This window comes from Mus caroli, unplaced genomic scaffold (genome assembly GCF_978045245.1).
Source record: "Mus caroli unplaced genomic scaffold, Mus_caroli_1 scaffold_12, whole genome shotgun sequence".
Classification (NCBI taxonomy): Eukaryota; Metazoa; Chordata; class Mammalia; order Rodentia; family Muridae; genus Mus; species Mus caroli.
Window position 1 is genome coordinate 85,384,385 of NW_028227267.1, and position 144,179 is coordinate 85,528,563.

The following is a 144,179-nucleotide window of genomic DNA, read 5'->3' on the forward strand; positions in this document are numbered from 1 at the left end:
GGCGATACAGAGAAACCCTGTCTCAAAAAAAAAAAAAAAATAAAAACAAAAACAAAAACCAAAAAAACAAAAAACAAATAAAAACAAAAAAACAAAAACAAAAACAAACAAACAAAAACAAAACAAACAAACAAAACACAGGTAAGTTATGGAAGAATCATGAACTGTAGTGAGCATAGCTTCATTTTCCTTTGGTGGATGATTATTATATAAGTGGCTTTGAGATGTCTTTACTATAAAATTTATTGTATAATTTGATTTATGACTTTGAATCTGGTAAAACTAGGAAAAATTATATTTTGCATGCTCTATAATGTTCACATTTTATTTTATTATCAGTAAATCATTTTATTATACTAACTTCTTATGACTTTCTTTCCATGGGCTTAGATTAACATAGAAATATAAAAAACACTTACCAGTTGGGCAGGAATGGAGAAGTATGTGTTAAAGTTTTCATAATATTTTTATTTTAATTTAAAATGGGAAACTGATATGTAATGTCAAAAGCATGGTGTTTTGAAATATAAAGATTACTGTCTTGTAGCCAATAAAGTTGTAGCTCAGACAAATATGTATTACATGATGGTACATTCATATGCTCAACATTTGTTTTAGCCTCAAGCCACTGTAAAATTTACAATCTTACATTTTTCAACATAATTATATTTAGAGATATAACTTTCAGGATATAATTATGCATACTGGAGATAATATTCAAACCTTGTAACCTTATATTTTAATTTATAGTTTATAGTTTATGCAAGGAGTTGATATCTCTGTGTTATTTAAGATCATTCCTAAATTTATCTGACAGTACATGTGTAAAGATTCAGAGAAATTTATGAGCATCAGAAGAATTTTAAGGTATTATAATTATATAACTAAAGACGTTGTACAATGGTGTTAACGTGCCACTCATTTTTTTTCAGACATAAACAAGGAATTTATTGTAAACTCAAGTCAGTAGCTATTTATATAAAATTATGTAACATAGTTATTTGATGTTAAATGTCAACTAATTCAGTAACAAGTGTTAGTCAGCAAATGCTGCATAAGACCATCTGTGTATTCTTAACAACTAACATATTGATGTATGTAAAACCTTGTCTTTTAAAAGTTTATATAATGAAACATTTATGCATATATATATAACACAATATATACAAATAAATTCTCAAAATACTTTCTGAAAAATTATATTAAATAATCTTTAATTTTATTAGAGAACTCATTTTCAACAAACTAGTCTGCACCATACTATATTGAATGTTTTCAACAAGAAACATTAATCAAATAATTTACTATGTTAGAATATTTTTACCAGGAAATATCTTACCACAAATCTCACCTAGCATAAAATTCATCATGCGATTTCATGCATTATTGAATGTATCCTAATAGTTAGAAAAACATATACAATATTTAAGATAAACAAATACAATTAGAAATTTTCTAAGATAATTTCCAGAGGGAAAACCACACAAACAGAAATTTACTTTGGAAAAGCTTTAATTCATCCTAAATTTTTTTCTTCAAAATTACATTTAAATGTGTGTGTGTGTGTGTGTGTGTGTGTGTGTGTGTGTGTGTGTATGTGTGTGTGTGTATGTGTCTGTGTGTTCATGCACACATATGCATGTGTATCTACCTGTGTCTATATCTTTGTATGTGTCTGCCGTATAGTAAGCATGAGATGATGGAGGTCAGCAGACAACTTTCTGCAGTCAATTTTTCTCTTTTATCATGTGTGTACTGGGAAACAAACTAAGGCAACCAGGCTGAGGAGCAGTTGTTTATCATTGTGTCATCCCTGGTCTTCTTATTAAATCTCTTCTCCTAGAACTGTACTAAATGGAACCAGGGCCTTGAGTATGGCTACTTGTATGTTCTAGGAAATGACTGAGCAACTTATATCTAATATAGATAATGTCCTTTATGGTGACTTAGGAAATCCTTGAGTATAATTTATTTAGCCACATAGTTCATCTGTGTAAAAGTCTTCCTTTCTTAGAAGAATAATCTACTTACCTACCTACTCTGCTTACTTTTCAAATAGCACCTTAATTATTAAACCTTAATTTAAGCTTCATAACTTCCTGTGACATCTTTTTCTTTCTGTTCCTGACTGTGAAAGTTATATACCTAGTTACTTCAGTCTGCCTCAACTTCCCTCAAAGGAAGCTCAATAAATCCTTTCTCTCTTGAGAGTTTTAGTTGTATTTTCTTTATTTTGATGTTTTATTATATATTTTATTTACCTTACAGGCCTACATCTGTAACCAGGAGGTAGGGCTGTTCTGCAGTCCTCTGTGCACTGATCTTGCCAGGAGAGAGCTGGTCTCCCAGGAGTGGTGACACAGGCTAACAGAGTCACAGGAGGAACAAGCTCCAGCCTGAGACAGCTAAAACATATAACACCAGAGATTACCAGATGGAGAAAGGCAAATGTAAGAATCTTACTAACAGAAACCAAGACACTTGGCATCATTAGAACCCAGTACTCCCAGCACGCCTTTGATCCCAGCACTTTGGAGGCAGAAGAAGGCAGATTTCTGAGTTTGAGGTCAGCCTCATCTACAGAGTGAGTTCCAGGACAGTCAGCATTAAAAGAGAAATTCTGTCTCTAAAAAACAAAGAAAGAAAGGAAGGAAGGAAGGAAGGAAGGAAGGAAGGAAGGAAGGAAGGAAGAAAGAAAGAAAGAAAGAAAGAAAGAAAGAAAGAAAGAAAGAAAGAAAGAAAGAAAGAAAGAAAGAAAGAAAGGGAAAGGAAAGGAAAATATAGGAGAACACAGCTAAACAGGTGGAGAAATTAAACAAAACCATCCAAAATCTAAAAATCGGAACTAAAACAATAAAGATAAGGCAAAGGGACACATCTATGGAGATAGAAATCCTAGGAAAGAAATCAGGAATTATAGATCACAAAATGGATGGAAGAGAGAATCTCAGGTGCAAAAGATTATATAGAAAACATGGACACAAAAATCAAAGAAAATGCAAAATGCAAAAAAAGATTCTAACTCAAAACATCCAGGAAATCCAAGGACACAATGAGAAGACCAAACCTAAGGATAATAGGTATAGAAAAGAATGAAGATTACCAAATGAAAGGGCCAGTAAATATCTTCAACAAAATTAAAGAAGAAAACTGCCCTAACTGAAAGAAAGAGATGCCCATGAACGTAAAGGAAGCCTACAGAATTCCAAGTCAACTGGACCAAAAAAGAAATTCCTTCCAACACAATAATCAAAGTACAAAGTGTACTAAATAAAGATAGAATATTAAAAGCAGTAAGGGAAAAAAGGTCAAGTAACATATAAAGGCAGACCTATTAGAATTATACCAGAGTTCTCACCAGAGACTATGAAAGCCAGAAGATCCTGGACAGATGTTATACAGACCCTAAGAGAACACTAATGCCAGCCCAGGCTACTATACCCAGAAAAACTCTCAATTACCATAGATAAAGAAACCAAAGTATTCCATGACAAAACCAAATTCACACAATATCTTCCCACGAATACAGCTCTTCAAAGGTTAATAAAGGGAAAACTCAAACACAAGGAAGGAAACTATACCCTAGAAAAGGCAAGAAAGTAATCCTTCAACAAACATAAAAGAAGATAGCCTCAAGAACAGAATCCCAACTCTTTAGAGTTTAATAAAAATGAAGCCAACATACCCAAACTTATGGAACACAATGAAAGGAGTCCTGAGAGGAAAACTCATACTTCTGAGTGCCTCCAAAAAGAAACTGGAGAGAACATACATGTGCAGCTTGACAGCACACCTAGAAGCTCTAGAACAAAAGGAAGTAAATTCATCTAAGAGTAGTAGATGGCAGGAAATAATCAAATTCAGGGCTGAAATCAGCCAAGTGGGAAAAAAAATAAAGAACTGTATAAAGAATCAACTAAAACAAGAGCTGGTTCTTTGAGAAAATAAACATGATAGATAAATCCTTATCCAGAATAACTAGAGTGCACAGGGACTGTATCCTAATTAACAAAATCAGAAATGAAAAGGGAGACATAACATCAGAATCTGCAAAAATCCAAAAAATCATCAGATTCTACTACAAAGCGTATAGTCAACAAAACTGGAAAAGCTGGATGAAATGGACAATTTTCTAGACAGATACCAGGGACCAAAGTTAAAACAGGATCAGATTAACAACCAAATCCGTCCTATATCCTCCAAAGAAATAGAAACAGTTATTAATAGTTTACCAACCAAAAAAGCCCAGGACCAGATGGGGTTGGTTCAGAGTTCTATCAGACCTTCAAAGATGATCTAATTCCAATTCTCCTTAAACTATTCCACAAAATAGAAACAGAAGGTACTCTACCCAATTCATTCTATAAAGCCACAATTTCTCTGATACCTAAACCACACAAAGACCCAACAAAGAGAACTTCAGACCAAATTCCCTTATGAATATCGTTGCAAAAATGCTCAGTGAAATTCTCACAAACTGGATCAAAGAACACAGCAAAATCATCATCCATCATGATCAAGTAAGCTTCATCCCAGGGATGCAGAAATGGTTCAATATATGGAAATCCATCATTGTAATCCACTGTATAAACAAACTCAAAGACAAAAACTATATGATCATCTCATAGATACTGAGAAATCATTTGACAAAATCCAACACCCATTCATGATAAAAATTTTGGAAAAATTAGGAATTCAAGGCCCAGACGTAAACATAATAAAAGCAATATACAGCAAACAAATAGCCAACATCAAAGTAAATGGAGAAAAACTTGAAGCAGTCAGTCCCACTAAAATAGGGGACTAGACAAGGCTGCCCATGATCTCCCTACCTATTCAATATAATACTTGAACTCCTAGCCAGAGCAATTAGCCAACAAAAGGAGAACAAAGGAATACAAATTGGAAAGGAAGAAGTCAAAATATCCCTATTTGCAGATGATATGATAGTATATATAAGTGACCCTAAAAATTCCACCAGAGAACTCCTAAACCTGATTAACAGCTTCGGTAAAGTATCTGGATATAAAATTAACTCAAGTCAATGGCCTTTCTCTACACAAAGGATAAACAGACAGAGAAAGAAATTAGGGAACGACACCCTTCAAAATAGTCACAAATAATAAAAAATACTTTGTTGGTATACCTTTATTATTATTAAGGATGTGAAAGATCTGCTTGATAAGAACTTCAAGTCTCTGAAGAAAGAAATTGAAGAAGATCTCAGAGGATGGAAAGATCTCCCATGCTCATGGATTGGCATGATTTATATAGTAAAAATGGCTATCCTGCTGAATTGAATCTACAGATTCAATGGAATCCCCATCAAAATTCCAACTCCATTCTTCACAGAGTTAGAAAAGGAAATTTTCAAATTCATCTGGAATAACAAAAAACCTAGGATAGCAAAAACTTTTCTCAACAATAAAAGAAAGTCTGGTGGAATCACCATGCCTGACATTAAGCTGTACTACATCGCAATTGTGATAAAAAGCCATGGTACTGGTAAAACAACAGACAGGTAGATCAATGGAATAGAATAGAAGACCCGGAAATGAACCTACAAAATCCTCACTGAAAAAGTTAGACAGCCAAGAGGCATCAAGAGACACCAGAAATAGTGCACTGAATCTTCTGGAATGAATGATTTTGACTCCCTTCCATTAGTATGTTATTACACAAAAAAATATCTGATATGTTGGCCAATAGAGCATGTCCAAGAGACAACAAATTCTAGTCTAGCACCTGAAAACAATGGTAAAAAGTGGCCTAATTTTGATGTAGAGAACACAGACTGAGTCCTGAAAATGATAAATCTTACATGATCATGACTGTAGTCAAAAGGTGCACTGCAAAGTATAGCATGCACTTTGGATATTTAGTTAACCACAAAACTTCCTAGTGACTTGGAAATCAGTATTCTTCCTGAGCTCAGCATAATATAAACCGCAAGAAGCAATTAAACAGATGTTAGTTTGTGTGGAATTCAAGTATTCTTTCATTCTTTCCAAGCATATAATTTTCTAGCGCACAGCATGCTTTTGAAAACACCTTAACCTGTAATCTTTGCACTCTGTCATCCTGAGATGGTTTCAAGAGGACAGCAATGTATGTTAGCTCATTGGGGTCTATTGTGAGGCAGACTTTCAAACATGTTTGAAGAGTCAGGGAGGAGGGAGTGTACACTGGTGCTCCAAAGCCTAATTATCCAATGAGGGGCTAATTGCCTGCTTCAGCCATCTTGGCTCTGTCACCTGGAATGAGACAATATCTTCTTTGGCAGACATTCTTCAGAAATTGTTAACTTTTTTTTTTAAATCAAAGGTCCAAATAGGTAAAATGTGTATATTCTTTAGAGAAGTCCCTAGCATATGAAAAGTACTAATACATGACACCAAGTTTTATTTATATAGGTACTTCATTAAAACTATTATCTGCTTTTTAAAATAAGTGGCTAAAGTCAGCATGTAATTGACTACAGTCTGTTTTCCTTTCATCCATGGGTACACAATAATTTTTTTCTGGTGATATGGCATGTCATACCATCTCTACTGCTTTAAATCTTTAAGGTACTTAGTTTTGTTTTGTTTTGTTTTCCTCCTGGTATCCTAACATGATTTTTAAGACACTTTTTTTTACTATTTTGAGATTTTTTTCAAAAAATAAGTTGTAGTTATATTCATTTCAGTGCCACCAATTTATTCTTCCTGACCCAACCCCTTGTTCTCTGCCCACCCAACAATGTGCCTCAGCTTCTTTGAGTCTTCAAAATAAATTGTTCTTGCATGTTAAGACTTCCAAAGAGAGTGGTTGACTAACCAAGGGGTAGGTCATTGGAGAAAACTACTCTGCCTCTTCCAGCATTTCAAAACTGTCAATGATTGTAGCCCTTTCTCGAAACAGAGATATTCTATATAATTTAAAACAGCCTTGAAAATATGTATACACTCAGCCTAGTGATAGCTATAGATTTACATAATATTGCTAGAATTACAGTTTTCACCTGGTGCTACATAGGAGAGTGAAAGAATGTTTTTGCTTGCACTGCCTGCTTCCAACTTAAGAATTTCTTGCCTCCATTTTCATGGAGCCATTGTCCCAATTTTGAAAGGCTGTTGTTTCTCTAGATGGCTTTATGGGCTTAGAGAAAATTTAGTCTGTATTTTTGTTTGTAACACACACAGTAATACATGAGATGCAAAGGTCATTTCGTCAGGAGTAATAGGACACACAATTTTGTTAGTTTGCTAAATCTGGTTTCCCATCACTGTATAAAATTTTTCTTGCTAACCCATATTTATTAGTGTTTATGCTGAATAACATTGGGATTAATCACAAAGTTAGCTTTTTCTTCCACAATATATTTGTTTCTGAACTAAGTTAAATAATACTTACATAGAACCACAATCTAATCATCAATAAAAAAATCGATTTTCTCCCACAACTCATGAAACAAAAGCATAAATTATGTGTGAACTCAAGTAGGTCCCATCTTGCAAATCTCTACTTAAATTTAGACACAATAAACATAAAACCAATCTGAACCATTCTTCTCACATAATACTTTAGCTCTCAGAATCTGATTTTATTGCAGAAAATCAAATACATTTTTGTTATTCCCCATTAACAGAAAGAATATTCATGTTACAATAGTAGCAAACAATATCTTTCTGTAAATGACTTGTTATAAAATCATGATGTACAAACATACAAGTCAGATAAGCACACATGTAAACGTGTGTCTCTGTGTGTGTGTTTGTGTTTTTGTTGTGCATTGGGTATATGGATGAAATGATTATCTTTGTATATACTCGTCTGACACTATAACACTGAGATACTAATCCAGCCCCAATATTATTTATTGTTAAACATCCTGGGAGAGGTAGATTCATATTTCACACGGTAGTCATATTTCATTCATTTAATGAGGCTACTGTTAGAATCAGATCATAATTACAATGTAAAGTGCACAGGGATGATAAAGGCTAGTAAACTTCAGATTCTAAATTATTTGGCATGTTCTTAATTCCTGGTATTAATAAATTCTGAATCTCTGCACTGATGAGATTGTAACTGGTCCTGATAACTTACAACTAGGAAACTAGAATATAATTTTAGTGACGTACAGTTATGTCTCTTACTTGCTTTTGAAATTCTATATTATATTTAAGCATAATATATGACTTTTATAAAAAACCTCCAAGTCCATTATAATTTGTGTATTTCACATACGGATTACAACATGTATGTATTACATATTTATTCATGAAAGAAAAGACTTGGTTTAATTTTGCTTTTGTCATCAATAAACCAAAATATTTTCTGTTATCACTGGATAAAAATATTCTATATCAACTCATATAATCCTTTCTATAAGTAGATATTTTACCTCACATCTCATGTTTGTTATTTATTTATTTTTCCAGAAAGTCCAAAACTTTTGTTTTGTAAAGTGTATATTACATACTTTATTTTTTGAGCAAAATTGAAAGTAAAAATAATAAACTTAAAATCCACAAGCAACATTTTAAAAATCTTGGAGTTTCTGAAATGAAAAAAAAAATACTAATTATATTGTAGGTGCTTAATAGTACACAATAATTCCATTTGATTTCTCTGAGAGAAGAAAGAACACTGTTACCACTTGGTGGTGCTGTTGGATAATATAAAATCCAGATCCTTCTTGGTAATCAAGGATTACTCTGAATTAAGTAAAATTAAAGAAAAGAAGCTTCATTCACCTCTGCCATTTTTTTAGTTTTTATTTCTCTTCTTGACATAAAAATGTAAATTAGGCAGAATAGTTACTAACGATAGCTGTAATCCTCAATAACTGGCAAAAGGAGCAAAGATCTTTAATAAAAATTTCAAAGCATTGATAGCAAACAGTCTATGAGTGAGAACGTTATTTTACTTATGAATCATGCCTGCTTCAGTGTGAAAGATTAATTCAATTACATTGTTTATTTTCAGCTTCTGTAAAGGACAGTTTTTGTGTTAATATTCATGTTTTTACCTGGTATAATCCCTAAATTGTGCTTCTATATTTTTTTATTTTGGTATTATATTAGCAAACACAAAATTTAGCAATAGATTATTGAATTAATAATGATACTAATAGTAAGTAAATAATAGAATGTTGAGTAACATTTTAATTATAGTCACTCACAATATTTTCAACTAGAAATTTAATTTTCTGTTTTGCATTCAGAACTGCATTGTGCCTCAGAAGCACATTCTTTTGGTACAGTTACTGATATTTATTTGAAATTAGTTTTCATTTAACTTCAAGTTTCATATTTTTGAAACTATATGCATTATACAACTTAATTAAATATTTGACCTTGTGTTTGTTTGCTCACATAAACACAGGAAATTATACATATGCCTCTTTTCACATTAAACTGGGGCAAGCTGATGAATTCCTTATGTTCAACATTGACCTTGACTGTGATGCTCCGTAGGGGGTGTGAGTTGGTGCAGTTATACAGAAGAAATTTCAATGGCAAAATGAAAGTTTTCAGTTTCACTCCACTTCAAAGAAAAGACCCCAACTGACATATATTCTTTGTCACATTGGTAGGCAGATACATTATTAACATCTTTGACATGGAAGAATTGGCAGCCTGAGGGCTTCGCATTCTGTTTCTGTACAGATAAAAGGATAAGCACTTAACTCTGTCCCTGACAACAACTGATTGAGAGACAAGACAAAGGATGACCCTGAAGCTTATTTGTCACTCTGTGTGTCTGTTCAACTTTAGGGTCATATACTACTTGGTTGGAGTTCACATTAATGCTTTTGAATTTTTTAAGTAGACTTGAGAACAATAAGGATAGTTAGTATAAAAAATTGACCTACTGCAAAATGAATTCACAATCAACTCTAATATCACTAAGTTCTAAAGAACCACGGATATAACTGAAACTCAATCATTCACTTTCCTAAGTGTAACATGTAATAAGTATATACATACATACATACATACATACATACATAAAAATACATATATATATGAGTGTGTGTGTGCATATGTGTGAATATGTGCATTTGTGTGTGTGTGTGTTTATGGTCAATACCAAAATCTTCATTTTCTTAGACAATAAAGATATAACAAGAGCATTTAGTGTAAAAAAATCAAATCTTTATAATGACAATTTTAATACCAATTATTATTTTTTTCTAACTATACAAATAGTTCTTACTAAAGTATTTTTATTTTGGTGATTTAAATGCTGCTCCTTTTGCTTTGACAAAAACCTGACAAAGCAAATAAAGAAAAAAGATTTATTCTGGTTCACGGTTTCACAATTTGAGGGCAACAGGAGCTTGGGTCGGTTACTTACATTTCATCCACAGTCTGGAAGACAGAAGGGACAAAGGGAGGCAGGGGAGGAAATGGGGAGGGAGAGGAAGATGGAGAGGGAGAGGGAACCATTTCATCCACACTCTGAAAGATAGAAGGGAGGATGGGAGAGAGGGAGGGATGGAGGGAGGGGAGAGGAGAGATGTTTACACTCAGTTTTTCACTTTCATTCAATCAATAATGCTAGCTCATGAGATGCTATCACTCAAATTCAGAGTGAAGATTTTGATTAACCAGTCAGAAAGTCCCATACCAGAAGTTAATGTTATACTTGTTTCTAAATCCTGTCAAAATGGCAGTATCAACCATTGCAAGGCTCTCTCTTCCTAACACGGTACCCCAAAATGGCAGGTCTAAATAATAACCTTCTATTCTTTATCTCCATGGTCTTGTTGTCATCTCACAGTGCAAAGTGCAAAACTTTTAAAGATTTTAGTAGTCCCTAAATTGTTCAAAGGCAGAACTGCTGAATCTCTATGGATACTGAAGAAAAAAAAATGAACTTGAGTTCCTTCATGCCATAAAATGCTACATTTTTTGATAATACGTTGGTAAAAGGTAAACCATCTCAGAGAAGAACAAGAAGAACCAAATGAAAAACTCAGAAAAAGGCATCAAGTGCTATAGCATCCTATCACACACTGTGGGAAAATGAAGAATCATGCAGACTCAGAAGAGATGGGCTTGCTTTTCCACTTAAGTTCAGCCACCTACTGCATTCCCAACCTCTCCCTTGGGCTGCCTCAAACTTATGATGTTTATTCAACTTTTCTTGGTGAATGTTCCACTGTATTGGTATTTCTAACATTCTGGCATCTTTATTGCCACTTATATTTCATCTTCATAACTTTATGCAATGGGGTTCAGGGTCTCCACACAGGGCATTTGATCATGAAACCTTTTGCCTGGTATCAGTGGCCATCTGCAAACTTGTCAGAATGTTCTGTGACCACCCTATTCTTATATTTTCATATCTGTAAAATCAGGACTATCTGGATAACAAGCCCAGGACTTGCCACTTGACTAAAAGGTATCAAAGTCTCCTTTGTACCACAGTTTCACTAGACTCCTGTGCCCTATAAATGACCCTCCAAAAACAATACCATAGGAAATTGTTTTCAGGGAATCTATTCAGTGTCTTCTTTCTACAACATTTGAATTTTCATGATGTGAAGCCTTCATTTTGTAAGTTCTTGCTGCTACATACATTTTCTACTGTGCAAAGCAGGCAATTTCATTCTAATGGAACTAATTTCATTAACAGTTAAAAATGCTTTTCTTGTACCCTCTGTGACTGTACCTATAAAATTGCAAATATGGTATTCCTTAAACATATTTCTGCATCTTTCTTTTTCTCTCTTCCATGAGCAATAATCAGTAGGCATGTCACATACTGAAATGGTACCCTGTCTTTCAGTTCCTTCTGAATGACTTTTTAATATATTATTGTTAGGTACATCACTCAAGTTTTCTGACTAAAGTACAAGTTCACTCAAGTCCTCTCTGTTCCTTCTTTCCAGGTGTTTTTAACTCATCCACATTACTCCAACTAATGAGTTCTTACAGTTTAGAAATGACAGAGTTTTTAATAACTACAACCCTACCCTTGCTACAAATTTTCTATATTAGTTACATTTATTATTACTGACAGAAGCAACTTGAGGAGGAAATACATTTTGTTTTTGTTTTGTTTTGAGGGTATGGCCCATCCCAGGGTGGAGATATAGCTCCTGACATGATATGATATATGACATATATATCATATCATGTCAGGAGTCAGTAAACGAAAAAAGATAGATATGCTCAGCTTCCTTTCCCCTTTGCATCTAATCCAAGTATTCATCATGTAAAATTGGGGCCACCATTGTTTTCTTTTCTTATTTTTTAATCATTAATTGATTGATTGATTGATTGATTGATTGATACTCTAGATTTTATTCCCTACCCAGTCCACCCTCAGAGTGTTCTACATCCCATACCTCCTCCCTGCCCCTTATCTCCATGAGGATGTCCCCATCCCCATTCCCCACCCCACCAGATATCTAAACTCCCTGGGGGCTCCAGTCTATTGTGGTTAGGTGTATCATCTCTGAATGAACCCAGACCTGGCAGTCCCCTTCTGTATGTGTGGTTGGTATCTATAATCAGCTAGTATATGCTGCCTGGTTGGTGGTCCAGTGTTTGAAAGATCTGGGGGTCCAGGTTAATTGAGACTGCTGGTCCTCCTACAGGGTCACCCTCCTCCTCAGCTTCTTCCATCTTTTCCCTAATTCAACCACAGGGGTCAGCAGTTTCTGTTGGGTGTAAATATCTGCATATGACTCTGTCATCTGCTTGTTGGGTCTTTTGAAGGGCAGTTATGATAGTTCTCTTTTTGTGAGCACACCATAGCCTCAGTAATAGTCTATAGCCTTAGAACCTCCCCTTGAACTGGATCCCACTTTGGGCCTATCACTGGACCTTTTTTTCCTCAGTCTCCTTTCCATTTCCATCCCTAGAGTTCTTTCAGACAGGATCATTTATGAGTCAGAGTTTTGACTGTGGGATGGCAACCCCATACCTCAGTTGATGCCCTGTCTTTCTACTGGAGGTAGGCTTCATAAGTTCCCTCTCTCTATTTTCAAGCATGCCATTTAAGGTCTCTCCCTTTGAGTCCTTAAAGTCTCTCACCTCCCAGGTCTTTGGTACATTCTGGAGGGTTCCCAACCTCTTACTTCCTGAGGTTGACAATTTCCATTCTTTCTGTTGGATCTTAGGTCTTCAGTCCTTTTCACTCACCCAATAGCAAGCAGATCAGGTTCCCCTTTACCCCATTCTGTGTCCACTTTCCCTCCAAGGTTCCTCCCTTGCTCCACTCTTGTGATTGGTTTCTTTTCTCTACCAAGTGGAACTGAGGTGTCCTTACCTTGTTGACCTTATTTAGTTCTGTGGACTGTATTTTGGGTATTCTGTACCTTTTTTTTTTCTAACATCCACTTAATAGTGATTACAATACATGCATGTCCTTTAGGGTCTGAGTTATCTCTCACTCAGAATGATATTTTCAGGTTACATCCATCTGCCTGAAAAATTCAGGATGGCAACATTCATAATAACTTAGTAATACTGCATTGTTTAAATGAATCCATCTTCTGTATTCATTCTTCTGGCATGGGACATCGAGGTTGTTTCTAGCTTCTGGCTATCACAAACAAGTCTGCTAAGAGCATAGTTATAAAGAACACATAGCCTCAGAGGACATTTTTCCTGAAGCTATGTAAATTGCCAACCGCAGGGGATACCTGCTTGTCCTCCTACATGAATGATAAAGAACTCGTGCCCACTGCCCTGAGCCTGTGGTGGGGCCAAGTCATGGACCCATCCACAGCTTTATATGAAATCCAGGCCACAGAGAGTGCAGAAAAAGCATTTGACAAAATTCAACACCCTTCATGTTAAAAGTATTGGTGAGATCAGGAATTCAAGGCCCATACCTAAACATAATAAAATCAATTTACTACAAGCCAACAGCCATTAGCAAATTTAATGGAGACATACTTGGGGCCACCATTATTTAAGTCACAAGTCACACCTATTTTGGCTGAATCAAGAAACTCTCACATTCTTGCCCTAGGTAGATTATCAATCTTGTCAAGTTTACAAAATTAACCATCACCCTATAATAAGCTTACATGCTATGATTATTTTATAATTAGTAGATATGTCTAAAATAACAATCCACATTTTACCAATTACTCTGAACATTGTTCTTCAAATCTCAATTACTTTAGGAATATTAACAAATAAAAATATTGAAAGTTATTATTCACTGGAGAGTGGTCATCATAGTTCCACCTAACATCTAGAAGCTGAATTATTACTGTAGTAGTAATAAGTAGCTCTTTTTACATTGCTTACACATCAATGTAAACCAATGTAGCCATGGTCCTTTAATTGTAAGTTTCTTTTTACTATGGTTTTTTAAGGTGCAATTTTTGTCACTTGTAAACAAAAGGATGTGGCTATTTTAACTGACATATGGAATTTCTGAGCTTCCTAAATCTGAGCTCTAGCTTTTTTTTTTTTTAAGAAATATATTGTGGATTTTGAGTAAAATATGTTCACTTGTATAGAATGCCTACTTTTCATTCATTGCAGTTTGTAGAATTAGAATTTTCAACTCAGAGGCCCATCACTGACATCCTTAAACAATTTCCAGAAAATTCACACAGTAGCTAAAAATCATTAGTCAATGACATGTAAAAGTATTACGGGATGCATGGGAGCTTTAGGAGTTTAATTCCATTGATAATCGGTGGCAAGAATGCTCCCATAAAGAAGCAAAGGCTGTGTAAGAGAGTAAGATTTATACTCTGCCACAGTGATGCAGTACAAGGCAGTCACTGAAGATCAGTGAAGCACTTAGATTCAGTACTTGCAAACTATCTCAGGAATCTAATTTTAATTATATCCCTATATAATTGGCATTATTGAGCCTAACTACTGTTTTTAATATCTTGGTTATTTGTACACTTTCTGTGTCCAATGTTCTTTAAAAGCACCTATACTAAATTCTTGGTCCCCAAATTGTCTTTAATGGAGAGTAGTGCATATTTGTGATGCAAAATGAAGTCAGGAGGTCTTCCAAGAAATATCATGCGAGGACATTTAGGTATGTATTTTGAGGGTGTTTTGTTTTTCATTATGTATACCTAATTCTAAGCTCATGCAACAAGCTACCACCCTTGAGTCATGGAAACTTGTCTATAATTTCCTATTGCATCTGCACAAGGAATCATGTGGATTCACATGGTAAAAGAGAGTGGTGAACAATGCACACTATCTTAAGAAAGAATGACTAAATCAATTCTATTAGCTGGCTTTTCATTATATGGCAGAATTATATACAGTAGGTTGTGTTTGCCTGATATGAAAATTCCTCAGAAAATTGGACATAGTACTACCAGAAGATCCTGCAATACCTCTCCTGGGCATATATCCAGAAGATGTTCTAACCAGTAAGAAGGACACATGCTCCACTATGTTCATAGAGCCTTATTTATAATAGCCAGAAGCTGAAAAGAACACAGATGCTCCTCAACAGAGGAATGGATACAGAAAATGTGGTACATTTACACAATGGAGTACTACTCAGCTATTCAAAAGAATGAATTTATGAAATTCCTAGGCAAATGGATGGACCTGGAGGGCATCATCCTGAGTGAGGTAACCCAATCACAAAAGAACTCACATGATATGTACTCACTGATAAGTGGATATTAGCCCAGAAACTTAGAATACCCAAGATATAAGATACAATTTGTTAAAACACATGAAACTTAAGAAGAACAAAGACCAAAGTGTGGACACTTTGCCCCTTCTTAGAATTGGGAACAAAACACCCATAGAAGGAGTTACAGAGACAAAGTTTGGAGCTGAGATGAAAGGACAGACCATCTAGAGAGTTCCATACCCAGGGATCCATCCCATAATCAGCCTCCAAACGTTGACACCATTGCATACACTAGCAAGATTTTGCTGAAAGGACCCTGATATAGCTGTCTCTTGTGAGACTATGCCAAGGCCTAGCAAACACAGAAGTGGATGCTCACAGTCAGCTATTGGATGGATCACAGGGCCCCCAATGGAGGAGCTAGATAAAGTGCCCAAAGAGCTGGGGGCATCTGCAACCCTATAGGTGGATCAACCATATGAAGTAACCAGTACCCTCCTCCCAACCCCCGAGCTCCTGTCTCTAGCTACATGTGAATCAGAAGATGGCCTAGTCGGCCATCAGTGGAAAGAGAGGCCCCTTGGTCTTGCAAACTTTATATGACTCAGTATGGGGGGGGGGGAGTGGGTGTGGGGGACTTTTGGGATAGCATTGGAAATGTAAATGAAATAAATACCTAATAAAAAAAAGGAAAAAAAAAAAAGAAAAGAAAACTTGTCGTAGTATTACCTGAGGATCTAGCTATACCAATCCTGGACATATACCCAGAATATGCTCCAATATTTAATGACACATGCTCTACTATGTTCATAGCAGCCTTATTTATAATAACCAGAATATGGAAAGAACCCAAATGTCTCTCAACAGAGGAATGAATACAAAAAATATGGTATGATTACACAATGGAGTACTATTCAGCTATTAAAAACAATTATTTTATGAAATTCTCAGGCAAATGGATGGAACTTGGGAATATCCTCCTGAATGATGTGACTCAGTTACAAAGGGACAAACACAGTATTTACTCACTGATAAGAGGATATTATCCCAAAAGTTCAGAATATCTAAGATCCACAGACCAGATGAAGCCTAAGATGAAGGAAGACCAAAATGTGGGTGCTTCAATGCTTTTTAGAAGAGTGAACAAATTCTCACAGGAGGAAATATGTAGACAAACTATGGGGCAGATACTGAAGAAAAGGCCTGAGACTGCCCCCCAGGGGGGGTGGAATCCATCCCATATACAGCCACCAAACTAGGACGTTATTGTGGATGAAGAGAAATGCTTACTGATAGAAACCAGATATGGCTGTCTCCTGAGCCATCCTCTGACAAAACAGAGGAGGGACCTCACAATCAACCATTGGAATGAGCTCAGTTGTCCCTGATAGAGGAGATGGAGTAGGAACTGAAGGAACTGAGGGGGGTTGCAGCCCCATGGAGGGAGCAACACTGTCAACATGCCAGAACCCATGGAGCTCCTGGGGACTGGGCCATCAACCAAATAAAACACATGGAGGGACCCATGGCTTTGGCAACATATGTGGCAGAGGATGACCTTGTAGGACATCAGTGGAAGGAGTGACCCTTGGGCCTAAGGGGGTTCTATGCCCCAGTGTATGGGATTGCCAGCACAGGAAGTGGGATAGAGCATAGAGACAGGGGAAAGGGGCATGGGATAGGGGGTTTCTGGAGGAGAGACTTAGAAAGGGGATAAAGGTGAAATTTAAATAAAGAAAATATTCAATAAAAGAAAAGATGTAGCTTTATCTTGTGCTCCACTTTGGCTAATGAAACAATAATATGTTCAATAACCAAGAAAATAACCCTATATTTCACATTTGTGTGCTACCTAGAGATGGTAACAATTGAAGTCCATTTTACTGGGCTTAGATGTCTAAGAAAACCATTTATTTACACAATAGTGTTAAAATCTGACATATATATGAGGTAGCTTAAAATCCCATTTTACTTATAATAAAAATATACTTAGTATAATAAAATTTAGGTTCATATGTAATCATGTAAAATAGTTAATAATTTGAATTGAAACATTTCACTTTTGTCGCTGCATTTCCTCCCTTGAGTATTTTGTTTCCTCTTCTAAGAAAGGCTGAAGCATCCACACTTTGGTCTTCCTTCTTTTTGAGCTTCATGTGGTTTGTGAATTTTATCTTGGGCATTCCAAGCATTTGGGCTAATATCCACTTATCAGTGAGTGTATACCATGTGTGTTCTTTTGTGATTGGGCTACCACTCATGGGGTGATATTTTCTAGTTCCATCCATTTGCCTAAGAATTTCATGAAGTCATTGTTTTAAATGTACCACATTTTCTGAATCCATTATTCTGTTGAAGTACATTTGGGTTCTTTCCAGCTTCTGGCTATTATAAATAAGGCTGCTATGAACATAGTGGAGCATGTGTCCTTATTACATGTTGGAGAACCTTCTGGGTTTATGCCCAGGAGTGATATCACTGGGTCCTTAGGTAATACTATGTACAATTTTCTGAGGAACAAACAGTGATTTCCAGAGTGGTTGTAACAGCTTGCAATCTCACCAGCAATGTGGAGCAGAGACTGAAGGAAAGACCATTCAGAGACTGCTCCACCTGATTATCCATCCCATATACAGTCACCAAACCAGGTCACTATTGTGGATGCCAAGAAGTACTTACTGAGAGGAGCCTGATATAATTGTGTCCTGAGAGGCTCTGCCAGAACTGTAAAATACAGAGATGGATGCTCACAACCAACCATTGTACTGAGCATTGTGTTCCCAATGGAGGAGTTAAAAAAAGGACTGAAGGAGCTGAAGAGGTCTGAAATCTCCTAGGAAAAACAAGATCTACCAACCAGAGCTCCCCCAGAGCTCCCAGGGACTAAACCACCAGTGGAAGAGTAGACATGGAGGAATCCATGGCTACATCTGTATATGTAGCAGAGGATGATCTTGTTGGGCTTCAGTGGGAGGAGAGGCCCTTAGTCCTGTAAAGGCTCAATGCCCCTGTGTAGGGAAATGCCAGGGCAGGGAGGCAGAAGTGGTAGGTGAATGGGGAAGCACCCTCATAGAAGCAGAGGGAAGGAAGATGGGATGGGGAGTTTTGGTGAGCGTGGAAACCAAGAAAGTAGATAATTTTTAAAATATAAATGAAGAAAATATCCAAGAAAAAAAAAAGGAAGAAGAAAAAGAAAATTTTATTTTTACTTAAAGAGAAATTATTTAGTTGAATATTATATTTAGTTCATCAAGGCAATGGATCTTTCCTATAAAATTCTCAAAGAATATAAAACAGGGCTTAAATAATCTTTTTAACACTCTTGTAAAGTGTCTTGCTTCTTTTTTTGTTTGTTTGGTTGGTTTTTTTTGTTTTTTTTTTTGTTTTGGTATTTCGAGACAGGGTTTCTCTTTATAGCTCTGGCTGTCCTGGAGCTCACTTTGTAGACCAGGCTGGCCTCGAACTCAGAAATCCGCCTGCCTCTGCCTCCCGAGTGCTGGGATTAAAGGCGTGCGCCACCACGCCCGGCTGTGTCTTGCTTCTTATTAATTTTTGTTTAAGTGAAAAAGAATGTGGGAATCACAATTGATTGCCATGCTTACTAGTTCATGAACAAACAAGCTATTACGCGAGACTGATACTAACAGGTCATACAACACAATAACTTTTGAACATAGTATTGCTATGGGACAATTCCATATCAACAGTTACTTAAAAATTATCAGTCTTTACTTTTGTACTATTGGTCAATTGACACTGAGATGCAGGACTTTAGAGTCCATGCATTTTCCTTTACAATAATATGAGTTATAGATGACATATTCAGGATTTTCTATAGAAACAGTTCTTAAAACGGAGAGGTGTTTTTTTGTTTTTGTTGTTTTTGGTTTTGTTTTTGTAATCACAGTAGTCTATGAAATCAGCAAGGACCTCTATGTTTACTTTCTGTTATGCATCCAGAAGGTTAAAGACAACTAGGAGTTTATGGTAATTTAAAACTAGACTAGGAAAATAAGTCAAAAGGCCATAAAAAGTCAAATATTACAATTAGAAAAAAATTAAAATCAAGTAAAAGTAGCATACTCTGCCTCATTTCCTGAAGGCCTCATACTATAGAGAACCATTTTAGTACTAAGGGACATTAAGATTAGAGAAAAAAACAACCAAAAAGTCGTCCTCATATAGCAATACTTAAAGTTGCTGTGCTTCCTTCAGCTTAAAGGTTCTCACGACTTCTCCCTTATGTCTGTGTCTTATCAGCTACTCACTATTTCTCATTTTACTTATTTAATTATTATTTTACTTGTGTCCATGTGTGGTGTGTGTAAATGGGTTGGCATGCATGTGGCTCCACATTTGTGTGGATGTAAACATGCACATATGTGTCTATTCATATGGAGCCTCTGTGTAAGAGTAGTTGTCCTCATTAATCTCTCTCTGCACAATTTATTGAGGCAGAATTTCTCAATTTGTTGAGAGCTAGTCACTTCTACTAGTTGTTCTGGATAGCTAGCTCATGAAAGCATGAGTATATGCTTTCAGAGGATGGAATTAAAAGCAGCTGGCTATGCCCACCATTTGTAGAATCTGAGGTTCCAAATTACAGGGTTGAGCTTATTGCTTGAGAGTCAAGCAGTTTACCTGCTGAGCTATCTCCTGAGCCCCAGTAGCCAATATTTTATGCCTTGACAAAAGAATGAGCATGCTTGTCAGGTGACAGTGGTTTGGCTTCTCCCAAAGTCTAATATTTATCTATGACCTGATCACATGGAGTTTGTTTTTCTTTCTCCAGTGGAATACAAGGCAGAAAAGAAAATCTAGCTATTATCTTGTTAATTTTTGCTCTGCATTAAGTGCTTTGAGGGTTGCTTTTGAATGTTCACTCTCTAACAGAAGTAAAATACTTTGCAAATATCATTTACTCTTCTTGAAACTCAGAAGGAAAACAAGGGGAGAGCTGGCTGACTTTATTTGCCTAAGGCCTACACTAATGTCAAGTAAAGGCTGTGTAGATGTTCTGAAGATGACACTTTGCTATTGTTATAAGGTAAGATTAAAGATGAATATTTGTGTTCTTCCTTTATAAGACAAGCTTCACATGAATATGTAAATATATATTTATGAGATTTTTATTATTTTTGAATACTTCAATTTTAATCATTTTGGATAATGATCATTGTATGTGTATATGTATATACTGAGGATTTCTTTTTTTAATGTGCTGTTTTCTTTGCATAGTATGTCAAAATAAGCATGGTTGTCTAGACTTCTTCACCATGATAAATATGAATGCTTGTAAAAAATAAATCAAATTCTACAATATGCCCATATTTAGTATGTGTGCGTGTTTGTGTGTGTGAGTGTGTGTGAGTGTGTGTGTGTGAGTGTGTATGTGTGTGAGTGTGTATGTGCATGAGTGTGTGTGGATGAGTGTGTGAATGTGTGTGTGTGAGTGTGTATGTGCATGTTTGTGTGCGCATGTGTGTGTGCATGTTTGTGTGTGCGTGTGTGAGTGTGTGTGTGTGAGTGAGTGTGTGTGAGTGAGTGTGTGTGAGTGAGTGTGTGTGTGAGTGTGTGTTTGTGTGTAATTACAGTTCATTTTTAAAAGGCATGCTTGACCTTTTTGTATTGTTAGAACACCTTGAAACCTTAGAAGTTCCAGAAAACAAAAAAAAAGTATAAGTTATTCTTAAATAAGTAGTTGGGTACTGAAAGGAAGAACTGCTACAGTATAAGTAATAATAAATATGATAACAATAATAATTAAAAATAATAACCTCACCTTATTGAAAGTCTCATACAGCTGTACAAAATGGAGTTGACTAAAGTGGAACACTGAGAATTATATTTAGGCACTGGTCACCTTCTACTAAGGGGATGCATAGAGAAATGTGAAACCCTTTGAATATAGTTTCAGTGGTATAAATATCCCTGGAACAACTTATATTTTTGAAAGGTTAACTATTGGACACTTAAATATTGCTTAAATGTTTTCAGAAAAAGAAATAGGAATGATAAACAAACTGGAAAATTTTAGAAATTGACATCTTACAAAAGAAGAAACATCAGATATCCATATTAAATTATCCACAAAATTAATTTTGACAAAAATATTTTGATACTTAATTTTTATTCTTGAAATTTTAAAATATTTTTGAAAGTATAAATACTATAGATTGTGACTATATCTATCCTGTTATTATATCTTCCTGTCCTTCTGGGCTCCTTCATCTTCCTAAGCAGTCTTCTAATGACTACAATTTTGAAGAAAACCACATCCTACTGCTGCCAGAGTCCCCCTTGGTATATGATGAGTATCAAGCATTTCTCTGCTACCCATAATGGAAAGTTGAAAGGCATCAGTGTTGTTTTGTGTTCGTAATTTCAATCGCAATATCATTTTGATGATAGTGTTTGAGGGACCTTGGCAGGAGTTAGGGAATGGAATCAATATCCCACTCAGGGATGAGTGATACAGTCAGTTGATTTTAGCCCTTTGACAAGAGATGTATTATTTCATTTACAATTGCTCTTTGAAAAGTGGAACATCTCTGTCCTAATCTGACTGTGACAGTAGCTAGGAATATAAGCATAGGGAATCACAAAAAATGTGAAGAATTCATTTAGGAAAACAATGTGCTTAGTTTTGCTATTTTCCCATTAACTCTTCTTTCATAGATTTTTGTGTTGTAGTATTTAATTAAATCTCAGCCAAAGGTTTCTTCTCCATCTTAAGTTATTGAGTTTCCAGATAAAGAACACATTTACAACTTTTTTTCACAATAAACCATAATCAATACAAGAGCTGATCAGTTGCCTACCCTCCATGTTTGAGTCTACTTTCCTGTCCACAAAACTGAGTTATTACTATGGTTCATCTGGTCTGTTCTTACCTCCAATCAGCCAGCCGTCATGATCATGTCTTTATGGCTCACCTAATCCATGGAGGCTTCTTTTCCTCCCTCCTGTATGTCCTTCTTCCTCATCTTCTCCAACCCCAAGCTTGACAAGCTTACATCCCACCTATGTCTCCCCTTCCCAGCCATTGACTACTGACATCTTTATTTACCCATCAAAATAACTTGTGGCAGGGTCAAAGAGACTATTACAGACTCTAGTTCTTGAGGCCTACACTTAACATTATAATATACAATGAAAGGAAAAACCTCAACCTTTTTGGTTTGTTTATAGTACAAGATCTGTATGTCCATCCATTGAGCAGGCTTTTACTCTAATCTGAAAGAACTTAGTTATCACTCAGATGGTTGCTCCACCATTGTACTAATGGGCATGACCTGTCTGAGAAAATGAGATTGTAGCAAGCTCAGTCCATTCCTAGAAGAAAACTTTGATGATTGTTCTTCCTCAGGGCCTGCATAGCACCTATGAGTGACAGCCAACAGGAAGAGATTCTAAGTTCCAACCTGATCTTGCTATGTTCTATAATTAAAATGTACAATATCTTCAATAGTAGAATTTTATTATCTTGCTTTGATGTGTAACCCATAATAATGGAAATGATATAGCTGTCTCTTGTGAGGCTATGCCAGTGCCTCACAAACAGAGAAGTGGATGCTCACAGTCAGCTATTGGATGGAACACAGGGCCACCCAATGGAGGAGCTAGGGAAAGTACCCAAGGAGCTGAAGGCATCTGCAACCCTGTAGGTGGAACAACAATATGAACTAACCAGTACCCCGGAGCTCTTGTCTCTAGCTGCATATGTAAGAGAAGATTGCCTAGTCGGCCACCATTGGCAAGAGAGACCCTATGGTCTTGCAAACTTTAAATGCCCCAGTACAGGGGAACACCAGGGCCAAGAAATGGGAGTAGGTGGGTAGGGGAGTGGGGGCAGTGAGGGTAAAGGGGACTTTCGGGATAACATTTGAAATTTAAATGAAGAAAATACCTAATAAAATTTGGAAAAAATAATGGAAATGATAAATATTCTTTTAGGCATCTTTGAGTGTTGTTTACTTTTTTAAACCTTACAGGACTCTCACACACACACACACACAAACACACACACACACACACACAAACACACATACACACACGCATACACGTGCACATGCACACATACACACACATATTAATATATTCACACACATATATATGTAGAATTTTGTATTTTTATGAGATTTCAATGTGTCTAATTATATATATATACATATATATGTGTCTGTATATGTTTCTTTTGTTTATTTATTTATTTATCTATTTATTTATTATTTATTTATTTTATTTGACTTTTGTTTTTTTATCCTTTTTTTCTATTTTGTGTACTTTTTATTTTTTTCTTTTCTTTTCTTTTCTTTTCTTTTTTTATTTTTTTAATTTTTAATATTTTTATTACATATTTTCCTCAGTTACATTTCCAATGCTATCCCAAAAGTCCCCCATAGCGCCCCCCACTTCCCTACCCACCCATTCCCATTCTTTTGGCCCTGGCATTCCCTATATTGGGGCATATAAAGTTTGCAAGTCCAATGGGCCTCTCTTTCCAGTGATGGCCGACTAGGCCATCTTTCGATACATATGCAGCTAGAGACAAGAGCTCCGGGGTTCTGGTTAGTACATCATGTTGTTCCAACTATAGGTTGCAGATCCCTTTAGTTACCAGTTTGCTTTATAATGACAGTAACACACACACACACATTTTTTAGTTTATTATTACTATAAAAACCTAAGATTTTGTTTTATGGTTTAGTGTTATCTAGAAATGGGTCTAGACACATTCTTTATTAACAGAATCAAAGGTTTATAGAGTAAATAAATGTATTTAAATGACCTCTGCCTGCATTAGTAAGTGTCAATATTGAAACCATGAGAGTTCAAACAAGGAGTTAGAGAGACAAAGTTCAGGGGAGAGACTGAAGGAATGACCATCCAGAGACTGCCCCACTTGGGGATCCATCCCATAAACCACCACCAAACCCAGACACTAGGCCGATGCCAACAAGAGCCTGCTGACAAGAACCTGAGATAGCTGTCTACTGTGAGGCTCTGTCAGTGCCTGGCAAATACAGAAGTGGATGCTCACAGTCATCCATTGGATGGAGCACAGGGTCACCAAATGAAGGAGCTAGAGAAAGGACCCAGGGAGCTGAAGGGGTCTGAAGCCCCATAGGAGGAACATCAATATGAAACAACCAGTATCCCCAGAGCTCCTTGGAACTATACCACCAATCAAAGAAAACACATGGTGGAACTTGTGGCTCTAGCTATATATGTAGCAGAGGATGGCCTAGTTGGCCATTAATGGGAGGAGAAGCCCTTGGTCCTGTGAAGGCTTTATAGTATAGTATAGTATAGTATAGTATAGTATAGTATAGTATAGTATAGTGAAGGCAGTATAGGGGAATGCCAGGACCAGGAATGGGAGTGGGTGGGTAGTGGAGCAGGGGGAGGGGATAGGGGATTTTCAGAGGGGAAACTAGGAAAGGGGATAACATTTGAAATATAAATAAAGAAAATATCTAATAAAAATGAAAAAAATAAACAATTGAGCATATCTCAAATTGAATCCTTAAGTTCTTATCTCTATCATGGACCTATTTGCTACAAAGTAAAATTTCATACTATATATGTACTTGTTTTACTTTAGAATTTTATTTGTCCTGACAGTCCTCCAGTTAAGTGGAGCTATGTGTCATGCAAGCCTTCAAAATTCTGAATGGAATTAGGATCAGTCAGAAAAGAGCTTGAAACTTGGTCCCTTTAAGCTAGGTGTATGACCTTGAATGACTGCTGCCACCACCCTGAGGTTGAGCAAAACTGCTAATGAGCTTTCAGTGATGGTCCCCTGGAGTCATCTTCACAAAGTGCAATTAGGGAGAAGAAACAGGCCAATTAGTGGTGGGAACAGTAATTGATTCACAAAGGCCTCAGGATGAGCAGTGCTTCACTTTCTCAATCAACCTATCAGTCAATCTGGCTTAAGAAGGAGAGTAACTAGTAGACTGCTTGTATTAGTGTACTCATGCTGGCTTGTTCTAGACATTAACACTATGCCACTCCTTTGTAAAGGGCTGTGCATTTGAGAAAAAAAGTAATTAATTTGAAAAAATGGAACATAGAGTTTAAAAGAAACAATTAAATGCATATTAAAACATTGTTGGTTGGGCTGTGATTCAATGGTAAGGTGCTTGACTAGTCTATGACCCTAGATTCAATCCACAGAAGAGCACAAACACACATTGCCTGTCAAAATTCTTATACATGTATGTATATGTTCATAGTATTTGTCATTATTGTAGTTTGTATGTTAGAAATGATGGCTGGTTAACAGTAAGAGGAATCAATCCCTGCTATTTATCTATGGAAAATTATTTTGCTTAAGAGGCCTAAGATACCCCATTAAAAATGGGGCTCAGAACTGAACAAAGAATTCTCACCTGGAGAATACCGAATGGCAGAGAAGCACCTGAAAAAATGTTCAACATCCTTAATCATCAGGGAAATCCAACTCAAAACAACCCTGAGATTCCATCTCACACCAGTCAGAATGGCTAAGATGAAAAATTCAGGTGACAGCAGATGCTGGCGAGGATGTGGAGAAAGAGAAATACTCCTTCACTGTTGGTGGGATTGCAAGCTTGTACAACCACTCTGGAAATCAGTATGGCGGTTCCTCAGAAAATTGGACATAATACTACCAGAGGATCCAGCAATACCTCTCCTGGTCATATATCCAGAAGATGTTCCAACCAGTAAGAAGGACACATGCCCCACTATGTTCATAGCAGCCTTATTTATAATAGCCAGAAGCTGGAAAGAACCCAGATGCCCCTCAACAGAGGAATGGATACAGAAAATGTGGTACATTACACAATGGAGTACTACACAGCTATTAAAAGGAATGAATTTATGAAATTCCTAGGCAAATGGCTGGACCTGGAGGGCATCATCCTGAGTGAGGTAACACAATCACAAAGGAACTCACACAATATTTACTCACTGATAAATGGATATTAGCCCAAAAACTTAGGATACCCAAGATATAAGATACAATTTGTTAAACGCATGAAACTCAAGAAGAACGAAGACCAAAGTGTGGACACTGTGCCCCTTCTTAGAATTGGGAACAAAACACCCATGGAAAGATTTACAGAGATAAAGTTTGGAGCTGTGACGAAAGGATGGACCAATTAAAGACTGCCATATCCGGGGATCCATCCCATAATCAGCTTCCAAATGCTGACACCATTGCATACACTAGCAAGATTTTGCTGAAAGGACACAGATATAGCTGTCTCTTGGGAGACAATGCCGGGGCCTAGCAAACACAGAAGTGGATGCTCACAGTCAGCTATTGGATGGATCACAGGGCCCCCAATGGAGGAGCTAGAGAAAGTACCCAAGGAGCTAAAGGGATCTGCAACCCTATAGGTGGAACAACATTATGAACTAACCAGTACCTCAGAGCTCTTGACTCTAGCTGCATATGTATCAAAAGATGGCCTAGTCGGCCATCACTGGAAAGAGAGGCCCATTGGACTTGCAAACTTTATATGCCCCAGTACAGGGGAATGCCAGGGCCAAAAAGTGGGAGTGGGTGGGTAGGGGAATGGGGGGGGGAGTGTATTGGGGACTTTTTGGATAGAATTGGAAATGTAAATGAGGAAAATACCTAATTAAAAAAAAAAAGAGGCCTAAGATATCTCTTGACGACCATTGTATTTGCTAAGCAAAGTGTATCTGGTGATAATTTCCGCAAATATCTTTGATATAAGTTTATATGATTCTATTACTTAAGTTCTAATGAAAGTGACAGGGGGAACATGAAAAAAAAAGTAATCTTGTACAACATCAAAGGAAAAGTATTTGTAAAAAAAAGAACTTCCCTATGTTAAATAGGGAATTTAAGTACTCTGGTTGCTATTAGATTATACTAGCAGAGTTAAAGCTAGGTATGGCAAGCTATACTAATGCCTGTCACTATTCATATACAGTATGTAGATCAGATAAAATTTTAGGACAATATATAATGAAAATATGCTGAGGCTTTTATAGCATAAAAATACCTATTTTCTGTATCTTGTCATATATTTCCAAGAATTCTAATTCAGGCCATATTGTGTCCAAACATCTTTACTTATTACGCTATGCATCATATGTCCCAAGCAAGATAGTAAGAGATACAGAGTGTAGGGAATGTTGACAATGAGCAGCGAAGCTGTTTGGTCCTGATTCTATTGTTCAGAGCTTTTATTTGTTATAGTTTGAGTTTTCTGTCATCTTCCTTTAATTCCACCAGAAAGGGCTGTTAAAAAGGCAGTGGCTGTTGTTCTTGTGTCCTACCAGCATGGTTGGCCATGGGACAGTGTTTGAAATTGAATTTCATTAATAGCACAGCAGCCTATTAGCGTTGCCTCTGTATGAAAGCATGTCAGATTCATAGAGAACAAGCAGAGACCTGTCTTAGTTTGATCTCACAGGCACCATCCCTTCTAAAATAAGGGAAAATACTTAATCAAACCACTGGCCTTGATGCATCCTCTTTTCTGAAGACCCACACCCCAGGTGTATGGGTTTGTCTCATTTTTAGATACACATAATAAAACGGTCATTCTGAAAGTTCATTCATGTGAGCCTGATACAACTGCTGACACAGGGAGCTTGTATTCTTTTAGAACATGGGGCACAGTAGGGGTTTGCAACAGGCTCTATTTGCTAGTCTGCTCACAATGGATCACAGACTAAGTCTTTTCACTCTAGGTTTCAAAATTGAACCACCAACCCTCTAAGAAATCTTTCATCTATTTCTTTTAAGCTTAGCTGCAAAAATAATGAGCAATTAGCTCTTGAAATGATGCACTGCTGTTTAGATGAACGACTTGTAGATATTTCAAGTAGCCCATTTGGATCCCAGAGAAAAGAAAAGAAGTCTACCTAGGATGAGCCTTCCTATTTAGTCTTCAAAGTCCTAGGTTGTTCACCCCCAAGCTGAGCTTCTGAATAAAATCATTGCTTTTAACTGCTATGGAATGTTGGGACTTTGTCAGAATCGTGTTTTTATAAGTTTCATTTTCTAGAGCCAAATTTTCATGCTCTTTAAGTTGCCTCCAAGAAAATTAGAACTTTAATATAGCCAACCATATTCTTTTTCCATGGTTTAGTTTGATTAAATAAATTTGTTTATAGCTATCAGCACACATAGGGATTTTATTACCAAAAAAAAAAAAAAAAATTGAATCCCTGATCCCTTTTCAGGGAGCTAGTCATGAGTACATCTGATAGCTGTTTAACAAAGATGTCACCAAAAATTAATTTAATCATCTGACAAATACTACATCAGAAGCACTCTACCTGTTTATAGTGTTTTGTAGGCTATAGTTAAAGAACAGATTTCACTTTGATTTGTTTCCTTTTGTAGAAGGTGTGAATACCACTAAATCTACAGAATTAGGGCACTTACATATAACAAGGTTAGATATAAAAAGACTCAGTGAGTGGAATTTTTAAGGCAAGAAAACTCATATTTTATGTAGTAAAATTAATTCTTGATTGTGACCAATGCTATTAGTGTCTTCTGTTGGCTTAATATAGCTTCAAAAACTCTGCCACGAAGGCTAAAAATGTTGAAAATGTATTCTCTTTGAATTCCTCAATATTCCTTACTTTTTTGGTAAAATGTCATCTGTTTACATAGTTTATGTTAATGCAGCAAGACAACTATTGCTAACTTCATTTATAAATATCTGTGTGAATGTGTATTGTCATTAGCATTACCATGTCAAGAATGTCAATGTCTTCGACCTTTTGGAGTGGCAAGGCCTTCTTGGTCCATCTCTGTATTTTGATTAATGGTTGACCATTAACTAAAACAAATATAGGCAGAAATTACCAATCCCAACTCCCTCACTCCAGATACAAAATCATAAGTCTGGCTTCTTGGACATACCCCTCACTGACATTAGCAAGCTTATCTTATCTTCAGGTCTTTATAATAAATCTGACTCCTCATTCAGCCATAAGTGGTGAAACAAAACAACAACAAGCCCACTGAGCTTTCTTCTGTTTCTAAATGTTTGATAAGTCACATGTACACACACACACACACACACACACACACAATGTTTAAATCTATGAAAAGGTCCATAGTTAAAAAAACATAAAATAGATAAATGTACTAAGAACAATGATATGAGCAGGGGCAGCGTGGAGGGTGATGTGCACACTCATAGCCTATCACTAAGAACAAAGCAGAGTCTCTTATACACAGCAAGCTCATTTTGCAGCAGAATCTGTTGCTTATAATCTCATAGTTTAAGATATAGAACCTGATCCATAGCAACTAGAGCTTACTATGAACTTAATTAATTAAAACTGTGGGTTGTTTTGTCTAAGAAGCTTTCATATAGAGTTAAGTGACAGCAGGACTTAGGAAACTGAATGAGTTTGTCCAACCAGGTTTCTTTCCACTGTGTTCTTTGTGGATAAGTATTTTACATGTGACTTGTTATCAATGTTTTTATAGAAAAATGTGTTTCTTGTTTCTCTCAAATTCTCTTGATAATCTTGGTCTATGTGTAACAGAGACAGCCCTTGAATCCCAGATGCAGGTAGATTGATGACCACAGAGAGCTACTGTAGCTTCACAGTCTGGTCATACAGGCATAATCAGTGCCATTGTCAGTGTCAATGATTCAGAGCAAGAGTTGGAGGAAAGAAGTTCCCTATGCTTTGGATTCATGTCTCCTGTATGTCTATTTTAAACTCTCCGGGGGAAGGATTCAGTATGAATAATGTAGTATGGATTTTTGGAACTCAGGAATGCTTCCTTAGTGGAGGATTAAAGACCAGGAAAATTAGAAACACTTCAGGAGTTGAGGAGGGTAGGGGTTATTCCTCATGCAAAGATGGAACAGAGGTCCTGGGGGGATTAGCAACCTAAAGGCTACTTGACCACAACTTTGAAATGAGGAGAAAAGTCCTCCAAGTAGGAAAGGAACTGAGCCATGGATTCTGCTCACAGAGGAGAGTTTATATGCTTCTTATAGGGACTTTCTAAGCCACAAAAATGAGAGCATGGCAAAATGTACACACACGAAGAATCAAACAGAATAGTAAATCTGCCATTTTTCCGCATGACAGGGCTTTAATGTTAAAAATTTCCTGACAAAGAGGATCAAGAACAAGAGGCCCCTTCTCCTGCCTCCAGGAATAATCTCATGAATGCAGAGCTACAGGCACTGAGAGCCAGAGAATGCTTACATCTAGAAAATAAGTTTTTGGCTCCTCAGACTTTTCAACACTACAGATTGTTTCTACTTTGAGGATTTTCTTTTTTTTCTCCAAACGTTCATCTTCACAGCCAAGTCCCCTAACTTGTTTTTTACCATTTTCATTTAACTATTTACAGGGTTTTTTTTTTTGCCGATTTCATCTGTTTTCTTTTATTATTTCACCAAAGCCAATGTTTGACCTTCACATTATGTGAACCTTAAACTTCCCAGAAGAAAGATTTAGTATTCAGAAGACCAGAGTTGAATAGTAGCTTCTTCCAAAAGATCAAAAACAGGCAACATCTCTGTGGAATTTGAGGTTCCCCTGTCTCCCATAGTTTGGCATTAATTCTTCTCAGCTGCCCAGTGATGGTCCAAATAAAATGGAAAACCATCATGGTGGAAGGAGGGGTGTTATGGGTCTAATCCAGTGAATAAAGCATGTCATTCACTCACAACATCCTTTCCAGATAAGAAAAATCAACAACAACAACAAAAAGCACAAGAACAGTCTTATCCACATCCAAACTGGACTAATAAATACAGGCAAAATTAATAAAGAGGCACTTGGGCATATATGTGATTGATTTCACGAGACATTTCCTGAGAACTATGACCTAGGGATCTATACTTTGATGGCCTGTTTGTGGATCTTTTGATTACAATGCCTGCTTGATAGAAGTAAATCTCAGGGCAAAACTTTAGTGCTTATGATATATCCTGTGCCTTTTAGTTTCCTATCAGCTATGGGGTGAATTGCTCCACCATTTCCTAGCTAGAGTGATGGACTAAAATCTCTAAAATTTTGAACAAAATGAAATGTTCATTCCGTCACAACACTACAAATCCGATCTGCCCAGAAAGAAACACTATAGAATGGTTTTCTCTGTTTTCTTTCTTTCTTTTATTCTTTTTTTCTCTATTCTTTTCTGAACTATGAGCAAGAGATCAGAGTTAAACTTTGTACTTTGCCCTTTACTCTTCCCTTGATTGATCCTTTATCATGCAGCTGTCACCCTTTTTGATCACTTCTTTGAAGTACAGGCCTTCATAGTCCACCAGTTAGAGAAATGCACATTTATAACAGAAAATATGCCCTGAGAAGCAAGGCACACAATTTATTTCTTCTTTGCTTCATGTAAGAGATAGAAAACACATCATATTTACTCTACCAAGACAAATTTTATATTTCTGAAATTGAAAATTGCACTGGAATTCAATATAAACAACTTACCCTTTCAAAAAGATCTGGGTCACTAATTTGCAAAACATTGAAAGATAAAACCTACTTTACATCATTACTGTTTTTTTTTGTTGTTTTGTTTTTTTTACTTTTTGTTCGGTACTTATATTATTACATTTCAAATGTTGTCCGTCTTCTTGGTCCTCATACCAAGTGCATCCCATCCTGTCTCCCAGCTCCCTAGCTCCTAAGAGTGTTCCATCACCCATCTACCCACTCCCACCTCACCCCTCTAGGATCCCTCTTCGATGTAGAATCATGGGTCCACAGGACCAAGCTCATACCCTCCTACTAAGGCCAGACAAACTGTCCTGTGCTACATATGTTACAGAGGCCAGGGACCAGGGACCAGGGACCAGGGACCAGGGACCAGGGACCAGGGACCAGGGACCAGGGACCAGGGACCAGGGACCAGGGACCAGGGACCAGGGACCAGGGACCAGGGACCAGGGACCAGGAACCAGCCCATGCATGCACTTCAGTTGGTGGCTTAGTCCCTGGTAGCTCTGAGAGGTGTGGTTAATTGATACTATTGTTCTTCCTATGGGGTTGCAATGTCCTTCAGTTCTTTCAGTCCTTCCCCTAACTCTTCCATGCAGGTCCCCAGGCTCAGTCCAATTTTTGGCTGTAAGTAAGAAAAGAAATTAAATATCTGCATCTGACTTTTTCAGTTGCTTGTTGGTCTGTCTACCCAAGTAAGGTCATGCTAGGTCCATTTTGTGAGTGTTTCATAGCCTCAGTAATAGTGTCAGGCATTGGGACCTCCCCTTGAGCTGAACCCCATTTTAGACCTGTCGCTGGACCTTCTGTTCCTCAGCCTCCTCTCCATTTTCATCCCCCGAGATCTCCCAAACACTGGACCACCAAATAGGCAGCATATACCAGCTGATATGAGGCTCCCAACACACATACATTAGAGGACTGCCAGGCTGATGCACCTAACCCTCAAGAGACTGAAGGCCCCAGGAAGTTTAGAAGTCAGGTGGGGTGGGGGTTGGGTACATCCACTTGGAGACAGGCACATGGGGAGGTATGGGATGTGAAACAGTCAGAGGGTGGACAGGGGTGGGGGGAATAAAATATGGAGTGGAAAGAAAGAAGAAAGAGAGAGAGAGAGAGAGAAAGAGAGAGAAAGGAATGAAGAAAGAAAGAAAGAAAGAAAGAAAGAAAGAAAGAAAGAAAGAAAGAAAGAAAGAAAGAAAGAAAGAAATTAAAAACTTTCGTGAATTTAGTGAAAATGAATGTACAGCATACCTGAACTTACAGGATACACGGAAAGCAGCACTATGTGGGAAATTTATAGCACTAACTATGTTCATAAAGAAATTGGAGAGACCTTACACTAGCAACTTAAGCTTTAGACCACAAAGAAGAAAACACACCCAACGGGAGTAGACAGTAGGAAATAATCAAACTCAGGGCTGAAATCGACGAATTGGAAACAAGAACGATACACAGAATCAACAAAATTAGAGCTTGTTCTTTGAGAAAATTAACAAGATGGATAAACCCTTAGCCAAACTAACTAAAAGACACAGAGTTCAGTATCCAAATTAACAAAATCAGAAATGAAAACAAAGACATAAGAGCAGAAACTGGTGAAATTCAAAAAATCCTCAGATCCTACTACAAAAGCCTATACTCAATAGAACTGGAAAAATCTAGATGAAATATATGATTTTCTAGACGGATACCATGTACCAAAGGTAAATCAAGATCAGTAAGCTATCTAAACTGTCCCATAAACCCTAAGGAAATAAAGCAGTCACTAATAGTCTCTCACCCAAAATAAGCACAGGGTCAGATGTTTTTAGTGCAGAATTCTATCAAACCTGAAATGAAGACCTAATATCAATACTCCTCAAACTATTTCACAAAATAGAAACAGAAGGAACAGTAAGTAATTCATTATATGAAGCCACAGTTACTCTGATACCTAAACCACACAGCAACCCAACAAAAAACCGAGAACTTCAGGCTGATTTTACTTATGAATACTGAGGCAAAAATACCCAATAAAATTATTAACATCACTGATGTTAATCTTCCTTAATTTTCTTAGAATCAAAGAAGGAAACCATTTGAAGTTTGAAACACCTATATGGAAGCACGTTTTTCTCATTATATTGGAGACAATATGTGCAAACTTAATTTTTGAACCTTTGCTTTGAAGAAAATATTCTATAAATTTAGAGTCTCTAATTGGTTCATTAAAATTCTTCAAATCCAGTGGATTAAAAACGAGGTTGTTATGTAATTTCTAAACTGATTTCAATGTTATATGAGTTCTTCATCATTTGAGTTTGCTAAATGTCTTGAGGGTGTTTAAGGACCATCTCTGGAGGTGACTGAAGAAAAAGACATTACATACAGTCTTCTTATTTGAATACTACAAGAAATATTTGAAAATAGAGCTCTACTTCATATCATTCCTTGTTACAAATTGTACCACGGCTCTCCTCCCCTCTTGAGGCATTTCTAAACATGTTACTCAGGCAATTCTAACTCACTCAGAGTCAAATAAATACGACTTTCTAGTCTTACAATGCAAATCACATATTTGTGGATTACACTGTAGCCAAACTGAACTTAAACACTTTACTTCAAAATTCCACATCTTTTCCTATAGAACTATAAATCTGTTTATGCTTCTTCCACTGCATGACAATGTCAAAGGAGAACAGTTGGAAGTCACTTCTCCTCTTCTTCTTTATGGGGATCCACAGAGAGAATTAAGTTCATGAGCATGGTGCAGAAAGTGATGTCACCTGCTAAATAAATCCTCCTTTTTATTTTTTACTTCATTTTAAATTTAATGGTGTATTTAATATTAATTCTTATATTATTCATTATTTAAAATTATTCTGTGTTTGTAAAATGAAAGAACACCCATAATAAAGATCAAAAAAGATTTAATGATGCTATAGATTAATGAAATTTCACTAGGTAGTTGAAATAATTCATTATTGATCCATATGATCCCAGACACCATAATTTAGACACAGAGCTCAATCATGTCACTGAATATTTTATTATTGAGCTTAATATCTTAGTTTTTCTAGGAATTCCTTTATGTGTGATTGAGAATAATATCTTCCTTTAAATTATTTAAAGTCAAAGGGAAACATTTACCTTCACCGTCTTGTATTTTTATAACTATATATATATATACATATACATATATATATGAAAATTAAAGATTATGTTCTTCTGTGTTTGAGCAATTATTTGTGTTCATAATATTATAATCCTCTTTAAATTTAATACATTTTAATATTTTATTGTTATTAAATAAAATAATTATTTTATTTATTTATATTCCAAGTATTGCCTCCCCTTTCTGGTCCCCCCTCACAGAGTTCTTAACCCCATCCTTCCTCCCCTTCATCTGTGAGAGGATGCCCTCCTGGAATGCCCCCTCCTTGGCACATTAAGTTTTTATAGGATTAGGCTTATCCTCTCCCACTGAGGCCAGACAAGGCAGTACTTTGCTACATATTTGCTAGGGGTCTTGGACCAGCCCTGAATGCTCTTAGTGTGGTGGCTTAGTCTCTAGGAGCATTCAGAGATCCAGTTTAGTTGACACTGCTGGTCTTCTTATGGGGTTTGCCATTAACTTCAGCTCCTTCAGTCTTTCCCTTAACTCTTCCATAGATGTCCACCACCCCAGTCCAATGGTTTGCTGCAAGTATCTCCATGTGTCTCAGTCAGTTATTGGTAGAGCCTCTCAGAGGACAGCCATGATACTCTCCTGTCTTCCAGCGCAACATAACATCAGTAATACTATCAGGAATTGGTGCCTGCCCATGTGATGGATCCCAAGTTGGGCTGGTCACTGGTCATATATTCATTCAGTCTCTGTTCCATTCATATCCCTGCATTTCTATTAAACAGCAACAATTTGGGGTAGAAAAAATTGAAGGTGGGTTGGTGTCTCCATCCCTCTACCAGGGGCCCTGGAAACTACTCCCTGGAAATGGTCTCTTCAGTTTCTATATCTCTACTGTTGGGCATTTTGGCTAAGGTCACCCATATTGAGTCCTGAGAGCCTACCCTATCCCAGGTAATTGGAATTTCCCAGAGGTTACTCAAATCCTGAGACCTCTGGGCTTCTCTCAGGTATTCCTCTACACATGATCCTACCACCTTTACTCCTCCTCCTCCAAACAAGGTACCTCCCTCCTTTTGCTTCCCACGATTATTTGATTATTTTGTATCCCTCTTCTTTTTCTTTTATTAGATAGTTTATTTACATTTCAAATGTTATCCCCTTTTCTAGTTTTCCCTCCTGAAACCCCCAATCCCATTTCCCCTCCCCCTTCTTCTATGAGGGTGCCCCCCCACCAACTTCCATCTCATTGTCCTGGCATTCCCTTACACCCGGGTATTAGGACTTCACAAGACCAAGGGCCTCTCCTCCCACTGATACCCAACAAGGTCATTCTCTGTTACATATGCACCTGTAGCCACGGGTCCCTCCATGTGTACTCTTTGGTTAGTGGCAGTCCCTTGGAGCTCTGGGTGGTCTGGTTGGTTGATACTGTTGCTCCCCCTTCTATGTGGGATTGAAGCCTCCTCATGTGGGCTTTACTTCTTGTTTAACTTCTTAAGGTCTGTACTTCAGAGCTAATATCTACTTACCAGTGAGTATATGCCATGCATGTCCTTTTGGGTCTTGGTTACCTTAAGGCAGATGATATTTTCTAGTACCATCCATCGGCCTGCAAAATTCATGATGTTCTTAGTTTTAATAGTATTATAATCCTCAGGCTATTGGAGTTTTATCTTTCACTATATGTTATTAGCCATTTATGTAGCACATATTTTTTTAAGTAGATGTTTTGGGAATCATTAATTAACTGAGTATTTTATTTTCTGACTTATTTTTTCTACATCTAGTAGTATGTGTTACTTTGAAATCATGTAATAATTACACATCATCATTTTATCCCTTTCCTTTTATTCTTTAAAGTTATAACTTACCAACACTGAACATTACTGTGGAGAGCCATGCCGCGAGCAATCGCGAGCCGTGAGCAATCGCCATTATAAGATGGCAATGGCCTCCGGTGTGCCTAACTAGTAAACAAGCCTTGTGCACAAGTGCACGAGTGAACTCATGCTTAGTCACCGCCCATCTCAGGACGTAGTAGTGGGGTGATGGGCGAGCAACGAATCAGGAGCTGACACACCACATCAGGTGCTGAAACGCCATGGATGAGGGCTATATAAGCGACCCCATTTTCTGGGGTCGGGGTCTTCCCTCCTGAAGAAGCAATAAAGCTTTTGCTGCAGAAGATTCCGGTTGTCCGAGTGTGTTCTTGCCGGCGAGAACGGTAGCTTGGGACACATTACTAACAATTCGATCATATGAGACAAAAAATATTTTATCTGTCTTTTTTTTAATATTTTTATTACATATTTTCCTCAATTACATTTCCAATGCTATCCCAAAAGTCCCCCATAGCGCCCCCCACTTCCCTACCCACCCATTCCCATTCTTTTGGCCCTGGCATTCCCCTATATTGGGGCATATAAAGTTTGCAAGTCCAATGGGCCTCTCTTTCCAGTGATGGCCGACTAGGCCATCTTTCGATACATATGCAGCTAGAGACAAGAGCTCCGGGATCTGTCTTATATGCATCATTTAGCTGTAATAATGGGATACTTGTATCTAAAGAAAAGCGCAAAGTGACCCCCATCTTCTCGTCAATCCTGTGCTCAGACCTTTCATTTACAACCTGAAAAATAAGGATGTGCAGGATGCCCTGTGCAGACTGGAACATATATATATATGTGCCCATGTGAAAGAAGGTGGCCAGTAAGAGACCAGTAAGATATTCTAGGACTAGAGGGCAGGATTGTGTGGAAGGCATATACCATCACTAGAAGCTATTAAGGTGCTTTTCTCATTGTTGTTGTTATATTACTATTATTATTATTACTATTATTATTATTATTGCTATTTAATCTTCTCAATACAGTCCAGTCATTATCCCCCTCTCGGTCAGCCTTCCGACTGTTTCTCATCCCATTTTTCCTTCCCCATCTCCAAGAGGATGTCCTCAAGCCCTGCAACCCTAACCCAACAGACCTCCCTACTCTCTGGGGCCTAAAGTCTCTTGAGGGTTAGGTACATCGTTTCTCACTGAGGCCAAACTGAGCAATCCTCTGCCATATACGTGTCTACGGCCTCCACATTTGTGGCTCAGTGTCTCAGAGATCTTGAGGGTCCCAGTTATTTGAGACTGCTGGTTTTCCTATTGGGTCACCCTCCTTCTCAGTTTCTTTCAGCCTTTCCCTAATTCAATTACAGGATTCCCTGGTTTCTGTCCATTGGTTGGGTGGTAGTATCTGCTTATTGGGCCTCTGTAGTGGCTATTCCTGGTTGTCAACTTGACTATATTTGGAATGAACTACAATCCAGAATTTGAAGGCTCACCAGTGACCCTTATCTGGAGGCTTGGAGATCCTTTTTCTGGATCTTGGTATGGAGATCTTGAGCCATAGTGGCTATGGATTCCAGAAGATTAAATCTCCGAGTTTAAGGAGATTTAATCTGGGCTACACCTTTCATCTGGGATTAAAGGTGTGGTGGAACACACCTTTAATCTGGGCTACACCTTCTGCTGGAGACAATATAAGGACATTGGAAGAAGGGAGTCTAGCTCTTGCTCCTTCGCCTGCTTGCCGTGTGAGACTGAGTAACTGCTAGATCCTTGAACTTCCATTCACAGCTGCGACTGAACCATTGTTGGGAATTGGGCTGCCGACTGTAAGTCATCAATAAATTCTTTTACTATATAGAGACTATCCATAAGTTCTGTGACTCTAGAGAACCCTGACTAATACAGAATTTGGTACCAGGAGTGGTTCTAGAGTAACAGAAGTACAAGGATGAATCTTTTAAAATACTGGAATTGGCTTGTTGAGCCACCAGCACTTTCAACTACTGAAACCTCTCCAGATTCTCTCCCTCCTGGGAGCTCAGAGAATTTTGAAGACCCATGGTTGAAACTATATTTCAAACTTAAAGAAGCTAATGCCCTTGATTTTCTTAATGAATTAGGTGATTCAGTGCACAAAGCTTTCTACAAGATGGGGAAAAAATCAGAAAATGATTTTACTGGCTGGCTGCTCTTAGTTTCTGGGGAAAAAATGATGAATGAAAGGAAGGAGTTGTGTGATAAAATCGAAAGGCTCCAGACACAAGTAAACGATCTAAAAGTTGCTAAGTGTGTCCTTGAAGAGAATCTTCTCTCTTGCAGCAATAGAGCTCAAGTTGCAGAAAATCAAACTGAAACCCTCATTATAAGGTTGGCTGAACTACAGCGAAAATTTAAGTCTCAGCCTCAGAATGTGTCGACAGTTAAAGTAAGGGCACTAATTGGCAAAGAATGGGATCCTATAACTTGGGACGGGGATGTGTGGGAAGACCATGTTGAAGCTGAGAATTTTGAATCTTCAGATTCTCAAGGGTTTGCCCCACCTGAGGAAGTAGTACCCTCAGCCCCACCCCTTGAAATAATGCCTTCCCCACATGAGGAAATTAATTTTGCAGAGTCTGATAAACCAGCAATGACTTTCACTACTGATGTTTCTCAAGGCCCACCAATAGTTTCTTCTAGACCTGTAACCAGACTCAAAGCAAAACAGGCTCCTAGAGGGGAGGTAGAAAGTGTAGTCCATGAGGAAATTCGCTACACTACTAAGGAGCTTAATGAGTTTGCTAATTCATTCAAACAGCAACCTGGTGAATATGTGTGGGAATGGATTTTAAGGGTGTGGGATAAGGGTGGAAGGAACATAAAACTAGAGCAGGCTGAGTTTATTGACATGGGCCCTCTGAGTAGAGATTCTAGGTTTAATACGGAAGCTCGCATGGTTAAAAAAGGTGTCAAAAGTTTGTTTGAATGGTTGGCTGAGGTGTTTATCAAAAGATGGCCTACTGGAAATGACTTGGAGATGCCTGATATTCCATGGCTTAGTGTTGATGAAGGGATTTTAAGACTTAGGGAAATTGCAATGCTAGAGTGGATATATTGTGTAAAGCCTAATTGTCCACAATGGGAAGGTCCAGAAGATATGCCCTTCACCAGCTCTATAAGACGCAAATTGGTGAGAGGGGCACCAGCACATTTGAAGGGTTTTGTTCTTTCCCTTTTCCTTGTGCCAGATCTTAGCATTGGAGATGCTTCTGCTCAATTAGATGAATTAAATTCACTGGGTTTAGTTGGATTCCGAGGTAACAAGGGCCAGGTGGCAGCATTGAATCGCCGGAGACAAGGTGATCCTAGTTATTATAATGGACAGCGTAGGCAAAAGAATGTTTATAATGACAGACCCAGTAACGGTCAGCACAGGAAAGGTGAAATTTATAATGGCATGACTCGCTTGGACCTTTGGTACTGGCTAGTCAATCATGGTGTTTCCAGGAATGAAATACATAAGAAGCCTACTGCATATTTGTTTGATCTGTATAAGCAAAAAAATTCTCAAACAAATGAAAGAAAGGCTACAGTAGTTCGTGGTAAACAGCAATCTCGGCCAGTGAATCAATTCCCAGACTTGAGCCAGTTTGCAGATCCAGAACCCCTTGAATGAAGGGGTGGCCAGGTTCCCCTGAGGAAGGATCCTGATAAGACACCTTTTGCTGTTACCCTTTCTCCAGTTCTTCCCCAGAGGGACCTACGGCCTTTTACGAGGGTAACTGTACACTGGGGAAAAGGAAATAATCAGACTTTTCGGGGTCTGCTGGATACTGGTTCTGAGTTGACACTGATCCCAGGAGATCCCAAGAAACATTGTGGCCCTCCAGTTAAAGTAGGGGCCTATGGAGGGCAGGTGATTAATGGAGTTTTGACTGATGTCCGACTCACAGTAGGTCCAGTAGGTCCCCGGACACATCCTGTGGTGATTTCCCCAGTTCCAGAATGTATAATTGGGATAGATATACTCAGAAACTGGCAGAATTCTCATATTGGTTCCCTGAACTGTAGAGTGAGGGCTATTATGGTTGGAAAGGCCAAATGGAAGCCTTTAGAGTTGCCTCTGCCAAAGAAAATAGTGAATCAAAAACAGTATCGTATTCCTGGAGGCATTGCAGAAATTACTGCCACTATCAAGGACTTGAAAGATGCAGGGGTGGTGGTTCCTACCACATCTCCATTTAACTCTCCTATCTGGCCAGTGCAGAAAACAGATGGATCATGGAGAATGACAGTTGATTATCGAAAACTAAATCAGGTAGTAACTCCAATTGCAGCTGCTGTACCAGATGTAGTTTCGTTACTTGAGCAAATTAACACATCTCCTGGCACCTGGTATGCGGCTATTGATCTGGCAAATGCCTTCTTCTCAGTACCTGTCCATAAGGACCACCAGAAGCAATTTGCTTTCAGTTGGCAAGGCCAACAGTATACCTTCACAGTTTTGCCTCAAGGATATATTAACTCTCCTGCCCTGTGTCATAATTTAGTTAGAAGGGATCTTGATCGTTTGGATATTCCACAAAATATCACATTGGTGCACTATATTGATGACATTATGCTGATTGGACCAAGTGAGCGGGAAGTAGCAACCACTTTGAACTCATTGGTAACACATATGCGTATCAGAGGATGGGAAATAAATCCAACCAAAATTCAAGGACCATCTACCTCAGTGAAATTCTTAGGAGTCCAGTGGTGTGGGGCATGCAGAGATATTCCTTCTAAGGTGAAAGATAAGTTATTGCACCTGGCCCCTCCTACAACCAAGAAAGAAGCACAACGTTTAGTGGGTCTATTTGGATTCTGGAGACAACACATCCCTCACTTGGGTGTGTTACTTAGGCCTATTTACCAAGTGACTCGGAAAGCTGCTAGCTTTGTGTGGGGCCTGGAACAGGAGAAGGCCCTTCAACAGGTCCAGGCTGCTGTGCAGGCTGCTCTACCACTTGGACCATATGACCCAGCAGACCCGATGGTACTTGAGGTGTCTGTGGCTGATAGAGATGCTGTTTGGAGCCTCTGGCAGGCCCCTGTAGGTGAATCACAGAAAAGACCTTTGGGATTTTGGAGCAAAGCTCTACCATCATCTGCAGACAACTATTCTCCCTTTGAAAAACAGCTCTTGGCCTGCTATTGGGCCTTAGTGGAAACTGAACGTTTGACAATAGGACACCAAGTTACTATGCGACCTGAATTACCCATCATGAGCTGGGTACTATCAGACCCTGCAAGTCATAAAGTGGGACGCGCACAGCAGCAGTCTATTATCAAATGGAAGTGGTATATACGTGATCGGGCCAGACCAGGTCCTGAAGGCACAAGCAAGTTACATGAAGAAGTTGCTCAAATGCCTATGGTTTCTACTCCTGTTACAATGCCATCTGCTGCCAAGCATGCGCCTATAGCCTCATGGGGTGTTCCCTATGATCAACTGACCGAAGAGGAAAAGACTAGGGCCTGGTTTACTGATGGCTCTGCACATTATGCAGGCACCACCCAGAAGTGGACAGCTGCAGCATTACAACCCCTTTCTGGGACAACTCTGAAAGACACAGGTGAAGGGAAATCTTCACAGTGGGCAGAACTTCGGGCAGTACACATGGTATTACAGTTTGTTTGCAAGAAGAAATGGCCAGATGTACGATTATTCACTGACTCATGGGCTGTAGCCAATGGATTGGCTGGTTGGTCAGGGACTTGGAAAGATCACAATTGGAAAATTGGTGAAAAAGACATCTGGGGAAGAAGTATGTGGATAGATCTCTCCAAATGGGCAAAGGATGTGAAGATATTTGTGTCCCATGTAAATGCTCACCAAAAGGTGACTTCAGCCGAGGAGGAGTTCAATAATCAAGTGGATAAGATGACCCGTTCTGTGGACAGTCAGCCTCTCTCCCCAGCCATCCCTGTCATTGCTCAATGGGCACATGAACAAAGTGGCCATGGTGGTCGAGATGGAGGTTATGCTTGGGCTCAGCAACACGGGCTTCCACTCACCAAGGCTGACCTGGCTACAGCTGCTGCTGATTGCCAGATCTGCCAACAGCAGAAACCAACACTGAGCCCCAGATATGGCACCATTCCTCGAGGTGACCAGCCAGCAACCTGGTGGCAGGTTGACTACATTGGACCACTTCCTTCATGGAAAGGACAGCGTTTTGTTCTTACTGGAGTAGATACTTATTCTGGTTATGGATTTGCCTTTCCTGCACGTAATGCCTCTGCTAAAACCACCATTCATGGACTGACAGAATGCCTTATCTATCGTCATGGTATTCCACACAGTATTGCTTCTGACCAAGGAACTCATTTCACAGCCAGAGAAGTACGACAGTGGGCCCACGATCATGGAATTCACTGGTCTTACCACATTCCCCATCATCCTGAAGCAGCTGGCCTGATAGAAAGATGGAATGGCCTTTTGAAGACGCAGTTACAGCGCCAATTAGGTGGTAACAGCTTGGAAGGCTGGGGTAGAGTTCTTCAGAAGGCAGTATATGCTTTGAATCAGCACTCGATATATGGTACAGTTTCACCCATAGCCAGGATTCATGGGTCCAGGAATCAAGGGGTGGAAAAGGGAATAGTTCCACTTACTATCACTCCTAGTGACCCTCTAGGAAAATTTTTGCTTCCTGTCCCCATAACTCTAGGTTCTGCTGGCCTAGAAGTTTTGGCTCCAGAGAGGGGAGTGCTCCTACCAGGAGCTACAACAAACATTCCATTGAATTGGAAGCTCAGACTTCCCCCTGGTCATTTTGGGCTTCTAATGCCCTTAAACCAACAGGCTAAAAAAGGAATAACCATGTTAGGAGGAGTGATAGATCCAGATTACCATGGGGAAATTGGATTACCTCTTCACAATGGAGGTAAGCAAGATTATGTCTGGAGTGTAGGAGATCCCTTAGGGCGTCTCCTAGTACTACCATGTCCTGTGATTAAAGTCAATGGGAAACTACAACAGCCTAATCCAAGCAGGATGACAAAGGACGCAGACCCATCAGGAATGAAGGTATGGGTCAATCCTCCAGGAAAAGAGCCAAGACCTGCTGAGGTGCTGGCCGAAGGTGAAGGAAATACAGAATGGGTAGTAGAGGAAGGTAGTTATAAATATCAATTAAGGCCACGTAACCAGTTGCAGAAACGAGGATTATAAAGTAATATGAATGCCCCATTGTAAATTTACAAATGCGTTTGCGATTGTACGAGGGATAGTTATATCATGTTAGGCGTATTCACAACCTTGTTATTGTTTCATGCGAACATGAGATATTATTTGTGTCAAGTTGACAAGGGGTGGATTGTAGTGGCTATTCCTGGTTGTCAACTTGACTATATTTGGAATGAACTACAATCCAGAATTAGAAGGCTCACCAGTGACCCTTATCTGGAGGCTTGGAGATCCTTTTTCTGGATCTTGGTATGGAGATCTTGAGCCATAGTGGCTATGGATTCCAGAAGATTAAATCTCCGAGTTTAAGGAGATTTAATCTGGGCTACACCTTTCATCTGGGATTAAAGGTGTGGTGGAACACACCTTTAATCTGGGCTACACCTTCTGCTGGAGACAATATAAGGACATTGGAAGAAGGGAGTCTAGCTCTTGCTCCTTCGCCTGCTTGCCGTGTGAGACTGAGTAACTGCTAGATCCTTGAACTTCCATTCACAGCTGCGACTGAACCATTGTTGGGAATTGGGCTGCCGACTGTAAGTCATCAATAAATTCTTTTACTATATAGAGACTATCCATAAGTTCTGTGACTCTAGAGAACCCTGACTAATACAGCCTCTCAGAGGGAAGCTGTGCTAAGCTCCTCTTTAGCACAGGATAAGCACACCATAGCATTAGTAATAGGGTCAGGCATTGGAGCCTCCCCTTGAGATGGATCCCAATTTAGACTGGTCACTGAACCTCCTTTCCCTCAGTCTCTTCTCCATTTTTTGTCCCTGCGGGTCTTTTAAACAGGAAAAATTCTGGGCCAGGGTTTTTGACTGTGGTATACCAACCCCATACCTCCACTTTATCGTTTTACTACAGATAAACTCTTCAATTTCCTGTGGCCCATTGTTGGGCATTTCATCTAAAGTCCCTCCCTTTGAGTTCTGAGAGTCTCTCACATCCCAGATCTCTGGTACATTCTAGAGGGTCTCCCCACTTCCTAACACCCCAGGTTACTTGTTTCCATTCTTTCTGCTGGTCCTAGGCTTCAATCCTGTGCACCGCCCCCAATCCCAATAACTACTCATGTTCTCCTTTCCCCCAGCCCCTCTTCTCTCCCACCTAGGTACTCCCTTCCCCTTCCCCCAAAGAGGCATCTTCACTTGGGCCCTTCGGCTTGTTAGCTTTCTTGGGTTCTGTGGATTTTATCCTGGGTATTCTGTACATTTTGGGCTAATATCTACTTATTAGTAAGTACATACCATGCATGTCCTTTGGGGTCTGAGTTACTTTTTCTAGTTCCATCGATTTGCATACAAAACTCATGACGTCTTCAAGCTTGATAGCTGAATAGTTTTCCTTTGTGTAAATGAATCACATCTTCTGTCATCCTTCTGTTGTAAGACATCTGGGCTGTTTCCTGGACCTGGCTATCACAAATAAGGTCTCTATGAACATAGAGGAACACGTGCCCTGTGGCATGGTGGGGCATCTTTTGTGTATATGCCCAAGAGTGATATAGCTGGGTCTTCAGTAGATCTATTTCCAATTTTCTGAGGAACCTCCAGATTGATTTCCAGATTATTTGTACCAGTTTGCAATCAATGGAGAAGGGTTTCTCTTTCTCCACATCCTCGAGAACATGTGCTGTCACCTCAGTTTGTGATCTTAGCCATTCTGATTGTTGTAAGGTAGAATATCAGTGTTGTTTTGATTTGCATTTCCTTTTTTCTGGGTAGCTTTCTGCATACTTTCCTGCTTTCTATATTCATGTTTAACTTTTTCTATTACATTGAATTCCAGAAACGACAAAGTTTCATGGGGTAGACGCCACTACATTAGGACAGTTATTCATGAGAAAAAGGTTGTTCCTTGGGACAGAAATAATCACCCCCTGAGAACTAGCTTTTTTTTTTTTTTTTTCAAATGGTAAGGAGTTTCTTAGGCACTTCTGTAGAAACAGAACAGACATGTAGCTAAGAACAACAAACAAACCACACAAAACCAGTCCTCTCTCTAATGTCCTATCTCATTTCAACTTAAAAGTCATGTCATTTCCCCACAAGTGGGGTCATGGCACTAGACCTTGCTATGTACTCACCTCAGTGTAGTTAATCAAACTTCTTCCATTTGATTCTAATCATCACTTCTAGTCCATAAGCAGGCTAGTAGGACAGAAAGCTAAACCTAGCCTATTGTGACAGATTGTAGCTGGTATTTCTACCTTAAAACACTTGGTCCATTATAAAATAAAGAAAGGTTAGGCTAATAAAAATGGATATGCTTTGTGAGAAGCATTGAGCTTACACAATGCTGGTTTGTGTTTGGAAGTATAGTACATTTGATGTTTTATAGATGTTATTTCACTATACAGAAAATACTATAGAAAAAAAATCTGAAAATTTGCAGTACTGTCATGTTGATAGTTTTATTTTGTTACTTACTTGGTTACCCTACTGCTTGTAATCTACTTATATCTTAACAGTTTCACATCCTAAGTTTAACTAAGTTATCTTACGTAATTTTTAACTTATCGTGTGCCAGTTATTACTGGTGGTACAATCTAGAAATCAAAGGGAAAAAAACAAGGACAATTACAAGCATTACCTATTCATTTGGGACTATGTACATAAGTAGACATCTATGGCAACCTATTAGATTAATAACAGTTCAACCACTCAATCAAAGAATGAATGTTAGTCCCATTTAAACCATGAATCAGGGGAGACCATCAAGATAAAGTGGGCTAGAGTGGCTCAAAAATATATTGTTTTGGGGTATGTAAATCATACATTGTATTTTACAGAAAGTTGTGATTCAAACTAGAAAATAGAAACTCTAAAGTTGGAAATCTAAAAACGAAAAGGAACGTTCTGGGAATTTTGGCCTATATTTAGCTCTCAGCTTTAGTTCTATACAGAACTGTGAGTCATAGACCAATTTTAAATAAAGTTGTGACATAAACACATAGATATTTTTAGAAAGATCACTTTGTAGGCAGTATTAAGGCCAGACTGGACATGATTAATTCCAGAAACAGAAAGCCTAAGATGATCTCAGAACACTCCATATGCTACAGAAAGACAGAGAAATGCAGTGATTTAGAAATGACCAAAAGATTATTCAGATACTACAATTTGACTTTAGAAAGAGTATATATTTATGGCTGTAAAATACATTGTTTTGTGATAACCTGACATGGTAATGCATATGTATTTCTTAAAATGGAAGCACAACATACATTTGCCTTCATTCTCACTAAATTTACATTGTTATGAAAATAATACTCAGATATATGATTACATTTCAATGTTAGTTATCCATTACAATGTTGGAAACATTTTAAAATTATAATTTGTGGGGACAGCACATCAAGTTATAAGGAGATGTTCAAACATGAATTTCAATTGAAATGACCCTATACCTCTCTGAACATCTTGAGCATCTTTCTGGACATAACTGTTCATTATGGGAATTTGAAATAAAATGTCTAGAGTCCTCCTGACCCAACTCTCACTTACAGATTATAGAAAAGAATATTGAAATGCTAAGAAACTAAAGTATTACACAGATATTTGTTGTTCAATATTCAAAATATTATAGTGCCAATAAGATAAGAATGAGAAAAAGTGGAAATGCTATAATTATAAATTGTGCATTATATTAGAGGTCATGTCTGTGATCCAAAGTCAATTTGGTTCAATTTAATTAAAAATGATTATCAGTATCTTCCTATGTATCAAAACTTGTATAATGCTTAGAGTTGTAAGTAGTAACTGAAAATATAAGGTCCAGGGACTTTTGACATGGATTCAAACAGCCATTACATTAACACAGATTGAAGAAGGACATAGTAATTATGTTTTACATAAAAAATTACATCAGATTTCAAGCTTGTACAACCACTCTGGAAATCAGTCTGGCGGTTCCTCAGATAATTGGACATAGTACTACCAGAGGATCCCGCAATACCTCTCCTGGGCATATATCCAGAAGATGTTTCAAATGGTAAGAAGGACACATGCTCCACTATGTTCATAGCAGCCTTATTTATAATAGCCAGAAGCTGGAAAGAACCCAGATGGCCCTCAACAGAGGAATGGATACAGATAATGTGGTACATTTAACACAATGGAGTACTACTCAGCTATTCAAAAGAATGAATTTATGAAATTGCTAGGCAAATAGATGGACCTGGAGGGCATCATCCTGAGTGAGGTAACCCAATCACAAAAGAACTCACATGATATGTACTCACTGATAAGTGGATATTAGCCCAGAAATTTAGAATACCCAAGATACAAGATATTATTTGCAAAACACATGAAACTAAAGAAGAACGAAGACCAAAGTGTGGACACTTTGCCTTGTCTTAGAATTGGGAACAAAACACCCATGGAAGGAGTTACAGAGACAAAGTTTGGAGCTGAGATGAAAGGATGGACCATCTAGAGACTGCCATACCGGGGATCCATCCCATAATCAGCCTCCAAACGCTGACATCATTGCATACATTAGCAAGATTTTGTTGAAAGGACCCTGATATAGCTGTTTCTTGTGAGGCTATGCTGGGGCCTAGCAAACACAGAAGTGGATGCTCACAGTCAGCTATTGGATGGAACACAGGGCCCCCAATGGAGGAGCTAGAGAAAGTACCCAAGGAGCTAAAGGGGTCTGCAACTCTATAGGTAGAACAGAAATATGAACTAACCACTACCCCCAGAGCTCGTGTTTCTAGCTGCATATATATCAGAAGATGTCCTAGACGGCCATCATTGGGAAGAGAGGCCCCTTGGTCTTGAAAACCTTATATGCCTCAGTACAGGGGAACACCAGGGCCAAGAAGTGGGTGTGTGGGTGCGGGCGGGTATGGGGGACTTTTGGGATAGTATTTGAAATGTAAATGAAGAAAATACCTAATTAAATATATATATATGTATATATAGAGAAATTATATCAGTTGACAATTCAAAATCTATAATTTAATTATGAGTCATACAAGTTAAATATTGATTATTTAATTATGACTGATAGTCATACTAATATAATCTCATACTTTGTATGATAAAATGATTCTGATAGGAAAAGTTTAGATCTATGAAAATCTAAATTGATGCTATTTGATATGGATAATGAATGTGAACATATTTTGAAACTAAACAATACTCTGATAAAAATACTACAGCTTATATAGCCTCTTAGCCACCACACACACACAAACACAGACACACACACACATATACACACACACACATACACTCAGACACACACACACACACACACACATTCTATTGTATTTTGTCTCATTCCTAATAAATTAAAACTATTTTATTCCAAATCATGGAAATTGAAACTACATGCGGCACATAGGTCTTAGAATTACAATAAGTAGAATAACTCTTCTTGAGTTTGTAACATCAGTCCATATTCTGATAGCAGGATTGGACTTCCATTTTGCTTTTAAAGTTTAGATATCTAAGAATGTACATAGGTGGGCAGGTATAAAATGCAATAATGTACATATATATTATAGCAATTAATGAAAAGATCAGTGAGAAAAGAAAGAAAGAGAGCAAGGAGAGGTACATGGGAGAGCTTGTAGAAAGGAAACTGAAGAGAAAAATTATGTAATTCTATTATATTCCCCAAAATAAAGAAATAATTAAAATCAAAATCACACCTGTTATGGTATTTCCTGTCAAAGGGATAAAATTCATTCACCCATTTTTGACAATGTTAAAAGCAAAGCAAGACTTTTTTTTTCTTTTTAAGTTCTTATTCATGTAGGCACAATGAAAACATAAAAAAAATAAAAAGATAAAATCAATTCTGTTCAGCTCTCTGAGTTCTTTACATGCAGCAGTGGGGTTTGTGACATGCAGAGCGGAGCAGCAAGCTGTAGTCACAGCTCCGGAGCAATTACTGTAGATGACAGTGTTTACTCTCTCCAGGAGATGTCACTAAAGCCTGGCAAGGACAAGCTTCACCTATTTATGACAACTATAAAAGTCGAGAAGGTGGGGGGTGGGATATAAAGCTTCACTCACACTAAACATATATTTGTCCATTTTTACTTTGCTCAGCCTCTCAGGAAAGGAACACAAGGTATATCTTATAGGAGATTTTATTTTTTGCTAATTATGGAAGGCAATTTTCATTTACTATGATAGATAGATATACTGCTTCAACGAGAGAGAGAGAGAGAGAGAGAGATTTTTAAATTTTTATTTTAAATTGAAATTAAAATATAATGAAACTCCCACACAACACAGGCCATTTCCAAGGCTATTCTTTGTGTTCCACAAACTGATGGCAAGGCCTCATAATTTCAAACCTAATCTATATAACTCATTGAACATGGAACAGTCAAATTGCTGCCTTCCTGGAACCTTCCCCAAAATGACTAATATTCTTGGTACAACACCTTAGTAAAGGAGAAAGGGGAGCACTAACTCAGCTAAGAACACTTTGATCTTTAATGGTGACATGAACATAAGATGTGCTAGTGTCATAGTGGAACAAATTTGTGAGATTAACCAGCCAATATCTGATGAATATCTCTCAATGAAATGAAACCCATACCTGACAGTGATTGATGACCAAGATCCAGAAGCTAGATAGTGCAGGTAATGGGGAGAAAAGCAAACACTATTGTTCTAAAGAACCTAACATATTGTTGTTCCTCCTACAGGGCTGCTAACTTCTTCAACTATTTTGGTCCTTACTTGTACCCGCAGAGCTCCCAGGAACTAAATTACCAATCAAAGCGTACACATGGTGGGACTCATGGTTCCAGCTGCATATGTAGCAGAGGATGGCCTAGTCAGTCATCAGTGAGAGCAGAGCCCCTTGGTCCTGTGAAGGCTGGATGTCCCAATGTAGGGGAATGCCAGGGCCAGGAAGCGAATGTGGGTGGGTTGGTGAGCAGGGGGAGAGAGGAGAAAATAGAGGGTTTTCGAAGGGGGAAACCAGGAAAGGGGACAACATTTGAAATGTAAATGAAGTAAATATCTAATAAAAAAAATAAAATTACCTCAAAAAAAAAAGAACCTAACAAAAATTAAAACAAAAAATCAGAGAAATAAAAAGACTCCTAATGCGCCCTGCTGCATGCATAGACCGGTGCCTTTCTCAGCCATCATCAGGGAAACTCCCGACTGCAGAAAACTGAAATAAACAGAGATCTACCGCTGCCTAATTATGGTCAGAGAAAGAAAGACCTTAGGACACTCAAATCTTAATGGGATGTCTCCATCAACTCCCTCTCCTCATGGCTCAGGAATCTCTGTGGAAGAGACAGAGGAATCAGAGCCATGGGGAATGGAAGACACCAAGGAAATAAAGCTTTTGAAAGAGCTAGACTATTATAAGTATGAACTCACAGAGATTGTGGCAGCACAGTGCCTGAGTTCTACCACAGACAGAATTCACGCACTGAGAGGAGAAGGAGGGACAAGTCCCAATTCTTAACCCAGAAGCTATTTCCAGTTGAAAATCACTTGTGAATGGAAAAATTCGTTTTCACCTACTGTTTCATTCAGGATTCCAGCCATTCTCAAGGACAGACTCCATACCCAGCAATAGTTGGCCAACACAAAACAAATGTAATGATATATATTTTTTTTTTGGAGGTTGTTTTGTCTGAGTATTTTTTTTCTTTTTGTCTTATGGTTCAGGGCTTTTAGTTATATAGGATGGATTCTGACTTTGTGCCTTTTGGAGATTTCTTTGATTACCAGTATGACTATATATCTCTGTATATACAAGTCCAAGTCCTTATGTTTATTTTTCTTTAATTCTTTGGTTTTCTGTTCAATTGTTTATTTTTTTTCTAATCATGCTATTTTTATTTTATCATTTTTAAAGCTTGATTCTGTGGTCTTTCACTATTACTTTTATTTATATATTATTATTTAATCTTTTTATAGTCTAGTCCTTTTCCCCCTCCCAGTCTGCCCTCTGACTCATCTCATACCTTCTCCTCTAACCCCCACACCCACCCCCTTTCTCAAAGAGGATGTCCTCATCCTCATCCCACTAGACCTCCCCACTCCCTGGGGCCTCACGTCTCTCAAGGGTTAGATGCATATTCATTTCATTGAGGCCTGACCAGGAAGTCCTCTGCTCTATATGTGTTGGGGCCTCATATCAGAGATTGTATGCTGCCTAGTTGGTAGCTCAGTGTCTGAGAGATCTCAGGAGTTCAGGTTAGTTAAGACTGATGGTCTTCCTGTAGGATTGCCATTCTCCTACTTGTAACAATAAAGTGCATGTGACTTTTAAACCTCTATCACTTTGTTTGATTATAGCTCTCAGGAAGAAATCCTGCAGTCCTTTTAGCAAGTACGCATTCAATCCCTTTCCATTCTAAATCAACCTCGCATATTTCAAAGTTCAGGAATCTTCAAGGAAAAGCCTCAATATAGAGGGGAGAATGGAAATGTTCATATCAGGAAAGGACATTGCTGTAGGACACATCATTTCTCAGCTGCCAGGATGACCTGCACAAGATCAAGCCAGTCAAAATTACAGCATTGAGTAGGGATGGAGTTTCTGAGGAGCTATTCATAGTTGAATAGCTACCGTTAGTTTACCACAATAACTTACAGCCCAAAGAAAATATAGATTCTGAAATAACATTCACAGAAATTATTTGATAATGTAATACTATTTTATGTGAGAAAATGTCATTCTATCTTACTTCCTGTTAAAATAAAATTTCTCTCTTTAATGTTTCAATTCTTTTTTGAATTAATTATTTTATTTATTTACATTCCAAATGTTGGCCCCCTCCTAATTCTGCCTCACTAAGTCCTTTACACCATCTCCTCTTGGAGAGGATGCTCCGGGTATCCCCCATCCTTTGGGCATCAGGTCTTTACAAGATTAGGCACTCTCCTACTGAGGCCAGACAAGGCAGTTCTCTGCTACACAATGTGCCAGGGGTCTTGGACCAGTCTGTGCATGCTCTTTGGTTGGTGGCTTAATCTCTAGGACCTCTGAGGGGTCCAGGTTAGTGGACTTGTTGGTCTTCCTCCAGGGCTGACATCTGCTTCAGCTCCTTCAGTCATTCCCCTAACACTTAGTTGACTAGTTTGGTCTTCCTATTGAGTTCCTAATTCATTCAGGGTCCTCAGTTCTTTCCCAGCTTTTCCATTACAGTCTCAGAGATCCAATCACTCTTTGTCTGTGAGTGTCTGCATCAGTCTGAGTCAGCTGGTAGGTGAAGCCTCTCAGAGGACAGCCATGCTAGCCTCCAGTCTGCACGCATAACAGTATCACTAATAGTGTCAGATTGGTGCTTGCTTAATATGTAGCCACATATTTCCAGTCATTCCCTTGGCTCTCTGAGCTTGTCTCCTCTCTCCCCCATACCTGATCCTGACCCCACTTTTCCATTCCCCTTCCCTTTCCTAGGTATGTCTCACCCTCTGCCTCTTATGTTTATTTTGTTCCCATTTCTAAGCATCCTCAATTAAGCTTTCCTTTTTATTAAACTTCTTATGGTCTATGAATTGTATCATGGGTATTCTGTATTTTTTGGCTAATATTGACTTACCAGTGAGTACATACCATGCGTGTCCTTTGGAGTTTGGATTGCCTCACTCGGGGTGATATTTTCTAGTTCCATGCATTTACCTGCAAAATTCATGATGTTCTCATTTTTAATAGCTAAATAGTATTCCATTGTGTAAATTAACTACATTTTCTCTATCCATTCTTCTGTTTATGTACATTTAGGTTGTTTCCAGTCTCTGGCCATGAATATGCCTGCTATGACATAGTGGAGCATGTGTCCTTGTGGTTTAGTGGACAATTCTTTAGGTATATGCCCAGGAGTGGGATAGATGGGTCTTCAGGCAAAACTATTTCCAATTGTCTGAGGAACTGCCAGATTGATTTCCAGAGTAGTTATTCCAGTTTGCAATAGCACCAGCAAGGGAGAAGCAAACTGTGTATGTGGAAACTAGTGTGTGTAGGGGAGGTGGGGGTGGGGGGAGGCAACATTTGTAATGTGAATAAATAAAGAATTGAACATTAAAAAAAGACAAAGTTATATTTTTAAAGGAAGTAAGATAGAATGACAAACAAACATTCTTCTCACACTGTTACTTGAGTTTTTGATCTTAGCCATTCTCCCTGGTGTGAGGTGGCAGTTCAGGGTTGTTTTGATTTGCATTTTTCTGATGACTAAGGATGTTGAACATTTCTTTGACTGCTTCTAGGTCATTTGAGATTCCTCTGTTGAAAATTCTCTGTTTAGATCTGTATCCCATTTTTTAATTGGGTCATTTGGATTTTAGTAGTTTAACCTCTTGAGTTCTTTGTATACTTTGGAGTTTAGCCCTCTATTAGATGTAGGGTTAGTGAAGATACTTTCCCATTCCAGTGTGTAGGCTGCCATTTTGTCCTACTGACTGTTTTTCACCTTACATAAGCTTTCAGTTTTATGAGGTCCCATTTATCAATTATTGATCTTAGAGCCTCAGCCATGAATGTTCTGTACAGGAGATTTTTCCCCTATAGCAATGTTTTTGAGGATATTTCCCACTTTCTCTTCTCCTTGATTAAGCTTGACTGAGGGAAAGCTTTCACCAGCACATCTAGTAGCATGTATCTGTGGATATTCTAACTTTTGTTAAATTCACAAGTAAGAACATCCACCATTATACATTTACAAAATTAGAAAAAATATAAACAATAACTTCTCACTTACCAAATTTTGTCTTTTTATTTTGTTTTCTATTTTACTTCAGTCAATAATAGGAAATACTGATATTCCATTACTGCATTTGTTATGTGAAGATAGTGAAACCATTAGTAAGTGACATAATATAATAGAACCATTGTGATATATGAAGTATGCCATTCAATGAAATGTCACTATCCTACTTGTTACTGTATAACTTATATATCTGAGATTAGGGCAAGAACTATATCTTGACAGTGAAACGTATTATAGATTTATACACATATGTTTAACTTAGGAAGTTAGGATACTCTCTGGTTAGGCTGAGAGGAGGAAGAATTGAATAAAGACAGGTGTAAAAAAGGGTAGACAAGGAATCAAATATTTGAACACCATGAATGTACTGGCTTGTGCAAGTAACTGGATACGAAGTTGAACAAATAGAACTAGTTTTAATTGGTTACATTGAGTTGAATATTCTAGACTAGTTTGACAATCTCATAATCCAGCTTGTGATTCATATTCACACTGTGTAACACAGCTTTCACATTGCAGCTATTAATTTTACCTTCATGACTTTATGGACAACATCTGTTTCAGTATCAGAAGAGAAACTGACTTTTGAACCTAATTAATAGTGTTCTTTATGGTTGACTTAAGTGACTTTCATACAGATTTTGCTTATGCTAATGTACTTTACATTCTAAATTTAGAACTTCATCTATACTTAGCTGCAAACACATTTATGTCTATGCTGCCTGTTTAAAAGACATATATTTCAAATTAGAAACATACATTTCCTGAAAAGGAGAAACTCTGTGTAAAATATTTTGCCCTTTTATATCCTTGAAGCAAATGCTACCTCATTGTGCTCAGATGTAAAAACAGGAAAGAATTCTAAATTATGGTTCAATTATAGACAAATTGTTTACCTTAATATTGCCCAGATAGTGTCTCCTTGTTATTATTTTTGAAATTAAATTAAATTTTATTTTATAGTCCAGTTTTTATCACGTCCAGATCCCCTCTGACAGTCCTCATCTTATTCCTCTTCTCCCATCTTCAAGAGGATGACTGGAACCCCCTATTCCCCCACACCCCACCAGTCTCTCCAGGGCTAGGAACATCTTCTCTCCCTGAGGACAGACCAGGCAGTCCTCTGGTGTATAGGTGTCGGGGCCTCATATCAGCTGGTGTATGCTGCCTGGTTTGTGGTCCAGTGTTTGAGAGATCCCGGGGGTCCAGGATAATTGAGACAGATGGTCTTCCTATGGTGGTGTACTCCTCTACAACTTCCGTTAGCCTTTGTTATAATTTTTGAAAATTTTCTTTGGTGCCCTTTAGAGAAAAAGGAATTCTATGGTAATCAGACAATCTACAATGAACCACAGCACATGACAAAGGTAAAGAACCACTTGTGATGACAAACAAAACATTAGTTGTAAATAATATATGTGTTATAAATAATTATATGTTATAAATTATTATTGACATGAAAATACTATCAAAGACTAGGCCTTCCAAGTGTTCTCATACCTCTACTTCTCTATCTTCCTTCCTTAGATACCTCACAGAAATTATAACAGTTATCATAGTTTCTTAATTGTAGGCTATGGGCATAAAACTATGATTTATGCTATAGCTCTAAACCATTTAGCACCATGTCCCAACAACAGAAATGCCAAACTACCAACATTTCATCCAAAAATATCTTATCAAAGAGTTATATTAATGTGCATGAAGAGTTTCTTACTGTTAGGCAAATTGAAAATAGCAAAACAAATTAAAACTTTGTAGGCTATAATGCAGATGATAAATCCACTAGAAATAAATAATAAAGAATGAAAGATGTTTTATGTATATAATAGTGACACTTAAATTTTATTTCCTTAACATTGAAAGATAATGAAATATTTGTGCAATTTTGAGCTATTGATTGAGATAATTTTATACTGACTATTTTAAATTAATCAGAAAATTAAAATAAATGTATTTATAAATTTTAAATTTATTTCAAATGTTATTTTTAAGACAGTCTTTCATTACCTGAGCATGACAAATTTTATGTAGATTTCTTGATTTCTATGATCTCTGAACCTCATTACCACCCAGGACTTAGAGCACTGTACAAGTCTTATCATGAAAGTCCCTTCCCTCTATTCTCTTCAAGTACTTTATTGAAAAAAACTTACAATGTAAATTCTTTCATTGTTCACCAAGAGATGTCTGTCAATCTTTCTTAAAACCCCATTCCTACTTTTTTCCTCGTGTTTCCTCGTGATTTTCCTAAAGTTTTGAAAGCTATCCTTTGAAATATCATCTAAGCAAAACACATTCACTATTCCAATTCTTAGAGATGAGAGGGGCTTACCTTAGGTGAATTCATTGTGGTAGTAACTAAAATGTCCTTATGTTATGAGATATAAATTTATTTTCAATTACACTCCAATGTGTTATAAGGAATGTACTGGCTAGTTTTGTGTCAACTTGACACAGCTGGAGTTATCACAGAGAAAGGAGCTTCAGTTGAGGAAATGCTTCCATGAGATCCAACTGTAGGCATTTTCTCAATTAGTGATCAAGGGGGAAAGGCTCCTTGTGGTTGGTGCCATCTCTGGGCTGGTAGTCTTGGGTTCTATAAGAGAGCAGGCTGAGCAAGCCAGGGGAGGCAAGCCAGTAAAGAACATCCCTCCATGGCCTCTGCATCAGCTCCTGCTTCCTGACCTGCTTGAGTTCCAGTCCTGACTTCTTTGATAATGAACAGCAGTATGGAAGCGTAAGATGAAAAAATCATTTCCTACCCAACTTGCTTCTTGGTCATGATGTTTATGCAGGAATAGAAACCCTGACTAAGACAAGGAATTACAATCCTTTCACCCAGATCTTAAATATTGCCGTGCTATTTGTCCCTACAGGGGACTTACATTGAAATACACTTGACTTTCTACTATTGCAGTAGATGTGAACTGTGTCTTCCCAACCTGTACATTTCAAGATAGATTTACTTTGATAACCATTAATATGTAAATAGATAGATAGATAGATAGATAGATAGATAGATAGATATTCGATCACTTTGCATCCTGATTGCAGCTTCCCCTTCTTCCTCTCCTCCCAATCCAACTTCTGACTCCCCTCTCAATTCCTTTTACAGTTCTCAAGAAGGGGTGTTCTCCATATGAATACCATCTACCCTGGATGATCAAGTCACAGCAGGACTTAATGAATCCTTTCCCACTGAGGTCAGACAAGACAGCCCAGATAGAGGAAAGGGATCTATAACCAGGCAGCAGAGTCTGTGACAGCCCATATTTCAATTGTTAGGGGAAACACATGAAATACAAGCTACACATATGGAAAATATGTTTATGGATACTATGTCCAGCCCATGCATGCTCAGTCAATGGTTCAGTGCCTGTGACCCCCATGAGGCTGGATTTGTTTATTCTGTAGACCATCTTGTGGTTTTCTTGGCCCCTCTGTCTCCCTCAATCATTCCCCTGACTCTTTCACAAAACTGCTGAGCTCTGCCTATCATGTGGCTGTGAGTATCTGCCTCTGCTTCCATCCATTTACTGCTGCTAAAGGTTTCAGAAGACAGTTATGCTAAGCATAACTGAGTATTATTAATAGTGTTAGTGGTTGGATCTCTCCCATGGCACGGGGTCTCAAGTCTTGCCAGTCATTTGTTGGCTGTTCCCTTAGTCTCTATTCCATCTTTATCACTGCATATCTTGTTCTGGTAGGCAGGACAAATTTTATGTCTAAGCTTTTGTGGCTGTACCCCTCCCTCCACTGGAAGTTCTTCCTGGCTACAAGAGGTGGTTACTTCAAGCTTAAGTAGGCCTTTAATGTATTTTAGCATAACTTCCCCAAGGAATTGTAATGTTATACTACTTTAAGTGAGTTGGCCTAACCCATTTATGAACGGCTAGAGTAAGTGAAGGGAGTGGACTTGCAGAGACAAAGAAACAGAATCTCCATGACACAGGGACACAACAGGTATCTGAGAGGAGTCCCCAGAAGGATCCAGTACTGATAGTATAGCAGAAGCCAAAGGCCTTCAACCAAACCCATGACTCATTGTAAGTGAAGCTGTTTATGTAAAAGGATATATGATATATCATGTCACACCTTAATTTTTGTTTTTGTTTTTGTTTTTGGTTTTTTGGTTTTTTTTTGCTTTTCTGCTTTGTTTTGTTGTTGTTTGTGGAGAGCCATGAGCAATCGCCATTACAAGGTGGCGCTGGATTCCGCTGCGCCTAACTAGTAAACAAGCCTTGTGCGCAGGTGTGAGAGTGAATTCACGCCAAGTCACTGCCCATCTCGGGGCGTAGTAATGAGGTGATGAGCGAGCAACAAATCAGGTGCTGACACGCCACGCTGAGGGCTATATAAGCAGCACCATTTTCCGGGTTCTGGGTCTTCCCTCCTGAAGAAGCAATAAAGCTTTTGCTGTAGAAGAATCCGGTCGTCCAAGTGTGTTCTTGCCAGCAAGAACAATAGCTCGGGACAGTTGTTCCTGTTTTGTTTGTTTCATTTGTTTTTGTAAGAGCTGAAGGTGGATATGGAGGGATGAGGAGATATAAAATCACAATCAGAAAAAAAATGTTTTAAAAAATTAAACATTTATTTAAAACTTCCTTTTTCATTTATTTTTCCTTCGTACATATTTTATTATTGATGAGTAATGACTTCCACCTTTGATGACTAAAGCACAAATGTGTGAACAGTCAGAATTTTACCTCATTGAATGAAATATCTATTAAAAAATAGTAATAGAGAATAACAGACAATGCAACATTTGTACCAAAAATCAAAATTTCTAATTGAAATCAAAAGTAGTAGTTTTCACACAATGACAAATGGAATCTTGGTAAACTCATCTCATGAAGATGCTATTTTCAGTCCAAAAAAAAAAAAAAAAAAAGACTTAACAAGTTAGTGATTGTGGACCACAAGCTTTATAAATCTGGAGCCTGCATATTCTAAAAGCCTTGGCATGCCTACTGATTAGCTTATCATTTGATGGGAGAAGAATTTTCATAATTCTTCATTAACTTTATAAACTTATTTGACCCATACTCATGTATGTTATGCCAGTTAGGGAACAAATAATTTCAATTTTATTTAAGTAAGGAATCATGCTTTTCATTTTTAAATATTTCTACAATTATTGAACTCACACAAATTTATATCTCATATGTATGTGATAAAATAACTGAATTTAATTTAAAATCCTTTAAATTCTGATGCAGTATTAAAGTACAAGATGGTCTATTTTCTAATGTAATTTGGCTGTACCATACTCATCTTGCTTTAATATTTACAGACCTTTGATCTTAATCTATCAACAGTGGTTTGCTCTGAAATTAAATGGCCTCAAAATGATGGTTGTGCTTTTGCTATGTACAGTAAAACACTGCATTTTTATTATTTGACTTTCTTAGCAGCTACCTTACTTTAATATGCCTTGTCAATTTTACTACATATAAGAACTGAAGAATAAAAAGACCATGTATTCATATGTTAGTTCAGTCTACCCTGAGTCAATTAAAAACTTGAGAACTTGATTAAAAAATACACACACACACACACATACACACACACAAATATACACATATACATGACATTAGTTTTTACTTAAAATATTCATGTAAGTTCTTTATTGTACTGTAAATAAAAGATTGTGGAGGGAAGTTGAATCAAACTCCATTTCTGTCTGTAATATATGGTTTCTTGGACCACATTGTTTCTCAAATTAGACAAAAATCATGAATAATTTGTATAATAATGATAATAAACTCTTTATATAAAACAGACTTTAACTTCTTGGTTCTGTTTTTCTCGTATGACTTCCTGTTCCCAAATGAGCTAGCTTCATAGTTGTCTGCACTCCAGACTTACCACCTTACATGTTTTTGATACATAAGGAAAAAAAAAGACCTATCAACCTATTCAATTTTCAGGATTATTTGCAATACCTCATCAAGGACACAAATGGGTAAATGGTTCTAATGTTGGTGTGTGTTTTCACCTTAGTTCAATATCTATACTAAAGAAAAGACGGGTGTTAAACTCTCTATATGAAACAGAATACTATAAAGTTTTAGATGGTGTTTAATAATGAAGAACTCATCAGTCAAAAGATACAATGCAAATTTTCAGACTCCACTAACAGATATCACTGCTTGCCTAATATCTACATTTTGAATTTCATCAGAATTCATGTGCAAAACTTTCAATTTTTTCAACAAAAATTTACCTTTCATATAAAATATTAATTTAAAGTAAAATAACAACAGTACTGAGTAATATAGATGCTATATAGGCTAACTTCATTAAATTAATCAGCCACTGACTCCAACCTTGATGTCTCTTCTAATTATGCATGATGCATGTTTTCTTTCACAAGAAGACATCTAATTAAATAGATACAAATGTCATTCATAGGTCGTTTACAGATAGGATGACTACTGATGGTTTGGTTTAGTCCAGGGCAACTTAATACTTCTTTGGGATTTCCAGAAAATGTCATCTTAAATCAAAAATATCTCACACAGAATGATTTTAAAACAATAAGAAAAACTATATCAATAATCCTTATATTTCATGTAATAGCAACTCTTACCCAATCTGAGCACTAATAGCAACTTTCTCAGATACACATATGTATAAAGTTCTTAATAAAACATGTAAGTAGAAAAGAAGAAATTATCATATTCGTCTAAAAACATTAAACATTTTCCTATTTGTAAAAGGTAATATGCTGCTTAAAAATGTAAGATGTAATTTACTTGGACTATTTTACAGAAACTAATAAAGTATTCTCAAATTAAAGAAAGGGAAATAAATTATTATTATCTATATTTAAAACATCCGTATTTTCTGGAAAAATCATTTTAATAAATTCACTTGACAGAATACATTTTTTTTTTTTTTTTTTTTTTTTGGTTTTTCGAGACAGGGTTTCTCTGTGTAGCCCTGGCTGTCCTGGCACTCACTTTGTAGACCAGGCTGGCCTCGAACTCAGAAATCCGCCTGCCTCTGCCTCCCGAGTGCTGGGATTAAAGGCGTGCGCCACCACGCCCGGCTGTGACAGAATACATTTTAATCCATGATAAACTTGATTAAGTAATCTTCCCACACTATATTTTTCTTTCATGCATAAACATATGCAAGATGAACAGAATTGTCATTAATTAATAAATACACTTGAAACAGTTGTAATCATGTACTTCATTTTAAATATGTTTCTTGTATTTATTTTATCTATTTCTATATAAGTAACAGTGCTGCATGTTCAAAGAGTAGGTGTAGAGTTCAGATGACCATTTTGGGAAGTTTATTTTCTCATTTTCTCATGTGGAAGTTGGAGACAGAATTTAGGTCATAAGGCTCTAAAGTAAGCATGTCTACTAGCAGAGCAATCTAGTATGTCTTTCTTACAGTTAGTAAAATGCTATTTCAGTGGAATGATTATAAGTAGTTCAAGGAATGTTGTAATGAAATCACAGAATCTAAATTATTATAAAAATGACAATAATAAATAATGATAATATTCTTTTCTTGTCTAAAATGACTTAAAAGTGACTTGTCTTAATATTAATAAAAGAAAAATAATTCATCTTATTATTAAAAGCAAGGGAGCAATGTAGTGTATAGTGCATATGTAGAATTTTATTAAGATAAACGTATACTTATTAATAGGTGTAATGAATTTATAAGCATTTTTATTTAATAATTAATTTTTGCAAAAGGATTGTCTTCTTACCAGTATTTTAATATTATTAAAGAACAGAGTCTTCTTATGATTTTGGGGGATTTAATGTTGCAAAATCAGGATATGATATTCTACAGATAGTGTATCTGTATACACTTGTTAAATATAATAACTTTATTTTCTAATCTAAATGATTTACAATCAAAAAACTATTTGGTCATATCTTCTTCTTGGCCTTTTGTTTGGTGGTTTTTATTACTGCTGTGAATCAGTATATGAAACTCTACAGGTACTTATCATACACAAACTCTGACAAAACTCCCACTGAGTATTTTTGTTTTAGTTTTGTGGAATCTATCTAAAACATTCTAGTTCTTTGTGTTGACCTGTGGATTTATTAAGCATGCATTGATCACTACAAAACAGACTTTTATGCTATGCAGTTCAAGTACAAATGAAGGTAAGGATCTGTTTTCATAGTGTGTGTCCATATAAATTACACCAAAAGGTTCTCTACAGAATCAGAACTGATAGAATTAATATATATGTATATATATATATATATATATATATATATATATATATATATACACACATGTATATATATATACACATATACACACACATGTATATATACATACATATAAACATACACATATATATATATACACACATATATATATGTGTATGCATATACATATACATACACATACACATACATATACATATACATAATGAATCATATATATATATATGATTCATTAAAGGAAAGTTCAAAACCCAACAGTTGTTCAGTTCATCCACAAAGATGTCTTAGTTGGTCTTCAGTATATATCAGAATCCTGAAAATGTGTACTGTAATACTAAAGAATGAAGAGAATTTTCAGTGAGATTGAGAGATATTAGGCCAAAACACAAAATTTTCCTTCATTTATGTGCTTTACATAGACTGACACAAGAAAGTATGACTCCATAGACTCATGAAAGATCAAAATATCCTCATACTCAGCACTCAGCAGTTTGGGTTTAAGTTAATTGCATATGTAGTCAACTTGACAACAAACAGTGACCATCACAATAGGTCTAGATATATCTAAAATATTAAGGGGGTTGGGTAAGGACTTGCTCATTCCTGGAAGTAGGAAAGCTATTCATAAGGGATATAAGAACATCTATCTCAGGTCTTTATGAAAGATTGTTATTGCTGTAGCGTGCTGAATATAAGTTCCTGTGAAAGACAGTACTCTACATAAGCCATAAAATGCAAATAGTAATAGATATTATTTGAAATGATGCTAATTATTATAAAATTCACTATTTTCTAGCATGAGTAAATAAGAATATAAAAAATATTTTCAAACATGTTGGAGATTAATTAGTTCTTTAAGCAAATTTCTGAGATAATAATTTATTCATATAAATTCAGAAATTATACTTATATTACTGTTAATAAATATTGAAGTAAGAAGCATTTTTTAGCAAATCTCTACATTACGTGTGTATGTTTGTGTGTATGAGAGAGTGTGTGTTTGTACAAGGGTGTGTATATGTGTTCGTGTGTGTGTGTACATGTGTGTGTTTGTTTGGGCAGGTTTTCAGGCTGGAATAACAATAAATCTGTACACTGGCCTAAGCTAAGCTTGAATTCATGATTTTTGATTTCTGAGTATCAGAACATGTGTTAACATAGCTGTATCTGATCCTTTACTCCATAATTATATTTTATTAAAGAAAAAAATCCACTCAATTTTGTTTTTATTTTAAATATGTATCTATATTTTTTATTGCATGTATGTTTGCTGTATACGTGCCATAGTGAAGGGTGAGGGATCAGAGGACAACTAGTGGATCTTGTAGGTTAAACTCAGATCATTAAGTAAGGTTGCAAGTACCTTTGCCCACTAAGGCCTCTTACCAGCATTATTATTATTCTTTAACTAACATTTGCTTTATTAAATAAACATAATAACATAAAAAGGTTAAATGAGCAAAAATCACACATGTGCATAAGAATTTTGAAAAGTTGATTATAGTTACTAAAATTTATTTGTGCGTAGTATTTGAATATGTAAGGTTTAAGTTTTAACTCCTACATAAAGCAAAGAAATCAAGGTGTAAATTTTTTATTTAACATAATAACTCCCAGTTTCCTGTTCCATTGTTTTCCCTTGATTTTTTATAAAAATGCATCTCCTCTTTCCTCAATTTAAATCCTTTCCCTTTGGCCCCTTGGTAATTTCCTGGTCTTTCTTGCATTCATGTGAAACAAGGGAGGTCAACATAGCAAAAGGAATGGGTGTAGATGATGTTAAAATCCTTTTGAATAACCATATGCAAAAGCTACTACTATAGAAATGTCTTCCGAGACTTTTCCCCACTTTCTCTTCTATAAATCTCATTGTCTCTGGTTTTATATGGAGTTCTTTGATCCACTTAGACTTGAGTTTTGTACAAGGAGATAAGTACCCCAGGAAACTCGTGTCTCTAGCTGCATATGTAGCAGAAGATGACTTAGTTGGCCATCATCAGGAAGAGAGGCCCCTTTGTCTTGCAAACTTTATATGTCCCAGTACAGGGGAACCCAGAGCCAAGAAGTGGGAGTGGGTGGGTAGGGGAGCTGGGTCGGGGGAGGGTACAGGGAACTTTCAAGATAGCATTTGAAATGTAAATAAAGAAAATATCTAATAAAAAATAAAATTAAAATAAAATAAAGAAATTTATTATACACACATAAATAACAGCTAAAATATAGCTCCATTGTAATGGAGAGAGATCTGACTACAAGATAACACAAGCTAACAAATAAAAAGCCTAGTGCTAGGAATGCATCAATACTTTTGAAGTTATTGGCTAGGGAGAACCCATAGCTATGCAGGTATTGTAGACTACTGAGAAAACTCTTGACTAGTATGTAGTACTTGACAATAAGACTCTATCACTGAACATACCAAAATTGAGTCATGAGAAGTGGATAAACCAAGCTAAAGCTCACCTTTAAGCTTCATGACCATTGGCTAATTTTCAAAGCTATATGCACTATTAGAGAGAAAAACCATTATCCATCTTACCCAGCAATGAACCTCATGAGCTTCAATAGTGATTGACTTGACAAGAAATGTCCACACGTGCATTGGTGATGAAGATAGTGGAAGCCATTCAACCACTTTCTCATTGGACTTAAATCATATTCAAAATCATGAACCTCATTATTGGCATCATTATCAGGACAAGAAGATATTTCATGACAGGTCATCCATCAGTAATATTGGAGACTATAGTATTATTTTTTTCTTCATTGAATGGGCATACTAAAATACTGACTCCTAAAGAGTTATCATTACACCCATACATCATTGCATCTTTCAGCAATTATCAGGAAATTCTTACTTGAATTTGGTCATGAATAGCATAGACTTAAAACTGGTCAAGGTGAAGAGAATACAAAAGTGCAGAATGCCCTAAACGGAACACATATACTTCACATCCTTTTTCAAAGACTCAAGGTTCAACAGGAAAGGGGTATTGCAATGAGTTGAAGAGCAGAAGGAGATGGCTACCAGAGAAGATCATTGAATGGACACAGCAGTGATCACCCATGTAACTCACAGTGCTTATGACAGCATGACAAGATCTATGCAAGCTGAACTCAGACAAAAGTCCTACATGCATAGGTAGTTTGGGTGCAAAGCTCTGCTTCTAGCTAATAAGTCATTGACAACACTTAGCTGATGAGTGGGAGACTCATTTTTTCTAAGATTATGCCCCTTTATGTCAATTATCCTTTGGTGAAAGGCAACTTATAAGAAGTAAAAACTGGTCATGATATAATCGAAAATATGACATAAAAGTGAGTATATCTGGAATTAGGTAAGGATCTCAGAATAGTTGTGACAGGAGTGTTCACAATTAAAATGTATGAAATTCCTTGAGTAATAATTAAAAATAAGTGTTAGGAATCTACTAATCTCAGATCAAAAGAGAAAATGGTATTTTAACTGTTTCTTAAGAATATTTTCTAGTTGTATCTATTTTCCTACATATATTTTATTTACATATGTAAGTGGTCACCTGTTGATAGAAATTTAAGATAATGCCATTGTTAATTATTGTGAATACTTGAAGAAGAAACATGGATGTCCAATTATGTGTATGGTAGGTCTTGGAGTTGAGTATATACCTAATAGTGCTATCCAATATATAAAAAGCAGTCTGTTTGTCTTGCAGTTGGGAATGATACTTTGTGATCTGTAGACTGTTTCTTTACTCTGGAGATTGTTTTTGTTGCAAAGCAATTTCTCACTTTTCTGTAATCCTGAGGAATTTCAATTCCTGAGTTTGTTTCCTGAGCTGTTGGGTTATTTTTCAGATTCTGCTGACTTGATTCTCCAACTTGAATGGTTTACTTTTATTTTCCTCTAGGAGTTTCCACATTCCTTCTTTTGTACTAAATCCTACAATACATTTTGAGATTTTTTTTCTTGTGAAGGTGATAAGGTATGAGTCTAGTTTTATTCTTTTATTATAGATACCCACTTAGATCAGTAGCATATCTTGAACATGATTTTTCCCCATGTTATCTTTGTAATTTTTGATGTTGTTGTGATATGTTCTCTTTTTATTCTTTGGTATATCATTCTATGTTATTGATAACATGTCTACTTTGATTATAGTAACATATAGCTTTTGTTTGTATTGTTCTGTATTGAACTTGAAATATTGTGTGTGTTGTGCTTTCTGCTATTGTTATCTGGGGTCTTTTCTAATTCCATATGAGGTTCAGAATACCCTTTTGTCTGGGATGACACACATTGGAAATTAAAATTGAGTTGAGTCTATAGACTTCTTCATGAGCGTAGCTATAACTACAAAACAAATTCTGAGTGCTTGAACATGTAGAATATGTCCGTCTATTATTATTCTTTTCATTTTTCTGTGTTTTCTTTGACTAACCTTATTTCTACTTTTTAAAAAAGCTGTGATGAATAGGACTTTTCTTCCTTTTATTATTCTCATATCTTTTGCTGCTCCTTCACAAATTAATTCAATGCCTCCAATTCACTTGAATGAGTACATATCAATTATATAATATAAATTATATGTTCATTAATATGTTAATGAAGATATAATATAAATTGCTGGCTCCATTCAGTGTTTTCTGAATTCATATAATTGTAAGGATTGGTAACTGGTAGTAGATAAGCAATCAGTAGGCTAATTCTTAGAAAAGACAAATCCTTCCTCCATGTTGTGAAATGTTTGTGTTCCTTGAACATTTTGTGGTGCCCTGTAAGATTTTATTCACCTATGTTGTGATAAGTCGTTCAGGTATTGTTTAAGCAATAGTGGTATCTAATAAAATTGTTTTAATTAAAAAAAATAAAGAAACAGCACCTGCCAGCCTAGACTACTATAACCAGAAGAATCACCATGCAATGAGAAAATGAGACATTCCATGATAAAACTGAATTGAAGCAAGGTCTATCTACAAATAAACCCCTACAAAAAGTTCTAGGTGGAAACACCGTTCAAAGTGTTTACCCATGCCAAAGAACACAAGAAACGTATAAACATCAGTAAGCATATAAAAAGTGTGAAAACACCCCCCCACCACACCCACACACAAGTACTACCATCACCACTACGACCATTGCCACCACTACTACTACCATCACGATCACCACCAATAACAAGAAGAAAAATAAAATAACAGTTATCAACTAAGACTGTTCATATATAGCTGTTAACATCAACAGCCTTAATTCTCCAATAAAGGACAAAGATTAACAGAATGTGAAAACAGGTTTCATCCTGAGGCAGGTATTCTGAATGTGTGTGTGTGTGTGTGTGTGTGTGTGTGTGTATTGTCAGGTCCTCTGGAGCTAAAGTTTTGGTGGGAGTGAACTACACAATATAGGCATTGTACATTAAATCTGGTTCTCGGCAAGAGCAGTGTGTACACTTAACCACTTAACTATATCTCTAGCCACAACAACAACTTTTAGTTGTCCTTTCTGCTTTTCCTATATTATTTATGAAAATGACTGTGAAAGGTAGCAACTATTTTCAATAATTTTTTTTTACTAATGTAAGAAAATAAAGTGATAGTAATAAATTAGTAAGTAAATCTCTCCTCCACTTATAATTTATATTCTGTAATATCAGGACTTGTGAATTCAAAAGACAGTCTATCAAACATTCTTGAATCAAGTTTGATATCTTCAATGAAACATATTTTCTAGTTGTGACATAACAGCACTTTAGCAGGGACTCCACATAACTGACATTTGTTTCTGAATATTTGCATGTTTACTCCACAAAATTGTTTTTTCATCCTTTTCTGATGTTCATCAAATGTTATGAGGGTGTGAATTATAGAAAATCTTCAATAAGTATGTACAATGAGTGTGTTAAAATTACTTTATTAGATTTCAGAATTTATAGGTTTTATATTTTAATATATTTACTTGGTCATATGGTATTAAATTATTCCAATATTCTACAGAAATCAAAGTAACTTCTGTATAATCTTCATTTAAATAGACCTATAAAATATATGTCTATTATTTGCCATTTAATAAGAACTGATCTTAATGCACATGGTAGCTGGAGAAGGTGCAATAGCCCTCACTTTTTCATAATAGCTCCTGTATACATGTGAAAACTAGTTTGTTTTGGGAAGTCATGCAGAGTGAAAAAATCATCTGTCTTATACATAAAAATTGGGCAGTAAGTCATTGTGAAAATATGTAGAAGTGATTTGTTCATCTTTCCAGCCATGGGAGAAGGAAGGTATTGAAAAGAGAAGATGACAGTCATTTTCCATTACCTGTTTTCATATAGCCCTGGATAAGGTTGTTATAGGTAGAATATTTTAAATGTATTCTTCCAATATACTTCCCTTATATTAAAATGTATGACATTCTTTGCAACCCTTTAAATATTTATATTCCACTTCCCCTGAGTTCACAAAATGCAGGTAAACAATATATATTGGAGGAAATCAGTGGACAGAAGTAATCTTCTAAGTCCCTACCATATTAAGTTCTATATTTTTCTCCATATATCTTCATATCTGTTATAAGATAAAATACAAATATTACATTGAAAAGACAATATTAAGTAAGTACATAAAACTAGTACATAGGAAAAATAGGTAATTTACAAATGTATGTAACAACTAATTCCATAAATAGTCAAATTGTTTTGGTGACCAAACTCATGAATATTTTATACTCCCATGTCTCCTTGGGAGACTTAAGTATTTTTTATACAGTATGATTATTTTTATTTTAAAAATAAAATATGCAGCCATAAATAAAATATAATATATTTCCCTTATTTTTAGCCCTTTTATTTAGAACCAATATAGAAAATATATTAGAATATGGAATCTAACCTTAATTATCATTAGCCAAAATTATTCTTTAGCAACAATTTAACTGTAATAGTGGGAAAACATGACTTTAAAGCACATTCACATGAGTGTAGTTTTGAAAGATTTTATGTACTCAGCTAAGATTAAGATGCCAACTGATGTGTTATAATTAGAGATATCTCTTCTGAAAATCCTATATGATATGACAAAGTTTATGTTACATACATAGAGTTTTGTTCAAATATGAGCCCTAGTTTTTCAGAAGACACACTTTGGCTATTTTCATTGCTTTTATTACCATAATTACTTTTATAATTGTTTAACAATCATCCTTTAGTTAAAATATTCATTAAGTGATTAATCACAATTAATATATACAGGTTTATCCATAACAAATATTTTGAGCCAAAAGATACACCCTTTTGGTATCATTATATATACTATTTACCTTTTATTTCATTATACTCTCCATGTGTTCCCGTTCTTCTCCTTTTAAAGAAATTATATATTTAAATTATTTTGAAAATGTCTGGCAATTTCAGCATTCTTCCCTGTGTAGTCCTGATCTAGTAATATTTGGATCATTGGTCATATAAATTAAGATATAAATTCCACCACCCTGTAGCCATCAAAATTCGAAAAACTTACTTAATCCAGTATTTTGTACAAATGTGCTCATCTTTTAATTCTGTTTCAACTCCAGATTATTTACACAATTAACTTGTTTGGTTTAACAGGATTTTTTGTTATCAAAAATTTATTTTCTCTTTTATTAGCTTTTGTTTGTGTTCAGTGAGGTACCCTGTCTAATATTTGCCCATTTGCTCCATGAATTTATACTCCTCTTTTTTACCATAGCATTTCTTAGTGCTGTGTGATTCTAAAAGAAATCCATTGCTTTTGTGATGCTGAAACTGTATATTTCTGATGATATAAACTAGAAGTACTTATTCGAAGTGTAGATGTTATTTTTCTGTTGATCTTTGTGATGTTTTCTAAGAATAGAATCATTTTGTGAAGAGCATCGATCGGGTTCAAGTGAGATCCCCAAATAAGTTGTGAAAAAGCCCTGCACTTCATATTTTGTAATCTTTGAAATGAATGCACTGACGAATTTCAAGGTTTAGAAGAAAAGAATCAGAAACTACGCTGCATTTGTTTAGAAATGTGCAGAATGTGTTAGATAAACCAATCAATATCTAATTACAAGTCTGCAGCGTTCTCTGTTTTAATGCTTTAGCTTTCATGGAGATAAACCACCTGCTGTGTGACCTGATGTATTTGTTCTGACAGCACTTTTAAAGGACTGTTCAAAACCTGGCAATGACTGCATTCTTCAACGAGAAATAATTTTCCACGAGACTTATTCCCACTTATGTTTGAATGAAGGTTATAAAAACAACAACAAAATCCTGGAAGTGAATGAGTAAACAAATATACAATAGTTCAAATCTTTGCTTCTGTTTTTTAATTTATTTATTATTCATATTATTTGTTTATATTTCAAATGTTATTCCCCCTTTCTGGTCTCCCCTCCATGAAATCAAATCCCCACCCCATCTTTTGCCTCTCACAGGGCACTTACCCACCCACCCACCCACCCACTCCCACCTCACCCTGCTAGCTTCCCCTTCTTTGGGGCAGAAGTTCTACTTAAAATAAATTAAATACAGTATTTAAAACAACATCTTTTCTACTAGAATTAAAATATAAAATTGGGGATTTGGGTAATAATGTGAATTCTATCAGCCAGTATATAACGGATGATTGTTGAGCTGAAAACAAATGCAACCGTTAAAAACTGCTCAAGCATATTGCTGTCTATCCACAGCATATAGATTCTTAATATTTCTATTTGATTCCACAAAATATATTCATTTTACTGATCTTATTTCCAATCATGAATTCTAAGATATGCCATACAAGGCTCTATATCAAATTCTGAATAGAACTCATATAATCATAATCTCCAAGCCTTAGTGCACATCGTGGTAACACTGCATCAAGAACAGGCTTTTATAACAGCATCTTCTGGTTCCTTGAAATTGCAAACATTAATGTTTCAGCTAACAAAGATGTAAGAAAGAGAAAACAAGTATGGGAGGGTTTATATTTATTTTAGATGGCTTTAAGTATTCTTATTTAGTTGGGTTAAAAGTTACGGGTATTTTAACAATGATTTAACATGGTAATGTTTAACATTAATGTTTAGTATTATTATTATTCTTCCTTTGTAAAAATAATGTATGTTAAAATCAGAGATTTAGTTGTGAAGATAACATTGTTCACATTCCATCCTCGTTTCAGTCTTATTTTTTACATCTCTATGAGGACACAGTGGTTTCCTGGCTGCCTATGACCTACAGAGGTTATAGAACTCTTCGACTTGAATGCATCTTTAGAACCTGCAGACTTTTATCTCTTTGTTACTCTGGTGTAGTGAAATAACTTCTGTTACTTCCTTTCCTTGATTAATTTTGAAAGCTACATATAGTAGGTAGCAATTTTCCTGGAGTGGATAGTACAATGTTATTTCTGCCATCATCCCACTAAGAATACACTCCAGAATTCTGTCAACATCAACTCCTTAATGTTTACCCAGAGTGAGAAACCTCCCTTGTGATACATTATGAAAACTAGAACAGTTTCTATTGTTCTAACAGCTGAACTGAACTCCACCAGTTATAGTCTCATGCTCTCAGTATTTCATAAAGTTACATCTGAAGGTACTAATCTCAGAAGCATAAACAATATCCCAATTAGATGTGAAAAACATGTGAAATTGTTATAGGTATAGTCAAATGATGTGCACTTTTGTCATAACAGACAATATGCTTAATAGTATATTAAGCATACACAGAAACACACATATATGCCTAATGTAATATATATTCCCATATTGTATGTAAATATAAATATACCAATAAGCACATCTGTGTATATAATCTATGTTTTGTCTATAAAAACCATTTTTTTTAATTTACATGAGTACATACATTTCACTTGATCTTAGACAAAAGGCCGAGAAGTGATGAGTACATACATTTGAGTAAATATATGATCTGACTGAATCACAAAATTCATATTATGTATTTATATAGATTCACATATATATAAGCACTATATATGTGTACTTATATATAAGTATCTTATATATGATTTTTCACATTTTGGAAATATGTGTTCATGGGTAAAAAAAATGTGTGTTTCTATTATTTCTGCTGAAGCAGGAGTGAAACTTTCACCAATGTTTAATCACAATACATCTTTTAATAAAGTATTTATTTCCAAAATATAAATATGATGTTTAATTTATGCTGGTATTACTGTGAAAATTAAAAGTTTGTTATAATCATGCAATTTTAAAATAATCATTTAGTCTGATAGTATAGTCAAAATTAAATAATTATAATTGCCATATATACCTACATATACTAGTCAATATTAACAGTTTTTAATATTATCTTTTTTATTTTCAAGATTATGTTATAATTATATGATTTATCTACTTGTTTTCTCCCTCAAAACTCTTCCTTATTCACTTTGCTCTCTTTCAAAGTAAAATGGCCTTTTCGCAATTAATTGTTACTAAACACACACACACACACACTATTTTTCTGAATAGATAAATATAATCTGCTCAGTCTTTATACTGTTTCGTGTATGTGTTCCAGCTGACAATTTGGTATTACATAACCAATTAATAAGCTCATTACCAAAAGAAGAAAAAGACTATTTCTGCACTCCCAGAGCTGCATAATTCTTCCTGTAAATTTAGGGCTATTGAGCTGTCCTCTTTCCACAATAGCAAGTCAATTGCTTTGTCCTGGTTCAGCTCATGGTTTGGCAACCATGTTAGTGAGATTGTATGGGTGTAGCTTATGACATTACTGAGAGACACAATCTAGTAGCACATTCTCTGATCACCTGGCTCCTAACAATCTTTCTGTCTGATCTCCTGTGATGGTTTCTGAAGCTTGTGTGCAGGAATGGTGCTAAAGATGTATCTGACAGGTCAGGGCTAAACTACTCCATATTTTGATTGACTGTGGATCCCTGAAATTGCATCCACTTGTTTCAAAGAAGTTTCCTTGAAAAAGGATGAAGATTACACTTATCTGTTGATATAATCACACTTTTTTTTTAGAGTTTATAATGATTTAGTAAAGTGGCAGTTGCAGGTTCTCTTCAAAGGTCCGTGACTTCACTAGCCCTTGAGTTGTATCAGGCCTGTTTTCCCTCCTTTTGAGTGGTCTCTTAAGTCCAATTATAGACTTTTCAGTTACCATCTTAGAGCTTCTGGTCTGTGAACTATGAGAAATAAATGGTCATTGCATAAAGTCTATACAGATTTTGCCATGTTATTATAGCATTAGAAATGGACCAAGACAGAAATAAAGCAGTTTTAATTCAAGGTCAGTTTGAAATTTCAATTTAAAGAATCAAAAAGAAAAACACTTCATCACAACAAATGAAACAGTTTTATGCAATTGATAGATATATTACGATAAAAATTAAATTTGAAATACATGGGTTAAAATTTTCTATTTTCATTAAAATCGATCACATTTTTTAAAAAGAAACGGAGGAAGAATGGATCTCATGGAGAGGAGAACTGGAGGGAAAGATGGGGAACAGTGTAAGAAGCAGTGAGGATGCAAAGTATGAAGAAGAACACAAAAGATTTAGGAAAAGAATAGTGTTGCTTAGAAATTTTTATCTTCTTTGCCCAAAATTTATAAATAAAATGTTGATAATCTTATTAAAGGTCTCACTATCAGTATAGAAAAAATAGAAAAAAATTAACAGTTTTTACCTTTGTGAATATATTATCTAAAATTACCAAAACCATGTTGCTCAAGTTTATCCATATTTGTTCACTAGAATTGCATTAATGTTTCATGTTCCTGATTGATTAATACTTGAAAAAATCATTTTCAGAAGTAAATCGATATTAGCATATAGATAGAAATGAATATTATGTCAATAGTGATTGACAAAGTTGATTTTTGTGGCTGCCTCGTTTTAGATTCGTTTTACCTTTTGTCTTAGAAGCAGAAAATGTAAAATAGTGCTTCAATTTTCCAATCCATTTAAAATGAAAAGAAAGTAATAAGCTAGTGAAAAACAATAAAGGCTTTGCAGTTAGCAAATGATTGACATTTGGCTAGAATCTGTTTCTGTTGTAAAGTCTAGCATCAGTAAAACTGTGCTGACTCACTTGGTGTCTTCAAACACACTTTGTCTTATAAATACTCAAATGTAAAGCTGTGACTACAAAATAATATCGATGCTTTTTTTGCATTTGTATGTGTGGATTCCCACTGACATGACACTGTTGCTATGTGTAAAATATATTTCAGATGAAATTAAATACCAAAAAGTATATCTTAATGTTGTAAAACATTTCTCATATTGGAAATTAAGTTATAAAAGTCTGCACCTAATTGTATGATAAGTAAAGAGGATCTATATATACACAAGTATAATGAAATGATAAATACATAACACATACTGAAATTAGGATGTAATGTTAGATAGTAAAAAATAATTATAAATATTTAGAGAAAGAAAAATAACAAAGAAAGATATTGTTGTATGTATCAGAAACAGAAAATATTTACAAAATATGCCAGGATGAAGTCAAGAAGTTTACAATTCATACACACATACTCATTCCCTAACATGCACAAATGTGAACATTTATGCTTATAAGGAATATTTAAAATAATTAAAGAGGGAAAATTAAAGTCTGGGACAAAGAACTTAAGGTTTTTTTTTGAATGCTAGAAATGTAGAGTTAAATAAAAATTGTTAAATAAAGATTCATAAAGTATCTTAAAATGTTTGGTAAAATGCATAAAATAATAATTTTCTAAATATCATTAATGTATGAATTATTGGAAATGGATGTAGCATATAACAAAACTGCACTAAATCAATATTCACATTTTAAGATTTATATTCTTATCCATTTCTAGATTTTTCTGTGTTTGTATCTGTGTGTATATTCCTAGGTGTCTGTCACACAGGCCAATAAATGACATTAGATTCTCTCTAGCTATAGTTATAACAGTTTGTGAGTCATGAGAAATATATTCATGGGAGCAAAGTTGTCCTTTATCATAAGCTGCAAAATTTCTAAACTGCTTACCAATCTCTCTGGTTCCCTAAAACAGCATTCACATTTAATATCTTTACTATTTTGTTTTTAATCTTGGTCAATTGTTCCAATGATGGACATTATTCCCAGTTTCATAAACTAGAATACTGACAAAATTCTCTACTTAGTACCATCATAGTATGTACCTCATGATGTTCTATAAAAAATAATGGCTTCTGACTCAAGGACCCTCAGTGTCTCTTTTTCTCCTTGATCAATTTCAAAGCATCTGTTCTGTGATTTCACCTTTTTTCCAAGCTTCCAGCTCCATGGGGTTTCTTGTACCCTTGTAAGTCATTGCATAACCCAGCACTCAGGATGTGATCGATGTTAGCAGCCACTGTCCCTGACAGATGCTGTTTCCCACCAGTGATTTGTCATCTATCATAGACATGTAACATTGAACTATTTCTTGATGATTTAGTATCTCAAATCCTGTGTTCTACTACTTCTGTTTAGAGCAGCAAAACCTTAACATGTTTTGGAAAAGATGCAACAATTTCTACTATTTTCTCATTATAAGAAACCTCTAAAAGAAACGCAGAGGTTAAATCATTTTGTTTTACATTTTGCTAAGAAGAAAGTGGGACTTTGTTGTCTATTTTTACAGGCTATAGTAGAAAAAAAATTTTACTCTATGCCTCACATAACACTGAACATGACACATAAATTGCAATATTCATGTTATAATATGAGATAAAATATAAAACAGATTGCATTATACGATTTCTCAATACATACCAGTAATATTTTAAAATATTCAATATTTATATATTGTCAAATGGCCAAAAGCAATAATTCCATTTTAATTTATATTAGAAATTTTAATGGGATTGCTGGGGTAATTTTTACTTTAGATTAAAGAACAAGTTCCAAGTTTTGAGAAAATTCAGTCTTATCTATATGTAATAAACATATTACTTTTCTCAGGATTTTGTTTTTTGCTTTTTTTTTAATTTTTAAAAATATTTATTTATTTTATTTATATGAGTACACTGTAGCTGTCTTCAGACATACAAGAAGAGGGCATCAGATCCCATTACAGATGGTTGTAGGCCACCATGTGGTTGCTGAGAATTGAACTCAAGATCTCTGGAAGAGCAGTCAGTGCTCTTAACCACTGAGCCATCTCTCCAGCCCCAGGATTTTATTTTTAAAGTTTGCTTTAACTTAATATTTTTTTTTAAAAAAATTTACATTCAGTTGTATGAAGTTGTTTACTTCATAGAAATAGATCAAATATTTTATATCATCAAAATACAATTAACAGAACAGCAAATGTAAATAAGACAAGACAGATAAAACTATCTTACAAGATACTCTTTATTAAATATCTATTATCAATATTAGCATATAGATAGAAATGAATATTATGTCAATAGTGATTGACAAAGTTGACTTTTGTGGCTGCCTCATTTGGCTAAAATCTGTGTTTAATTTAGAGTTTTATAGAATTATTTTGTAGCATTAGCAAGTATATAAATCATTGGAGTACCTTGTTAAAGCAGGTGACTAAAAATAACACCCGGAGTGTTGATTTAGTAGCTTGAGAAGATTTCCACATAATTAGCATCTTTAGCAAATTCACAAGTTACAATGACTCTTTCACACTGGTTAACCCATTTTTTGAGCTACTATTCTAAAATTCAAGTATTAGAAGTTCATGATTGAAATTCCCTTGGAATTTCTCCTTTGACAACTGAAATAGATGGAACAGGCTTGGCTCTCATCAACATACTTTTTAACAGGTGGTAATGTGTTAAGAGCGAGCAGAGACAATCATACCATGTTCCTTTCCAGGTCTAAATTATTCCCTTTATCACACAAAAACTGTTTATACTGATTTTTAGACAACACTTCAGATCTTTTCTCAATGTGTGAACTCTTATAAATTACACAAAGTTGAAATTCTAAACAAGTGTATAAAAATGCAAGTTGTCTATAGGCAGTAGAAGCTTTTAGTTGTTCCAGGGTTCGTGTGTGTGTGTGTGTGTGTGGGGGGGGGTGTTTATGGGTGTTTTAGTACATTCCCAGGAATATACTCTTCTGCTGCATTATAAGGTATGTTTTCATGCAGTTGCTCAAAACTGGATAGCCACTGTAAGGCTCACCTCCTGATTTCGTGTAATTCATATATGCTCACATCCATTGGATTTTTATAAAAGCCATCTGTAACCCGAAAACCTACTTCTAGTTTACAGTAGATTTGTATGTTGTCAATGTGTAATTCAGGTCTTGATACAAATAAGTTGATTGTATTTCTTAAATTTATTTAATTTTTCAAATGAAAAAAATGAGAGTATACTCTACCCATGAATTCATTATATGAGTTGAAAATAAATATAAATACCACATACCATTACAACCAGCAACAACAAAATGCAAATCACCAATTCTTTAATAATGCAAACCTGACTCTCTTTCTTGTCCCCAGTGGTTCAAAAGCTTAATTAACGTAAAGCATGTCCATTAAAAAATTGTGGAATTCATACTGCAACAGACACTATCTATAAAACCATGAAAATTTCATTCATTTAATTCTGTCTTTACTTATAGTATCTGGTAAACACCAATGACAGAACACACAGATTCTAGTTATAATAGATATAATTGCTAATTATGCAGTTGGCCTCTTTTGCTAGAGTATTTCATTTAAACCCAAGTTTTAGCATTACTTGAGGAGCCTCAATGTGATAGTAGTTAGAAACTGTTGTACTGTAAAGCCTCATTTAAAAGACTAATACTATGTACACCATTAATATGTTTATCTTGGAAATATTTTTTTAATCTTTTATTTATTTCTTTACTTTCTTACGCTCGATTTTACTCTTATCCTAGTCCACTCTCCAACTGTTCCACATCCCATACCTCATCCCTAGCCCCCACCCCATACATGAGGATGTCCCCATCATCCATCACACATTCCAGCAGGCCTCCAAATTCCCTGGCGCCTCCAGTCTCTTGAGGGTTAGGTATATCTTCTCTCACTGAACCCAGATCTAGCAATCCTCTTTTATATATGTGTTGGGTACCTCATATCAGCTGGTGTATGCTGCCTGTTTGGTGGCACAGTGTTTGAGAGATCTCTGCTGTCCAGATTAGTTGAGACTGCTAGTCCTCCTACAGGGTTGCCCTCCTCCTCAGCTTATTCCAACTTTTCCCTAACTCAATTACAGGGCCAGCAGCTTCTGTCCATTGGTTGGGTGCAAATATCTGCATCTGACACAGCTGCTTGTTGGTTCTTTGTAGGGCAGTTAACAGTATGTTTATTTTCTAACAACATAACATGTTGATGTGATAGGCTTAAATATCTTTCTCTTTTTGAAGGTATGCATATGACAGTGCTCTGAGAAAATAATGGATCATCTGAAAAATTGCTATTGCTTTATGATGTGACAGACATTACTTAGCCAAGTACATTTCCCACATATTTGTGGTGATAGGAAATGTAAACATCCATGGGGCTAATCCTATAAAAAAAATTATAGCAATGCAGTTATTTACAGTTTACATTTGATAATGACAATAAAGCCCTGTGTTACTGACCCATTATTTACTAAGCTATAGTTTGAATCACTATTTTACAAGTACTCTCACCTATAAAATTGTATCAAAAGTAGAATTCCATATTGTACTTTCATTCATAATATCTAATACATTTCGTTATTACATTAGAGTTTTTATTAGTGGGTTATTTTTGTTTTGTTTGTTTTGTTTTTAGAGAAAAGAGTTTCTTTCATCTTACAGTGCATTATGAGTGGTAGAAAGGACAGAAAATCAAACATGAACTTGGAGGCAGGCACTGAAGAAGAGGTCATGAAGGAATAGAATTAATATCGTTTGCAGATTGATTTCTTATTCCAGTTGGTCAAGGATGGCACTTGCAATAGTAAATCATCAGTCAAGAAAATGCTCAATGATCTTTTGCCTACTAGACAATCTGATGGAGACATTCTCTCAACTGAAGCTTCCTTTTTCTGTTGACTCTTGTTAGACTATATTTGATTATAAAAACAAAGAAAAAGAAAGAGAGAGAGAGAGAGAGAGAGAGAGAGAGAGAGAGAGAGAGAGAGAGAGAGAGAGAGAGATATGGAGGGAGGGAAGAAGGAAGGAAGGAAGGAAGGAAGGAAGGAAGGAAGGAAGGAAGGAAGGAAGGAAGGAAAAGAAAAGAAAAACAAATATTTTCTCAAAGAAGCAGTTCCTGGTTTTGTGGATTCTTTGTATCATTCTTTCTGTTTCTACTTGGTGGATTTCAGCCCTGAGTTTGATTATTTCCTGCTATATATTCCTCTTGGCTGCATTTGCATCTTTATGTTCTAGAGCTTTCAGGTGTGCTGTTAAGCTGCTAGTGTAAGATCTCTTCAGTCAGTTCTTTTTGGAGGCACTCAGAGCTATGAGTTTTCCTCTTAGCCCTACTTTCATTGTGTCCCAAGGGTTTGGGTATGTTGTGCCTTCATTGTCATTAAATTCTAAAAAATCTTTAATTTCTTTATTTCTTCCTTGACAAAGTTATCATTAAGTAGAACATTGTTCAGCTTCCATGTGTATGTGGGCTTTCTGTTGTTTTTGTTGTTATTGAAGACCAGCCTTATTTCATGCTGATTTGATAGGATGCATGGGATTATTTCAATCTTCTTGTATCCGTTGAGGCCTGTTTTGTAACAGATTTTATGGTCAGTTTTGGAGACGGTACTGTGAGGTGCTGAGAAGTTATATTCTTCTGTTTTGGGATGAAATGTTCTATAGATATCTGTTAAAACCATTTGGTCCATTACTTCTGTAAATTTTACTGTGTCTGTTTAATTTGTGTTTCCATGATCTGTCCACTGCTGAGAGTGGGGTGTTGAAGTCTCCCACTATTTTTGTGTGTGGTGCAATGTATGCTCTAGTAAAGTTTCTTTTATGAATGTGGGTGCCCTTGAATTGAGAGTTCTTCTTGGTAGATTTCTCTTTTGATAAGTATGATGTGACCTTCCTTATGTTTTTGATAACTTTTGGTTGAAAGATGGTTTTATTTGATATTATAATGACTACTCCAGCTTTTTTCTTGGGACCATTTGCTTGGAAAATGTTTTCCAGCTCTTAACTCTGATGTAGTGTCTGTATGCTGCAAAATGCTGGGTCCTGTTTACATATCCAGTCTGTTAGTCTATGTCTTTTTATTGAGGGAATTGAGTCCATTGATGTTAAGAGATATTAAGGGATGGTGATTATTGCTTCCTGTTACTTTTGTTGTTAGAGGTGGAATTGTGTTTATCTGGCTATATTTTTAGGTTCATTGAAAGATTACTTTCTTGCTTTTTCTAGGGTGTAGTTTCCCTCCTTGTGTTGGAGTTTTCCATCTATTATCTTTTGTAGGGATGGGTTTATGGAAAGATAGTGTATAAATTTGGTTTTGTCATGGAATATCTTGGTTTCTCCATCTATGGTAATTGGGACTTTTTGCTGGGTATAGTAGCCTAGGCTGGCATTTGTTTCTCTGTATGACATCTGCCCAGGATATTACAGCTTTCATAGTCTCTAATGAGAAATCTGGTGTAAATCTGATCAGTCTGACCTTTTTCCCTTACTGCTTTTAATATTCTTTCTTTGTTTTGTGCATTTGGTGTTTTGATTGTTATGTGATGGGAGGAATTTCCTCTCTGGTCCAGTCTATTTGGAGTTCTGTGGACTTCTTGTATGTTCACAGGCATCTTGTTCTTTAGATTAGGGAAGGAATCTTCCATAATTTTGTTGAAGATATTGACTGGCCTTTTAAGTTGGGGATCTTCACTATCTTCTATACCTATTATCCTTAGGTTCTGTCTTCTCATTGTGTCCTGGATTTCCTGGCTGTTTTGGGTTAGGATCCTTTTGCATTTTGCAATGTCTTTTAGTGTTCTATTAATGTTTTCTGCACCTGAGATTCTCTCTTATATCTCCTGTATTCTGTTGGTGATGCTTGCATCTATGACTCCTGGTCTCTTTCCTAGGTTTTCTATCTCCAGTGTTGTCTCCCTTTGTGATTTCTTTATTGTTTCTATTTCCATTTTTAGATCATGGATGGTTTTATTCAGTTCCCTCAAATGTTTGTTTGTGGTTTCCTGTAATTTTTTTAGGGGTTTTTGTGTTTCCTCTTTAAAGACTTCAACCTGTTTACCTGTGTTCTCCTGTATTTCTTTAAGTGAGTTACTATGTGACTTTAAACCAAAGTCTTGCTTTTGTGGTATGTTCAGGTATCCAGGGCTCACTGTGGTGATAGAACTGAGTTCTGATGATGCCAAGTAGCCTTGGTTTTTGTTGCTTATGTTCTTGCCCTTGCCTCTCACCATCTGGATATCTCTGGTGTTAGCTGGTCATTCTGTCTCTGACTGTGGCTTGTCCCTCCTGCAAGACTGTGTGTCAGTACTCAGGGGAGACCAGTTCTCTCCGGGATGAATTTGGGTATGGAGAGCTGTGGCACAGGGTCAGCTCTAGGGTGCAGATGGAAACCTGGAGAATCCTGTCCCCAGCTGTTCCTTGGTCCCTGTGTCCTGATGACTCTGTGGTAGTTCCTCTTGGGCCAGGGATTTGAGCAGAAGTGATGGGGTTACCTGTGCTTGCAGGTGTGTCAGCACTCCTGGGAGACCAGCTCTCTCCCAGATGTATTTGGTTATGGAGCCCTACAACACAGGATCAGCTCTGCATGCAGATGGAAACTGGAAGGATCCTCTTGCAGGCTGCTCCTTGGTTCCTGTGTTCTGGGGTCTCTGTGTGGATCTGTCAGAGCAGAAGTGGTTGTCTTACCTATGCTAAAAGTTGTGCCTACACTCCTGAGAGACCATGTCTCTCCTAACAGTATTTGGATATAGAGTGCTGTGGCACAGGATCAACCGACTTTGATATTTTTCTAACTTATTACAACATGCAATCATACCTCAATGTACTAAACAATATAGAGGTTCTAGTCATTTTGATGGAAAAAAAGATATTTTGTCTTTTTTGTTTGTTTGTTTGTTTTTATTTCTTTATTTTTTTTTAGGCCCTAGATTTTATTCCTCCCTCCCGGTCTCCTCCCCTCTCCCCTGTCTCCACATCCTGGGGGAAAATGTTTTAAAATATCAGAGATCAATGGCTGGCACTAGCATTTTCAGGTAAGTGATCTAGTTTATAAAGAAATAAGTACTAAGAAAGGTGTCAAACAGATATAAATAAGTGGAAGCCATTATATTTAGAGCTTACATCTATCTAATATCATTGGTAATTCAGAAGCCAAAGAGCACTTGTTTCAGGAAATGATCATTAATAATTGGGAGAAACCAATAAAAGGAAAGTACCACCTGCCCACTACCCTACCAACTACTTGTCTTTGTTGAAGGCTAAATTTATATAGCAAAGCTAATACTAGATAATAGTTCACATTTCAGATACAGACATGTCATAAAAGCTATCATCTATAATGAATAATAAATAACCATTTCTGTAGCAAAAATAAAAGAAAACTAAGACAAATCAGAAACCTGTAATGAAGAGAGAAAACGAAACCCAATGAAGAGAAAGAGAGAGCAGGGTATCCCCTTAGGGTTTTGCTCTAGTTTGGGGTTAGTCAAAGGAGTATTGAAGGGACAAAGAATGAAAAGTGGGTAGGAAAAAAAAAAAAACTAAAAGGAGATTTTCAGTGCATTTCCAGATAGTGGCACATTGAAGAAAAAAATAGAAGTCACACACCAAAGCCTCTCTAAGAAATACATTTTCTGACTGCAATATGCATTCTGAAATTTTCTGAAATTTAAATTTTGCTGAGTCTGAAAATAATCATAAATATGCATCTTCATAATGCAGAGTCAAAATGTACGATGTATCCTGCCTTTTTAGGAATACTATTGTTGAGCTAGGTATCATATCTATAAGTAAAGAACTACAAGTTATTGTTATTTAGAATTTCATATTAGAGAACCTCAAAATCACACCTTGTAAACTTTAGAGGTGTGCCTTAATGTTTATGTTTTTCTATTGAAATTAAAAATATGAAATATACTAAAAATATTCCACAGAGTTGAATATTTTCTATAAATTGATATTATAAATATAAAATCACATGACATATATGCCAAACCACAAAATTGTGTGATTAAAATTATGTGTAAGAGTAAAATGTTAAGGTCTCATTTGGGATTTAAGAAAGGAATGGAGAAAGTTGGTAGGAAAGAGTGAGTGTAGAAGGATATATGAGGGGTTACAATAGGTAGTGGATGATAGATTCAATTAAATTGTGTCATGCTCTTTATTTTTGCACTCCTCACACAACAAATAACTATGATGCTTCATATATCATTTGCATTTCATACTGAATTTCAGATAAAACACAGTAGGAAGGAAGAAAATGTGGTATGTTGTATATTCTACATGTTCTGTGTTTGTTTGCTTGCTTGATTTGCAGCATTTACAAATACATTTTTGCTGCATTAAACTTACACCCATTTATTTTAATACCCTGGGTTGCATTAATGGGCACAAAAGCCAAGCACTATTAGTACAACAAGCTTTACACCCTCTTTTCCCTTGCTCCCCTGCCTTCCCAGCCTTATAATTATTTTTATTCTTCAGATAACTCCTAATTTCCACCAAGTACAGTGCCATATGAAATATTTGCCTTCTCATACTCTATGTATGTGATGTGGTCCAATAAATCAAACTCTTGTGTATTCATTCAAGTAACTGGCATTTTGGAAGTAGAGGGATGCTACTTTCATGCCCAGGAACTTGGTTATGTGCCTTTCTTCTGTCTGCTCTTTCTTACCATCCTTCCACACCAACTTCAGTAGCTCATTGTAGGTTTTGCTCTTCTATGTAATGCAACATCCTTCTTTGAAAAGGAGTCAATCAGCAAGAAAAGTGCTCAATATGGGGTGTTCTATTCTTTATAGTCACCCCAGGTACTCTGTAGCTTGTACCACCTCCTCTACTGTCACAGCCCAAATAATTGGCTGTCTTCTAGTTCTTTATACTTTAATGATCATGCCTTTCTTTTTAACTTTGAACTACTGCAAACTCTTGACTTCTACAATACCTTAAGGGATGGAGGAGGAAGAGACTGTCAAGGCTCAGTTACTTTTGAAAAATCTTCAACTTAGGTCCAACTTATGTCTTTATTTTGTTTAACATATTACAACTCTATTCTATAAATTGATTTTATGGTGTTACTATTAAAATATATTCTTTACATAAGTAAATGTGAAAGATTTCCTGAAAGTTTCCATAAGAAGTCCAAGGTCAAGCTATTCTATTACTTAGAGTTAGTTGATATAATAGAAATTGATTTCCATAAACATTACAAACCATATGCTATATTTTTTCATATCATGTGTTTTGCTATGTCAACTTAATTCTTAGATGATATTATATAACTTCTGTTTGTATTGATTTTTGATAGGATAGTTTACTCCCACATATTTATTTTTCCTCAACTCTTCCCTTGAGAATCATTTAAGTTTCTCTATATATAATATAATTTATATATATATATATATATATATATATATATTTCTTTCACAACAGGTAGCCAAAGAAGCATCTTGCTTCTTATGCCCCTACAGTAACTATCCATTCTTTATATTGAACTCAATGGACCTATTTTAAAAATTCAATATCTCTGTGATTGTGGTCATACTCATTTTATTTTTCATAATTTGATGTAATTTTTCCCACTCAATCTGTTGCCTTTTAGTCTTATTGAGTGTGTCCTTTCCCTTAGAGAATCTTTCGAGTTTCCTGGGGTTCCATTTGTCAATTGTTAATCTCAGAGCCTCAGACATTGGTGATCTCTTCAAAAAAATTTTCCCCTTTACCAATGCTTTCTAGACGATTTCTCACTTTCTGTTCAATTAGAAGAGAAAAGTGGTTCACAGTTTTATATAGAGGTTATTGATCCATTTGAACATGAGAGTTTTACAAAGTGATAAACATGGATCAATTTGCATTCTTCTACATCTGTACCTCCACTTAAACCAGCACAATTTGTTGAAGATACTTTTTCTTTTTCACCTGTATTGTTTTGGTATTTTTGTTAATGATCAAGTGTCCATAGGTATGTGGGATTCCTTCTGAGCCATCTATTCTATTCCTTTGATAGACCTCTCTCTCTCTCTCTCTCTCTCTCTCTCTCTCTCTCTCTCTCTCTCTCTCCAAATATCATGCAGTTTGTTTTTTTTTTTTTTTATCTCTATAGCTCTGTAGTGCAGTTTGACGTCAGGGATGGTGATTCTCCCCAGTTCTTATGTTGTTGAGAATTGATTTTGCTAGCCTTGATTATTTGCTATTCCAGATGATGTTGAGAAGTACTCTCAATATCGTAAAATTGAATTAGAATACTGATAGCGAGTGCATTGAATCTGTAGATTGCTTTTGGTATGATGGCCATTTTTACCACGTTAATTCTATTGATCCAAGAAAATGGGAGATCTTTCCATCTTCTGAGGTCTTCTTAGATTTCTTTCTTCAGAGACTCGAAGTTCTTTTCAGACAGATCTTTACTTGCTTGGCTAGAGTCACACCAAGAAGTGTTATATTATTTGTGACTATTGTGAAAGGTATTTTTTTCCTTAATTTTTTCTTTGCCCTTTTATCTTTTGTATAAAGAAGGCTATTGATTTCTTTGAGTTAATTTTATATCCTACAGCATTCCTGAATTTGTTCATCAGCTGCAGGAGTTCTCTGGTAGAATTTTTCAAGTCATTAAGAATACAATCATATCATCATCAAATAGTGATACGTTGGCTTCTTCAGTTCCAATTTGTATCCCTTCAATCTCTTTGTTGTCTAATTGCTTTTGTTGGAACTTCGAGTACTACATTGAATAAATAGAGAGAGACAGTGGGCAGCCTTCTAATTTTACTGGGAATTCTTCAAATTTCCTTCCATTTAATTTGATGTTGGCTCTTGGTTTGCTGTATATTACTGTTATTATGTTTAGGTATGTGCTTTGAATGCCTGATATCTCTAAGACTTTGAACATGAAGGTGTGTTGTATTTTGTCAAAAGGCTTTTTCAGGATCTAATGAGATGATCATATGATTTTTTTTCTTTGAGTTTGTTTATATTGCAGATTACATGGATGGATTTCCATATATTGAACCATTTCTAAATCCCTGGGATTGAGCCTACTTAATCAATAGTGAATGTTTACTTTTTTGTATGTTCTTTGATTTGGTTTGTGATTGATTGAGCGTTTCTTCTTCTCTTCTTCTTCTTCTTCTTCTTCTTCTTCTTCTTCTGATATTCTTAAGGGGAAAAAAAGTATGATGTTCCCCTTTTTTGTTTGGGTCTTTGTGTGGTTTAAGTATCAGATTAAAATGGGTTCATAGAATGAATTAGGTTGAAGTGCAAACTTAAGGGTTCCTTGGAAAGTAGGTTGACTGGTGTTTTGCTGGGGAAAACATATGAAGGAATGTTTAGCTGAAGTAGGCACAGGTGAATGGAAGTTCTACTAAAACAAGAATGTGAAAGGACACATGATGAAGGATTCTTTGCTTGCAACATGCATGTATTCATCTATCGTGCACTGCATAGTTGAGCTGTATTTGTCAGGTCTCCATAGGGAGAAATGCATCAAAAAACTTCCAGCAGTGTGCTGCAGTTTCTTGCTGATACCTCGGACTTAGGCTGATTGGCAGAGTGATGTCAGCTGAGGCAGACACACTTGCTGAGGCAAGACAAGTAAAGGACATGTGATGTTTGGAGGTGGATAGAACTCCACTGCCAGTGACCTGAGCTAGGCTTGTATTAAGAGGGAGCTGTGCAGAGCTCCTGGGTCATGTTGCTTTGCTGATCTTCACTTTTCCTGAGAAAGGCACAGCAGAAGAAATCTCCTGGAGTTCCTCCTGGTTCCTTCTGCTGACCTGATCATTCCCTGAGGTGTTTGCAAGTAGATTGAGGAGCTACTGCTAATCTGTGAATTGAACTGATTTTTTTCAGACAACACTGTCAGGAGAGTTGCTACACAGAACCTTTCTAAACAAGTACACTTTCCCCTTTAGTTAGTTTGGCTAGGTCTATCTGGTTGAAATCCATTGTCATCCTGCATGCCTGGCTGGGTTGAGAGTTCTGAGTGGTAAAAATTTGCCTTGGAAATAGGATCTACAGAGGCACTTATCTTTCCAGGCCTGGTTTCCAGGAGCTACTTTGTATGTCTAGGAGAAAGGAGACCAAGAGACTACTTACCTCCCAGGGCCAGGTGCTGACTTGGCAAGGCATATGTGGCTCAGGGGCAGAAAGACCAAGATCTCTTGCCTAAATGTACTGGGTATTGGCTTTATAAGGTAGTTTATGCTGGAGGCAGTGAGTTTAAAATCCCTCATTTATCTGCTACAGGTGATGGTTGAAAGGAGAGTTGTGTGACAGAGACAGTGTCCAAAGTACCACACCCTTACCTCTCTGCCCTGTGTGCTATTAGAGAAGGCAGAAAATCTGAGAACCTATTTTCTATCTGTCCTAGATCTTGGTGGGAAAGGGTAATTGTTCATCAAATATGACATATTGTCATTCTTAATATCAGATTGATGAAGAATGCAACAATCAATAGCAAGTTAGCTTTGGAGCCTTAATAAAAGTCTACAATTAAAATTGACCAAAATAATTTTTCCAATTAATAAAAATATACACGTGTTAGTAATGTTGCAATATTTTAATAATTAACCTTAGTAAAAAGTCAGATTTTTAAAGGTAATGAGGTATTTGCTAGATTAATTAGAAATGAAACAGGGAATGACATAGTTCATATAAATTTAGCATATGACAAATGGCACAGCACATGGTCTTTTAATGCACTATTAAATTGCAACTGTCTTGGGTAAAAGAAATATACATAAAGACTGTCAGGAGAACTTAAAGTAATATATCATCCTCTCATAAATAATAGTTACCTGTCACCATGGAATGCTTTGTGTGCAGTAATTCAAGTTAAAGTGGAGCATTTCCGTGCTTGTCGGCTTACACTGCTTCAGTATATATTTGTTGAATGTAGGTTAAGAAATACTTAAGCAGCTACTATTCCTGACAATGAAACAGACATATTGAACAATAGAGTTTTACTTATATAGATACATTGAAAAAAATATCTACTTTGAGTGGATTGTATTCCTATGTGAATTGGCTAAGAGGCATGGCAAAAATGTCAATTTAATGAAAACAGATTCATCTTGTTTAATGTAATAATCATTTATTAATAGATGTCAATAAAACATACATGTTTATAAGATGTTCTTTTATGATCTTTTAAATTAATTTTATATGAAATGTACATTAACAGATTCTAAATTGTAATATTATCTGATTCTTTCTATATTCCTAATGCATTAATAATATTTATCCTATAAGTCATCAAATAAAATTCAAGTTTATGTCAATCCCATTTCTATACATTTCAAATTTAAAAGATACTTGTAGCATTCTGTATAATTAACTCATCATATTCTGTTATCATTAAAACTAAGAATTATGTATTTCTGAAGGTATTTTTTCTGTTTTAATTTTTAATGTGTATATATTTTGGTTACTTCAATTTGAATTCCATTGAACAGTAAGTACATGCAATTTTGAAATTTCCAGATATAAAAGAAGAAAATAAGAAAAGAATTAAAGACTTTATGGTTATAAAAATATTGAGCACATGTGCTATGCCTAGTAAAACTTGAACAACCTACATATGGTCCAGTAGAAAGCACGAAGCCAATTTCTATACTGTGGTGTATTTATGAATGTATAGTTATTATCACTGAATTATATATATATATATATAGCCAATGAAAAAGTGTCTATATTGCTATAGTGATGCATTATCTCGAATCTTTAGATAAGGATCCAGATAATGATAATAGAGAGAAACATACAGCAGTAGAATACACTATCTAATTATTATAGAAATTCTCATAACGAAAAAGTCCCAAGATAGCAGACAAAGAGATAAGTTCAACATTAAACATGACATCACAGAAATATGACAAGCAGAAACAAGAGATATGTATTATTATAGAGTAAAACAGAACCAACACACACCAAGATATTTTGTCTACTATCAATTTAAGTATCAATATTAAAAAGAAACAAATTATATATATATATATTATATAATACAAATTTGTATTATATAATATATATTATATAATACAAATATATATATATGATAAGAAGTTATAGAGTCATATAAGATTTCCTAGACATGAAACTATTTTTTCTTTTTGTGTTTCCAGACAAGGTTTCTCTGTATACCTCTGGCTGTCCTTTAACTCACTCTGTAGACAAGGCTGGCCTCGAACTCAGAGAACTCCCTGCTTCTGCCTCCTGAGGGCTGGAAACCCATCTCAGGGCAAAAGACAGACACTACCTCAGAGTGAAAGGCTGGAAAACAATTTTCCAAGCAAATGGTCTGAAGAAACAAGCTGGAGTAGCCATTCTAATATCGAATAAAATCGACTTCCAACCCAAAGTTATCAAAAAATTTAAGGAGGGGCACTTCATACACATTAAAGGTAAAATCTTCCAAGAGGAACTCTCAATTCTGAATATCTATGCTCCAAATGCAAGAGCAGCCACATTCATTAAAGAAACTTTAGTAAAGCTCAAAGCACACATTGCACCTCACACAATAATAGTGGGAGAATTCAACACCCCACTTTCATCAATGGACAGACGGTGGAAACAAAAACTAAACAGGGACACAGTGAAACTAACAGAAGTTATGAAACAAATGGATTAAACAGATATCTACAGAACATTTTATCCTAAACAAAAGGATATATCTTCTTCTCAGCACCTCATGGTACCTTCTCCAAAATTGACCATGTAATTGGTCACAAAACAGGCCTCAACAGATACAAAAATATTGAAATTGTCCCATGCATCCTATCATATCACCATGGACTAAGACTTATCTTCAATAACAACATAAATAATAGAAAAACAACATTCATTTGGAAACGGAACAATACTCTCCTCAATGATAACTTGGTCAAGAAAGGAATAAAGAAAGAAATTAAAGACTATTTAGAGTTTACTGAAAATGAAGCCACAACATACCCAAACATATGAGACACAGTGAAAGCATTTCTAAGAAGAAAACTCATAGCTCGTAGTGCCTCCAAAAAGAAGCTAGAGAGAGCACACACTAGCAGCTTGACAACAAACCTAAAAGCTTTAGAACAAAAGCAAGGAAATTCACACAAGAGGATTAGACAACAGGAAATAATCAAACTCAGGGGCAAAATCAACCAAGTGGAAACAAGAAGAACTATTCAAAGAATTAACAAAAGGAGGAGCAGTTTCTTTGAGAAAATCAACAACATAGATAAACCCTTAGCCAACTCACTACAGGGCAAAGGGACAACATCCTAATTAACAAAATCAGAAATGAAAAGGGAGACATAAAAACAGATTCTGAAGAAATCCAAAACACCATCAGATCCTTCTACAAAAGGCTATACTCAACAAAATTGGAAAACCTGGGTGAAATAGACAAATTTCTACACATATACCAGGTACCAAAGTTAAATCAGGATCAGATTAATGACCTAAACACTCCTATATCTCCTAAAGAAATAGAAGCAGTCATTAATAGTCTCCCAACCAAAAAAAGCCCACGACTAGGTGGGTTTAGTGCAGTTATATCCCACCTTCAAAGAAGATCTAATTCCAGTTCTTCACAAACAATTCCACAAAATAGAAACAGAAGGTCCTCTACCCAATTCATTCTATGAAGCCAAAATTACTCTGATATCTAAACCACAAAAAGACCCAACAAAGATAGAGAACTTCAGACCAATTTCCCTTATGAATATCGATGCAAAAATCTTCAATAAAGTTCTCGCTAACCGAATCGAATCAAAGAACACATCAATACAACCATACATCCTGACCAAGTAGGATTCATTTCAGGGATGCAGGGATTGTTCAATATACGAAAATCCATCAACGTAATCCAGTATATAAATAAACTCAAGGACAAAAACCACATGATCATCTCTTTACATGCGGAGAAAGCATTTGACAAAATGCAACACCCATTCATGATAAAAGTCTTGGAAAGATCAGGAATTCAAGGCCCATACCTAAACATGATAAAAGAAATCTACAGCAAACCAGTAGCCAACATCAAAGTAAATGGTGAGAAGCTGGAAGCAATCCCACTAAAATCAGGGACTAGAAAAGGCTGCCCACTTTATCCCTACCTATTCAACATAGTACTTGAAGTCCTAGCCAGAGCAATTCGAAAAAAAAAAAAAAAAAAAAAAAGATCAGGGGGATACAAATTGGAAAGGAAGAAGTCAAAATATCACTTTTGCAGATGATATGATAATATATATAAGTGACCCTAAAAATTCCACCAGAAAACACCTGAACCTGATAAACAGTTTCAGTGAAGTAGATGTATATAAAATTAACTCAAACAAGTCAATGGCTGTCCTCTATACAAAGGATAAACAGGGTGAGAAAGAAATTAAGGAAACAACACCCTTCACAATAGTCACATATAATATAAAATACCGTGGCATGACTCTAACTAAGGAAGTGAAAGATCTGTATAATAAGAACTTCAAATCTCTGAATAATGAAATCAAAGAAGATCTCAGAAGGTGGAAAGATCTCAATTCTCATGGATTGGCAGGCTCAATATAGTAAAAATGGCTATCTGGCCAAAAGCAATCTACAGATTCAATTCAATCCCCATCAAAATTCCAACTCAATTCTTCAACGAATTAGAAAGGGCAATTTGCAAATTCATCTGAAATAATAAAAAACCTAGGACAGCAAAAAACTCTTCTCAAGGATACAAGAACCTCTGGTGGAATCACCTTGCCTGACCTAAAGCTGTACTACAGTGCAATTGTGATTTTAAAAAAAACTGCATTCTACTGGTATAGCGACATACAAGTAGAGCAATGGAATAGAAATGAAGACCCAGAAATGAACCCACTCACCTATGGTCAGTTGATTTTTGACAAGGGAGCTAAAACCATCCAGTAGAAAAAAGACAGCATTTTCAACAAATGGTGCTGGCACAACTGGCGGTGATCATGGAGAAGAAGGCGAATTGATCCATTCCTATCTCCTTATACTAAGGTCATATGAAACTTCACATAAAACCAGAGATAGTGAAACTTATAGTGGAGAAAGTGGGGAAAAGCCTCAAAGATATGGGCACAGAGGAAAAATTCCTGAATAGAACAGCAATGGCTTGTGCTGTAAGATCGAGAATCTACAAATGGGACCTCATAAAATTGCAAAGCTTCTGTAAGGCAAAGACATCATCAATAATACAAAAATGCCACCCACAGATTGGGAAAGGATCTTTACCTATCCTAAATCAGATAGGGGACTAATATCTGATATATATAAATAACTCAAGAAGGTGGGCTCCAGAAAATCAAATAACCCCATTAAAAATGGGGCTCAGAGCTAAACAAAGAATTCTTACCTGAGGAATACCAAATGGCTGAGAAGCACCTGAAAAAATGTTCAGCATCCTTAATCATCAGGGAAATGCAAATCAAAACAACCCTGAGATTCCACCTCACACCAGTCAGAATGGCTAAGATCAAAAATTCAGGTGACAGCAGATGCTGGAGAGGATGTGCAGAAAGAGGATCACTCCTCCATTGTTGGTGGGATTGCAAGCTTGTACAACCACTCTGGAAATCTGTCTGGAGGTTCCTCAGAAAATTGGACATAGTACTACCAGAGGATCCCGCAATACCTCTCCTGGGCATATTTGCAGAATATGTTCCAACTGGTAATAAGGACACATGCTCCACTATGTTCATAGCAGCCTTATTTACAATAGCCAGAAGCTGGAAAGAACCCAGATGCCCCTCAGTAGAGGAATGGATACAGAAAATGTGGTACATTTACACAATGGAATACAACTCAGCTATTAAAAAGACTGAATTTATAAAATACCTAGGCAAATAGATGGACCTGGAGGGTATCATCCTGAGTGAGATAACCCAATCACAAAAGAAGTCAAATGATATGTTCTCACTGACAAGTGGATATTAGCTCAGAAACTTAGAATACTCAAGATACAAGATACAATTTGCAAAACACATGAAACTCAAGAAGAACGAAGACCAAAGTGTGGACACTTTGCCCCTTCTCAGAACTGGGAACAAAACACCCATGGAAGGAGTTACAGAGACAAAGTTTGGAGCTGAGACAAAAGGATGGACCATCTAGAGACTGACACACCCGGAGATCCATCCCATAATCAGCCTCCAAACACAGACACCATTGCATATGCCAGCAAGATTTTGCTGAAAGGACCCTGATATAGCTGTCTCTTGTGAGGCTATGCTGGTGCCTGGCAAACACAGAAGTGGATGCTCACAGTCAGCTATTGGATGAAATACAGGGCCCCCAATGGAGGAGCTAGAGAAAGTACCCAAAGGAGCTAAAGGTTTCTGCAACCCTATAGGTGGAACAGCAATATGAACTAACCAGCACCCCTGGAGCTTATGTTTCTAGCTGCATATGTATCAGAAGGTGGCCTAGTTAGCCTCATTGGGAAGAGAGGCCCCTTGGTCTTGCAAACTTTATATGCCTCATTATAGGGGAAAGCCAGGGCCAAAAAGTGGGAGTGTGTGGATAGGGGAGTGAGGTGGAGAGGGTATGGAGGACTTTTGGTATAGCATTTGAAATTTAAATGAAGAAAATACCTAATTAAAAAAATAAAAGAAACAAACCTGGCCAAAAAAAAAAGAAAGCCAAAGAATAACAAAGACTTGTAGGAAATAAATGAATCTGTTCAAGTTGAAAATGGCAATAGAAGGAATAATAAACATGCAAATGGAGTGAAATTTGCAAGTGTATATTTTAGCAATATTAACAGGAACTACTATGCAGGCAAAAGGAACCAACCAAATATAAAAATGGAAACATCTCAGGCATTGATGACAGGACAGAAGACATATACTGGTCAAAGAAAATGTTAAATCTAAGAAACTTGTGACAAAAGAAAATCCAGAAAATATGGAATACTATAAAAATACTAAAGCTAAGAATAATACTTCTAGAAGGAGGGGGAGAAATGTCGCTCAAAGGGCAAGAAAGTATTTACAACAAAATCATAAAAGAAAATTTTACGAAATTAAGGATGGAGAAAATTGTACCGATGCAAGAAGTAAATACAACACTAAATAGGCTCGACCAGAATAGAAAGTACCCTTACAACATGATAATCCAAATAATAAATATAAAGTAAACAGAAAATGTAGTTCATTTACATAACAAAATACCAGTCAGCTATTAAGAGTGAGGATATCATGAGCTTGCAGGCCATTGGATGGAACTGGAAAATATCATCCTGAGTGGGATAACTCAGACACAAAGACATGCACGGTATGTACTCACTAATAAGTGGATTTTAGCCAAAAAAAAAAAAAAAAAACCCACAACATATTTAGGATACAATCCACAGAACTCAAGAAAGCTAACAAGTGGAAGGTAAGAGTCAAAGATGCCTCAGTCCCACTCTGGAGGGTAAAGAAAGCAATCAGAGGAAGCAAGGGAAGGGAGGGACCTGGGTGGGAGAGGGAAGGGGAAGAGGAAAAAGGGAAAATGATCTGGTATATAAAGCTAAGTGCGTGCATGAAATAAATAATCTTACACTAGCAAAAAAACAAAACAAAGGAGGTAAACACACAAACATCAACAAGAACAAAGTAAGGAGAATTGGCAATAATTGGTCATTGATATCTCTCAACATCAATAGCATCAATTACCCAATAAAAAGAAACAGATAGATGTAAAACGAAGATCAATCTTTCTCTTGCACCAGAGAAACACACCTCAACCTTAAGAATAAATATTGCATCAGGAAAAGAGTTTGAGAAATATATTCCAAGCAAATGGATTTAAGAAGCAAGCTGGTACAGCCATTTTAATATCTAGCAAGATAGACATTAACCAAAAGTAATCAAAAGATTTGCAGGACTCTTCATACTTATGAAAAGGAAAAAACCCCAAAACATCAGGATGGTATTTCAATTCTTAACATGTATGCCCAAGCAGAAGGGCACATAACTTTATAAAAAGAAAAATACTACAGATTAAACCATATGTTGACCTTTAAAAACTGATAGTAGGCAAGTTCAGTATCCCACTGTCATGAAATAACAGATCATCTAAACAAAAACTACACAAAGAAATGTTGGAGCTAACCAATATTATAAACCAAATATACCTAACAGAAAATTATAGAACATTTCACATAAATGCAAACACATACACACACACACACACACACACACACACACACATATATATATATACACCCTTAAGGAGTTAGTAGAAATAAATAGAAATAAATAGTAGAGTTAGTAGAAATAAATAATCAATCTAAAGGCTAAAATATATAAAATACAGACAATGATATAAAATATTGACACAAAAGTTGGTTATTCAAGAAAAATATATATCCTCTCATAACAAAAGTTCCTCTGAAATTGAACACATATTTGGTCAAAAAACAAGTCTTAATAGAGACAAGAAAAATAAAATAATTATCTGTACTCAATCAGACCTTCTTGTATTAAACCTGGATATCAATAATAGGAAGATTATAAACTCATGGAAACTGGACAACTCCCTATTAACTGAAAAATGGATTAAGACATAAGGAAAGAAAAAAAAATAAAGAATTTCTAAAATTCAGTGAAAATGAATGTACAGCATATCCAACTTATGACACAGAATGAGAACACATTTCCTAACACTAAGAAACCACATATAGAGAAATTTCGTGCTATCAACTTAACAGCATATGGGAAATCTCTAGAACAAAAAGAAATAAGCACACCCTTGAGGTGTTAGTGGGTTAAAATAAATAAAATACAGACATGAAAAAATATAAAATATTAATGACACAAAGAATTGGTTCTTTAAGAAAACTACCAAGATAGCCAAATCCAAACTAACTAAAATTAATGGAGATAATATCCAAATTTATGAAATCAGATGTGATAAGGTAGCATAACAATACACACTAAGGAAATTGAAAGAATTATAGGGCATTCTTTTAAAACCTGTTCTCAACCATATTGGAAAAAAATAAAGAAACTTGCTCAAAATTATTTTTTCAAATGGTACCATTTGCCAAAGTTATATCTGTATCAGATTAAGAATTTAAATGGACCAATTACACACAACATCAGGAACAGAATAAGGTTATCTCGCCTCTCCAAAAGTAGTACTTGAAGTTTTAAATAGAGCAGTAGGAGAACAAAAGAATACAAATTAGAAAGTATCAATCAAATATCACTATTTACTGATCACATGATAGTATACTTAAATGACCCTAAAAATTATATTACGGAACTCCAACAGTTGATAAACACTGTCAGTGAAGCAGATAGATTTAACTAAGTTCCAAAAATCAGTAACCCTCCTATACACAAAGGACAGACAGAAAAAGTTCAAGGAAACAACAGACTTCATAATGGCCTCAGAAATATAAAATATCTTGAGGTAACTCTTACTGATCTAGTTAAAGATCAAAAGTTAATAATTTCAAGCCTATGAAGAAAATATCAGAAGATGGAATGGTGTACCATCTCCATGGGTCTATTGGTACAATTAACAGAAAAATGGACATGCTATGAAAAGCAATCTACAAATTTAAAGTAATCCCCATCAAAAGTCCAATGCAATTCTTTACAGACTTTTCTAGAAAAAAAATCTCAACTTTCAAATGTAAAAAACACAAACTCCAAGATATCAAAAACAATCCTGAATAATAAAAACTGCTGGTGGTATTGCCATTCGTAATTTCATGAAATTAAAACCACATGACTGTGGAAGGAAAATAGACATGGTGCTCTATGGAATCCAGTGGAATAAAGACACCTGATTTTTAACAAAGAATCCAGAAATACACAAAGAAAAAAATGACAGCATCTTCAGCAAATAATGTGGGTTTGCATGTATAAGAATGCAAATAGATCCATATTTATCACCTTACACAAAAGTCAAGCCCTAGTGTATCAAAGTCCACAAGATAAAACCAGACAGACTAAACCTCATAGAAAAGAAAATGGGGAATTACCTTGATCTTATTGGCACAGGAGACAATTTCTGAATAGAATAACAATACAGGCACTCAGACTCATGATTATAAATGAGATCACGTGAAATTAATAAACTTCTATAAGGAAAAGGATAATGTTCATTGGACAAAGTGATAGCCTAAATAATAGAAAAATATTTTCAGAAACTTTGTCCAATAGAGGTAGAATGTCCCAAAAATAAATGAATCAAGAAATGAAATATCTAAAATTGAAATAAATACATTTTAAAATTGAGGTACAGACCAAAATAGAATTCTTTTTTTTTTAATTTTTAATATTTTATTACATATTTTCCTCAGTTACATTTCCAATGCTATCCCAAAAGTCCCCCATAGCGCCCCCCACTTCCCAACCCACCCATTCCCATTCTTTTGGCCCTGCCATTCCCCTATATTGGGGCATATAAAGTTTGCAAGTCCAATGGGCCTCTCTTTCCAATGATGGCCGACTAGGCCATCTTTCGATACATATGCAGCTAGAGACAAGAGCTCCGGGGTTCTGGTTAGTACATCATGTTGTTCCAAAAATAGGGTTGCAGATCCCTTTAGCTCCTTGGGTACTTTCTCTAGCTTCTCCATTGGGAGCCCTGTGATACATCCAATAGCTGACTGTGAACCTCCACTCCTGTGTTTGCTAGGCCCCGGCATCGTCTCACAAGAGACAGCTATATTTGGGTCCTTTCAGCAAAATCTTGCTAGTGTATGCAATGGTGTCAGCATTTAGAAGCTGCTTATGGGAAGGATCCCTGGATACAGCAGTCTCTAAATGGTCCATCCTTTCATCACAGCTACGAACTTTGTCTCTGTAACTCCTTCCCTGGGTGTTTTGTTCCCAATTCTTAGAAGGGGCACAGTGTCCACACTTTGGTCTTCATTTTTCTTGAGTTTCATGCGTTTATTTTTTTTTGATTTTTAATATTTTTATTACATATTTTCCTCAATTACATTTCCAATGCTATCCCAAAAGTCCCCCCCACTTCCCTACACACCCATTCCCATTCTTTTGGCCCTGGCATTCCCCTATATTGGGGCATATAAAGTTTGCAAGTCGAATGGGCCTCTCTTTCCATTGATGGCCGACTAGGCCATCTTTCGATACATATGCAGCTAGAGACAAGAGCTCCGGGGTTCTGGTTAGTACATCATGTTGTTCCAAAAATAGGGTTGCAGATCCCTTTAGCTCCTTGGGTACTTTCTCTAGCTTCTCCATTGGGAGCCCTGTGATACATCCAATAGCTGACTGTGAACCTCCACTCCTGTGTTTGCTAGGCCCCGGCATTGTCTCACAAGAGAGAGCTATATTTGGGTCCTTTCAGCAAAATCTTGCTAGTGTATGCAATGATGTCAGCGTTTAGAAGCTGCTTATGGGATGGATCCCTGGATACGGCAGTCTCTAAATGGTCCATCCTTTCATCACAGCTACGAACTTTGTCTCTGTAACTCCTTCCCTGGGTGTTTTGTTCCCAATTCTAAGAAGGTGCACAGTGTCCACACTTTGGTCTTCATTCTTCTTGAGTTTCATGCGTTTAGCAAATTGTATCTTATATCTTGGGTATCCTAAGTTTGGGCTAATATCCACTTATCAGTGAATACATATTGTGTGAGTTCTTTTGTGATTGTGTTACTTCACTCAGGATGATGTCCTCCAGGTCCATCCATTTGGCTAGGAATTTCATAAATTCATTCTTTTTAATAGCTGAGTAGTACTCCATTGTGTAAATGTACCATAATTTCTGTATCCATTCCTCTGTTGAGGGACATCTGGGTTCTTTCCAGCTTCTGGCTATTATAAATAGGGCTGCTATGAACATAGTGAAGCATGTGTCCTTTTTACCGGTTGGGACATCTTCTGGATATATGCCCAGGAGAGGTATTGCTGGATCCTCCGGTAGTACTATGTCCAATTTTCTGAGGAACCGCCAGACTGATTTCCAGAGTGGTTGTACAAGCTTGCAATCCCACCAACAATGGAGGAGTGTTCCTCTTTCTCCACATCCTCGCCAGCATCTGCTGTCACCTGAATTTTTGATCTTAGCCATTCTGACTGGTGTGAGGTGGAATCTCAGGGTTGTTTTGATTTGCACTTCCCTGATGATTAAGGATGTTGAACATTTTTTCAGGTGCTTCTCTGCCATTCGATATTCCTCAGGTGAGAATTCTTTGTTCAGTTCTGAGCCCCATTTTTTAATGGGGTTATTTGACTTTCTGGAGTCCACCTTCTGAGTTCTTTATATATATTGGATATTAGTCCCTTATCTGATTTAGGATAGGTGAAGATCCTTTCCCAATCTGTTGGTGGTTTTTTTGTCTTATTGATGGTGTCTTTAGCCTTGCAGAAGCTTTGCAGTTTCATGAGGTCCCACTTGTCAATTCTCGATCTTACAGCACAAGCCATTACTGTTCTATTCAAGAATTTTTCCCCTGTGCCCATATCTTCAAGGCTTTCCCCCACTTTCTCCTCTATAAGTTTCAGTGTCTCTGGTTTTATGTGAAGTTCCTTGATCCACTTAGACTTGACCTTAGTACAAGGAGATAGGAATGGATCGATTCGCATTCTTCTACATGTTAACAACCAGTTGTGCCAGCACCATTTGTTGAAAATGCTGTCTTTCTTCCACTGGATGTTTTTAGCTCCCTTGTCGAAGATCAAGTGACCGTAGGTGTGTGGGTTCATTTCTGGGTCTTCAATTCTATTCCATTGGTCTATTTGTCTGTCACTATACCAGTACCATGCAGTTTTTATCACAATTGCTGTGTAGTAAAGCTTTAGGTCCTGCATGGTGATTCCACCAGAGGTTCTTTTATCCTTGAGAAGAGTTTTTGCTATCCTAGGTTTTTTGTTATTCCAGATGAATTTGCAGATTGCACTTTGTAATTTGTTCAAGAATTGATTTGGAATTTTGAAGGGGATTGCATTGAATCTGTAGATTGCTTTTGGCAAGATAGCCATTCTTCCAATGTTGATCCTGCCAATCCATGAGCATGGGAGATCTTTCCATCTTCTGAGATCTTCTATAATTTCTTTCTTCAGAGACTTGAAGGTTTTATTATACAGATCTTTCACTTCCTTAGTTAGAGTCACGCCAAGATATTTTATATTATTTGTGATTATTGAGAAGGGTGTTGTTTCCCTAATTTCTTTCTCAGCCTGTTTATTCTTTGTGTAGAGAAAGGCCATTGATTTGTTTGAGTTAATTTTATATCCAGCTACTTCACCGAAGCTGTTTATCAGGCTTAGGAATTCTCTGGTGGAATTTTTAGGGTCACTTATATATGCTATCATATCATCTGCAGAAAGTGATATTTTGACTTCATCTTTTCCAATTTGTATCCCTTTGATCTCCTTTTGTTGTCGAATTGCTCTGGCTAGGACTTCAAGTACAATGTTGAATAGGTATGGAGAAAGTGGACAGCCTTGTCTAGTCCCTGATTTTAGAGGGATTGCTTCACACTTCTCACCATTTACTTTGATGTTGGCTACTGGTTTGCTGTAGATTGCTTTTATCATGTTTAGGTATGGGCCTTGAATTCCTGATCTTTCCAAGACTTTTATCATGAATGGGTGTTGGATATTGTCAAATGCTTTTTCCACATCTAATGAGATGACCATGTGGTTTTTTTCTTTGAGTTTGTTTATATACTGAATTACATTGATGGATTTCCGTATATTGAACCATCCCTGCATCCCTGGGATGAAACCTACTTGGTCAGGATGGATGATTGTTTTGATGTGTTCTTGGATTCGGTTAGCAAGAACTTTATTGAGTATTTTTGCATCAATATTCATAAGGGATATTGGTCTGAAGTTTTCTATCTTTGTTGGGTCTTTTTGTGGTTTAGGTATCAGAGTAATTGTGGCTTCATAGAATGAGTTGGGTAGATTACTTCTGTTTCTATTTTGTGGAATAGTTTGTGGAGAACTGGGATTAGATCTTCTTTGAAGGTCTGATAGAACTCTGCACTAAACCCATCTGGTCCTGGGCTTTTTTTACTTGGGAGACTATTAATGACTGCTTCTATTTCTTTGGGGGATATAGGGCTGTTTAGATCATTAACCTGATCTTGATTCAACTTTGGTACCTGGTATCTGTCTAGGAACTTCTCCATTTCATCCAGGTTCTCCAGTTTTGTTGAGTATAGCCTTTGGTAGAAGGATCTGATGGTGTTTTGGATGTCTTCAGGATCTGTTGTTATGTCTCCTTTTTCATTTCTGATTTTGTTAATTAGGATGCTTTCCCTGTGCCCTCTAGTGAGTCTGGCTAAGGGTTTATCTATCTTGTTGATTTTCTCAACGAACCAGCTCCTTGATTGGTTGATTCTTTGAATAGTTCTTCTTGTTTCTTTGAATAGTTCTTTTGCCCCTGAGTTTGATTATTTCCTGCCATCTACTCCACTTGGGTGAATTTGCTTCCTTTTGTTCTAGTGCTTTTAGGTATGTTGTCAAGCTGCTAATGTGTGCTCTCTCTAGTTTCCTTTTGGAGGCACTCATAGCTATGAGTTTCCTCTTAGAAATGCTTTCATTGCGTCCCATAAGTTTGGGTATGTTGTGGCTTCATTTTCATTGAACTCTAAAAAGTCCTTAATTGCTTTCTTTATTCCTTCCTTGACCAAGGTATCATTGAGAAGAGTGTTGTTCAGTTTCCACGTGAAGGTTGGCTTTCTATTATTTATTTTGTTATTGAAGATCAGCCTTAGTCCATGGTGATCTGATAGGATGCATGGGACAATTTCAATATTTTTGTATCTGTTGAGGCCTGGTTTGTGACCAATTATGTGGTCAATATGGAGAAGGTACCATGAGGTGCTGAAAAGAAGGTATATCCTTTTGTTTTAGGATAGAATGTTCTGTAGATATCTGCCAGATCCATTTGATTCATAATTTCTGTTAGTTTCACTGTGTCCCTGTTTAGTTTCTGTTTCCATGATCTGTCCATTGGTGAAAGTGGTGTGTTGAAGTCTCCCACTATTATTGTATGAGGTGAATTGTGTGCTTTGAGATTTACTAAAGTTTCTTTAATGAATGTGGCTGCCTTTGTATTTGGAGCATAGATATTCAGGATTGACAGTTCCTCTTGTAGGATTTTACCTTTGATGAGTATGAAGTGTCCCTGCCTGTCTTTTTTAATGACTTTGGGTTGGAAGTCAATCTTATCAGATATTAGAATGGCTACTCCAGCTTGTTTCTTCATACCATTTGCTTGGAAAATTGTTTTCCAGCCTTTCATTCTGAGGTAGTGTCTATCTTTTTCTCTGAGATGAGTTTCCTGTAAGCAGCAAAATGTTGGGTCTTGTTTGTGTAGCCAGTTTGTTAGTCTATGTCTTTTTATCGGGAGTTGAGTCCATTGATATTAAGAGATATTAAGGTAAAGTAATTGTTGTTTCCTGTTATTTTTGTTGTTAAAGTTGGCATTCTGTTCTTGTGGCTGTCTTCTTTTAGGTTTGTTGAGGGATTACCTTCTTGTTGTTTCTAGGGCGTGGTTCCTGTCCTTGTATTGGTTTTTTTCTGTTATTATCCTTTGAAGGGCTGGATTCGTGGAGAGATAATATGTGAATTTGGTTTTGTTGTGGAATACTTTGGTTTCTCCATCTATGTTAATTGAGAGTTTGGCTGGGTATAGTAGCCTGGGCTGGAGTTTGTGTTCTTTTAGTGTCTGTATAACATCCGTCCAGGATCTTCTGGCTTTCATAGTCTCTGGTGAGAAATCTGGTGTAATTCTGATAGGCTTGCCTTTATATGTTACTTGGCCTTTTTCTCTTACTGCTTTTAGTATTCTGTCTTTATTTAGAGCATTTGTTGTTCTGATTATTATGTGTCGGGAGGTATTTCTTTTCTGTTCCAGTCTATTTGGAGTTCTGTAGGCTTCTTGTATGTTCATGGGCATCTCTTTCTTTAGATTTGGGAAGTTTTCTTCTATAATTTTGTTGAAGATGTTTGCTGGTCCTTAGAGTTGAAAATCTTCATTCTCATCCACTCCTATTATCCGTAGGTTTGGTCTTCTCATTGTGTCCTGTATTTCTTGGATGTTTTGAGTTAGGATCTTTTTGCATTTTACATTTTCCTTGATTGTTGTGCCGATGTTCTCTATGGAATCTTCTGCACCTGAGATTCTCTCTTCCATCTCTTGTATTCTGTTGCTGATGCTCGTATCAATGTTTCCAGATTTCTTTCCTAGGGTTTCTATCTCCAGTGTTGCCTCATTTTGGGTTTTCTTTATTGTGTCTACTTCCCTTTTTAGGTCTAGTATGGTTTTGTTCAATTCCATCATCTGTTTGGATGTGTTTTCCTGTTTTTCTGTAAGGACTTCTACCCCTTTGATTATGTTATCCTGTTTTTCTTTAAGGATTTGTAACTCTTTAGCAGTGTTCTCCTGCAATTCTTTAAGGGATTTTTGTGCTTCCTCCTTACTGTCTTCTACCTGTTTACCAGTGTTCCTTTGTATTTCTTTAAGTGTGTTATTAAAGTCCTTCTTGAAGTCCTCTACCATCATCATGAGATATGCTTTTAGATCCGTGTCTAGCTTTTCCAGTGTGTTGGGGTGCCCTGGACTGGGCGAAGTGGGAGTGCTGGGTTCTGATGATGGTGAGTGGTCTTGGTTTCTGTTAGTAAGATTATTACGTTTACCTTTCGCCATCTGGTAATCTCTGGGGTTAGTTGTTGTCGTTGTCACTGTTTAAAGATTGGAGCAGAAGCTGTGTTCCACTCACCAGCAGTCTCAAAATCCTGTGGCGGGGGTGGTGGGTAGCTGGCGGGTGTCAGCCGATCTGGCCGGAAGAGGCCTGTGGTCCTACTCAGGCCGGTTTTCTGCTTCCCTAACTAATGCAGTCTCAGGTCCCGCGCGCAATTGGATTGGAGCAGAAGCTGTGTTCCACTCACCAGAAGTCTTAAGATCCTGTGGCGGGTGTTGTGGGTAGCTGGTGAGTGTCAGCCGACCCTGCGCTCTAGCTACCCCAGTGCTGGTCCGGCCGGAAGAGCCAAAATAGAATTCTTAACAGAAGAATCTTAAGAGTTTGAGAAACACTTAGAGAATTGTTCAGTATCCTTAGGCATTGGGAAAATAAAATCTACCATGAGATTCTATTTTATACCTCTCAGATTAGATAAGATCAATATCATAAGGATAGTTCATCCTGGCAAGGATGTAGTGCAAGGAAATTACTCCTTTGTTGCTGGTGGAAGGCTAAACTTATACAGTCACTATGAAAGGCAATACCATAGAGGCCCTGATTTCCAAAATCAATATGGCGATTCCTCAATAAACTCGGAACAGATTTATCTTAAGACCCAGCTATTCCACTTTAGGGCTTTATATTCAAAGGACAACACTTGATTAACTATAATCTATATGGATTTATTCATAATATAAACTGGAAACATCCTAGCTATCAATCAACCGAAAATGGATTATTATTCATCTATTAAAAATTATTATCATGAAATTTGCAGGCAATTTAATTAAACCTAGAAAAATATAACCCTTTGTGAGGTAGCCCCGACGGAAAAGGACAAATATGATGTTTATTTGATTTTAAGATAACATTAACTGTTAAGTAAAGGATCATAAAACTACAATCCAAAAAGGCAGAAGGGTTAGATAGAGAGGGGGCCTCAAGAGAGAATCGCCCTGGGAAGCAGAAATAGGATAGATTTCACAGGTGGAGTCAAGGTGCATGGTTAGAAGAGCAAGAGGTATTAGGTGGGGCTTGCAGGAGGGAACGAACATGGGGGGAGATTTCTGGAGTTGGGGGAGATTAGGCAGGTGATGTGAAAACCTAGTGCAGTGGAAACTTCCTGGAATCTATGGAGGTGACTCTAATGAGCACTCCTACTAATGGATGATAGAGTCTGAACTAGACATTTTTGTTAGTTGCCAGGCAAGGCTTCCAATAGTAGGACAGAGTTACATTGTGTTCAGTTGTTGACCTAGGGTTTGAGGTCTCTAAACAGCCCTGGCTGATAATAGAATGGAAGTTCTCTGAAATCTGACTGCAGGGCCCTATTGCTAAGGACAGCATCCACACAGCTAACTGCTGACACCTGCATGGAGCCTTAATTAAAGTCTCTTTGTTATGGAAAGACACTCTGCAGAATACAGAAAGGGAAACCTGTAAACAAACCCAGCCAAAAAACCCTCCATCAACAGTCTGTCCTGCCTGCAACATGTGCTAGGCTAACGGGGATATGGACATTGTTGGAGTGGCCATTCAATATCTGCTTTAATATAAGGCCCATGCCATCAGCTGGACTCATGCCCAGCATTGCCTAGATGGACAAGAGACTGGGCATCCCTGAGTATAGCCAAATCCCAGGGTAGAATCAAATACAACTAGAAAAAAATTAATAAAGTGATTTCTAAGGCTGTTTCATGCTCACACATCAGTGCCATGTCGAGTTGTCATCAGACAGGCTTCTCTGATGGCAGATGAAAGTAGGTGCAGAGAATCACTAGAAGACAAGACATTATGTTCAGAAAGAGTCTAAATTGGAGGTCTCCTTAGGGTCCATCCCCTCAATTCTTGGAAAGCTCAGAGAAGAGAGGAAGGAAAGATTGTAGGAATCTGGGATGGGGCAGGGGATTAGATGACACCAGGAGAACATGGCCACTGAATTAATTAAACAGGGTTCATATGCCCTCTCTGAGACTGAATTAGCAACCAGGCCTGGGCCAGCAGCATGTCCTCGGTATTTATGTTATTGCTCTTAGCTTCCTCTTTTTTATTGGTTATTTTTACTTATTTACATTTCAAATATTATCCCCCCTTCCCAATTTCCTCTCCACAAACCACCTCCCCCTATCCCCTACCCCCTACCTCTATGAGGGTTTTCCCCCACCAGCACACCTGCTCCCACCTCAGTGCCCTTGCCTTCCTCTACCCTGTGTCATCAAGCCTCCACAGGACCAAGGACCTCCCCTTCCATTAATAAGGCCATCCTCTACTACATATGTGGTTGGAGCCATGGGTCCCTTCATGTGTACTCTTTGGTTGGTGGTTTAGTCCCTGGGAGCTTTGGGGGCTCTAATTGTTTGGTATTGTTCTTATGGGGTTGGAAACCCCTTCAGCTCCTTCAGTCCTTTCTCTAACTCCTCCATTGGGGTCCCCATGTTCAATCTGATGTTTAGCTGTATACTTCTGCATCTGTATTGGTCAGGCTCTAACAGAACCTCTCAGGGGGCTATCCACTGTTTCCTCTTTTTATGAGGCTACTAACAGTGGGAGCAGGTGCATCTCATTTCTCTGCTTTAATTGCCTGCTCTTAGGAATATATTCCTCATTTTTGGATTGCCTTCTCCAGTCTACATATGAAGGCTTTTGCCTCGACATATTGTATCTTGATTTTTCTGTTTGTTTGTTGTTTAACTTGGAGACCTACTCTTTTCCGAAGGAAAATGGAAGGGGAATGGATCTGTGAGAGAGGAGGTGGGTGAGATCTGGGAAGTGTGGAGGGGCAGGAAATTGTGGTCAGGATGTTTCCTATGAGAGAAGAATCTATTTCCTTAAAAGAGAGAGAGAGGGAGAGGGAGGGGGATGGATAGGGGGAGGGGGAGGGGATGGATAGGGGGATGGATAGGGGGAGGGGGAAATATAAGAGATAAAATTTAGGACTACATTAAATCCTGTCTATGTAAATACATTTGGTAATCAATTCTACAATGTTCTTCATTTATTAGATAATGCTAATATTATATAAAGTATTTAATGTGTTTATATAAAGAAAATGTATGTGCAAAGTCCTACTCTACAAATACTACACATATAATGTTTAAAGGATTTTCTGTTCTTATATATGATAGCCTAAATATATATAATTAAAATTCTCCTCATGATATTTTGATAAATGTAATTAATATAAAAATTGTCTTAGAATCACGCCAATGTTATTTCCTTTGTCTTGAAATCTTCTAGCTATTATAATAATTGAAGTCAGGAATGTCTAAGAAGAGGAAGGAAAGTGGAGAGCATGTTTCCAAGAAGATTGCTCAGGTTGCTGTTAGTTGAGGTCAACACAGGCTCAGGGTACTCTGTCATAACAATAAAAAGTAAACATAAATTTCTCACATTGTGAAATTTAACAAAAATTACCTTTTAATTGCTGTGTAGGCGTGGGGCATGTACATAGGTGAATATATATTTGTATTATGTATAGTATACAGTATAGAATGATAATTCTAAAATGAAAAGTTTAACACTTTATTCAAGTGAGTTCCATATAGTCACCCTGGTTTATTGAAACATTTTAAGATGTGTGAACATATAGTTTAGTAACATATAGTGTATATGGCATTTTCCCAAGGCTTGATTATAGTACTTAAACTCATGTAACTTGATTTACTAAAGAGCTAATATTTCCAAACCCAAAAGCTCTTATAATTAATTACTACTACTACTACTACTACTATTATTATTATTATCATTATCATTATTATTATTATTATTTATTATTATCTTTAACTTTTTTAAATATCCAGTCATTATCTGCCCCCCCCCCCGTGTTATACCCACCTATAGTTCCTCATCCCATTCCTCCTCACTCTGTCTCCAAGAGGATGTCCCCACACCCGATATCCCCCACACCCTCCACACCTTCCCTGGAGCCTCAAGTCTCTCAAATGTTAGATGCATCTCCTCTCACTGAGGCCAGACTAGGTAGTCCACTGCTGAATATGTGTCGGGGCCTCACCCTAGCTAGTGTAGGCTGCCTGGTTACTGCCTCAGTGTCTGAGAGTTTTCAGGGGTACAGGTTTGTTGAGACTGTCCTCCTATGGGGTCGTTCTCCTCCTGGGCTTTTTCCAGCACTTTTTGTAATGCCAGTGAGCTCGATTGCAGCTTCTGATACACATTTTATTTCTTTATGCCAAGTTCACCTCCCTAGAACATGAATTACTAGGATATCAACTCCTTTTACTCTCTTTTCTCTGTCTATGTCTCTGTCACTCTCTCTCTCTCTTTCTCTCTCAAAAAATATATACATTTACATAGTAAATAGTTATACAAATATGCGTTGCATATTTGTATATATACACAAATACATGCAAATTGCATATATCTTATATATAATAATTTATATTTTAATATAACTATACAAATCACATGTAGCCATAATTCCAAATTTTATTTATTTTAGCAGCGTGTGTATGGCATTATACTGATCTGTAGCTATAACATGGTTCTGTATAATTTTATTTTTAAAATACATAACGGTAAGATTTTTTTTTCTTAGACACACAGAGACAAGCACTGGAGTATTAAACAAATAATTCTAGGAAATAAGGACTAAAAATTCCATCAAGCAAAAATTTTCCCCGAATTGCTAACTAAGCAGAGTAGACAACACCATATTTGATCTTCACTTTTCATTTGTAAATTTTTGTTGATCTTACAGTATTCATTATATTGAGTTCTAAGAAGATAATTATTTTGCTGTTTATTTATTTCATTGTAGTGTGGCCCACAATAGATTGGCCATATGAGGTTCGTGAAGAGTACTCCTTGCAACAATAATAAAAGGGTCATTTCATCAACATGTTATCACTGTTATAGAATACACATTTTCTTTTCCTTTATACATCTGACAGAAGAGTGAATTTACCAGGCTTTTAAAATTAAAAGTATTATGTTCTCATATCTCTTTGGGGTAATCATTGAAACTGTCACAAGGGACTCATGGCTTAATTCCACAAAAATCTTATCAAGGTTGCACAGCTTTCTGCTATTTCAGACATGGTTGCTGTTAAACAAAGTACCCATTAAAATCACATTTAATTGTAATAGAGTGTCAAAAATGATAGCATACTTTTATGTCGCTGTTTTAAAATTTTGTTTGTCATATGTGTCATGCCATTTCTGTACTTCTAATATCCATTTACAAAAGTATGCAATTGGCTAGATTATTTGTATGTAATAAATCACATCTTTTTTGTATCTAAATAGGAACGGCTTAAAAATGAATGAACACCTCTGCAGAATTAGGATACTAGTTGCACTGTGAGCTCTTTACTATTGGCCTCTAAATAACGCTGTTTTACTTTCTTCTTATAATTAAATCTGAAAGTCAGACTGTTGCAATATCCATGGTTACCCCTTGGATTTCCTAGGGTTTATGAGCCTTGAGTCTGGAATTGTGTTACCACCTCTCAGATGAGTTACTGTGTCCTGAAAATGCCCTGAAGTGCTCCCCTCATTCTCTCCCACTTCCCTTTGCATCCTGTGCCTCACCGTTCTTCTTTCAACTGACTCAAAATGGTGTCAAAACCATGAAAGGCTGTGGCCCAGCTCTCAGCCCATTTTTGTTTTTTTCTTTTTCTCTTCTTTGCAGTTTTGTCTTATCTTTTCTTTTATAAATAGTCATTTATAAATCATGTTAAATAATAGCCTTTCAAAAACTTTTATGACTGAATCTGAAATTATCTACCAGCTGTTCCCTAGGTTCAGCTTTGATAGTTAAACTTAGCCTTCAATGAAGACTATAAGCTAGTGGTGTGGTGAATGCTGGCTAAATGCTGGCCTATAAAACGATTTCATCCATTTTGTCCATGGTGGCTTCCTAAAACAAATCCCATTTGGTGTTTGAATAATGTATGACATTTTTGTATTGAAATGATCTCTGCCTTGAATTTTAATTTCTTCTACTTATTTGTATTTGATTGTACATTCCCCCAGTACCTGAGTCTTTCTTTCTTTTCTTTTTTTTTTTTTTTCCGAAAACTTCAAGGACAACCATCTCTATATTTTAGTACAGTTTAAACTATATTTACCATCAAAAATTAAGAGCAATTCGAAATTACATACCAAATTGAGTTATGTGTAATTATATGTAAGTACTCAAGACAAATCATAGACAACCCAGCAAAAGTTTGTGTTATTAAAAATGTTCCTATAGTTATTTAAACAATGCATTATTATTCATACATATGCTTATTTTAATGTTACTAATTTCCTTTGCCAATTAACAGTATTGGTTCAAATAGCTTTATAAAATTTTCTTGTAGAAAGAAAATTAACCACTGTAAAGCTTTTCAACATTTAGGCAGGAAAACTTTAAAAAATACTTATTTTTACGTTAATGCATAGGTTTGTATCTCTACATGAGTTTCCACAGGTAAGAATGATACCTTCATAATCTAGAATAGAGGGCTGGGATTCTTCCTGTTGGCTTATATGTGTGCTAAGAGCCACAATAAACTATGTTACGAGAACAAATAATCACTCTTCACCAGTGAGCCATTTCTCTAGTCCCTGGAGCAGATTTTCTAGACCTAAGTGGTACCCAATTAATACATATTACATTTATAATAGCGTTGAAATATATGGCTTAATTCTATTATTAAAGGCAGAATGAATAAATTTAAGATGTGGAAATTCTTTCTCTTTCTGTAAAGCAGATGAATTTTGCTATTTTTAATTTGTGGTTCGTGTTCATAAGTCTAAATAAGAGTAAGTGTTCAGGAGTGCAGGTGTTTGCAGAGAGCAGAGGCTTTGCATCTCAGAGAGGAACTTATAGGTGGTGTTGATCTACTCAGGTAGGTGCTGTGAACTAACTGTGGCCCTCTAGAAGAACACCAAATATTCTGAATTACTGGGATGTCTTTCTAACCCTAGCAAAGCTTTCTAGAAATGTCTACGTGTTGATCTGAGTGTACTAAAAATGTATATTGTGCAGTCCATGAAAACTAAAACTGTACTAATTGTGAACATACAAATGAATCCTCCATAAATAGAGCAGGTTCATCCTACTATTCTTCAAAATATACAATTAGCACTTCATAGAGTTCTTGAGGTATAGGCTATCAATGCAATGCAGGATCACTCAGCCTGACTATTCAGCTTCAAGGCCTAAATATCAGTGGACAGTTGGACACATCTGGGTAGATAGTTCTCAGCTGTGTAAGGGAGAGTAACTTACTTCAACTCTGGTTTATGATGGTTTGGTCATACTCTGGTAAAGAATGTGAATACCAGAGTTTGGGATTGATGGAACACTAAATAAACAGATAAAAATTTAAATTAAACAGAGATTGTTAATTAAAATTAATATCTTCAAGTTATACAGGTATATAAGATCCTTAATATTATTAAACTATATGATATGAAATGTCAATTATTTAATAGATAGCTTTAAATTCTCATGTTCAGCATTTATACATGATACATAATAAAGTTTATATTTATTTTGGTATACATCTTTTTAGTATAAAGTATAATTCTATAATTTTATCACATATTTATACTTCAATATATTTTTGAATTTTGCAACCACATATTAAACTATTCACTGTGTGTAAGAAAAGACCTTCCTGATCTATTTCAAAAGAAAGAGTTCCATCTTTATGATATATTTAGGAAAGTTGTATTCTGTAAGTACACTGAAGTTTTAAAATCATAGTCTATGAGATTTGTATATCAAGAATTCATTACTGATTTGCTGAAACTACTCTTAATTATTATTGAATTCCATAAAACAAGTGTAAACTCTGGCCTTTATTATTGATTTCAGAAATTTCACTGTATTCAGAAATAGATAAGATAATATTGGTTTACAACTTCCTTAATAGAACATCAATAGCTCAGGCACTAATATCAATAATTAATATTTGAAACTTCATAAAACTGAAAACTTCTATAAGGACTTGGATACTCTCATTAGGACAAAATGACAGCCTACACAATGGAAAAACTCTTCACCAAACCTACAACCGACCGAAGGCTAATATCCAAAATACATAAAGGGTTTAAGAAATTAGACACCAACAACCTAAGGAACCCAATTAAATAGTGGGCTACAAAACTAACCAGAGAATTCTCAATAGAGGAATCTCTAATTACCAAGTAGCACTTAAAGAAATATTCAAAGTACTCAGTCATCATGAAATGCAAATCAAAATGACACTGAAATTCCATCTTCTACATGTCAGGATGGCTAAAGTCAAAAACTCAAAGGACAAAGGACAGCACATGCTGTTGGGGATGTGGAGCAAGTAGAACACTGCCCCATTGCTGGTGGAAGACAAATTGTCCAACCACTTTGTCAAACAATCTGGTGGTTTGTCAGAAAATTGGGACTACTGTTACCTTAAGACCTGGCTATACCACTTCTGGGCATGTACCCAAAACTACACCATTATACCACACAGATACTTGTTCAACTATGTTCATAGTAATTTTATTCATAAGGGCCAGAAGTGGAAGTATACCAGGTGCCCACCAAAAGAAGAATGAATAAAAAAAAATGGTACATTTAAACAATTTAATCCTACTCAGCTATTAAAACAAGGACATCATGAAGTTTGCAGGCAAATGGGTGCAACTTGAAAATATCATTCTGCGTGAGGTAACCCAGACCCAGAAAACAGACCCAGAAATGGTATGTACTCATTTATAAGTAGCTATTATCCATAAATTATAGGACACACACACTACTCTCTACAGACCCAAATAAGCTAAGTAATTCTTTTCATTGGTAAAAACTGAAAATTTCTCTTTGTGTCCCAGAAATTGTATTCTAGTAATTTGATAACATTACAATTTGCATACTGTCAGAGAGTGACATATTCTATTGTTGTTTGAATAGGGTTGACCTACAAATCACAGATCCTTGAATGCTTAATCATCACAGAGTTGCAATATTAGATAGTGTGGCCTTGTTGGTATAGGTATGGTCTTGTTTGAGAAACTGTGTCACCAGAGGTGGGCTTTGAGATTCAAATGCTCAAGGCAGGATCAGTATCTCACTCTCTTTCTGATGCTTGCCAATTCAGATGGAGAACTCCTGTTTTCTTCTCCAGCAGATCTACCTGGCTGCTGTCAGACTTCCTGCCATGACAATAATGGAGTGAACCTTTGATCTGGTAAGCAAGCCTCAATTAAGTGATTTCTTTTATAACAGTTGTTGTGGTCATGATATCTCTCTACATCAATAGTAACACTAACAAAGACAGGTATTTTTCTGAAGTTAATTCTATGGAATAGGAACAACTGATAATGACAGCAGTAGTAGAATATTAAATCCTCTCTTGGGCACAATGCCCATAACAATTAAAATCTAGGAAAAGCATGCCATTATTCAGAATCCCCAAATCATGCATTACTTGTGTATATATATATATATATATACACAAGATATATATATATATATATATATATATATATATATATACACACACACATACAATATATGTATCTGTGACTTTTACAAAATTAAATTGAAAAAAATTCTTGGATAGATTGAAAGTTATGCTTGTCAAATGCATGGAAGCCTAAGGCTAGAATACTTGAAGATTTATATGAATAAATATTACAAATTCCCTTTGGCATTATTCATTGGAAAGCTGGAGGCCATTAGGTTGCTTGTGTAGTTCTAGTCGCTTACTCAGGAGCTCACAAAGAGAAGGTCTGGCTGAATGACAACAGCTAAGGTTTATATATCAGTTTATTTTATTTTAAAGTTTTTATTATTTTATATGCAAGTATTATCTACATTTATGTACATGCAGCAGGTACATGCTGTGCCCACCCACCTAATAACAATTGTGGTTATGATTTGTTTTTGTTTTTGTTTCGTTGAGAGTATTGAAAAACTGCTATCAAGGTTTACAAATTAAGAGGTCTATTTATGGAACTAATGAAAGGTCTCATCTCAATGCTTGAGAATAATGGCAGCTCCTGAAGAGTATTCTGGATTGATTCGTAGCATCTGCATGGAGGCTCACAACGATATGTAACTGAAGTTCCAACATTTCAGAGTGCTCTTCTGCGTACCTGACATCAGGTGCACGTGATGCACCAGACATCAGGTTCACAAGTGGTTCAGAGGGAGTTATGTAGGCAAAACACCTGTGAACATAAAATGAATTAAATATAAAAATGATTTTTTTTTCTGGTTGAAGGTCTTATTAACAATGTAAGAACCTTATCAAAACTTTACTTGCATTTTTAGACAGACTATAGTAAATATGATCATAACCTTATTAAAGTTTGACTTGCATTTATGTACAGACCATAATGAATATGAACACATCTCTACATAAAACATTACTAAATGATCATGCTATAGGCCAATGATGTGTCTCCGTTCTGCCATTAATAATTTCTGAATAGCATCCTTAATGATTCTTTATTTTCTAAGTCACTCATGAGGAAGAATGGTCAGAATGAAATGTAGACATTAGTCACACACTTGGTTGATTACTGGATTAACAAAAATTACTTCATGCATTTTACTCAGAATCTTTCACCAACTGGTGATAGATAATAGATTTGCTTTTCTTGAAAGTCTGAGCAAACACATACGAATTTTTTGTGCCTTACAACTCAACATTTAAAGAGCAAAGTTATACAAGTAACTCCATGTACAATTAACCCAAATGATAAATGTTTTATGAACTTCAATTATAACTTAAATATTATATCTTGAAATATGATTATCAATAAACACTTATAACATAAACACTAGATTTTCAGTGGTTTTTCAAATATTCATTTTGAAATATTGCTCTGGGAAACATAAGAGGTCAAGTCATTTTCCAAAGGTTATTTGAATCTATGCTTTGGGAACTTTTTTGTTAACAAATTGAAACTGTTTAATCTAAAATGTGTCTTTCAGGTAATTCATATTTCATGGAGCTTTTAAAAATTTAAAGCAAAGATTCACAATTATATTCTGGAAAGGAAGAGTTGTTATTGAGTTCTTTTATGAGAAGCAAAATTTATGTATTTAATTAAACATGAATTATTTTTAATACACTGACTAATGACTACGAGTAGAAAAGCTTGATGACAGCTCAGGAAGGTCGGGTGGAGAGCACCTCCCTGCAGACACATTACATTGAATAGCTTTTCACACATCAAACTACCTTCAGATAAACAAAAGGGGCACGCTAGAGACCATGGGCCTGGTTTAGCATCATTTGAAAGGACATCAGGAAAGAAGTCTGTCAAGAAATAAGTGCCCCATCAGCTTTCTCCAGCTGGTGACCTCCAAAAGAAAGGCTAAGAAAGAAACACTAACTTTAGAAAGGAATAAGGAGTAAGTACAATTGACCATTAAACTAGAATTCAGTATGAAAACAAATCTATTGTGTAAACAGTGCTATTCAAAGCTCTATGATCCAGATCTTTTGGAAAGAATCAATGGATTGAACTACTAGAAATGCTTCATTAAGCTAGCTAAGTGATAGGTCTTAAAACCACTTTTTCCAGCTAAGGCAGAGAGGAAAGACCAAGGCTCTCTTCCTGGTACATAGGAACAAGACTTCACATTTGAGTTTGCTTTATAATCTATTGCTAGTGATAACATGTACCAGAGAGAAACACTTTCACACATGGGATCTATAAAATAATCGATACTGAGAAAGAGATCAGTTTAGAATACATTTGAGCTATTGTCTACATCATGAGCATCCTTTGAAATTGTCCTGAGATATATCCTTCTCTCCCAAACTTCACAGTTCCCTGAGTCTCTGGTATTCAGAAATGGCCATCATTATCTTCTATTAAATCAACATATTAATTTTCTAGGACTTTTCTTAAAAAGAATTGTCCACATATATTAACACTAATGCCACTAATGGGATATTTAATGAGTTAGAAACATTTTCTTAGTAGTAACTGATTTAATTTCATTTCTTTTGGAGGAGGAAATCATTTGGTTTATACATCCACATCACAGTTCATCACAGAAAGAATTCAGGAAAGGGGTTTCTTGCATAAAAAATCAGGAGATGAGTGGCAGAGGAAGGCAACTCAGGGAAGATGTACCTAACCCTTGAGAGACTTGGAGCCCCAGGTAGTTAGGAGGTCTGGTGGGGTTGGGTGGGATGGGGACATCCTCTTGAGTACAGGGAACTGGGGAGGAGGTGTGGGAAGTGGAAAAGTCAAAGGGTGAACCCCGAGGAGGATAAAGTCTGGACTGTAAAACACAAAAAGATTAAAGAATAAAAAAAGAAAAGAAAAGAAAAGTGATAATCTACCCTAGAGAGTAGAAACTAGGTAAAATTGGGCAGGATTAGCCAAGGGAAATTAAGAGATTTATTTATTGACTGATTGATTGATTGATTGAAATTGAGATTTATTTATTTATTTATTTATTTATTTATTGCCATAGGGATGGGAAGAAAATAAAACCAGTAGGTGTCAGTAAACAGTAACAAATATTTGCCTTCAAGTAAAATAAAGTATCACTGGAATGTTTTATTCAAGAAAGAAAATTATAAGAAACTGGCTTAAGGTTCTTTTAAGTAACTTTTTTTATTTGCCTTCATGTCCATGGTCAAAATATAAGTTCAACAGCAGATGAGATAAAGAAAATATTCATCGGGTTGATAATACATTTAACAAATGTATTTAAATATAAGTATTCAGGATTATCATGGCCCTGATTTTATTAGATTTTCTGTTCTTTTATCCAAGTAAGCCCTTCTTGGCTAGAAAATATTAATTTCTAGAATGATAAGTTTATTTTTAAATCAATTTTCCAGGTATTGGCATCTTTTCCTTTCTATTGAAAATAGATTCTTTTCTCATATAATACATCCTGATTATAATTTCTCCTCCCTCCTCTCAGGGAGTTACTCCCCATCCCCACCCCACTCCCCTATGGATTCAATGTTTTCTCTCTCACCAAACATACAAACAAACAAACAAAACAGGCTTCCAAGAGACAACAATCAAAAATGACAACATACTAAGATGAAAAAAACATTCATATTAAAGTTGGACTCGAAAGAGAAGAGTCTTCAAGTACTATGTTGATTAAGTAGGGAGAAAGTGGGCAGCCTTGTCTAGTCCCTGATTTTAGTGGGATTGCTTCCAGCTTCGCACCATTTACTTTGATGTTGGCTACTGGTTTGCTGTAGATTGATTTATCATGTTTAGGTATGGGCCTTGAATTCCAATCATTCCAAGACTTTTATCATGAATGGGTGTTGCATTTTGTCAAATGCTTTCTCCACATCTAATGAGATGATTATGTGGTTTTTGTCTTTGAGTTTGTTTATATAGTGGATTATGTTGATAGATTTCCATATATTTAACCATCCCTGCATCCCTGGAATAAAACCTACTTGGTCAGGATGGATGATTGTTTTGATGTGTTCTTGGATTCGGTTAGTGAGAATTTTATTGAATATTTTTGCATCAATATTCATAAGGGAAATTGGTCTGAAGTTCTCTATCTTCCTTGGGTCTTTCTGTGGTTTAGGTATCAGAGTAATTGTGTCTTCATAGAATGAATTGTGTAGAGGACCTTCTGCTCCTATTTTGTGGAATAGTTTGAGAATAACTGAAATTAGGTCTTCTTTGAAGGTCTGATACAACTCTGCACTAAACCCATCTATCTGATCCTGTGCTTTTTTTTTTTTTTTTTTTTTTTTTTTTTGGTTTGGAGACTATTAATGACTGCTTCTATTTCTTTAGGGGATATAGGACTGTTTAGATCATTAATTTGTTCCTGATTTAACTTTGGTACCTGGTATCTGTCTAGAAATTTGTCCATTTCATCCAGGTTCTCCAGTTTTGTTGAGTATAGCCTTTGGTAGAAGGATCTGATGGTGTTTTGAATTTCTTCAGGATCTGTTTTTATGTCTCCCTTTTCATTTCTGATTTTGTTAATTAGGATGCTTTCCCTGTGCCCTCTAGTGATTCTGGCTAAGGGTTTATCTATCTTGTTGATTTTCTCAAAGAACCAGTTCCTGGTTTGGTTGATTCTTTGAATAGTTCTTCCTGTTTCCACTTGGTTGATTTCGCCCCTGAATTTGATTATTTCCTACTGTCTACTCCTCTTGGGTGAATTTACTTCCTTTTGTTCTAGAGTTCTTAGGTGTGTTGTCAAGCTGCTAGTGTGTGCTCTCTCTAGTTTCTTTTTGGAGGCACTCAGAGCTATGAGTTTTCCTCTTAGAAATGCTTTCATTGTGTCCCATAAGTTTTGGTATGCTGTGGATTCATTTTCATTAAACTAAAAAGTCTTTAATTTCTTTCTTTACAAGTTGCAAAACACATGAAACTCAAGAAGAATTAAAACCAAAGTGTGGACACTTTGCTCCTTCTTAGAATGGGAACAAAACACCCATGGAAGGAGCTACAGAAACAAAGTTTGGAGCTGAGGTGAAAGGATGGAACATCTAGAGTGCCATACCTGGGGATCCATACCATAATCAGCCTCCAAACGCTGACACCATTGCATACACTAGCAAGATTTTGCTGAAAGGACCCAGATATAGCTGTCTTTTGTGAGGCTAGGCCAGTGACTGGCAAACACAGAAGTGGATGCTTATAGTCAGTTATTGGTTGGATCACAGGACCCCCAATGGAAGAGCTAGAGAAAGTACCTAGCTAGCTAAAGGGGTCTGCAATCCTATAGGTGGAACAACAATATAAACTAACCAGTACCTCTAAGCTTGTGTCTCTAGCTGCAGATGTATCCAAAGATGGCCTATTTGGCCATCACTGGGAAGAGAGGCCCCTTGGTCTTGAAAACTTTATATGCCTCAGAACAGGGGAACACCAGGGCCAAGAAGTGGGAGTAGGGGGGTAGGGGGAGGAGGGTATGGGGGACTTTTGGAATAGCATTGGAAATATAAATGAAGAAAATACCTAATTAAAAATTAAACAGAAAAAAAAGAGAAGAGTCCCAAGGACAGACACAAGATTCAGAGATCCATTTGTTCTCACAGTCAAGAGTCTTACAAAAATACTAAGCTAATAGCTATAATGTATATTATATTATATATAACATATAATATAATGTATAATATATATATATATTATATATATAATATATATATCTGACCTATGTAGGCCTGTGCTTCCTGCTTCAGTCTCTGTGACCTCATATGTGCCTTTCTTAGTTGATTTGGGGGCCTTGTTCTCCTGGTGTCCTCTATTTATTCAGGAGTTTAAAGTTTTTCTACCTCCTCTTCCATGGGATTCCCTGAGCTCTGAGATGATATGATCGAGACCTCCCATTTAGATTCTCTCTCTATAGTATGTGGCTTTGAGTCTCTGCATGTGTTCACATCTGCTGCTGGACAAAGGCTCCCTGATGATGCCCATCTGAGACAATGATCTGTGGATATAGCAGAATATCATTAGGAATTATTCTGTTGGTACTTATTTTGTTTTTTAGACCAGTAGTATTTGGTTGTAAAATGTCTTTCTCAGATTCATGTCATTTCTTTTTTTTACTAACTTATTTTAACCAAGACCATGTATGTTATAAAATAATCAATATTACCTTCCAAAGCTGGATCAAGCTAATCCGTTGATATAGAACTGAAAGTAATAATTCCATATTCCTTGAAAACATCAATAGCAAAGAGCTTCACTTTGAGAGGTACAGCCCTAGGACAAATTGCAAACATTTTTATCTACTCTGAGATTATGATTAGAATAGCTGATTTTTGCCCAAATGTCTCTGTGACATTTCAACTGTTGTAACTTGACTAATCTTGACTAAAAAATTGATAAATGAAAGTGCCCATTGTGGAACTCATTGTTCCTGGGGGATAGAGTTCATGGTTATCCATCATGATGTAAAACATGGGATCCAGCAGGCAGGCACAGTGCTGGAGCTGAGAGCTCACATCTTTATCCACAAGCTAGAGACAGAGAAAGCTAACTGGGTATGATGTGCAGTTTTGAAGATTCAAAGTCAGAGTACACACCTCCTCTAACATGCTTAAACTTTCTAATCCCAAACCAATCTACCAACTGGGATCAAGCCTACAGAGACGATTTGCCTTTGAATCATCACTTTCCACTTCCCTTCACATAAAACCAGAGACACTGAAACTTATAGAGGAGAAAGTGGGGAAAAGCCTTGAAGATATGGGCACAGGGGAAAAATTCCTGAATAGAACAGTAATGGCTTGTACTGTAAGATCGAGAATTGACAAGTGGGACCTCATGAAACTACAAAGCTTCTGCAAGGCTAAAGACACCATCAATAAGACAAAAAAACCACCAACAGATTGGGAAAGGATCATCACCTATCCTAAATCAGATTAGGGACTAATATCCAATATATATAAAGAACTCAAGAAGGTGGACTCCAGAAAGTCAAATAACCCCATTAAAAAATGGGGCTCAGAACTGAACAAAGAATTCTCACCTGAGGAATACCGAATGGCAGAGAAGCACCTGAAAAAATGTTCAACATCCTTAATCATCAGGGAAATGCAAATCAAAACAACCCTGAGATTCCACCTCACACCAGTCAGAATGGCTAAGATCAAAAAGTCAGGTGACAGCAGATGCTGGCGAGGATGTGGAGAAAGAGGAACACTCCTCCATTGTTGGTGGGATTGCAAGCTTGTACAACCACTCTGGAAATCAGTCTGGCGGTTCCTCAGAAAATTGGACATAGTACTACCGGAGGATCCAGCAATACCTCTCCTGGGCATATATCCAGAAGATGTCCCAACAGGTAAAAAGGACACATGCTCCACTATGTTCATAGCAGCCCTATTTATAATAGCCAGAAGCTGGAAAGAACCCAGATGTCCCTCAACAGAGGAATGGATACAGAAATTATGGTACATTTACACAATGGAGTACTACTCAGCTATTAAAAAGAATGAATTTATGAAATTCCTAGCCAAATGGATGGACCTCGAGGGCATCATCTTGAGTGAAGTAACACAATCACAAAAGAACTCACACAATATGTATTCACTGATAAGTGGATATTAGCCCAAAACTTAGGATACCCACGATATAAGATACAATTTGCTAAACGCATGAAACTCAAGAAGAATAAAGACCAAAGTGTGGACACTGTGCACCTTCTTAGAATTGGGAACAAAACACCCAGGGAAGGAGTTACAGAGACAAAGTTCGTAGCTGTGATGAAAGGATGGACCATTTAGAGACTGCCGTATCCAGGGATCCATCCCATAAGCAGCTTCTAAACGCTGACACCATTGCATACACTAGCAAGATTTTGCTGAAAGGACCCAAATATAGCTGTCTCTTGTGAGACGATGCCGGGGCCTAGCAAACACAGGAGTGGAGGTTCACAGTCAGCTATTGGATGTATCACAGGGCTCCCAATGGAGAAGCTAGAGAAAGTACCCAAGGAGCTAAAGGGATCTGCAACCCTATTGTTGGAACAACATGATGTACTAACCAGAACCCCGGAGCTCTTGTCTCTAGCTGCATATGTATCGAAAGATGACCTAGTCGGCCATCAATGGAAAGAGAGGCCCATTGGACTTGCAAACTTTATATGCCCCAATATAGGGGAATGCCAGGGCCAAAAGAATGGGAATGGGTGGGTAGGGAAGTGGGGGGCGCTATGGGGGACTTTTGGGATAGCATTGGAAATGTAATTGAGGAAAATATGTAATAAAAATATTAAAAATTAAAAAAAAAATTCATTTAGCCGAACATTTTAGTCTCCATAGTCATTCAGAATTGGAACACAGGTCAAGAGTCCAAAGTCAATTTTGAGATCCAAAGCAATATGTTAATTGTATCTCTGTGTAAAATCAAATTAAAAAGTCAATTGTATTTTTCTAAAATAAAAATGGGAATGAACATGCATTACAATTTCAATGAAGAGTCATGGCGGCGGGGGGTGGGGGGAGTGGTGAGGGGATACTGGACAAAAGCAGAATTGTTGAAACCAAGAAGGGCAATCCCCCTATCCTATAGTAACAAATCTAATGTCAAAGGCCAAAAATGGCATTGCCTATCTGCATTGGCTGGCTTCAATTCACTACTCTCTTTTGCATTGATTACTCTTTCTGACTGTAGTTCTCCTTGACAGATATCACATAGAAATGCTATCTCTAACATCTTGAAGACTCTAACTCTAGAGTTTCCTTCTCACAGCTTCCTAAGATGGCTTTACCATGCCTTTATGCAGGGAATCACCTGAAACACGCCTGGTCTCAGCAGCTTCCTTAAACCATGGGGAAAGATAGCACAACCTCTAACTACCACAACAAAAATGTCACTTCACAGTGCTTCTTTTTATCTCACGGCCTTTACATTCTTCCTTCCAGGACTTCTCCAAAGCTACTTAAGTATTAGGGAGAGTAGTATGAGTGACTTTTAAATGCTGAATTCTCATCCATAATTTATCCCCAGTAACTTGTGCAGCCCGAGTCTCTATTCACTTCCTATCTCTCAGAAAAGAAACTTGGTGTTTATCTATAGGTATAAACATAAATATTTAGAAGGCAGGTTGGTGCTTTATCAATTTAGTAAACAACCAAATTCAGTTCCTTCATGGAGCCTATATGGCCTAACTTATCTTTTTTGTTACAAGGTTTACAAAACTAGAAATGTATCTAAGGCTAATTTCATATTCATTTTTTAAATGTACTTTTTAAAAAATAACACATTTTTAGAATGAACAAAATTTTGATATTTTTATAGTAAAAACAATGAAAGATTGACTTTATTGTAGGATGGATTAAATTAAAACATTTCAATGATTTTTTTAATAAATAAAATGTGTATTTCAAGACAATATTAATGTATCAATTCTGGCTAAATGAGATTTCATAGACTCACATATTCAAATTATAGTAAACATCTTAAACATTTAACATATAATTTACTCTTTTTGCAGCTGTAAAAATTAACATTTAACTTATTTAGTTCATATGCAGAAAAATTGAAATCGGGGAAGTGCTTCATGCTCTTCCCCTAAAACCACATTATTTCAGGTTATATTATTCATGTAATGATAAATATAAAGTATTATCCTCTCAAAAATAAGCATATTGATACACACCATCATCATGTTCTCTTAAAACTTCTTGGATATGTAAGGATGCCTATAAATCATTATAGTGTTATCTGAAGTATTTTTTTTTTCAGTCAAAGCCAAGTTTAGTTAGAGAAAAGTTCCTATTTTCTCATTGAATTAAATGCAGAGAACTCATGTATATGCACAAACACTGCCTTTCAGCAGCGCCCTCATTACCATGCTGAGAAGTGTGGATTCAAATTAGAGCTGCATGTTAGACAAGAGCTCGCATAAGCTAAGGCTTGTTAAACAATGTTAATGAGACCCCATTGTATTGAACAGCCTCACTTTTCAGATCTCTCATATTTGTTCACATGAGGCCTGGGAAGATGCTGAACTGATTAAGTCTGAAATAGGACACGAAACTCTTTAGAAAGTCACTAGGGTGAAAGGAATTAGAACAGGAGAGAGAGAGAGAGAGAGAGAGAGAGAGAACCTGAAAAGAACCTGAAACAAAAACAACATACTGTTTGCACTAGGTTAAAATCATGGTTGTATAACTTCACCAGTATGTGATAAGCTATGTCAAGCATACTTTTAAAATCTGGGCAAGCAAAACTTGCTTTAGATGGGTAATCTAACTATTATCCTCAATTTTGTTTTACAGTGTAATTTGGGCATTCTTTTTAATGTTTTTTCTTACAGTTTGCTTCTTTAATATTTTCCCTCATCAAGAAATTGCATCATAAAATTACTTGAGAATTTTGTACAGGTAAACAATGAAATATGATAATATGCTGTCCCACTTCTACCAACAGTCTCTCCCCAAAGAACCTCTCCCTACTAACTCCGTGTCTTTGTTTTTTAATAACCAGCTAATTTCAGGTAGTGGTGATCATATATGAACAGGTATGGGGTCATGTACTAAATCATTGTACAAGTATGACTCTCAAATCATCTCAAAGTATGATTCTCCCCCTCTCCTGCTAGTAGCTCCGAAGAGTTCCTTGGTGAAAGCTGAGCCCAGGGAGCACATTCAACTATGCCATAATTTTAGGTAGCTTGATTTTTTGTAGGGTTTTTGTGACACCCTAAGTATGAGACCTATGTCAATCTCAGAAGACAACTAATTTAGGAACCATAATTGTAATGCCAAATACAATTAATTCCCAGATGAAACAAAGTACTTTTAATGAATTGAAAATTAGCAAACTTTCCTTTGAAGGCTATCATTGATGTTATAAGATAGCCTATAGTGTTAGATGGAAAGACTTGAAAATAAGCTTTAAAATTAATAATGTCTATCTGTGTCTTTCTAGACCTTGGTAAATAGAATACAAATAAAATTAATTTAAGAAACATTACATCAATATTACAAATGTATGATAACCATACCTCAGAATAAACCTAAATATGCAGAATCCACTTAGAAATATGCTGTAGTTTTGAATATTCCTTATGTATACATCAGTGCTATCATTATGGACTTTTTCATGATACAGTTTTGGAATGTAATATTAACTAAAAAGTTAATAATGATTCTAGAGAATTGGTAGATATCACAGATTTCAAGTTTTGAATATGATTTTAAATTATTTTTATTTCATGCTTATGAGTGTTTGTCTGCATATATTCCCTTGCAGTATGTCTGTACACTACTCATAGAGGTTAGTAGATGTTATCAAATATGTAGCAATATCTTGTACAGAGAATTATTGGCAGTTATGTGATATCTGGGAAATAGAGACTGAAGTTTTGTCTTTTGTTGGGGATTTAACTAAGGAGACATCTCTTGAGCTTGAGAGACTATATTTTTAATCATCCCATTTAGGGATTCATCAGTTGTACATGAGCTGTCAGTCACTTGGGAGTGCTTAAGTAATCAGAAGTGTGAAAATGTTGATAGAACAGAACTGACAAATAGCGGTAGAAAAGGGACTTTCCAAGCTGTGTAATGATTATGTTCAAAAAAATTCTGTTTTTCAGGTATCACTTACCTCCCGTGTACATTATCCATTCTATCCAGGATATTCTTGTGAGAAAACAGGTTTAAATTATATGACTGTTCAACAGTATAATCAACTGATAAATTTGAAGAGAAAGGACAGATGAAATAAAATAGAGTTGCTTTGAGAAAATAAATGTTTATTTTTTTACCTAGTATTTGATTTTAAGGTTTTATGACACTGTCAGTAAATGATAGCCAAGAGACATTAAATTCCAGCTTCTCAGTGGAGAGCCCAAGTCTGTAGCATGCAGAACATATTTAGTTTTCTGATACTAGACACTTGGGATACATACTATTATAGGAAATTAAATTATCAATAACACAATTTTGTAGTTTCTGCTACCTAAAATTTTGGAAATGATAGATTATTTTTAGTTTTTTTTTTTAAAAATCTCTCCTCAGTTAAACTTATATTTCTGTGCTAGCCTTCATGGAAGAACGGGGCTATACAACTTTTTCTCCTCATTGGGGATCTCAAGGTTTTCTAGTTCTTAAGTAACATCTACCCTCTCTCATAATTTCTGATCACATCCAAGGTAATTTGGGGACAGTTATAGCATTTTACTGGTATCACCATTTCAACGTGAATTTATTCCTGTTTGAACAAATGCTAGGCATTTGTTTGTAAAGGACGGTGCATATCTGCTTTATTCATCATGGTTTATCTAGGTTTTTTTTTTAATATTCCAAATCATAAAAGAGTTGCTCAGTGACTGCTTTGAGAAAGAGAAAGCCAAACAGAAATAAAATAAATGAGTATTATTATTTTTATAGGCCTATTAAGACTTAACTATATAGGAACTCTGTTGGAAAAGAAAGTTCCAAAAAAAGACCTTCAAGACTAAATAATAGCAAATGTGCTAGGTAGCATCCAAAGATCAACAAATGCTCTCCTGAAACCGTCACTACACAATATAAGCTATAGTTATAAAAGCACTCAGGCGGGGTGGAAGTTACTTTGAAACCAAAGACTTATGGTCAGAAGTGATTTTACATGTCACATTCCCTTACAAACTGATCAAAAGGTCAAATGAAAATATTGGTAGACAAAGAACATGTAGTTTCAGTAATATCTTTTAAAAATTATCAGTTAAGTTTCTCAGTTTCCTTCTATAGAAAACTGGATATTCAACAAGAGATGCATATATATATATATATATATATATATATATATATATATACAATGATCTATAGTTTGTTAATGAGTTATCCCCTCTAAACTATAATCTTACATGAAAAATGAACAAAGAAATAGACTAAAGAATAAGATCAAATATTGGAACAATTCTGTTTTCTTTCACTCTTATTAACAAAGTCTTTGTTAATGGAAAGATGGTTTAGTTTACGGGAAGTAAACCCCCCCCCCCTTTTACATGGTTAGTCATTTTTGTTTCACACCTTAAATTTTCCTGTGCTCCAGTAATGTTTGTTTTGTTTTGTTTTGTTTTGTTTTGTTTTGTTTTGTTTTGTTTTGTTTTTTGGTGTTTAGAGACAGGGTCCCTCTGTATAGCCCTGGCTGTCCTGGAACTCACTTTATAGACCAGGCTGGCCTCGAACTCAGAAATCTGCCTGCTTCTGCCTCCCGAGTGCTGGGATTAAAGGTGTGCTCCACCAGGCCTGGCTCAAGTAATGGTTTTAAATGTAATAGAAAAGCACAAGACTGAAAATGAGTCACTCAGTGACATTATTTAAAGTGGGTGGGACTGACCTTTAGACATCAAATGACTTGTGGAAGGTTTGCAATTGAATAGTACTTTAGGGTTAGGTAGTACTCAAAAAATCACGAACCACACTAACTGAATTCTTTTGTTAACCTGTGTAGTAGCTTCCCATACCAAGGACATTGGAAGGGCATGGTGAAGGTGCCATGTGTGTCTGACAACTTCATGTCCAATGAGTTGTGCAGGTGTTGGCTTCAGTATTGCTGTCTAATTGAGAAGCAACCTATTATCTTGGCAACTGCTTGCATTGTTTGGGGACTTCCAGGGGTTCTCTTTGGCCAACAACTCAATTGGATATAAACAATTGCCAGTACTGGGTACTGGGAGCTTCATTTGGTGATAAAAGATGGACCATTGGGAATCTGTCTCCTTCATTATTTCCTGATTCATTAGGGTTATCTTGACATAGGTTAGGGAGTTTCCACTGCTTTAGGGGTTCATACCACCCCTCAACTGTCCCTCAATTCAGGCTGATTCTTCCCTCATTTGACCTGCAATTCCATGTTCTCCTATTCCTCCTGTTCCTGCCATCCTACGGTATCCCCATCCACTCATAAAATCTATTCTATTTTATCCTTTCTGGGATGTTCCTTTGTTCCCCATATTCTGAATGAGATAGTTTTAAATGATTTCTTTGTGGAAAAAAAGATGGTGAGGTTTTAAGAGTACAGGTTCGTGTTAATCTGTGTAAAGAGATTGAGAGTGTATTTAGTACTGGCCAACATATATCCATGTTATTTGCTTTTTGTATTTTTGCTTTAGTTAAGGCTTCAATCACTATGCTCAATAAGAGCAGAAAGGGTGGAGATATTTATTTCATTTCTCATTTTACTGAAATGTTTCTAGTGTTTCTCTGTTTACTGTAATGTTGACGATGGCATATAATGTAAGTCCTTCACTATCTGAGATGTGCTCCCTAATGTTCACTGTGGTGCTTGATATAAGCCCTTCATCTTTCTAAGATGTGTTCCTGATGTTATTTGATTCATCAGGACTTCTATCTCACAAGAAATTAATATTTACTGCTAAACAAATGACTTGGGTTTGATTCCAGGACCTTCACACTAAAATGAAATAAGCAATTTCAGAAACTTGTTTGTGATCGTCCTACACATATGTTGGTTCTCTGTGAACATACACAGAATCATGGTTAATTGTTTAAAAGTATATAGTCAGTATGTCTTATAACAACTAATATTTGTAGTAAAATATTTGAAGGGAAAAGTCTTTCATTTTTGCTTCATGATTAGTAAGGTGAAATATTTCTACATTTGAAAATAATCTTTATAGAATTGATTATGGGAAACTGTATGCTATTAAATGCTATTTGGTATGGAAATATGGATCTTCCATTTTCCAAAAGAATGACGTTAGAAGACCATTGGAAATGATGTTATTTAATCGGGAATAAAGTAAATTGCATGTCTCTGGTGTTGGTTAATATACTTCTTCTCTTACTCTACTAATCATCTGGTTCCAAATCATTTTGCTCTGCTCTGATCACTAAGACCCATAGATACGTACATCTTGGATGAAAAAATATCAACATTATTAATGGCTCATTTGACAGATGCTATTATGTATTCTAATTTCTCATAAGAAAACTGTTTTATAGAGAGGGTACAAAAACTTGCTTGAGGAAAGTGGAAATTACATGACAAAAATTGAATATGATTTGAGGTTTTGCTCTGTCCAAACCCACAATTCACCAATTAATCAATACTTTCCATTGCATGGATTTCTTCATGGAAATGTGCTGCTTTAAACAGTTGCTAATTACAGTTCATTGTTTATTGAATTCACCTAAATGTTTTCTAGAAATATAGAGATTTTAGCTCACTCTGAAAATGGAGTATTCAGCTGCAATGTAGAAAATCAGTTTGAGGTGGCATCTAAGCTAAAGATAACATTCGGTATTTTCATTTTAGCCTATACAGTAAGTACATGTACTATAATGTTATAGTAACGATGTAAACTTTATGCCTAGATTTATGACATTTTGTATATTGAATATTTTAAAATATAAAATGTAACAACATATGTTACATATATGGCATATGTCTTATGAGACTTTATTATCTACCGTAGTCAGTTGAGTGCCCATCCTTCAAAATATTTATAGCCTAGTACATGGATTCTGTGAGTATATTGACTTATATGTCAGAAATTCTTACCAGGATAATAAGGGCTAAAAGAATTGAGATGACGAGGTTGTCTGGAATTATCTCAGCTGACTCAACTTCATTGTGTCTTTCTTGAAATTGAGGTCAATATCCCAATTTTGACCACAGGAGAAAATGTAGCACCAACCTACTATAAATGTTTGATATATCTGAAATTAAATGTGAAGACAAAACATTATCAACAAAGAAACACTCACAGCCATTAGAGGATTAAAATGGGGTGATAATGTATTGTAGAGAAAGTCCTCCACCCAATTACCCTCTCAAAAAAAAAAAAAAAAAGAAATTAAAAATTGAGGACTGGAGAGATGGCTCAGGGGTTAAGACTATTGATGTTGTTCCGGAGAATCACAGTTCTTAGTACCCAGGTCAAGCAACACAGAACCGCCTGTAACTCTACTTCCAGGCTAAGTAATACCCCTTTCTGCTTGCCATTTGTATTTGCATGTGCACATATGAACACACAGACAAATGTATATGAATTTAAAACATCTTCATATTAGAAACATTAAAAAACATAAACTTTCTTACACCTTGTTTTTTACAACTAAGATTCATGGTATTCCTCACAAATAGAGACTATGTGCTTTCTGTTTGAGCCATTCAGTTCAGGATAACTTTGCATGGTAGCAGCATGAAATAATAAGCCTAAATTTTTAGAAGATAGTAAGCGTATTCATAAAATCTGCTTATAACAAATCTGCCTTTCACTGTAATAACATGATTATCAAAATTTCTGGACTTTAAGTGTGGCTAAGTTATAGTACATGTAGAAGTTATTTTTTGTGTGTGCTTGATTAATTTAGACTGAAGGCTATTTTCATGTCTAGTAATTGCTGAAATGATTTTAACAAGAAATATAATGCTAATAGGGATGTACAAATTTTGAGTTAGGAAAATAGCAAAAATGTCAGTTCTAGATTAAATATTATGAAAAAGTCAATCCTTGCCCAAATCAGAGGAGTCAAAATGTTAAAACCCATTAAAGTTACAGCTGACTTAAAAAATGTCTGCTAGAATTGTTTCAGTCGTGGAAGATTATATATATATACATATATATGTATATATATATGTATATGTATAGATACATACATATATACATATACATCTACATATACATCATATACATATACATATACATATACATATACATATACATATACATATACATATACATATACATATACATATACATATACATATACATATACATATACATATGTGTGTGTATACACACACACACATATATTGGTTAAAGATATTTGTAGAAATGAACATAAACTTTCTTTTTTTTTTTTGGTTTTTCGAGACAGGGTTTCCCTGTGTAGCCCTGGCTGTCCTGTCCTGGAACTCACTTTGTAGACCAGGCTGGCCTCAAACTCAGAAATCTGCCTGCCTCGGCCTCCGAAGTGCTGGGGTTAAAGGTGTGTGCCACCATGTCTGGCGAACACAAACTTTCTTAATACAGATGAAAATGAAGATGATATTTTTCTGTTCTCCTGCTTGTATATCTGGAGTAAAAATATATTTTTGTTCTACTTATTAATTTTAGAAGGACAATTCAATTGTTTGGGAAATAAAATTAATTAATTGAAATCTTAAGCACAGTATAGTAAAAATGTTTTCATTTGTCTGTTGCTCTTTCAATTGTCTGTTGTATTGAAACTGATTGGTTATTTTTTCACCTTTTCACTTAGTGATTGTTGAATGTTGATATCGACAATAGGCTGTATGGTGGCGTTCATGGTATGGATATCATATCCCTTCTTCCTTGCAATGAAAAAAAATAGTAGTTTTTTAATTACTTAAATTTTAAAACTCAGAATTATTAATATAATTATATTGTGCCAAATCTTTAAACACAATAGAAAAATAAAGGAAATGTACATTTAATGCTTGCTCTGTTCCACTTAAGTGGAAAACCAGTTACATGCTACAAAAATTACCCTCTTTTCTGTATTCCTAATATAATTGAAAATTTACAATTTTAATTTATTTAAACTAACTCAAAGGGATTAAGTAAATATTAAGAGACATAATTTAAATTTATAGTGCGTTACACTCCTGCACAGAGTAGCATACATATTTATTTCTGGAACTAAAGGATAAAACAGAAGGCAAGTGAGTATAATATCATCTTGAGTCTTAGAAGCTGCAGTGCATTATAGACAAGTGTAGAAAGTCACACTAGAAGAGGGATAGTGTATTATGCCACGTTCATAGAACAGTCTGGGTGTATCTTCAGTATTTCTGCCCCTTTCCTAATTACATATTTTATGAACATATTCTCCACCTGGGTGAAGAAAGTGCTGCATGTAGATAAAGTGTTCCCAATTTGAGAATGGAGATAAAATTGTGGTTGGGGGATAGAACAACATGGTAACACATGAATTCCCAGTAGGTATGAAAGGATGCACAAGATCTTCGCAAGTAAGTCGAAATGTCAGATTAGAGAGGAAAGGAGATCACCAAGTCCCCACCTTAGCGGAGGATCTATCTATTGTCAGTCAGTAGCTACTGCAAGTGCTGGATGTTAAAACATCTGACTACATGGGCATCCCTATAGAACTTGATGAGTTGGAAAAAATAAAAATAAATAAACAAAAACATCATAAAATACAAAAAGAAATAACAATACAATATTGGTTGTGTGAGGAGGAGAATATATGTGTTTGAAATAAATTGTATTTAATTATTAGAGAACTAAACAATGATAACAAAAATATTGGATTCCTGAACTATTGAAGAGGAGCATCTGGGGAAAATTTGTGTGTGCTTTCAATCAATCAAATCTTCTTCAATAGTACTATCACAGAACGAACACTTAGGTAATGTAATAATAAACAAATATAAAGCACTAAAGTAATAGTTTCTGCAAAAGGAAAGTGTTAACACATGGTAAACCAGAGACAGCAGAGAAAAAAAATCAAAATTTTGCTCTACCTAGCCATCAGGGAAATAGGAACAACGTCTAGTTCCAGGTATATAAAACTATCCATGAGATTGCCATGAGAAGAGACAATAATCTTGTCTAAACTGTATCAGAAACTTTAGAAAGAAAATGTACTTTCATGAGAGTCCTTACTTAAGTCAGCTGCAGGTAACAAGAAGAGTGCTGCCAGTGGCATGTGTTGACTAATCAGCCAAGCTCAAACTTCCAGAATCAATAAAATCACCTGGGGTACCTGTTAATAATTGACTTTCCTCAGCTCTACTCCATGCCCACAAAATTAAAATCTCCTGTGGTGCTGAGCATCTGTATTTTTAGCCAAAAGTCATGTAGGTGATCTTGATAATTAGTGAAGTTTGATAACATTGGAATACACCAACTGGCTCTAATCTTTGAGAATTACATGAGCGATGTCAAGGCAGTTTGTCTACTAGACCTGTGCAGGAGTTCTGAATTTATTATTATTTTTCTATCCTTTATCAATATCTCCCAGAGTCTTGGTTATAGACTATTTGTTCTTTGAAATCCTTCCTGCTGATCTAAACTCTCCCGCTGAAGAAGTTAATATTACAAATGAGTAAGTTGTTTCTGAAAATGAAGAATGTTGCTTGGAAAATTAAAAAGTGATACAGAGAAGTCTCTAAGTCTCACACAGCTAGGAAGCACAGTTATTTTGTTTTTGTTTTTCTTTCTTTCTTTTTTTTAATCTGAAGACTAATTATGCTGTTGTTGAAATGGGATCATAAAAGAATGCATGAATACATAAACTTAGTGTTTTCCAATACCACATTTGTACTCCTTTAAGAAATAGGAATTTGGACTGAGCCTGGTTGTCCCCAATTGAAGAGTTAGAGAAAGGACTGAAGGAGCTGAAGAGATTTGCAAACACAAAGGAAGAACAACAATATAAATCAATCAAACATCCCCTGAGCTCCCAGGGACTAAACAACCAACCAAAGATTAGACATGGAGGGACCCATGGCTCTAGCCGCATATTCAACAGAGGATGGATGGCCTTTCAGGCATCAATGGAAGGAGAGGCCCTTGGTCCCCTGAAAGCTGGATGCAGCAGTGTAGGGGAATGTCAGGGCAGGGAGACAGTAGTCGGTGGATGGGTGGGTGGGTGGTGGAGCACCCTCATAGAAGCAAGGAGAGGGGGGATGAAATAGGGTGTTTCCAGAAGGGAAACTGGGAAATGGGATAACATCTGCAATGTAAATGAATAAAATATCCAATAAAAGAAAATAATAGAGGACCACAGAGGCAGACAGCTTCTGGGACAGGCGGGAGCCACAGAGTCGCTGAGGCAGCACCCTTTTGGGGCTGCAGACATCCAGCACCCTCCCAGCCGGAGGACAGTGATCCGCCCTGCAGGGAGCGCCATCTTGGCTCTGGGGCTCCACCTAACTTAGTCTGCAGAGGTGAGAGTGAGGACCACAGAGGCAGACAGCTTCTGGGACAGGCGGGAGCCACAGAACCGCTGAGGCAGCACCCTTTTGGGACTGCAGACATCCAGCACCCTCCCAGCCGGAGGACAGTGATCTGCCCTGCAGGGAATGCCATCTTGGCTCCAGGACTCCGCAGAACTTAGTCTGCAGAGGTGAGAGTGAGGACCACAGAGGCAGACAGCTTCTGGGACAGGCAGGAGCCACAGAGCCGCTGAGGCAGCACCCTTTTGGGGCTGCAGAAATCCAGCACCCTCCCAGCCGGAGGACAGTGATCCGCCCTGCAGGGAGCGCCATCTTGGCTCTGGGGCTCCACCTAACTTAGTCTGCAGAGGTGAGAGTGAGGACCACAGAGGCAGACAGCTTCTGGGAAAGGCAGGAGCCACAGAGCCGCAGAGGCAGCACCCTTTTGGGGCTGCAGACATCCGGCACCCTCCCAGCTGGAAGACTGTATTCTACCCTGCACAGGAGCCCTCTGCCTCAGGAGCATGGAGCACATCTTGGATCCAGGACTCCTCTGAACTTAGGAACATAGTCTGCACAGCTGAGAGTGTGCACCACAGAAGCTGACAGCTTCTGTGACCTGCCAAAGCAACACAGCATCTGGGAAAGGTCCTGTTTTCGGCCTTCTTCTTCGGCCAGGAGAAGGTTCAAACGCCAGATATCTGTACACCTTCCCTTTAAGAGGAAAGCTTATCAGCAGGGAGCGCTCTAACCACTGAAACTCAGAGGAGAGAGCCTGTCTCCCAGGTCTGCTGACAGACAATACTCAGAATCACCAAAAGAACAACCTCTGAACAGAGACAACTATAACAACTCCAGAGATTACCAGATGGCGAGAGGTAAAGGTAAGAATCTTACTAACAGAAACCAAGACCACTCACCATCATCAGGACCCAGCACTCCCACTTAGCCCAGTCCAGGGCACCCCAACACACCTGAAAAGCTACACCTGGATTTAAAATCATATCTCATGATGATGATAGAGGACATCAAGAAGGACTTTAAAGAACTACAGGAGAACATGGCTAAAGAGTTACAAGTCCTTAAAGAAAAACAGGAAAACACAACCAAACTGGTAGAAGTCCTTAAAGAGAAACAGGAAAACACATCCAATCAGAGGATGGAAATGAACAAAAGCATACTAGACCTAAAAAGGGAAGTAGACACAATAAAGAAAACCCAAAATGAGGCAACACTGGAGATAGAAACCCTAGGAAATAAATCTGGGACCATAGATGCGAGCATCAGCAACAGAATACAAGAGATGGAAGAGAGAATCTCAGGTGCAGAAGATTGCATAGAGAACATCGGCACAACAATCAAGGAAAATGGAAAATGCAAAAAGATCCTAACTCAAAACATCCAGGAAATACAGGACACAATGAGAAGACCAAACCTACGGATAATAGGAGTGGATGAGAATGAAGATTTTCAACTCAAAGGACCAGTAAACATCTTCAACAAAATTATAGAAGAAAACTTCCCAAATCTAAAGAAAGAGATGCCCATGAACATACAAGAAGCCTACAGAACTCCAAATAGGCTGGACCAGAAAAGAAATACCTCCCGACACATAATAATCAGAACAACAAATGCACTAAATAAAGATAGAATACTAAAAGCATTATCTCTCCATGAATCCAGCCCTTCAAAGGATAATAACAGAAAAAAACCAATACAAGGATGGGAACCACGCCCTAGAAACAACAAGAAGGTAATCCCTCAACAAACCTAAAAGAAGACAGCCACAAGAACAGAATGCCAACTTTAACAACAAAAATAACAGGAAACAACAATTACTTTTCCTTAATATCTCTTAATATCAATGGACTCAACTCCCCGATAAAAAGACATAGACTAACAAACTGGCTACACAAACAAGACCCAACATTTTGCTGCTTGTAGGAAACTCATCTCAGAGAAAAAGATAGACACTACCTCAGAATGAAAGGCTGGAAAACAATTTTCCAAGCAAATGGTATGAAGAAACAAGCTGGAGTAGCCATTCTAATATCTGATAAGATTGACTTCCAACCCAAAGTCATCAAAAAAGACAGGGAGGGGCACTTCATACTCATCAAAGGTAAAATCCTCAAAGAGGAACTATCAATCCTGAATATCTATGCTCCAAATACAAAGGCAGCCTCATTCATTAAAGAAACTTTAGTAAATCTCAAAGCACACATTGCACCTCATACAATAATAGTGGGAGACTTCAACACAGCACTTTCACCAATGGACAGATAATGGAAACATAAACTAAACAGGGACACAGTGAAACTAACAGAAGTTATGGATCAAATGGATCTGGCAGATATCAACAGAACATTTTACCCTAAAACAAAAGGATATACCTTCTTCTCAGCACCTCATGGTACCTTCTCTAAAATTGACCACGTAATTGGGCACAAAACAGGACTCAACAGATACAAAAATATTAAAATTGTCCCATGCATCCTATCAGATCACCATGGACTAAGGCTGATCTTCAATAACAAAATAAATAATAGAAAGCCAACATTCACGTGGAAACTGAACAACACTCTTCTCAATGATACCTTGGTCAAGGAAGAAATAAAGAAAGAAATTAAGGACTTTTTAGAGTTCAATAAAATGAAGCCACAACATACCCAAACTTATGGGACACAATGAAAGCATTTCTAAGAGGAAAACTCATAGCTCTGAGTGCCTCCAAAAAGAAACTAGAAAGAGCACACATTAGCAGCTTGACAACACACCTAAAAGCACTAGAACAAAAGGAAGCAAATTCACCCAAAAGGAGTAGACTGCAGGAAATAATCAAACTCAGGGGCGAAATCAATCAAGTGGAAAAAGGAACTATTCAAAGAATCAACCAATCAAGGAGCTGGTTCTTTGAGAAAATCAACAAGATAGATAAACACTTAGCCAGACTCACTAGAGGGCACAGGGAAAGCATTCTAATTAACAAAATCAGAAATGAAAAAGGAGACATAACAACAGATCCTGAAGACATCCAAAACACCATCAGATCCTTCTACCAAAGGCTATACTCAACAAAACTGGAGAACCTGGATGAAATGGAGAAGTTCCTAGAAAGGTACCAGGTACCAAAGTTGAACCAAGATCAGGTTAATGATCTAAACAGCCCTATATCCCCCAAAGAAATAGAAGCAGTCATTAATAGTCTCCCAACCAAAAAAAGCCCAGGACCAGATGGGTTTAGTGCAGAGTTCTATCAGACCTTCAAAGAAGATCTAATCCCATTTCTTCACAAACTATTCCACAAAATAGACACAGAAGGTACTCTATCCAACTCATTCTATGAAGCCACAATTACTCTGATACCTAAACCACAAAAAGACCCAACAAAGATAGAAAACTTCAGACCAATATCCCTTATGAATATTGATGCAAAAATACTCAATAAAGTTCTTGCTAACCCAATCCAAGAACACATCAAAACAATCATCCATCCTGACCAAGTAGGTTTCATCCCAGGGATGCAGGGATGGTTCAATATATGGAAATCCATCAACGTAATCCAGTATATAAACAAACTCAAAGACAAAAACCACATGGTCATCTCGTTAGATGCAGAAAAGGCATTTGACAAGATCCAACACCCATTCATGATAAAAGTCTTGGAAAGATCAGGAATTCAAGGCCCATACCTAAACATGATAAAAGCAATCTACAGCAAACCAGTAGCCAACATCAAAGTAAATGGTGAGAAGCTTGAAGCAATCCCTCTAAAATCAGGGACTAGACAAGGCTGTCCACTTTCTCCATACCTATTCAACATTGTACTTGAAGTCCTAGCCAGAGCAATTCAACAACAAAAGGAGATCAAAGGGATACAAGTTGGAAAAGATGAAGTCAAAATATCACTTTTTGCAGATGATATGATAGTATATATAAGTGACCCTAAAAATTCCAACAGAGAACTCCTAAGCCTGATAAACAGCTTCGGTGAAGTAGCTGGATATAAAATTAACTCAAACAAATCAATGGCCTTTCTCTACACAAAGAATAAACAGGCTGAGAAAGAAATTAGGGAAACAACACCCTTCTCAATAGTCACAAATAATATAAAATATCTTGGCGTGACTCTAACTAAGGAAGTGAAAGATCTGTATAATAAAAACTTCAAGTCTCTGAAGAAAGAAATTATAGAAGATCTCAGAAGATGGAAAGATCTCCCATGCTCATGGATTGGCAGGATCAACATTGTAAAAATGGCTATCTTGCCAAAAGCAATCTACAGATTCAATGCAATCCCCATCAAAATTCCAACTCAATTCTTCAACGAATTAGAATGTGCAATCTGCAAATTCAGCTGGAATAACAAAAAACCTAGGATAGCAAAAACTCTTCTCAAGGATAAAAGAACCTCTGGTGGAATCACCATGCCGGACCTAAAGCTTTACTACAGAGCAATTGTGATAAAAACTGCATGGTACTGGTATAGTGACAGACAAATAGACCAATGGAATAGAATTGAAGACCCAGAAATGAACCCACACACCTACGGTCACTTGATCTTCGACAAGGGAGCTAAAAACATCCAGTGGAAGAAAGACAGCATTTTCAACAAATGGTGCTGGCACAACTGGTTGTTAACATGTAGAAGAATGCGAATCGATCCATTCCTATCTCCTTGTACTAAGGTCAAGTCTAAGTGGATCAAGGAACTTCACATAAAACCAGAGACACTGAAACTTATAGAGGAGAAAGTGGGGAAAAGGCTTGAAGATATGGGCACAGGGGAAAAATTCTTGAATAGAACAGTAATGGCTTGTGCTGTAAGATCGAGAATTGACAAGTGGGACCTCATGAAACTGCAAAGCTTCTGCAAGGCTAAAGACACCATCAATAAGACAAAAAAACCACCAACAGATTGGGAAAGGATCTTCACCTATCCTAAATCAGATAAGGGACTAATATCCAATATATATAAAGAACTCAAGAAGGTGGACTCCAGAAAGTCAAATAACCCCATTAAAAAATGGGGCTCAGAACTGAACTAAGAATTCTCACCTGAGGAATATCGAATGGCAGAGAAGCACCTGATAAAATGTTCAACATCCTTAATCATCAGGGAAATGCAAATCAAAACAACCCTGAGATTCCACCTCACACCAGTCAGAATGGCTAAGATCAAAAATTCAGGTGACAACAGATGCTGGCGAGGATGTGGAGAAAGAGGAACACTCCTCCATTGTTGGTGGGATTGCAAGCTTGTACAACCACTCTGGAAATCAGTCTGGCGGTTCCTCAGAAAATTGGACATAGTACTACCGGAGGATCCAGCAATACCTCTCCTGGGCATATATCCAGAAGATGTACCAACCGGTAAAAAGGACACATGCTCCACTGTGTTCATAGCAGCCCTATTTATAATAGTCAGAAGCTGGAAAGAACCCAGATGTCCCTCAACAGAGGAATGGATACAGAAATTATGGTACATTTGCACAATGGAGTACTACTCAGCTATTAAAAAGAATGAATTTATGAAATTCCTAGCCAAATGGATGGACATGGAGGGCATCATCTTGAGTGAGGTAACATAGTCACAAAAGAACTCACACAATATGTATTCACTGATAAGTGGATATTAGCCCAAAACTTAGGATACCCAAGATATAAGATACAATTTACTAAACGCATGAAGCTCAAGAAGAATGAAGACCAAAATGTGGACACTGTGCCCCTTCTTAGAATTGGGAACAAAACACCCATGGAAGGAGTTACAGAGACAAAGCTTGGAGCTGTGATGAAAGAATGGACCATCTAGAGACTGCCATATCCAGGGATCCATCCCATAATCAGCTTCTAAACGCGGACACCATTGCATACACTAGCAAGATTTTGCTGAAAGGACCCAAAGATAGCTGTCTCTTGTGAGATTATGCAGGGGCCTAGCTAACACAGGAGTGGATGCTCACAGTCAGCCATTGGATGTATCACAGGGCTCCCAATCGAGAAGCTAGAGAAAGTACCCAAGGAGCTAAAGAGATCTGCAACCCTATAGTTGGAACAACATTATGAACTAACCAGTACCCCGGAGCTCTTGTCTCTAGCTGCATATGTATTGAAAGATGGCCTATTTGGCCATCACTGGAAAGAGAGGCCCATTGGACTTGCAAACTTTATATGCCCCAATATAGGGGAATGCCAGGGCCAAAAGAATGGGAATGGGTGGTTTGGGAAGTGGGAGTCGCTATGGGGGACTTTTGGGATAGCATTGGAAATGTAATTGAGGAAAATATGTAATAAAAAATATTAAAAATAAAAAAAAGAAAATAATAAGTCATAGCCCAAGAAAATATCAACAAACAACCATATCAAAGCAAATTCAAGAGTAAGTGTAGTTTGTTTGTTTAAGTTTAAGATCATCTTAAATGTATTTTTCCAGGGAAATTTATATCTTTCTAAGGATATATCTTTATTCTCTCCCTCTCTCTTTTATCCCATTTAACAAATTCTCATTTATATATTTTATTCATATATATGAATGTTTATTGCAAGATGAATAATGGTTGATACATAGATGTGTAATAGATACATATAGAGAAATAGATGACAGGTAAATAAACAAATATGCAAATATATAATAGATATACATGGATTAATAGATGGATACATACATACATGTACACAGAGAGATAGACAGACATAATTTGCATATGGGAATTCAGTTTAGTGAAGATGTATATTATTATTTTGAAGTTCAAACTTCAAAATGGGGAAGAGCAGTTCAGAAAACTACTATGAAAGTTTCTGTGTGCTAGTTTTAGAAGATGAGTCACTGCTGACTCTCACATAATCTGTAATGCCTCTTGAGGAATTATACCATCCAAAGAAACCCATAAATGTCGCCCTACAAGTGGGACACTGCCTAATGGAACTTATAATTCTTGGTGTACGTTTCCCTTTGGAGCATTGATGCATTTTTAAAATTTGCTGTTAAGAGTAGATTGTAGTTTTTTGTTTGTCATTACAGCACCAGAAAATGAAACAGTGGTTTGGCTATGCAGCCCTAGGGATTTCAGCATTAAAAACAAAACAGAACAGAACACATGCCGAAAATTGCAAAAGTGCTTTCCATTGGGATGCTATTTTTGGTATTATGTATTGAGTTTTTAAGCCATGATGAAATGTTATGTTTGGTCTTGGAAGAAGAAGAGCTGAGGGAAAGTCTGAATATCTCTCACTAAAGTCTTAAAGAAAATATCCGTGCCTTTAAGTGTGTTGTGTTGAAATTTGAATATAACATTTTTACATTTTATTTTAGGGATTTGAAATTAAATCAATACTATAAAGAAATCCAGCACCCCAGAATTTTGAGTCTTTTTTTTTTATTTCATGACAAAATGTCATTTAAGTTTGTATTAGTTGTATGTATAAAAAATACCTAGTATAAGCATGATGGAGTTATAATAGCCATACTGTATATCATAGTCACTGGACATCAGAAATGAAGAAATATAGCATCAACCATTAGGTTCCATGTTCATCCTTAAAGCCATAGATTTTTGTGGAAAATACTGGCTTTTCATCTCAGAAGAAAAACTTTCACCCTTAAACAGGAAACAGAAGAACCAATGCAGTATGTGCATTGTATACCCACAGACTTGGTACTGCTGTTGCTCCACAGCACAGGCCAAAAAGAAAACCATGCTTTCTCTAGATTGTCTTCTTTAATGGTCAACTTCTTTCCTGAAGTACTTCCATTAAAGATGCAAGATTGTCGAAAATAAGCACTAGATTTAAAAACACAAATCTAAGACCTCTGCAGACCATCCCTGCCAGAGAAAAGTCTGCCTCAAGGGAGGGCTCTGACCGGGGGTTTCAAGCAAGATCACCACCTTGTATCCAGGGTCTCTCAGAAACCAGTCTGCACAGGAGAGTACACAGGCCACAGAAGCAACAGAACTTTTTGGACAGGGTCCCTCAGGCCTTCATCTTCAGACCTTTGTGCACCACATCTTCCCTGCAAGAGAGGAGCTTCCTGCAGAGAGTAGTCTGAAAACTGTGACTCAGGAGAGAGTTGGACTCCCAGGAGTGCTGACAAAGGCTAACAGAATCACAGGAGGAACAACCTCCAGCCAGAGACAGCTAGAATATCTAACACCAGAGATTACCAGATGGAGAAAGGCAAACCAAAGTAAGAATCTCACTTTCCACGCCCTCCAGTGAGGTCTGCTTGACAGGCTGAGAAGCCTAGAAGCCACTCATGAGGCAAAGAGTTTCATGGAAACTCACCTCCTGGAGTTTTGGCAGTCTCACTAATCAATATACTCATACCCTATTCCCGAGTTAGTCTGGTGTATAGATCCACGTGCTCTCTTTTAGTATTATATTATTATAAGTGCCTTTTAAGATTGAATTCTGATATAACCAGAGCCTTCCCCAGTGTTCCAAGGTCCCAGAAGCCAATGAGCTTGGAATTCGGCAGGAATACAGTAAGGAAGTTACCTATTCAGTAACTAATTAAGCATTACAAAAGATGGAGCCAGTAGCTCAGAGCTGGTCTGCAAAGTATTTACTAAGGACAGTAACAAACTGCACCCAAACAAGGGAATACCATAATAGAGCTAGGGAATCCCACTGAGACAGAGATGTTCTCTACAGCTAGGTATAGCAAGCTTCATATTAGAAGCAAGTTGGTATATTCTTCTGTAGACCCAGGAAATATGGCAGTTGGGGTAATGCAGTATTCATGAAAAGGTCTGCTATTGCAGAATCCCTGGAGGTGGGTTTAACAATAGACTAGTTTACAACAGGCTCCTTTCTTTGTGGCAGCAGCCTTGGGACCATCTCCTTTTGATATATACATTCCTTTTGTATTCATTCACTGTAACTTGGTAGATTTTATTTTGCCTGGATTCTTGTTATTTCTTCGGTATAAAAAGTTTGATGATTGACTTGACAAAATACATTCAGATTCTACACAATCTTGCTCGTTTGTCTGTCATCCACCGACTCCTTGCCCATCTGCACCCAGAGACCCATTCCACACAGACAAAGGGACCCAAAGGGTCTGTGACACTTACTAACAGAAACTAAGATCACTTGGCATTATCAGAACCCAGTACTCCCACCACAGCAAGTCCTGGATACCACAACACACCTGAAAAGCAAGATTTAGATTAAGAAATCTTATCTCATGAAGCTGGTAGAGGGTTTTAAGAAGGACATTAATAACTTACTTAAAGAAATACAGGAGAATGCTGCTAAACAAATAGAAGTCCTTAAAGAGGAAGCACAAAAATCCCTCAAAGAATTACAGGAAAACACTGCTAAACAGATAGAAGTCCTTAAGGAGGAAAAGCAAAAATCCCTAAAAGAATTACAAGAAAACCCAACCAAACAGGTGGTGGAATTGAACAAAACCATCCAGGATCTAAAAATGGAAGTAGAAACAATGAAGAAAACCCAAAGGAATACAACTTTGGAGATAGAAATCCTAGGAAAGAAATCAGAAACCATAGATGTGAGCATCAGCGTCAGAATATAAGAGATGGAAGAAAGAATCTCAGTTGCAGAAGATTCCATAGAAAACATGGACACAACAATCAAAGAAGATGCAAAATGGAAAAATATCCTAACTCAAAACATTCAGGAAATCCAGGAAAAAAGGAGAAGACCTAAGGTTAATAGGTATAGATGAGAATGAAGATTTTCAACTTAAAGGGTCAGTAAATATCGTCAACAAAATTATAAAAGAAATCTTCCCTAACCTAAAGAAAGAGATGCCTATGAACATACAAGAAGCCTACAGAACTCCAAATAGACAGGACCAGAAAAGAAATTCCTCCCAGCACATAATAATCAGAAACAACAAATGCACTAAATAAAGATAGAATATTAAAAGCAGTAAGGGAAAAAGATCAAGTAAAGGCAGACCTATTAGAATTACACCAGACTTCTCACCAGAGACTATGAAAGACAGAAGATCCCAGGCAGATGTTAAAC